The sequence below is a fragment of the Coregonus lavaretus genome (genome assembly GCF_964263955.1).
Source record: "Coregonus lavaretus genome assembly, contig: HAP1_SCAFFOLD_255, whole genome shotgun sequence".
Taxonomy (NCBI): Eukaryota; Metazoa; Chordata; class Actinopteri; order Salmoniformes; family Salmonidae; genus Coregonus; species Coregonus lavaretus.
This window is the reverse complement of record NW_028157546.1, coordinates 232,529-376,707: the sequence shown is the minus strand read 5'-3', so window position 1 is coordinate 376,707 and position 144,179 is coordinate 232,529. Positions and strand designations below refer to the sequence as shown.

The 144,179-nt window shown below is 44.8% G+C and overlaps 3 protein-coding genes and 1 pseudogene across 4 annotated transcripts in view; 1 reads left to right on the top strand and 3 right to left on the bottom strand.

Annotated features, from left to right (window-relative positions):
• smarca4b (SWI/SNF related BAF chromatin remodeling complex subunit ATPase 4b) overlaps window positions 1-10,066 on the bottom strand; it is a gene marked incomplete at its 5' end in the record, with an annotated part of 22,893 nt that extends 12,827 nt beyond the window's left edge. The window contains 13 exons of the mRNA XM_084199349.1: window positions 1-24; window positions 152-282; window positions 708-755; window positions 1,484-1,654; window positions 1,910-2,083; window positions 2,411-2,584; window positions 2,881-3,007; window positions 3,711-3,969; window positions 6,135-6,230; window positions 8,202-8,424; window positions 8,770-9,092; window positions 9,309-9,437; window positions 9,829-10,066. The exon at window positions 1-24 is cut by the window's left edge and continues 31 nt beyond it. Of these exons, the coding sequence (XP_084055475.1) occupies window positions 1-24; window positions 152-282; window positions 708-755; window positions 1,484-1,654; window positions 1,910-2,083; window positions 2,411-2,584; window positions 2,881-3,007; window positions 3,711-3,969; window positions 6,135-6,230; window positions 8,202-8,424; window positions 8,770-9,092; window positions 9,309-9,437; window positions 9,829-10,066 (2,117 nt within the window). The remainder of the gene's footprint in view (window positions 25-151; window positions 283-707; window positions 756-1,483; window positions 1,655-1,909; window positions 2,084-2,410; window positions 2,585-2,880; window positions 3,008-3,710; window positions 3,970-6,134; window positions 6,231-8,201; window positions 8,425-8,769; window positions 9,093-9,308; window positions 9,438-9,828) is intronic.
• Window positions 10,067-17,490: 7,424 nt separating this feature from the next.
• Window positions 17,491-27,352, bottom strand: atg4da (autophagy related 4D, cysteine peptidase a). Its single transcript, XM_084199358.1, has 11 exons — window positions 27,026-27,352; window positions 23,948-24,257; window positions 23,522-23,605; window positions 23,201-23,374; window positions 22,368-22,731; window positions 21,895-21,959; window positions 19,557-19,711; window positions 19,379-19,457; window positions 19,207-19,283; window positions 18,869-18,988; window positions 17,491-18,327 (listed from the first exon to the last, which is right to left on the bottom strand). The coding sequence occupies exons 2-11, from the start codon at window positions 24,207-24,209 to the stop codon at window positions 18,154-18,156; spliced, it is 1,554 nt and encodes a 517-aa protein (XP_084055484.1). The 5' UTR covers window positions 24,210-24,257; window positions 27,026-27,352; the 3' UTR covers window positions 17,491-18,153.
• An 8,798-nt stretch (window positions 27,353-36,150) lies between these two features.
• LOC311125296 (microtubule-associated serine/threonine-protein kinase 1-like) lies at window positions 36,151-129,398 on the bottom strand (the record flags this gene model as incomplete). Its single annotated transcript, XM_084199347.1, has 28 exons — window positions 36,151-37,641; window positions 37,931-38,361; window positions 38,856-39,046; window positions 39,244-39,380; window positions 39,696-39,818; window positions 39,925-40,169; window positions 40,480-40,740; window positions 40,988-41,238; window positions 42,189-42,349; window positions 49,241-49,353; window positions 49,822-49,944; window positions 50,418-50,519; window positions 50,932-51,097; window positions 53,253-53,385; window positions 53,700-53,838; window positions 56,845-57,053; window positions 57,653-57,729; window positions 57,843-57,913; window positions 60,088-60,220; window positions 64,990-65,091; window positions 65,437-65,646; window positions 66,577-66,652; window positions 67,867-68,027; window positions 74,800-74,872; window positions 75,914-75,989; window positions 76,241-76,329; window positions 119,587-119,618; window positions 129,360-129,398. The coding sequence occupies 28 exons, from the start codon at window positions 129,396-129,398 to the stop codon at window positions 36,151-36,153; spliced, it is 5,415 nt and encodes a 1,804-aa protein (XP_084055473.1).
• Window positions 83,154-84,186, top strand: LOC311125300 (tRNA pseudouridine(38/39) synthase-like; annotated as a pseudogene). The gene has a single exon. The product of its transcript is annotated as a tRNA pseudouridine(38/39) synthase-like (transcript).
• Window positions 129,399-144,179: the final 14,781 nt, after the last annotated feature.

Here is a 144,179-nt window from a genome sequence, read left to right as displayed (position 1 = left end):
TCAGAGCGAGGGGCCACCTCGTACCTGGACCAGCAGAAAATATCAGCATTACAACCACAACCATTCCTTTACCCCCTCTAAAAGATACCCCAACCCCCCTAAACCCCCTCTAGGCCCATCTCATCATCATCATCCTCCTCCAGCCTCGTACCCAGGGTTCATCTCCAGCCATGTGTCCAGCTGTCCAGCTTTAGGAGCGTCCACCCCTGTCAGGATGTTACCACTGTCCACGTGGATCACCTTCACTGGTAGGTCACTCATCTGGGACGTCTCATCTAGAGGCTGGAGGGGGGGGGGGGGGGGGGGGGACACCGAGTCAGAACGCCACTGGATACTGATGCTTATAGTGTGGGGTAATGTAGATACCTGCTGAACCATGTCTATGACAAATACTATGTCTAGCGGCAGGTAGCTTAGTGGTTAAGAGCGTAGTGCCAGTAACCGAAAGGTCGCTGGTTCTAATCCCCGAGCCGACTAGGTAAAAAATCTGTCGATGTGCCCTTGAGCAAGGCACTTAACCCTAATTGCTCCTGTAAGTCTCTCTGGATAAGAGCATCAGGTAAATGTAAAATGTATAACAACAGGTAACAGGTAACAGACTGTACTGTAGATTGGTTATGAGAATGACTGTAAGTCTCTCTGGATACGAGCGTCTGCTAAACATAGTTATATATCATTCCAATATGTTAGTTTACTATCCCACTCACCTCTCCATCAGGTCCCAGTACAGGAGTCTGGCCCTCAGCGTTCTCCAGCTTCTGTAGGAAAGACATCCACATATCAGTGTGTTTATCACGCTCACGCTCACATCTACACACTGACTCTATAAACTCCCTACAGAGACTAGTGCTGACTACAGCTCACAACCACATCTACACACACAAATTCCTCAGGAGATCCCAGTTGGTTTGAAATCTCATCTGTCATGTGTCCGTCTCAGGAAATCAGTCGTGGACATACGTTTTTGTCCCCTTCTGTCCAGCACCTGAACATATTGGATGTGTGTATGTTTCCTTTGTCACATCTCTCCATCTCTCCATCTCACTCACTCACTCACTCACTCACTCACTCACTCACTCACTCACCTCACTCACTCACTCACTCACTCACTCACTCACTCACTCACTCACTCACTCACTCACTCACTCACTCACATCACTCACTCACTCACTCACTCACTCACTCACTCACTCACTCACTCACTCACTCTCTCTCTCTCTCTCTCTCTCTCTCTCTCTCTCTCTCTCTCTCTCTCTCTCTCTCTCTCTCTCTCTCTCTCTCTCTCTCTCTCTCTCTCTCTCTCTCTCTCTCTCTCTCTCTCTCTCTCTCTCTCTCTCTCTCTCTCTCTCTCTCTCTCTCTCTCTCTCTCTCTCTCTCTCCTCTCTTTCCATCTCACTCCACTCACTCACTCACTCACTCACTCACTCACTCACTCACTCACTCACTCACTCACTCACTCACTCACTCACTCTCTCTCACTCACCTTCTTCTTTTTCTTCTTCTTCTTCTTCTCTTTGAGGGCCTGTACCAGCTTGTGAGCCCGGACCAACTCAGTGAGGTTGGCCACGTACTCATCCGTCTGCTGCAGCAGGTAGGCCAGACGCTTGTCCTTCTTCTGGTCAATCAGCTTACGGTAGCCCTCCTCATCCTCAGCCTGGAGAGAGAGAGAGGGAGAGGGCGAGAACGGGGGAGATAATCAGACACAAAACTCATTGATGTGAGACGGATGAGTGTGTGTGTGGGAATGAGAGTAGAGAAGAGTAGGGTAAAGTAATGTGCGTTGTTAGTGTGTGTCTTTGTATACACATGAGTGTGTAAGTACGTGAAAGAGTAGGAGTGTTTGCACGTGTGTGTGTGTCTTTATAAACACAAGTGTGTGAACGAGAATACTGTATGTAATGATCTTCACCATCAGCCTCCTCATCCTCTCCTTCTCGATGCGTTCGTTCTCCTTCTTCTGCTCGCGCTCCGTGTTGGCGTGGTACGTGGCCACGGCCTTGGTGGCTTTCTGGATCTTAGCTGTGATGGAGCGGTGGTACTCCTTAAAGTCTTTGGCGTGGGCCAGGATAATGCTCAGATACTCCTGGAGACAGACAAGAGATGAGAGTCAGTATTCAGTTCTGTCCCATAGCAAGTATTTCTAGCTGGCTTGGTGGTGGCTGCTACTACTACTACTACTGATTAACATAATGTACTGTATCTAATTACTTATAAAGAGTGAAATATATTAGTGAGATATCCTTCTCCCAAATTTCCTCATTAAGGATTAAAGGAGTTAAAATAATCGAAACTTCTTGAAGGACGTTACCTGACATTGTGCCTCGAAAAGCATTTTCCCAAAACATCTCTATTGAAAATAGCTTTTTGTCTCGAAACAGGTGTAATCCGCCCTAAGTTTTTGGTAGTGTACCTGGTGTTTCTGTCGACGTTTGCGCTCCTGTTCGATCTTCTGCTGTTTCTCCAGTTTCTCTGTGATGCGGGCCTCTCGTAGGGACTGGCGCTTGCTCCTCTTGTACGCCTTAGCGTCCAGAGCTGTCTCCAGAGCCGTGTCCCTACGCATACACACCACTACCTCCTGACGCAGCTGTGAAGTTGGAAGAGACCGGAGAAATTACAAATGTGTATATAAATGCATCATCATCATCGTCACCACCATCATGTGTGGGCATACTGTATGGAGAGGGTCTCAACAGTCCCCAATGTTTTCAGGACAGTTACAACAGTACAACACAGTTAAAGAGTCATGACTGTTTATAGGACTTATGTTATGTAGCCATTATGAAGGGTCATTGTAATGACAGTGTCATGTAGACCTTTACGAAGGAGTGCTACAGTACAACACAGTCCTGTGTGTGATCTGCAGGGCAGCCAGTAGCCTACCTGTCTCTGGAAGTTGAGCAGCTGGAGGGCCTTGAGTTCGATGGTGGCCTTGGTCCTCAGGTCTCCAGCCAGAGAGCCAGGGAGGTTCTCCAACTCAGCTATACGATGGGTGATACGAGCCTGCAGTCTGGAGATGCCACAGAGACCCAAGATAGAGAGGGGGAGGGAGGGAGACAGAGCGAGAAAGGGAGAGAGAGAGAGAGAGAGAGAGAGAGAGAGAGAGAGAGAGAGAGAGAGAGAGAGAGAGAGAGAGAGAGAGAGAGAGAGGAGAGAGAGAGAGAGAGAGAGAGAGAGAGAGAGAGAGAGAGAGAGAGGAGAGTGAAAGAGGGAGAGAGAGAGGGAGAGAAGAGAGGAGAGGAGAGAGAGAGAGAGAGAGAGGAGAGAGAGAGAGAGAGAGAGAGAGAGAGAGAGAGAGAGAGAGAGAGAGAGAGAAAGAGGGAGAGGGAGGGAGAGAGAGAGAGAGAGTACTAGTGCTGTAGAGAACTGAGTCTGCTATTATAAATGTATATATAGTAGGACTAACTATGTAACTATGTACCTATCTATTCAATTAATGTATGATGAATGCTAGATATACTGCTGTTTGTTCTTTCGGGTCTAGGCCAGGTTACTACACTTTGTGATGTAAAAAGGGCTTTATAAATACATTTTGATTGATTGTGTACCTGTACTCCCTTTCCTGCAGTATCTCCACCGGGTTAGGGGTCAGGGGTTAAGGGTCAGGGTTAGTATATTACCTGTAATCCCTCTCCTGCAGTTTTTCCACAGGGTTAGGGGTCAGGGGTCAGGGCTTAAGGGTCAGGGCTTAAGGGTCAGGGTTCGTAGGTTACCTGTACTCCCTCTCCTGCAGTATTTCCACCGGGTCGAGTCCGTGGGGTTTCTGGATGGGGGTGATGCGGTTCTGCTTGGCATGGTGGGGCACCATGGGCGGGGGCTGGACCGGCTGCCCAGGGGACTGGGTCTGGGGGGGCATGACCGGGGAGGCTGCGGGGGGTATGGAGGGTGGAGCAGGGGAGGGACGGCCCGTCGGCTGGGGAGGGATCAACTTCTGGGGGGCGTTGGAGGGGGCGGCGGCGTTCACCATCGGACCTGGGGGAAGGAAAGAAAGGGCAAAGGTAACTAACCGTCAATCAATCAATCAATTTATTGATGTGAACAGGACTAAATCATGAAATACCATCATGAATTACATTTTAGTGTTTTAACAATTAACTCTGTGTTGACTAACTGCTATGTGAGTTACTACTACAGTGGGGGAAAAAAGTATTTAGTCAGCCACCAATTGTGCAAGTTCTCCCACTTAAAAAGATGAGAGAGGCCTGTAATTTTCATCATAGGTACACCTCAACTATGACAGACAAATTGAGGGAAAAAAATCCAGAAAATCACATTGTAGGATTTTTTATGAATTTATTTGCAAATGATGGTAGAAAATAAGTATTTGGTCACCTACAAACAAGCAAGATTTCTGGCTCTCACAGACCTGTAACTTCTTCTTTAAGAGGCTCCTCTGTCCTCCACTCGTTACCTGTATTAATGGCACCTGTTTGAACTTGTTATCAGTATAAAAGACACCTGTCCACAACCTCAAACAGTCACACTCCAAACTCCACTATGGCCAAGACCAAAGAGCTGTCAAAGGACACCAGAAACAAAATTGTAGACCTGCACCAGGCTGGGAAGACTGAATCTGCAATAGGTAAGCAGCTTGGTTTGAAGAAATCAACTGTGGGAGCAATTGTTAGGAAATGGAAGACATACAAGACCACTGATAATCTCCCTCGATCTGGGGCTCCACGCAAGATCTCACCCCGTGGGGTCAAAATGATCACAAGAACGGTGAGCAAAAATCCCAGAACCACACGGGGGGACTTAGTGAATGACCTGCAGAGAGCTGGGACCAAAGTAACAAAGCCTACCATCAGTAACACACTACGCCGCCAGGGACTCAAATCCTGCAGTGCCAGACGTGTCCCCCTGCTTAAGCCAGTACATGTCCAGGCCCATCTGAAGTTTACTAGAGTGCATTTGGATGATCAAGAAGAGGATTGGGAGAATGTCATATGGTCAGATGAAACCAAAATATAACTTTTTGGTAAAAACTCAACTCGTCGTGTTTGGAGGACAAAGAATGCTGAGTTGCATCCAAAGAACACCATACCTACTGTGAAGCATGGGGGTGGAAACATCATGCTTTGGGGCTGTTTTTCTGCAAAGGGACCAGGACGACTGATCCGTGTAAAGGAAAGAATGAATGGGGCCATGTATCGTGAGATTTTGAGTGAAAACCTCCTTCCATCAGCAAGGGCATTGAAGATGAAACGTGGCTGGGTCTTTCAGCATGACAATGTCCCAAACACACCGCCCGGGCAACAAAGGAGTGGCTTCGTAAGAAGCATTTCAAGGTCCTGGAGTGGCCTAGCCAGTCTCCAGATCTCAACCCCATAGAAAATCTTTGGAGGGAGTTGAAAGTCTGTGTTGCCCAGCGACAGCCCCAAAACATCACTGCTCTAGAGGAGATCTGCATGGAGGAATGGGCCAAAATACCAGCAACAGTGTGTGAAAACCTTGTGAAGACATACAGAAAACGTTTGACCTGTGTCATTGCCAACAAAGGGTATATAACAAAGTATTGAGAAACTTTTGTTATTGACCAAATACTTATTTTCCACCATAATTTGCAAATAAATTCATAAAAAATCCTACAATGTGATTTTCTGGAGAAAAAAATTCTCATTTTGTCTGTCATAGTTGACATGTACCTATGATGAAAATTACAGGCCTCTATCATCTTTTTAAGTGGGAGAACTTGCACAATTGGTGGCTGACTAAATACTTTTTTCCCCCACTGTATGTGAGTACAGATGTATTTTTAATTGTTTTGTCATTTAGCAGACGCTCTTATCCAGAGCGACTTACAGTTAGTGAGTGCATACATTTTTCATAATGTATGATCTTAGTTTTCTACAGCAAGAAAATAATCCTGCAGCAACAGGAAATGTGAATTATTATGTGGATTATAATTAACTGACATTTTTGTAGGTGTTGATACATTTTTCGTTAGGGAAAATCAAGTCAACAATTTCAAAGTTCGTATTTCCTCAGCAACAAAACAGAGATCAAATGAAGATCTCACATCTGTTCCTACTATGTGACTAACTGCTAAGTACCTACCTACTATGTGAGTGATAATAAACTTGAACTCATTGCGCCTCAGTAGAAAGTGATAATAACGCTGGTGTTATTATGTTCACCTTCAGACCAGGACTTGGGGGGTCCGTTGGGGTTCTGTCCCTGCATGCCTGTTGGACCAGAGGGGCCTGGTGGAGGCATGTTGGGTCCCATCATCCCTACAACATTATATCAGTGGTATATTCAGAGAAAGGCTAATGTTTCATACTTTTCAGACCTATTGGAAAACAGATATCCAGCTACTGTACCAGATCAAAACAATACAAGCTTGCTACTTCTCACAGCATTTACAGTGAGGGAAAAAAGTATTTGATCCCTTGCTGATTTTGTACGTTTGCCCACTGACAAAGAGATGATCAGTCTATAATTTTAATGGTAGGTTTATTTGAACAGTGAGAGACAGAATAACAACAAAAAAATCCAGAAAAACGCATGTCAAAAATGTTATAAATTGATATGCATTTTAATGAGGGAAATAAGTATTTGACCCCTCTGCAAAACATGACTTAGTACTTGGTGGCAAAACCCTTGTTGGCAATCACAGAGGTCAGACGTTTCTTGTAGTTGGCCACCAGGTTTGCACACATCTCAGGAGGGATTATATTCCACTCCTGTTTGCAGATCTTCTCCAAGTCATTAAGGTTTCGAACCTTCAGCTCCCTCCACAGATTTTCTATGGGATTAAGGTCTGGAGACTGGCTAGGCCACTCCAGGACCTTAATGTGCTTCTTCTTGAGCCACTCCTTTGTTGCCTTGGCCGTGTGTTTTGGGTCATTGTCATGCTGGAATACCCATCCACGACCCATTTTCAATGCCCTGGCTGAGGGAAGGAGGTTCTCACCCAAGATTTGACGGTATATCGCCCTGTCCATCGTCCCTTTGATGCAGTGAAGTTGTCCTGTCCCCTTAGCAGAAAAACACCCCCAAAGCATAATGTTTCCACCTCCATGTTTGACGGTGGGGATGGTGTTCTTGGGGTCATAGGCAGCATTCCTCCTCCTCCAAACACGGCGAGTTGAGTTGATGCCAAAGAGCTCGATTTTGGTCTCATCTGACCACAACACTTTCACCCAGTTCTCCTCTGAATCATTCAGATGTTCATTGGCAAACTTCAGACGGCCCTGTATATGTGCTTTCTTGAGCAGGGGGACCTTGCGGGCGCTGCAGGATTTCAGTCCTTCACGGCGTAGTGTGTTACCAATTGTTTTCTTGGTGACTATGGTCCCAGCTGCCTTGAGATCATTGACAAGATCCTCCCGTGTAGTTCTGGGCTGAATCCTCACCGTTCTCATGATCATTGCAACTCCACGAGGTGAGATCTTGCATGGAGCCCCAGGCCGAGGGAGATTGACAGTTATTTTGTGTTTCTTCCATTTGCGAATAATCGCACCAACTGTCGTCAGCTTCTCACCAAGCTGCTTGGCGATGGTCTTGTAGCCCATTCCAGCCTTGTGTAGGTCTACAATCTTGTCCCTGACATCCTTGGAGAGCTCTTTGGTCTTGGCCATGGTGGAGAGTTTGGAATCTGATTGATTGATTGCTTCTGTGGACAGGTGTCTTTTATACAGGTAACAAACTGAGATTAGGAGCACTCCCTTTAAGAGTGTGCTCCTAATCTCAGCTCGTTACCTGTATAAAAGACACCTGGGAGCCAGAAATCTTTCTGATTGAGAGGGGGTCAAATACTTATTTCCCTCATTAAAATGTAAATCAATTTATAACATTTTTGATGTGTTTTTCTGGATTTTTTTGTTGTTATTCTGTCTCTCACTGTTCAAATAAACCTACCATTAAAATTATAGACTGATCATTTCTTTGTCAGTGGGCAAACGTACAAAATCAGCAGGGGATCAAATACTTTTTTCCCTCACTGTAGATGCTGATTAATTGACTGATAAGATATATTTTATTAGTCCACTCGTGATGGAAATTTGTCTTCTGCTTTTTATCCAACCCCCCGATATACACATACACACATATTAGGTTGGAGAGGCTGGAGCAGAGTGATCAATGCTTTGACTGATCAATGCTTTGACTGATCAATGCTTTCCTGATGAATCTTCCTGTTTCAACTAGTTACTGTAATTATACAGATCAATATCCAATGCTCTTCATTCTGCCTCCCTCACCATGAGCTCTGCTGTAGCCCTGGCCCATGGATCCTCCTGGTCCTTGTCCTGGCCCCCCTGGCCCCACACCTCCAGGACCTCCAGGAGCCAGGCTGGGCATGGGCTGCCCCAGTCCCCCCTGCCCCGGCCCCAGCCCCTGCATCCCTGGGCTGCACCCCATGGGCCTCTTCCCCTGGACAGCCATCTGGAGGTGGTCTGGTAGTGGTTGCCCCCTGGCCAGCATCTTATAGAGAGAAAAGTTTATTAAAGTGTCAATCCAATATGTTCATGTTTGTTATTGTAACATGTGAATGATGTTCATTGACTTGCTTGTCTACCCTTTAGTCATAAAATTAAAATACAATTTAAATGCACATAAAGTGTCACTCCACAATATTTATACAACAGGTGACAAGGCATATTAGCTACATATTAAAAACAACATTGTGGACCGCTGAGTGAGAGTTTTGAGACATTATAAATAACCATAGGCAGTCATAACACATTATTTATCAGTTATAATGTATCATCTTATACACATATCCGTCTTTCAACCATTAAATCATCAATATACATGTACTGTACATGCCTTATAGGCCATGATCTGGGCCCGCAGCTGGTGAAGCTGGTTCTGGTTGAAAGGAGTAGGGCCTCCTCCGGGGCCACCAGGGGTGGTGGGACCAGGGCTGGGACCATGAGGGCCAGGTCCAGAGCCACTTTGCTGGGGCCCACCGGGCCGGTTCTGCTGCTGGTTCTGGGCCCCCAGGGTTTGGGAGTCCGGGTTGGAGGAGGTGTCTGAGGGGTTTAGGCCAGACCCGGGGACAGCGCTAGAGGGTTGTAGAGGGACAGAGGGGGGCCCGTTGGAAGGGACGGGGCTGGAGTGGTCAGAGCCGCCGAGTGGGGAGTGGTAGCCTGGTGGGGAGAGAGGGAGATGGAAAGAGAGAGAGAGACAGAGAGAGAAAAGGGGATATTCAGTGAGGTGAAACATTACAGATAAAAATGAATAGATCTGACACAATTTCCAATTCTACCATAATAGATAATATAGGTTCTATACAGTTCTATCTGAACATTGTTCAACTGTGCACCCTCCTGAACAGACCCCTTGGTGAGAGTGTGTGTACCTACCTTGAGAGTGTTGGTCCATGGGGCTGGGAGGAGGGCCCATGCCACTGTGCCCTCCCTGTCTCATGGGCATGCCCTTCATCTGGGCAAAGCGGGACTCCTCACTCATGCCTTTCTCATGCATACCAGTCCGTTCCATACCAGTCCTTTCCATACCAGTTCTCTCCATACCAGTTCTCTCCATGGCAGACCTTTCCATACCAGTCCTCTCTATACCAGTTCTCTCCATGGCAGTTCTCTCCATACCTTCCAGTGGCTACAGGGAGGGAGACATCGATACAAACAAATGTAGATAGATCTACATTGAAACAGGTTTTCATTGTTGCAAGGAATTGTTTCAACAAAGTGTATGTACTGTATTTACAAAGAGGAGATACATCAGATGACATAGATGGCAGATCAAGTAGCATGGAATAGAATAGAACACAACAGAAAAAATACTTTATTGTCCACAAAATGTGTAAATGTGCCTTTGGTTCTGAAGTGTCCAGCTGGTTAGGTACAGTAGCACTCATTAATCCACAAGGTGTCCTTACTTTGTGCAGAGGGTGCATGTTCTCCTGGGAGTATCCAGAGGGCCCAGGCTGAGGCAGGGGCTGACCTGAGGATGGAGGCCCTGAGCTGGGCCCCATCATGCTGTGAGAGGACCCCCCTGGAGAAGGACCAGGGCTGGGGCCAAGCATCGCCCCAGGAGAGGGCCCCGGGCCTGGGGAAGGACCCGGTCGAGGGGTACCTCCCATGGGAGGGTCTGGAGTGGACATCCTGGATGGATGGGTTGGTTGGAGGGGGAAGACCCTCCTGCTATTGAATGATAGTAAGGACCACTGGAGAGCGAGACAGAGGATAAACGTGCATTAAGACTGATGATTAATTAATTTGTACTGAAATCCCATTGGGCCTAAACCTTTAAAATGTGTGTCGTTTCAGTCATGTCTATTAATTAATTAATTACTATGTAATAAGCGTTTTAATAGGTCCCACCCATTATAGCTAAATGGTATGGCCATAATAAAATGAATGGTTGGAATGATGACATGCCTGAGGTTTATTTAAGAAATATATAAAGCCTATAACCTATCGATTATCTGTCTATCTATCGATACTAAGTCGCGATTGCATGATAGAAGAATAGGATTTCACTAGTTCTCCATCCTTTCTGTCTGGCTGTTTGATGCACCTCACACCCTGCGCTGCATCAAAGCACTCGTTGCGCACAGCCTCCCGTTGCATAGCAATTACACCGCTTTCTACACGTTGGACTATCGACTAAATTTGAAAGGGGGAAAAATGAAAATTATGAATATTATCCCTTGCATATAGAGCATTAAATGGGAGTCTCGATGAAGGGGGAATGGCGGACTGTCTGTGATTGTGGCACAGTCGGACTTACCCAGGATAAATTCAAGGCTTGCCGGTGTCCAGTTGTCCTGAATTTGGTTTTATTACAGACATTGCGACTGTAGTAATTAATGTACTCACCGTTGCTCTTTTGTAAACAGTGGAGCTGCGCTTGAAGCGTTTATTTGATTCAACGACGTGGCTCGAGCGCCCCCTCCCTCACCGTTGCCGTGATGACCGACTGTAGAGTCACGGCCGCGGAGAATCGCGCATGCGTCCCTGTGCTTAAACAGAGCCAAGGTAGCCTATTGTGTATTGTTGCACACTGACCGTAGGCTACACACTGTACATTGTGTATTAGTTATTTGACTTCCAAGTCATGTCTGTTGTTATTTCATCATTGATATTTCAATAAAAACCTAATGCAAAGATTGTGTGATGGTTTAGACTGAATTTAGATCAACATGTATCAGTTCCTAGGATACTATTTGATTTGAAGCTATTACAGCAAAGGGTATATTGTGTTACAAATGTTATATCTAAACCAAATGCCACTACCCATTTAAGAGCATACAATGCCTTCAAACACAGATTCAACCACAAACACTTAATGTGTTGTGAAAAGTGTTATGAAATGTAATGTAATGTAATATTTTAAATAGTATATAACTGCCTTAATGTTGCTGGACCCCAGGAAGAGTAGCTGCTGCCTTGGCAAGAACTAATGGGGATCCTTAATAAATACAAATACCAGGGAGGTTTTCCAATGCAAAGAAAGGTACCTATTGGTAGATGGGTAAAAAAATATAATAAAGCAGACATTGAATATCCCTTTGAGCATGGAGAAGTTATTAATTACACTTTGGATGGTGTATCAATACACCCAGTCACTACAAAGATACAGGTGTCCTTCCTAACTCAGTTGCCAGAGAGGAAGGAAACTGCTCAGGGATTTCACCATGAGGCCAATGGTGACATTAAAACAGTTCCAGAGTTTAATGGCTGTGATAGGAAAAAAACTGAGAATGGATCAACAACATTTTAGTTACTCCACAATACTTTCCTAATTGTCAGAGTGAAAAGGAAGCCTGTACTGAATAAAAAATATTCCAAAACATGCATCCTGCAATAAGGCACGAAAGTAAAACGACAAAAATGTGGTGAAGAAATTAACTTTATGTCCTGAATACAAAGGATTATGTTTGGGGCAAATCCAACACAACACATCACTGAGATCCACTTCATATTTTCAAGAATGGTGGTGGCTGCATCATGTTATAGGTATGCTTGTTATCAGCAAGGACTAGGGAGTTTTTTGGATAAAAAGAAACAGAATAAAAATCCTAGAGGAAAACCTGGTTCAGTCTGCTTTCCAACAGACACTGGGAGACAAAGTCGCATTTCAGCAGGACAATAACCCAAAACACAAGGCCAAATATACACTGGAGTTGCTTACCAAGATGACATTGAATGTTCCTGAGTGGCCTAGTAAGATTTTTGACTTAAATTGGCTTGAAAATCTATGGCAAGACTTGAAAATGGCTGTCTAGCAATGATCAACAACCAACTTGATAGATCTTGAAGAATAAACACATTTTGTTCAAATATTGTACAATCCAGGTGTGTAAACTCTTAGAGACTTACCAAGAAATACTTGAGCTGTAATCGCTGCCAAAGGTGACTCTAACATGTATTGACTCAGGGGTGTGAATACTTACACTACCGTTCAAAAGTTTGGGGTCACTTAGAAATGTCTTTGTTTTCAAAAGAAAAGCAAATTTTTAATCCATTAAAATAACATAAAATTGATCAGAAATACAGTTTAGACATTGTTAATGTTGTAAATGGCTATTGTAGCTGGAAACAGCTGATTTTTAATGGAATATCTACCTAGGCGTACAGAGGCCCATTATCAGCAACCATCAGTCCTGTGTTCCAATGGCACGTTGTGTTTGCTAATCCAAGTTTATCATTTTAAAAGCCTAATTGATCATTAGAAAACCCTTTTGCAATTATGTTAGCACAGCTGAAAACTGTTGTGCTGATAAAGAAGCAATAAAACTGACCTTCTTGAGACTAGTTGAGTATCTGGAGCATCAGCAATTGTGGGTTCGATTACATGCTCAAAATGGCCAGAATCAAATAACTTTCTTCTGAAACTCGTCAGTCTATTCTTGTTCTGAGAAATGAAGGCTATTCCATGCGAGAAATTCCCAAGAAACTGAAGATCTCGTACAATGCTGTGTACTACTCCCTTCACAGAACAGCGCAAACTGGCTCTAACCAGAATAGAAAGAGGAGTGGGAGCAAGAGGACAAATACATTCGAGTGTCTAGTTTGAGAAGCAGGCGCCTCACAGGTCCTTAACTGGCAGCTTCATTAAATAGTACCTGCAAAACACCAGTCTCAACGTCAACAGTGAAGATGCGACTCCGGGATGCTGACCTTCTAGGCAGAGTTGCAAAGAAAAATCCATATCTCAGACTGGCCAATAAAAAGAAAAGATTAAGATGGGCAGTCTGAGATATGGATTTTTCTTTGCAACTCTGCCTAGAAGGTCAGCATCCCGGAGTCGCGTCTTCACTGTTGACGTTGAGACTGGTGTTTTGCAGGTACTATTTAAAAAAGGCACATGACAGCCCACTTGGAGTTTGCCAAAAGGCAACAAGATTCTCTGGTCTGATGAAACCAAGATTGAAGTCTTTGGCCTGAATGCCAAGCGTCACAGCTGGAGGAAACCTGGCACCATCCCTACAGTGAAGCATGGTAGTGGCAGCATCATGCTGTGGGGATGTTTTTCAGCGGCAGGGACTGGGAGACTAGTCAGGATCGAGGGCAAGATGAACGGAGCAAAAGTACAGAGATCCTTGATGAAAATCTGCTCCAGAGTGCTCAGGACCTCAGACTGGGACGAAGGTTCACCTTCCAACAGGACAACAACCCTACGCACACAGCCAAGACCACGCAGGAGTGGCTTCGGGACAAGTCTCTGAATGTCCTTGAGTGGCACAGCCAGAGCCCGGACTTGAACCCGATTTAACATCTCTGGAGAGACCTGAAAATAGCTGTGCAGCGACGCTCCCCATCCAACCTGACAGAGCATGAGAGGATCTGCAGAGGAGAATGGGAGAAACTCCCCAAATAGTGGTGTGCCAAGCTTGTAGCGTCATACCCAAGAAGACTCGAGGCTGTAATCGCTGCCAAAGGTGCTTCAACAAAGTACTGAGTAAAGGTTCTGAATACTTATGTAAATGTGATTTGTTTTTTTAGTTTTTTTTTTTCAATAAATGTGCAAACATTTCTAAACCTGTTTTGCTTTGTCATTATGGGGTATTGTGTAAAGATTGATGAGGGGGAACAAAACACTTTAATCCCTTTTAGAATAATGCTGTAACGTAACAACATTGTGTGTATTATTCATTTTAATCCCAATTTGTAACACAACAAAATGTGGAAAAAGTCAAGGGGTGTGAATACTTTCTGAAGGCACTGTAGGAGGTACTAGTCTTTATACTGGATACAGATTGTGACTGTGGGACGATAGATACTTGGATAAGGAGGTTGTTACTCGCCAGCAACCTGGCTGGCATAAAATATACACAGGTAGGCCAAGAGTTCATCAATCAATCTTATCTTCAGACAATAAATACAAACAAAAGTTAACTTTAATAATGTTCTATACAGCAGTTCTACAAAGTCATGTTTTACACATAAATGCAGTCCCTTATTTGGGTGGTCATTAGCAAATGTAAGACTTTTACACAACAATTTACACATGACAATTCTTCACTTGATTGTGAAAATAAATGTCACCTTTATGATATATACACATGGACAAGGGTGAAATAGACAGATTTTTGGGGCGAATCTTAACCTCACATTTTCACTTATTCTCCCATTGACATCAATGAATGATCAGTGAACATTCAGGTTAAGTGAAAGTCAAGATTTGCACCTTAGAGGATACCTGTTGCATACAGTGCGATTTCCAGGACATGAAAACTAAAGCAAGCCATTGTTGTTTTAGTGTGTCACATGATACACGATGTGGACGGAGCACATCCATGACAGCAAGATCATCACATCATGACTGACTGAACTATTGACAACACTGCAACATAGAAATAGAATGATAGAATAATTTACAGATTGACTTGAATAGAGATCTGCATTATACCAATTATATTTATATGTATGTACTGTACATTCTGAAATAGAATCATTGACTTGAATGGGATCTCCATTCTACCGAATCTATTTCTATGCATACACATTCTGTAGCCAATGGCATGCTTCTTTTCTGACCATAGTGAGATACAGTACTTATCGCTATGTTTCTGGCTCAAGGTCAGAACAGCCTGCAGGCGAGAAGCCTGATTAAAAATGTGAGATCAGGGCTGTTCAATGTCAGTCCTGGGGGGCCAAAACACTTCTGGTTTTCATCCTCTCCTTCTAATAATGGCCTAATTTAGACCTGGCTGGGACACCATGTGAGTGCAATTAACTACCAGGTAGAAACAAAAAACAGATGTGTTTTGGCCCTCCAGGACTGGAATTGAACAGCCCTGGCTTAGATACTGATATGCAGGTCTCCAAAGTGCAAGGCTTTTAACTCAACCATAATAAATGGAAGTTGTGAAAGGACTGAAAGTACCAGATAGCTAACTCACAACGTGCTTCAAGTGTTAAAGAAGTTGTGTCCTAAATGGTAGTGCAAGTAGCAAAGTGCTGTGATAATACATGTATCTGTGTGTTAGCAGGCCAGACAGTTTTAGAGGAATGATTCCATACATTTTTCAAATTAACTGCCAATTTCAACATTCCATTCAAACAATGCAGTCAATCCACAGCCATACACTGGTTGAAACCCATTAATAATAGGACTTAGACAAGTTGTAAATGCAACAAGTACAGCTATTCTATCATATAGCAGTCACAGCTTTCAAATAAAAAAACAATCTGTTTACATATATTTTAGAGGCTATTTATACCGAAAATGTGTATAAAACCCGTATGTATAAACTTTGTTAATTATATGACAATATTTTAGGTTGACACATTACATGCCTTTGTTTTAGCAAGAAATGCATCACCTTGCCTCTACTAGACTGTTTTTGGATTTCTCACTGACCAAGATGGCTGCCATTTTCACCCCATTATGGAACTTTGAGGGTTTATGTATACCCCCTCTAGTAATTTAATAGGACCTCTATGGTAAAAGCAAACATTTTATTACATTAAGATCAGCATGACAGAAAGGAGTGCTAGCTGTGCCACTAGAGATCCTGGTTCGAATCCAGGATCTGTCATAGCCGGCCGCGACCGGGAGACCCATGGGGCGGCGCACAATTGGCCCAGCGTCATCCAGGGTAGGGAATGGCCCGGCAGGGATGTAGCTCAGTTGGTAGAGCGTGGCGTTTGCAACGCCAGGGTTGTGGGTTCGATTCCCACGGGGGGTATGAAAAAATAAAAAAATAATGTATGCATTCACTAACTCGCTCTGGATAAGAGCGTCTGCTAAATGACAAAAAAAAAAAAAAGGCAGGATTCTCCCCAAAGAATGAATGTAAGAGGCGCTACGCCACCTTGTGGACTATCTGCACCACTATAATTTACTTTATTTGTTATTGTATACAGATTTTGTTTTGCTCTAGAATGAAGGAAATGGCAGTTACAGGTTTTCAAAAACGCGGGGCATCCCCCTGGCCGTACTCAGCAGCACCACCTTGTTCAAAAATTCTGAGGAGGACCCTAAAAGGAATCGAGTTCAGAATCATTCATTCAACAAGTTTCACTACAACCAAAAACTGTCTTCATCCAAAATGGCATCCTATTCTTTATGTAGTGCACTATGTAGGGGATAGGATGCCATTTTGGACACAACCTCTTGGTAAATGGATCATTTCCTATCATCTAGGTAGGAGCTGGTGTAACACATTACACAAAACGGGCTATTGCTGTAACAGTGGATTCCTGTTAGTGTGTTGCAAGTTGATACTGGTAATAGACTAATTGACAAGTGAGAGCTGATGAAATAGTGTGAGAGTGTAGCAGATCTGGGGTTCAATTAGTATTGGTTTTCTGAGCTTGCCTAGCGCTCAGAAAAGAGAATACAACAAGAGAATAATCCCAAAAGTGCTAACTTTGCCCATCTGGCACTCCAGGCAGGCTCAATCAACACTTTAGGAAAAAAAATTAAAATACTATTTGAACCCAGGTCTGGAAAATAGTGAGCGAGGGTTGGTAGGGAGCCCAGGTAACTTATCGTTGCCTGAAGGGTGTGACAAAGGACTGCACAACTACAGGGAGGGTTGCAATGCTGCAATGAAATGACTATAGCCATGTAGTATTAATGTAGTACTATAGCCATGACACTGAATTAAGATGGCATAGGGACTATAAGAGAGTACAGTAGAGGAATGTGAACATTGTCAAAGACTTCAGCCACCCTAGTCATAGACTGTTCTCTCTGCATTGTCCCCCCCCCTCCCTCCCTCCCTCTTTTACGCTGCTGCTACTCTGTTTATTATCTATGCATAGTCACTTTAACTCTACCCACATGTACATATTACCTCAATTACCTGGACTAACCTGTGCCCCCGCACATTGACTCTGTACCGGTACCCCCCTGTATATAGCCTCCCTACTGTTATTTTATTTTACTGCTGCTCTTTAATTATTTTTAACTTATCTATTTTTACTTAACCAACGATGCAGTTTTAAGAAAAATAAGTGTTAAGGGCTTGTAAGTAAGCATTTCACTGTAAGGTCTACACCTGTTGTATTCGGCGCATGTGACAAATAAAATGTGATTTGATTTAACAGCAACTCAACACACCAACAGCTTCAGTTCACACACAAATCATTACATTTAACACACACCAATCACACTTAATAGCTCTTACAGAACATACATTAATTTAAAAAGTCAACACCAACAAAAAACAGGAGTGTACAGCAGTATTATAATACAAGTCAGAGAGAACAGTGCTGAGTTACTTATGTCTTCCACTACTAGTGACTCCTGTCATGTAGCATGTATCAAACAGGCCCCATGTTTCCAGTTGTTATTATTCCCAAAATGAAGTCAGAGGCCCCATCCCAAATCCCTACGCACTTGTGGAGATGGGAGCAGATTTGATTGGTATAAGCTTCCACCTAGCCTAGTGGAGTTTATATTACTAAGACCTGTCAAATCCACTCAGATCTCCACAAGTGTATAGGGCGTAGGGGTCCATTTGGGATTGGGCAACAGTCTAACTTAGTAATGTCTAGCGTTAGTTTATAAGACCCGTTTCTGCCCAGACAGAGACAGACCGATAGTGAGATTCAGTTGAAGCCTCGCCTCGAATATGACGGATACAAATGCCAGAGTTTGTGATACAGCAGAAAGCATATATCCACTATAAAACAGGGAAACCGAATCCATCCCAAAATTCTAACTCAGGTAGTCTTTCCCTGTTCTGGCCCGTTTGCTTACATTCTGTTCCTCAGGTACACAACCCAGTACTCACAGGAAGACAAATTCGTCAGAGCTGCCTATGTTGTTGCTCCTGCTGAGCTTGCCTTGGGGCAGGATGTGGGCGGTGCCATGGGAGGAGCTGTGGCCCACCAGTCCATAGTCCTGGGCCTGTCCCTCCACGAAGGTAAAGATGGGGTACTTCTCGTCGGACGACGATAGGGCCTGGGGTGGGGGGAATATGAAAGTGTTGAATTAGTCACTTATCTTATTCTGGTTGACTTATGTATAAGTAACAGTGCAACTGATGTATAAGTGATGTATACAGTAACAGTGTAACTGATGTATAAGTGATGTATACAGTAACAGTGTAACTGATGTATAAGTGATGTATACAGTAACAGTGCAACTGATGTATAAGTGATGTATACAGTAACAGTGCAACTGATGCATAAGTGATGTATACAGTAACAGTGTAACTGATGTATAAGTGATGTATACAGTAACAGTTAGTGTAACTGATGCATAAGTGATGTATCACTGATGCGTAATAGATGTGTAACATGTCTATCTATAAGTGACGAATAAGCAATCTAAGTTACATCGCTTCAACTCATGTTTCTATAAATCATATCAGGGTCGAAGTTAAAGATATCTATAAAATGATCTATGTGTGATGCATAACTGATGTATAAATGATGCATAAGTGATGAATGTATATATGAGTAATAAGAGACTTGAAATGAGCCCAAGAGGCTGAGCTCACCACACAGACGGCGGAACACAGAGACTCAAAGTCCTTCTTGTTCTTGGCGTAGAAGCCTATAGTACAGCTGGGGTCCATGCGACTGAAAGGCATCTTCCTGGGTGAGCTACAGTGGAACGACTGGGGAGGAGAGAGAGAGGGGGAGGGAGGGGAGAGAGAGAGGAGGGGGGAAAGAGAGAGGGAGATCATTACAGACAAGGCAAGCTACACATCTGAATCTGAAATGAACTACTTTGATCTGGTCAAAACATGCTTATCTGGGACATAGCACAGACAGACAACGTCCAAAGATAGACAGGGCAGCAAAGGAGAGAGAAGAGTGATAAAGTCCAACCAACCTCCAGTGGGAAATTGTCTTGAGTGACGTCCACCACGGCCTGACAGTAGTGAGGGTCCAGATACAGCAGCTGCTCATCTGATTGGACAGGAAGTAGGAAGAAGGCGAGGTTAAATGACAGCCCACTGTCCAATCAGAAGCAACCGAACCAGGAAGTAGAGTGGAGTTCTTACCTTGGCAGCCGATAAAGAACAGCGAATGCTTGGGTTTGCCGCCGATGATTCCGATACAGCATTCTAACCTGAGAATGTTCTTAAGATACAAAGAAATCCATATTCCTGTTAGAGTGACATCAACCATGGATAAAGCTTTGTGACTAAGGTTAGGTTATGAAAGTGTGTGGGTACACACCCTGACACACTGGATGTAGGAGGGGTTGAGAGAGTCTCCTAGTCGGACTGGAACCAGTATGATGACAGACTTCCAGCCTGGACCACTGGCCTCAGGATCCGATATACTCTGGTTCAACGACTGGTCACACAGATGCACCACGTCCTTTTTGTACACTGCAAGAAACACACAAGGACACCATGGGTGTAAGTTTCACTAGGGACATGGGGGACGTCCCCCCCAACATTCTGAAATTGCATTTTTGCCCCCCCACATTCTGAAATTGCATTTCTGTCCCCCCCCCAGTTTTGTAATTTAATTGTGATACAGAAATGAGACACACAGTTCAGCTACATTCAGAAGACTGCTTCAAGGACTATTCATTCATTACCAATGACAAAAACATAACTTATGACGAGAACATTTAAGATGGACCAAACATACATACAATATCTGGTGAATTCGACAAACGACAACACTAACCACAGACACTAACCACAGACACTAACCAAGCACCCAGTAATGAGCACCCAGTAGGAAAGGTAGTGTGAAGTCAATCTCACCACCCATTCATGAGCACCCAGTAGAAATTCCAATAAGCAGCATTTTAGATAAACGTTTTTTACGTGTTTTATATTTTTTTACTGCGTGAAAAATGAATAATTCTGCGTTAACGCGACCCCTAAGTTTAACTTGCTAGTTATCCAAGTAAGTTACTGAATGAATAAGGTGGCGGGGCATCATCTTGTGTTAGCTTCCTGCCGTGTTTGAGAAGTTAAAAGCCCTCTGGTTGAGTTGAGTTATCTGTACAGCTGTACCACTACTATCGTTTCATTTCCTTGCCGTTTTTTCTCCTCTCCGTTCTCGGCCCGTCTGCTCCTCCCCCCTCTTCTCCAAGCAGAGCAGGCTGGCCTGTTGCCCTAGCGACTCCAGACTAGACACAGTGTGTACAAACGCAGACAAGTTTGCGTCAAAAACGTATTGTCTTTCGTTCACATTCGCTTGTAAAATGTCCAAACTCACCAAAAATGACATTCGGTAGCTCCTACCTACACTACATGACCAAAAGTATGTGGACACCTGCTTGTTGAACATCTCATTCCAAAATCATGGACATTAATATCAAGTTGGTCCCCCCTTTGCTGCTATAACAGCTTCCACTCTTCTGGGAAGGCTTTCCACTAGATGTTTAAACATTGCTGTGGGGACTTCCATTCAGCCACAAGAGCATTATTAAGGTTGGGAATTAATGTTTGGCGAGTAGGCCTGGCTCGCAGTCGGCATTCCAATTCATCCAAAAAGGTGTTCGATGGGGTTGAGGTCAGGGCTCTGTACAGGCCAGTCAAGTTCTTCCACAACAATCTCGACAAACCATTTCTGTATGGACCTCGCTTTGTGCACGGGGGCGTTGTCATGCTGAAACAGGAAAGGGCCTTCCCCAAACTGTTGCCACAAAGTTGGAAGCACAGAATCATCTAGAATGTCATTGTATAATGTAGCTTCAAGATTTCCCTTCACTGGAACTAAGGGGCCTAGCCCGAACCATGAAAAACAGCCCCAGACCATTATTCCTCCTCCACCAAACTTTACAGTTGAAACTATGCATTCGGGCAGGTAGCGTTCTACTGGCATCCACCAAACCCAGATTTGTCCGTCGGACTGCCAGATGGTGAAGTGTGATTCATCACTCCAGAGAACGCATTTCCAATGCTCCAGAGTCAAATGGCAGTGAGTTTTACACCACTCCAGCCGACGGTTGGCATTGCACATGGTGATTTTATGCTTGTGTGCAGCTGCTCGGCCATGGAAACCCATTTCATGAAGCTCCCGACCTACAGTTCTTGTGCTGATGTTGCTTCCAGAGGCAGTTTGGAACTCAGTAGTGAGTGTTGCAAATGTGGACAGACGATTTTTTATGCGCTACGCGCTTCAGCGGTGCCGTTCTGTGAGCTTGTGTGGCCTTTCCACTTCACAGTAACAGCACTTACAGTTAAGTGAAATAGCAAAATCCACTTATTTGAAGGGGTGTCCACATACTTTTGTATACATGTATAACTTTATGAGCTGGATTGCCTGTCTTTGCAATTCATTTATTTTAATTTGCGCTCGTTAGCATATTTAGCTAGCAGCTTTAATGGAAATTCGCTATTACTTGTGCTAATTTTGTTAGCATTCTGGTAACAGACCACCATGGTCTTTCTTGCGTTTTTGGCGACCCCTTGTGTACTAAGCCGGTAATACTGTCAATCCCAGAATGAGAGAAGGACGGTATGACGTTATGAAAATCTGGAAACCGCCCAACCCTACCACCCAGTAATGAGCACCCAGTAGGAAAGGTACAATGTAATGTCAAACTCACCAGTACAGTCCTGCGCTACATATACAGCCAGGTTGTGAACCTCAGAAGTCTTGGCCACTGCTTTTCTGGAAAACAAAGATACAGCTCATGTTTAATGTCACAACATACTGATGCTACTGGGCAAGAAGTCAATATCAGGGTTCAGTTCAATTCAATTTCAATTCAGAAAGTAAACCAAATTGACCCTAACCCTGGTAAACGTCAACAGGCAGTCAGGCACACCACCAAGCCTCCTTAAAAAACATAATAGCGACCAAAACATCTACACAATAAAATTGCATTGGTAAACATGTCCACTGGAGATAATTCTGATGCACTATGGCAATACAGACATCCATCAAAAATCTAGGTATAGAAATCAAATGCATGCTGATGCCATCACTGACTTGAATGAGGAGGTCCGTTCTATAGATTCTATTTCTATGGCTGATGCTCTGACAGCATCATTACCTTGACCATGTAGCGCTCCTCACCGTAGTATGTGTGCCACTACTGAGGGGCCGTACCAGTCCCCTGCCTTCTTCCCCGAGCTCTTCCCCAATTCTACCAGCTGGTGCACCCCAAACGGGGCCGGGGGCTCGTCCCCAAACCAGGCTACAATCCTCCGGTGGAGTGGCTCAGCCTGCCTGTCCCTGCCCGACTCAGGCCTCTTCTTCTGGTTATGGTTGAGAGCCGTGTCCCCTGGCATGGAGGTCTTCTGGGGCGTGGTGGGGGTCCGCGAGGAGGAGGAGTAGCCGAAGGAGGGGATGGGTACGCCCCCAGCGCGGGATGGGGAGCGGGGTCTCAGAGCCTCAAAGTCCACGTCGGCGAACTGCTGGACGTCTGGCCACGACCAGTCTAGACAATACAATACAGACAGTAGTGATCGATGGGCCGCGACCAGTCTAGACAATACAATACAGACAGTTAGTAGTGATCGATGGGGAGGTGGAAGGAGGGGGCAGACAGAGGGAGGAGAGAGAGAGAGGGGAGACAGACCAGGAAACAGAGAAAGAAACAGACAGAAGTTGAAGAGAGATGTGGCAGAAAGAGAAACAGATAGGGGCCCAGTCCCAAATGGACCCCTAAACCCTATGCACTGGTGGATTTGACAGGTGTATGCAATATGGTAACAGCTCCACTTTGCTCTCCGACAGGCTAGGTGGAAGTTTCACCAATCATATTGCTTATACCAAACAAATCATCTCAGCTCTACACAATTGTAAGTGCATAGGACGTAGGGGTCCATTTGGGATTGGGACAGAGTTGGTCAAGTTGTCTCATAACGTTAAAAAAGAGGACTCTTTCAAACTATGAGCGGTCTCACCTCGTGGCATCAGATGTACCAGTAGGCCCTGGGCCAGCAGCATCTGTCCGCTCCGCAGCATACAGCCCCAGCCACAGTCTGTAGTCAAGGTGGAGCCCTCCAGCTGGGGGAACTCCCTACGGTAGGTCAGCCACAGCCGAGACACGAACGCCCGCCTGAACCACTCCACCGCATCTGGAAGGGGAGAGAGATACCCAGTGAGCAGAACTGGTTAAAATACATCTTTCCAACCAATTTTGCTCACTGGGTATGGAGCAGAGCGTCATCCATTTTACCAGGAAGTCTTTTGAGGTTGGAGTGGGGTTGTTGGAGGTTAGCTACCTTCACTATTGAGCAGATAGGAGTGGCCCATTACAGTCACTGGAGAGCTCTTGTTGAATGTGGTCTTCGACTTCACCGACCAGCCTAAAGAGGGCCAAGAAACAGAACAGACATTTTTAGAGGGGATTCTTTGTGTCTTGATGACTGGGTGAGGAAGGGGGAAGTTGACTTCGGGAGGGCTATTACACATAGCTTTGTATGAGACTTCTGTTTTGGAAAAATAAATGACCTAACAAAGATTATTCATACACAGAAAGTACAAAGACTATAAAATCCCCCTTGTTGCTATTTCTTAATAAATAAAAAAAAAGCAATTGTTAAACCTGACTGTATGGAAAAACTGGAAGTTAAGTTTGTTGCTAGTTAAACAGCTATATAGAACTATCCACCTTATGGAACAAAATTCAAATGAACCCACTGACTGACCGTATTTGACGTTATTCCACGCCGACATCAGCTTGGTCTTGAGTTTGTCAACCTCGTCTGGCTCTCCGGCGGTGGTGGCCTCCCTGGTTCCACCCCCACCGACATCAGTACCCTGCCTGTTCCCAAAGTTACATCCTCCGCCAGGGTCCACCAGCTGGGGCTGCTGTGGCCTCTTGGTCTCCTCTCTCTGGAGGGTGTCATCCTGACCCACCACTCCTACTCCCCCCACATACTGAACTGCACTGGGAGACACTGAGTTCATGGCTCAGGCTTACAGCTGGGCTCTAGAGATCCTCATAGCAATAGGGACCTGAGGGAAGAGAGGGAGGGAGAGAAAGGGAAGAGAAGGGGGTGGGGATGAGAGAGTGAGGGGTGGGGATGCGAGAGAGAGCGAGAGATGAGAGATGGGGATGAGAGAGGGATGAGAGAGAGAGAGGGATGGGGATGAGAGAGAGAGAGGGATGGGGATGAGAGAGAGAGAGAGAGAGAGGGATGAGGGATGGGGATGAGAGAGAGAGAGAGAGGGATGGGGATGAGAGAGAGATGAGAGAGAGAGAGAGGGATGGGGATGAGAGAGAGAGAGAGAGAGAGGGATGGGGATGAGAGAGAGAGAGAGAGGGATGGGGATGAGAGAGAGAGAGAGAGGGATGGGGATGAGAGAGAGAGAGAGAGGGATGGGGATGAGAGAGAGAGAGAGAGGGATGGGGATGAGAGAGAGAGGGATGGGGATGAGAGAGAGAGAGAGAGGGATGGGGATGAGAGAGAGAGAGGGATGGGGATGAGAGAGAGAGAGGGATGGGGATGAGAGAGAGAGAGGGATGGGGATGAGAGAGAGAGAGGGATGGGGATGAGAGAGAGAGAGGGATGGGGATGAGAGAGAGAGAGGGATGGGGATGAGAGAGAGAGAGGGATGGGGATGAGAGAGAGAGAGGGATGGGGATGAGAGAGAGAGAGGGATGGGGATGAGAGAGAGAAAGGGATGGGGATGAGAGAGAGAGATGGGGATGAGAGAGAGAGAGGGATGGGGATGAGAGAGAGAGAGGGATGGGGATGAGAGAGAGAAATGTCTAGGACAGTGCATGCACGTGTAATTTGATTAGCTATGGAGTAAGGGCTGTGTGTCGCTCTCCTTTTGTCCATGTGTCTGTCCAGCACTATGGTGACGTTTAAACATTGACATTGAAAGACAGAGCGGTTAAGCTAGTTGTGCATCTAAGCAATGACAGATGTGAGTCCGATTTTCTCTCATTTCACGCAGATTCGCAAGAAAGTGGATCTGAAAGTGGCAGGGCTTAAAAAGTTGATGACTTTGCTATTATTATGCAGACGAGCAGCTGTCGCAGTGGTTAGGCTAGTGAATGCTATTGGGAAAAACAATATTAGTCACAGTCAGTTTCAAAGTAAACCACTTCTCCCTCCTTCCCCCTGAGTGAAACTACACTGAACAAAAATAAATGCAACAATTTCAAATATTTTACTGAGTTAGTTCATTATGCCCTAATCTATGGATTTCACGACTAGGAATACAGATATGCTGGGTTGTCTTAGTTACACGTGGTCTGCGGTTGCAAGGCCGGTTGGACATACTGCCAAATTCTCTAAAATGACATTGGAGGCGGCTTATGGTAGAGAAATTAACATTAAATTCTCTAGCAACAGCTCTGGTGGACATTCCTGCAGTCAGCTTGCCAATTGCACACTCCCTCAATTTGAGACTTCTGTGGTATTGTGTTGTGTGACAAAGCAGCACATTTTAGAGTGGCCTTTTACTGTCCCCAGCACAAGGTGCACCTGTGTAATGACCATGCTGTTTAATCAGCTTCTTGATATGACACACCTGTCAAGTGGATGGATTATCTTGGCAAAGGAGAAATGCACACTAACAGGGATGTAAACTAATTTGTGCACAAAATTTGAGAGAAAAGCATATGGAAAATGTCTGAGATCTTTTATTTCAGCTCATGAAACACTGGACCAACACTTTACATGTTGCGTTTTATATTTTTGTTCAGTATAGTTGAAAGAAGCTGTGGGTGAGTGTCACTCAGTTTAGAGTCATCACAGGATGATGTGCCTGAGTGACAAGATAACAGAGGTTACACAGTAACAGACACAGTAACCCAGGAATGTAGTACAAGTGACTTGACTTCCCACTCTGTACTGAAACTGGAAATAGTTGAATTACCCTTGTTAGAAATTGCGTAATTCAAATCTGGTATTGGAATAAGAATCAAGAGATCTTCAATCCAAGCTTAATTTATTATATGCAAAATGTATGTATGATAAGTATGAAGGTTCGTATACGGGCTCACTGAAAAACCACGCAGGGCCGACAGAGAACTGATCCATTGTTCTAAGTTCTTCTTCAAATACTCTGACAGAAAGCCTCCACTTCTTCTGTTGGCCAACCAGAGCAAAGGACTGAGTGTGGTCCAGACTCCATTTCAGCCAATCCGTTCCATTTGTTGCCAGGCATAGTTGCTATGATAATAACCTGCGGAGTCAGCACCGAAAATACACAAATCCACTGTAGCCATGTTCAAGGACAGTTTCACAGACAACAAAGAGAGAGTGTTCTTATCAGCCTGTTATGTGAAACAATCCATATCAGTACAGTGCTCCTCATTAATGCATTCCTTCCAAGCTATTCATCACATACAGATCCAATTAAAAAATAAAACCCAACACCCTCATGGAAGAGGAATTTCTGTCCTTTCTGGGAAAATCCGATTGAATAGCCATCATGTGATTGGTGTGACAACAAATAGCTGGGGGGAAGAGAGTGAGAAGCCTTGGTAGCTGATGGTCAAAATATGTAGTTAACTAACTAGCTATGTCTACACTGTAGCCTATCTGTGACCTTTGACTGTGATCTAACTATTAGGTATGATAACCATCCAATTATTTAAGAAGTAGCCAAGCTGTCATGTTTCTTAAAATCACTAGCTCTAACATGCTAGTTATGCATATTAAGGACCTACAGGCTGGCTGGCTTAAATAGATATTGGCTTAACTACTATCTAGTTAGTTACTAGCTAAACCTCATCCAACACAACACAGCCAAGATCATAACCTTACCACTTTGTGAAGAGTGTCGTTGACATGAGAGATTTGCTTGATAGAACGGCGACGGCAGTGCAGGGTTGAGACCACGTAGTTCTGCTGTGGTAGCCTGCTAGCTGTCAACGTGTCTGGTTAGCAACTTTGTAGAAAACAAGCTAACACGTTAATGTCTCGGCTTTCTTGACGACTCCAGGACAACCACAGCCAATGTCAGCGATTAACAGTAATTATTCTACATCCAACGAGTAAACTCAGTGGAATTATAGCTCACCCGACGATTTCCTTCGTCGGTTGCTCTACGACTGAGCTAGTTAGCTTGCACGATCAGCGGTTTGACGACACACAAGAGGGAGGGATCTAGATACTTCCTGACAGGCTGTAATAACAACATGATTGGTCAATTTATTGATATGCGCAAATATATTGACGTAGCGCGCGTTTTATTGGCTAATATTTAACACATTGACGTTCGTTATATTATGTAAATCAGCTGGCGTCCATGGGTGTACAGGCGTAATGTACTGTGTGAATGAAATTAGATCATACATTTTATTATGATTAACCTGTACTGCTTGTCCTTGGCATGCTCTCCTGAGCATGTCATGTGACTAATAGTGCAAACTCTGTTTTCTAAATATCTTCTAATCATAATTGTAGAACTCTGGGATGATCTTGTTGTATAAGTCTCTATATAACTTTACCTTGAGCAAAAAATACATACTTTTTTACTGCAATAACAAACTATAATTAATTGTTAATGTTATAATTTTTTTAAGACTTCAAGCCTTTACATATGAATTTGTAGGTCTTTTGAATTCCCTTAAGTTACAAAAAAAGCATTTGTACTTTAGAATATTATTTTTGATGTATGAAGAAATTGTGATCTCATCTCCTTAATTTTATTTATATTATTTATTTAGATGTTTCTGTGTACAGTGTGTGTAATGTGGGATCTTGCCTGACTTGTATATTGAATTGTTCATTTTTGTCAATATTTTCAAATAAGCGTGCACAAAACAAAGATAAACCCAAAAACTATTGTTTTTATTTCGTAATCCTCGATTTGCCAGGGAAAATTGCCATTTTATTGGCAACTGGGGAACTTTCTGATATTGAAGGACATTGTGCCGAAGCATGACAGCAGAGCTATAAGACTGGACCCCTCTAGCCCAGCACCAGTGGTACACACAGACACATCAGTGACACATAGATAGACATACAGTAGATAGATACTGTAGATATAGAAATATATAAGATAGATATAGTGATACATAGAAATATATAAGATATAGTGATACATATTGTAGATACTATAGATATAGATAGACCCACAGTAGATAGATATACTGGTGCATAGATATAGTGAGACCTAGATACTGACCCCATGTTCGCTCTATGTGCCACGACTCTCCTCTACTTCCTGTCTTTTAGCCAATCAACTCCTGCTGCTCTAGGCTGTGAGGACCTGCTTAAGCCCATGGATCCACCACAACTAGACAAGCAGCTCTTGGGGAGATGGGCCCTCGTCGCAGGCAGCCGGAGCCACCCTTTATCCCTGGAGACTCTTGACTAGAGGAGGCGATGGATGAGTACAGGCGACAGGTGGAGTGCCTGGGGCTGCCTCTGCCAGTGGTGATGGAGCCTGGGAAAGCCCTCTGTGGATATTATGTCTTTCGTCTAATCTGGATAGAAGAAGAAGCTGGATCAATGTGATCAGAGAGAGTAGCGATGATCAGAGAGTAGCGATGATCAGAGAGAGTAGCGATGATCAGAGAGTGGGGGTAGTGAGACAGATGTAGAGACACTTTTTCTATCATCTGTTTTGTAATACAACAATTCTGTGTTTACTGTTTCTCGATGTACTGTATAATTTTTAATACAAATTCATGATTTATCATATCAAAATAATAATAATATATATTTTTAAAGGTATAGAACGTGTTTCATTGGCTAATATTTTACACTGACGTTATGTAATGCATCTGATGTCCATGGGTGTTGGCTACAGATACCTGTGAAATTGTGAATTAAATTAGATCATGCATTTTATTATGATTAACCAGTATTGCTTGTCTTTTCGTGCAAACTACCAAAGGTCTCTGTTATCTAGTTTCCTACGTTTAGCCTAGTTGATCTGCATATAGTTATATACATTTTTATGATGGACATAATGTAGTTATGAATGCACATTAGTTTACACTGGACTTAAGTCATTTTAATAAATTCACACAAGGTTTCTTGTGGAAATCGAAGGTTGTAGAATATAGAACATGTTATGTCTCCTTTGCTGTTGAACATTGGCCATCTGGAGTCAGGTTGATGTTATGAGCTCCAGGCCTGTATTTCTTATCGGCATGCACAAGAAAATGACAGTGGCAGAAGTTCAAGTTTAAATAAATTATCTGAATTGTATAACACATTCTTCCCTTCACGTGTCTAGTATTAGACTGTTGTACTTGTCTTTCTGGCACGAACACTCCCATTTATATTTTCTTACTAGCACTGATTTTGCTGATATCTGCTTTATTGAGGAAATACCTGCAATGACTGATATGTGATTGCTGTATCTACCTTAGTTGACTACACTGACTGTAAGTCACTCTGGATAAGAGCGTCTGCTAGCTAATGGACCAACATGTAAAATGGAAATAAGAAACAGAGAAATGACAAACAACAAGAGAAAGGTAGAATGTCATCATATTTGCCCTTTATCAACATAACTTTTTCAAATGAGGTGAATGAGATAAATGAATCGTTGGTGGTCATTGTGAATAAATATAATTGTATATTTGTTTATGTACAGTTTATATTTTATTTTCTCCCAGATAATACATAACTGTAGCAATACAGACCAAAACAAATACTTAGAAATGAAGAAAGAAACGCTTGAAAATATAAAGTGCATTTCAAACAATTCATTTTCTGCCATCGTTAACATGTAAAACGGATCTCTATATACCACAGAATTCATCCATGCAAAGTTTTGAGGAAAATATGCCTGAAAAAAACCTCGCATACACAGGTGGCCACAAGAGTTTATTATTCAAAATGTGTACGTATTTTCTCTTCCCAGACCAGTTTTGACTAACGTACCTACTCCTGATGTTTCAATGATTATATTACGATAAAGACCACCTTAGTGATCAGGTTATCAGCTGGATAACATGGGAAATATGACAAAATGTTATCTGGTTCCCTTTATATTTGAAGGTAGAACTAACAGTCACAGAATAACACTAAAGAGCCACCCATCTCTGAACAGTTAGAGAATAACAAGAAGTGGAATGTTAGGATATATTGTAAACTACTGCAAACATTCCAGTTATCTACCAAAACAAGGGACAACTGTATATTCAGTAGGGGTCCAATTCAGACTTGAGATAAGTAGAGTTAACATGGACTTAAGTCAATAAAACCTGGACTTAAGTCCACGTTTCTTGACTTAAGTCCAAGTTAAGTGTTCTTATCTCAAGTCTGAATAGGCCAGGGCCCTAGGCCTCTTCATTACAACAGCATCCCTAAAATATATCTTGCTATATTAAGTACCTTGACCTGTAGTTACAACAGTATGTAGCTCTCAGATATGGTGATAATAAACTCCATAATAGTATAAAATGAAATATGTATTTTGAATAAACTATGTTAAATTACATGGCATTATGATTATGATATGGAACAATGTTATATATATATATATATATATATACAGTGCGGAGAACAAGTATTTGATACACTGCCGATTTTGCAGGTTTTCCTACTTACAAAGCATGTAGAGGTCTGTAATTTTTATCATAGGTACACTTCAACTGTGAGAGATGGAATCTAAAAAAAATCCAGAAAGTCACATTGTATGATTTTTAAGTAATTAATTTGCATTTTATTGCATGACATAAGTATTTGATCACCTACCAACCAGTAAGAATTCCGGCTCTCACAGACCTGTTAGTTTTTCTTTAAGAAGCCCTCCTGTTCTCCACTCATTACCTGTATTAACTGCACCTGTTTGAACTCGTTACCTGTATAAAATACACCTGTCCACACACTCAATCATACAGACTCCAACCTCTCCACAATGGCCAAGACCAGAGAGCTGTATAAGGACATCAGGGATAAAATTGTAGACCTGCACAAGGCTGGGATGGGCTACAGGACAATAGGCAAGCAGCTTGGTGAGAAGGCAAAAACTGTTGGCGCAATTATTAGAAAATGGAAGAAGTTCAAGATGACGGTCAATCACCCTCGGTCTGGGGTTCCATGCAAGATCTCACCTCGTGGGGCATCAATGATCATGAGGAAGGTGAGGGATCAGCCCAGAACTACACGGCAGGACCTGGTCAATGACCTGAAGAGAGCTGGGACCACAGTCTCAAAGAAAACCATTAGTAACACACTACGCCATCATGGATTAAAATCCTGCAGCGCACGCAAGGTCCCCCTGCTCAAGCCAGCGCATGTCCAGGCCCGTCTGAAGTTTGCCAATGACCATCTGGATGATCCAGAGGAGGAATGGGAGAAGGTCATGTGGTCTGATGAGACAAAAATAGAGCTTGTTGGTCTAAACTCCACTCGCCGTGTTTGGAGGAAGAAGAAGGATGAGTACAACCCCAAGAACACCATCCCAACCGTGAAGCATGGAGGTGGAAACATCATTCTTTGGGGATGCTTTTCTGCAAAGGGGACAGGACGACTGCACCGTATTGAGGGGAGGATGGATGGGGCCATGTATCGCGAGATCTTGGCCAACAACCTCCTTCCCTCAGTAAGAGCATTGAAGATGGGTCGTGGCTGGGTCTTCCAGCATGACAACGACCCGAAACACACAGCCAGGGCAACTAAGGAGTGGCTCCGTAAGAAGCATCTCAAGGTCCTGGAGTAGCCTAGCCAGTCTCCAGACCTGAACCCAATAGAAAATCTTTGGAGGGAGCTGAAAGTCTGTATTGCCCAGCGACAGCCCCGAAACCTGAAGGATCTGGAGAAGGTCTGTATGGAGGAGTGGGCCAAAATGCTGCAGTGTGTGCAAACCTGGTCAAGACCTACAGGAAACGTATGATCTCTGTAATTGCAAACAAAGGTTTCTGTACCAAATATTAAGTTCTGCTTTTCTGATGTATCAAATACTTATGTCATGCAATAAAATGCAAATTAATTACTTAAAAATCATACAATGTCATTTTCTGGATTTTTCTTTTAGATGCCGTCTCTCACAGTTGAAGTGTACCTATGATAAAAATTACAGACCTCTACATGCTTTTTAAGTAGGAAAACCTGCAAAATCGGCAGTGTATCAAATACTTGTTCTCCCCACTGTATATGCACACATACAGTTGAAGTCGGAAGTTTACATACACTTAGGTTGGAGTCATTAAAACGTGTTTTTCAACCACTCCACAAATTTCTTGTTAACAAATTATAGTTTTGGCAAGTCGGTTAGGACATCTACTTTGTGCATGACACAAGTAATTTTTCAAACAATTGTTTACAGACAGATTATTTCACTTATAATTCACTGTATTACAATTCCAGTGGGTCAGAAGTTTACATACACTAAGTTGACTGTGCCTTTAAACAGCTTGGAAAATTCCAGAAAATGATGTCATGGCTTTAGAAGCTTCTGATAGGCTAATTGACATCATTTGAGTCAATTGGAGGTGTACCTGTGGATGTATTTCAAGGTCTACCTTCAAACTCAGTGCCTCTTTGCTTGACATCATGGGAAAATCAAAATAAATCAGAGACCTCAGAAAAAGAATTGTAGACCTCCACAAGTCTGGTTCATCCTTGGGAGCAATTTTCCTGAACACCTGAAGGTACCACATTCATCTGTACAAACAATAGTACGCAAGTATAAACACCATAGGACCACGCATCCGTCATACCGCTCAGGAAGGAGACGCGTTCTGTCTCCTAGAGATGAACGTACTTTGGTGCAAAAATTGCAAATCAATCCCAGAACAACAGCAAAGGACCCTGTGAAGATGCTGGAGGAAACAGGTACAAAAGTATCTGTATCCACAGTAAAACGAGTCCTATATCGACATAACCTGAAAGGCCGCTCAGCAAGGAAGAAGCCACCGCTCCAAAACAGCCATAGAAAAGCCAGACTACGGTTTGCAACTGCACATGGGGACAAAGATCATTCTTTTTGGAGAAATGTCCTCTGGTCTGATGAAACAAAAATAGAACTGTTTGGCCATAATGACCATCGTTATGTTTGGAGGAAAAATGGGGTACCTTGCAAGCCAAAGAACACCATCCCAACCGTGAAGCATGGGGGTGGCAGCATCATGCTGTGGGGGTGCTTTGCTGCAGGAGGGACTGGTGCACTTCACAAAATAGATGGCATCATGAGGAAGGAAAATTATGTGGATATATTGAAGCAGCATCTCAAGACATCAGTCAGGAAGTTAAAGCTTGGTCGCAAATGGGTCTTCCAAATGGACAATGACCTCAAGCATACTTCCAAAGTTGTGGCAAAATGGCTTAAGGACAACAAAGTCAAGGTATTGGAGTGGCCATCACAAAGCCCTGACCTCAATCCTATAGAAAATATGTGGCCAGAACTGAAAAGGTGTGTGCGAGCAAGGAGGCCTACAAACCTGACTCAGTTAGGCCCATTCCTCTGAAATAAATCATTCTCTCTACTATTATTCTGACATTTCACATTCTTAAAATAAAGTGGTGATCCTAACTGACCTAAGACAGGGAATTTTTACTAGGATGAAATGTCAGGAATTGTGAAAAACTGAGTTTAAATGTGTTTGGCTAAGGTGTATGTAAACTTCCGACTTCAACTGTATATATATATATACCACAAGGGGGCGGTATGATCCAAGTTATAGGCTACAGTCAGAAAGTCCCCTGAAAAGTAGCCAAGTAATGTAATACATAAAAGCTTGCATATCATCACAAAATGTTCTACCAGACTAATTCCAACATCTGATATTCTTCACCTACTAACAAACAATTGCCAATCAATCGCATAAAGATTATGGATGTTAAATGTTTGATAGAGAAGAGAAATGAGAGAGAGAGATTAATCATAATTTCACCATTGAAATAATGCACAGTGTATTATCTTTCCACACATACAGTTGTAGTGCTCAACTTACAGTGGATCCTACTGTGGTGAAACATGGATAGTCATATTATTATTTCAACACGCAGAATAGCCTGGTCCCAAATCTGTTTGTGCGTTTGCCTACTCCATTGCCATTGTTTGGCATGACAATTCTATACAGAGTTGGCAAGAAACAGACTGGCACCCAGGCTAAAAACAAACAGTTAAAATCTCAGATACCTGCCACCAGAATTAGGAAGGAATCCAATATGAAAATAAGGTTCATGGAGAAACAGATAGATAAAAGATAACAGCAACAGCAAGTGACCATTTGACATCAAAGAATGAAAAGCCCAATCTTATCCATCCATAAAGCCCTTAATATGCATTTTACATCTATTAAATATGCTACATCCATTTTCACCTGCTTTTTCTTCTTCAACTTTTTGGTTCAAAACAAAACATGATGAATGACAATTAGAACGTACGAATAGTAGAGCCATAGAATAAATACTTCAGTATAATAATACGTATTTTTCATGTCTTTACAGATATTTACAGTAAAGTCCTTACTGTAGCTGTGCAGTCAGGATCATGTACCAGATCATTTTATTCACAACAAAATACAGTTCCAGTTTATCAATGTTATTCCAGTTTGGATTCGGTCCATTTCTATATAGTTTCCGGCTTACTGAACCCATCCCTGAACTGACACACACATTGGGGCACGCACACACTCACACGGCCCAAATCATCAACCACAGGGATTTAAACCCATGAATATCAACTCCTCTTACACCAGTGTGTGTGTGTGTGTGTGTGTGTGTGTGTGCGGGCTGCAGTAGTAGTCCTGTTTTGTAGAGATAAGCGCTCTGAGCTTCAGTTCTGTCAGAGCAGCTTTACTCTTCTTTACCAGGGCACCAAATGCACCCTATTCCCTACATAGTGCACTACCACAGGAGCTCTGATCAAAAGTAGTGCACTTTATAGGGAATAGGATGCCATTTCAGACGCAATCCATGACACACAAATGTGCCATAGCCTTCAAGATTATTATTATAAGATTCACCCAGAACTAACTCAAGGTTGTTTCATGTCCTCCTTAGTCTACAGACATTCACTGACAACATGCTATGCTAATCTGGCTATGCTAATCAACTGAGGACTTCAGTGGGTGTTGTGTTGGACCATCATTCTTTGTCATGGGCCTTACAGTAGTAACACAAACCTACAGTAGTCATTGGTCCTGTGTGGCTCAGTCAAGGGCTGTGGGTTCGATTCCCACTGGGGTTACCCATACGAAAAATGTACTGTATGCATGCATGACTGTAAGTCGCTTCGGATAAAAGTGTCTGCTAAATGGCATATATTGTCATTTACTTTCTAAAAATAAAATATAGTGGCTGCGTGATTGGATTTTACAATAGTCATTTTGTCATTTACTTTCCAAAGACAAATCTACAGCGGCAGATTGGATTTTGTGTTCTGTTGTTGTTGTTGTCAAGGATGTCATGATTTGATTGTGCCTCAGCGTACCCTCTGCTTGTGATTAGGTTTATTTTAGTGAATTACAGAAACAGAAGTGGTTGGTTGTTTGGTCGAGATAGAAAAACCGAGTAAGTAACTGGATTTGGTGTTTCACAGTATTCAGCATGTTTTGATCAGTAAAGCACTTTTCACTCCTTTTTTTTCTATAAACACACAAACTGTACCACATGACATGCATTAATTTCACATACATACATACATACATACATACATACATACATACATACATACATACATACATACATACATACATACTTACATACATACATACAGATCTGTTATAGATATCTAATTGTTCATAAAGTGGAGCGTTGTCTTAATATATACTAACTGTATAATAGAAAATGGCCATAAAAGCACCTTTACAACAGTTCTGCTCACTCATGGTTACAGATCAGTCAATACCATGTTGATGTTCTCTTCTAGAACTGGAATGTTCCCTTAAGTGCTTGACATTGTGGAATTGTTCTAGAACTCCGAAAAGGCATCTCATTTCTCAATGCCCTCCTCTCTAAACTCCCTTTAGATAGAAGGGCTACAATTTGGGGGAGTTGCTACCTGTGTTCGCCTTATCAGGCTGAGTAACAGAGTTAGCTGGACTTTGAGCCACTCTGGTGCCACCGCCAATCATCCGGACTCCGAGTCCAGACGAAGCCTCAGACTTTCCTGCCGAGGCACCTTGCTTCTCCTCACCCGGCTTGGGCATGTCTTTCAGCTCCTTCCCCTTGGGCCCCTCCTGGGACTGGGACGCCATTGACCCCTTTATAGGCCCCAGGACCAATTTAGCGGCACTGGTCAGCTGGGTGACGAAGCTGGTCTTGTCGCCGGGGGAAACAGGCCTGGACCTGCCTGGACAGAAGGAGGGTGCGCAGAGCGAGGGGGTGACGCCTGTGGGGGAGGGGGAGGGGGATGGAGAGTGTTCTTCCACTACCTCCAGCCGACATTTATCCTCCCAGTCCAGGGTCCCTCGGTAGCAGTTGACGGGCCCCAGGCCCTGCCTCACCTTGCTCAGGGAGAGGGGTTGGCCGTGGGGTGGGACAGCCGGAGCCAAGGCCCTGGCTGGAGGTTTGGGGCTTTTGGGGCTTCTCAACCCCAGTTCTGAAGTTCTTGGAGAGCCGTTGTTCTCGGCTCCATTCTTTCTCAGGCTCTCTCCTACTATTCCTGATGGTTTACTACTAGCCTTGAACATACCTGTAGACCCTGACGTTATTGATGATGATCCACCCATACCCATGACTCTGTCTGGACTAGTGCCTCTCCCTAGAGGGCCCCCACAGGGCATGCTGGGCCTGGGAGGAGGAGGAGGACACACCTTGTTTTCTCCATTTAGCTTTGGTTCCGTTCTGTCCCCTCCATGCTTCTCCTGGGGGTCTTGGCTGAGAGGGCTTGTACTCACGGTCGTTCGGAGGCTCTGTTGCTTGGTAGACATGTTTGTCTGACGCTGGTTCTTCTCTGCTCCTTCTGGATGGCCCCTAAAGACACCTGGTGACCCAGTGGGAGTAATGGGACTTGTAGTTTTGATGGACTCCAGATTTGGCGATTGGCTGGATTGGGCTCTGTAGGTGGGGCTACTCTGAGGGCTAAAGGTATGCTCACTGGTTGAGGGTTTTCTAGCTATTGATTGGTGATTATCTGTTGTGGCTCCTCCTCCTCGGTTAGGTGACCTCTCTGGGACGGTTGTTGTCCTGTTGCTATAAGCCATAATGATCTCTCCCACCCTCTCCCTCGATCTTTCTCTTTCCCTCTCTCTCTTCCTCTCTCTCTCCCTTTCCCTCTCCCTACCAGCCAACAGTGTATCCCTACTGAGCGGCGACTCCTGCCTCCCTAACTTCCTCATCGGCTTGAGCACCCCCGTTTCGGGTGTCGTGGTAGTTGCCCCTGTAGATGAACCCAGGGAGCCCAGGGCGGAGGGCAGCGGCGGGGGGTTCGGAGGTGGTAGATTCTCCCCCTCCGTCTCCAACAAACTCTGGAGCCCCAGCTCGCAACAGTGGAACTGGTCCTTGCGGTACAAGTCTGAGTGCTGGACCTAGGATAGGATAAACTTCTATTTAGGGGGAAATTGTCTTACACATAGTGATGTTGTATACATTAGGTCTACTGAAAAGGGCTCAAGTTCTATTAATTCCCAATGTGTTGTTTTTAACAGTATTTAAATGTTTTCCCCCTGTATACCTAAACTAATAAATGAGATGAAATTACTAAATCAACACCATACTGTACATTACAAACTGGACACATACACAATACACACATAGCACACGTTACCCATGTGTCACACCTCTAATACACATCTCAGATTGCCACATTCACAATACCTCCAGGCTGTGTTTCCTCAGGGGCCCTCCCACCCCACCACTCGACGACTGGGAATGAGACAGAGGCGAGGTGAGCTTCTCTGCCGACTGGACCCTCTTGAGGAGCGGGGAACGGGGTGGCTCGGCGGACTTGGGCCTGGGGCGCACCACGGGTGGTGATGAGTGGAGCTTTGCCCCGGCAGGGAAGGTCTGGGTGGTGTTGGAGCTACCGATGGTGTGGCCCGGGAGTGGGGGAGGGGAGGACTGGGTGGGCGAGGGGGTGTGGGCTAAGGGGGAGAGGGGGATGTTACCGGCGGACTTGCAGCGGGCCGAGCGGTACTGGCGGTGGAGCTTGGGGGAGAGGCCGTGCAGGGAGCTGGGGCGCATGTGCTGGGAGGCGGCAGGGGAGTTTGGGGTGCTGGAGGCAGGAGAGCTGCTCTGAGAGGACACACCTGGGGAGAGGGAAGAGAAAAGAGAGAGGGTTAGAGAAAGAGAGACTAGAGAGAGGAGAGGGAAAACCAGATTCTTCAGTTACACAGTAATAATCAGTTCAGACACAACTGCAATTACATTGTTTGATTCAGCTTGCCTGGTGCAATGGAACCAAAACTGGGTCCCAAACCCTGCCCATCTGACAATCTCAAACACTCTATTTACTTGAAATAAAACAAATACTATTTTGAACCCTGAGGGGTATACTACAAAGCGGAATCAATGACTTAGTCAGCTAAAATCCATAAACAACCAGAAACAACTATTGGTTTTCTAGTTAATTAAGAAAGCAAAACTTAGATATGTGTTTTTGGTTGTTGAGTCAATTAGACCACACACATTTCAAGCTTATCTTTCTAAAAAAAATAAAAAGTTATTTCAGAATAGTTAGGTAAGTTAGCTGGCTAACTCATTGATCCTGCTTTGCAGTATACCCCTCAGGTCTGTTACTCACCCAGGTAGGAGGACTCAGGTGTGGACCTGTATCCCTGCTGTGTAGGGGAGCGGGCTGACAGGTTGTGGGAAGGAGAGCCTGGTAGACTGTCACTGGACGACAGAGAGCGGTTCAGAGAGGACAGGCTGCGGCTGGTGTGGAGCAGGTTAGACTGTTTAGTGATCTTCCTGAACAGGGAGCTACGCTTCCTACTGTAGGGAGGAGAGAGAGAGAGGGATATGGGATTGAGTAGGAGAGGGTAGTAGAGAATACTGCAATACATAATATGGAGAGATACTGAAAGGTATTAACAAACTGTAAAAGAAACACAACATGTCACTGTTCTTCTCCATTGTACAGCAGACATGATAACACAGCTACTGTAAATGAGAGTGCCATACTACAGTACCTCTCCTGTCCCTCTTTGCCGATGGTCCTCTTATTGCGTCGGGCCATCTTGCACTTATAGTTGGACTTGCGTGCCGGACCCACCTTGATGGAGGTGTTCTCAAATGGTGTGGTGGTCACTGTCACCTTGTTGCCACTCTGCAGGGCACACAGAATGATGATGAGCCATGTCAATGTGACCGACCGGAGTTCGATCACAGGTTTCCTGCACGCCACAAGTCTAGGTTAGCCTGCTGAGCTGAAGCCTGGGCACTAGCTCAGGGAGCCAACGCTAGTATGCAGGCAAGTTACTCATCACATGAGCGTGGTCACAGAACAACCTCCTTCACATCTACATTGACGAATAACACCCTTACTCATAGCTTAAGAGACCAATACAGTGCATGGATATTACGCAATCATTCAAATATCAACAAAGTCTATTGTAGAACCCAGTCTCTTCTTCCATCATACCTTTAGAATGAGTTCCACCACTTCCGTGTGGACCAATCCGTGGACAGACTCCCCATTCACATGAGTGATGAGGTCACCAGCACACAGTCCTGCTTCCTGGGCGGGGCCTCCATCCTCCACGTGCTGCCATTGGACGAGGACACATTGTCAATCAATAAACAGGATAGTGTACACCTTTCAAGTTAATTAATAAATGAATCCCCCCCCCCTCTCCTCCCCCTCTCCTCACCCAGATGATGTGATGGACACTGTACACATCCGTATCTCCCATGTAGACCCGTATCGCCCTTAGGGTAAATCCGTACTTCTTCCCTGAGCGGTGGATGGTGATGGGTGAGCGCAGCACGCTGACGGCGGGGGCCGGACAGTAGTCACGGCTGGGTGACGAGTCCCGGGAGGAGGGGTTGGAGGACAGGGAGCGGGGGGACATGGGGCTGGCCAAGGGGGAGCTGTGACTGTGGCTGTACTGGTCTACTGTGGTGGGGAAATGGGAAGGGATGACAAATTGGGAGAGGGGAGAGAATGGTATAGTGATTGCGGGTAAGAAAAAGAGTAAGGAAGGTTTTAGGCATAGAGATACATATACTACTGTGCTCTATTTCATGATGTGGTTTTAAGCATGCTGTGTAAACTCAGCATTAGAGTAACATCCCAGCTCACAGTACCCTCTAGTGGCAGGAGGCCATTGTGATTCATTGACTGGCTGATTAAATGTATTTGATCATTAAAATACATATAAAGCCACTCAAGCCAGAGACAACAGATGTACATTTAGCATAGTTACCTGCAGGTATGATGACAGACAGGGCTGTGGCTGAGGCTGACTTGATAACCTTGTTGCCAGGCCGTGAGTTCCTCTTCTCCCCTGTGTCTCCTGACATCTGCTGGTGTCTCGCCCTGCGGAGGACCAGGTCATTGGTTGCCCGGGGGCCAAGGGGGTCATACACAGGCCCCGCCCCCAGCTCCCTATTGGTTGATGTAGGTCCAGGGGTAGTGGAGGGGGTGGGTGTGGCTCCCAGAGTCTCGCCTGGGCTTGGTGGTTTCTCTGTTGACGGAAAAAAGGATTACTCTCCGGTCTCAAGTATATTGTTGGAGCTTAGCTGACGTCCTCTCTTGGCTTTCTTACAATCTTTTCAATTGTCACCTCACCTGATAAAATCACCAGTTTGTCAGGTGACAATACAAGTGAAACAACCTCCATCCACCACAGCATAATTTCTCTCTCTCTCTCTCTCTCTCTCTCTCTCTCTCTCACTCTCACTCTCACTCTCACTCTCACTCTCTCTCCTCACCTCCTACATGTCCCTCCTTTGGGTCAGGGGTGGTGCTGGGGGTGGAGGGGGGTGTGGAGGGGACGGAGGCCACCTCCTGCGAAGTCCCCCTAGCCTTGACAGGGGGCTGGCGTGTCAGGGGGTCTGGGTTGTCCTCCTGCTGTGAGGCGAAGCGATGCGTGTCCATGAGGGCGGAGAAACGGCGCCGGGCCCCGAGGGGAGGGCTGGAGTCACCATCCATGTAGAGGGACTCAGAACCGGACAGACGCTTCCTTTGAGGGGGCAGGAGAAGAGGAGAGGCTGTTATTCCCAATGCTAAGGGACTTTTATTTTGAAAACGTATTTAAACTGATGTTGAATCAATGTGTTATGAATGTTGGTATAAAGGTGTCATGACTGGTGTACATTTCATAAATGGCTATGTATACCCCCTTAAAGTTAGTGTTAACATCTCTCTATTTGGATGATTTAATGGCTGCTTCTACCACCGTCTTAGGTTCTGACACTTCTCCAATACCGGAGCTTAGCGTGAGAGTTCACACAATCACACTCCCTAGAGTCAATAATAGACAGTGGCTCTCACTTCTATAAACCAACTTGTGTATGAAACTCAGACATAGGCAATGCAGGAGCTCAGTGGGAGAGCTAATGATACTTTTGAGACACCACACACACACACACACACACACAAATACCCCCCTCCCCCCACAATAACACCATACCCCACAGACTCCTCTAGCTCTTGTCCCTAATAGGGAAGCTTTACATGCTCTCTCTCTCTCTCTCTCTCTCCCTCCATCTCTCTCTCTGCCTACCACAACTCGCTCTCTCTCGCTCTCTCTCTCCTCCCTCTCTCTCTCTCTCTCTCTCTCTCTCTCTATCTCTCTGCCTACCACAACTCGCTCTCTCCCCCCTCGCTTCCCACCTCCCCTCTCTCTCTTTGTCTCTCTCTCCCCCAGTCTCTCTCTCTCTCTCTCTCTCTCTCTATCTCTCTGCCTACCACAACTCGCTCTCTCCCCCCTCGCTTCCCACCTCCCCTCTCTCTCTTTGTCTCTCTCTCCCCCAGTCTCTCTCTCTCTCTCTCTCTCTCTCTCTCTACCTCTCTCTCTCTACCACACTCGCTCTCTTTCTCTCTCTCTCCCCACCACTCTCTCTCTCTCTCTCTCTCTCTCTCTCTCTCTCCCCACCACACTCTCTCGCTCTCTCTCTCCACCACACTCACATCTCAGGTGATCCGGTCCTCCAGCTCTTGTCCCTGATAGGGAAGGTTCCAAGACTCTCTCTCTTCCCCTTGTTGTCCTCCCGGGAGCCCTTGTGTTCCCGTCGAGTCACTGAGGGGGCCTTCTGCTCCAACTGGGACAGGTGCTCCATGCTGCTGTACACCTGCAGAGGGGCCATGGAGACAAAGTCCAAATCTGAGCATCATGCTGAGCCGTGACTGCTTACGCACAGGTTTCATTGAAGTGAATAGGAGAATATCACGCTCTGCAAAGGTCATGAGCCTATTGTAGCAGGTCTGTCTGGCCAGTAAAAAATCATCAGCCATGGAGAGACAGTCAAAACCTGTAGCTAGGTCAGAGGTCAAAATACACACCATAATAATAGGACAATACTAGAGTTTTTCCTGACCATGGGACCTGGGGTCAGAGTAGGAGTGCTAATCTAGGATCAGGTCCTCCATGTTCTATTCATTGTGATCTAAAAGGCAAAACAGATCCTAGGTCAGCACTCCTACTCTGAGACACTTTATGAATACATGGCCTGACCATAAAGAAAGGAAGCAAGTCTGTTAAAACACTCATCATCACTACCCTTAACCTTAAGCCAAACATAGAACATGATTGTCAGTTACATACTGTAGATAGAAAGAGTGCGTGGGTGCTTCGGCTAATACGTATAACACGCATGCATGCACGCACACACACACACGGCAAGGTCTTGTAAATGAGCTGTGAGTAAGCTGGTGTGTGTGGGAGACCAGCTTAACAACAAGAACAGTGCTTTAAAACAAGGTTAAAGAGTATTCATGGTAACCGAAGCAGTGGCCATAACATGAGCTGTACTGTGATATGTACTAAGGTAACATTGGCTTCTAAATCTAAACTACTGTAATAAATCAAATCACATTTTATTTGTCACACTTCGAAAAACAACATGTGTGGACTAACAGTGAAATACTTACTTACGGGTCCTTTTCCAACAATGCAGAGTTAAAGATACATAAAACATTTTAAACGACAGAAATAGTGACAAGAGGTATACATACACAGTGAATAACGAATAACAATATTGAGTCAAAATAACATGACAGGGAGTACCAGTACTGAGTCAATGTGCAGGGATATGAGGTAACTGAGGTAGCTATGCACATATAGGTAGGGATAGAGTGACAAGGCAACAGGATAGATAATAGACAGTAGCAGCAGCGTATGTGGTGAGTGTGTGTGTGTGTGTGTGTGTGTGGCGTCAGTATGCATGTGTGTGCATGTTATGTGTGGGTGTATGTAGTGTGTGTGTGTGTGCTTGTGTATGTAGTGTGTGTGTGTGTGTGGGTGTATGTAGTGTATGTGTGTGTGTGTGTGTGTGTGTGTGTGTGTGTGTGTGTGTGTGTGTGTGTGTTTGTGTATGTAGTGTGTGTGTGTGTGTGCGTTTGTGTGGGTGTATGTAGTGTGTGTGTGTGTGTGTATGTATGTGTGTATATGTTGGGGTGTCAGTGAAAGGCAGTGGAGGATCCTCAGAGGAGGAAGGGGAGGACCATCCTCCTCAGTGAATTGCATAAAAATTAAAATAGTGAAACATTTAAAAAGTTATCCTTTTTAGATAAAACTATCCTAAATATATTCACGTCACCAAATAATTGATAAAAACACACTGTTTTGCAGGTAGCACCATGGTGTAGCCGGAGGACAGCTAGACTACATGACCAAAGGTATGTGGACACCTGCTCGTCGAACATCTCATTCCAAAATCATGGTCATTAATATGGAGTACTGGGCCGTACGCACTACCCTCTGTAGTGCCTTGCGGTCGGAGGCCGAGCAGTTGCCATACCAGGCAGTGATGCAACCAGTCAGGATGTTCTCGATGGTGCAGCTGTAGAACCTTTGTAGATCTGAGGACCCATGCCAAATATTTTCAGTCTCCTTAGGGGGAATAGGTTTTGTCGTGCCCTCTTCACGACTGTCTTGGTGTGCTTGGACCATGTTAGTTTGTTGGTGATGTGGACACCAAGGAATTTGAAGCTCTCAACCTGCTCAACTACAGCCCCGTCGATGAGAATGGGGGCGGGCTCGGTCCTCTTCTTTTTCCTGTAGTCCACAATCATCTCCTTTGTCTTGAGCACGTTGAGGGAGAGGTTGTTGTCCTGGCACCCCACGGCCAGGTCTCTGACCTCCTCCCTATAGGCTGTCTCATCGTTGTCGGTGATCAGGCATACCACTGTTGTGTCATCGGCAAACTTAATGATGGTGTTGGAGTCGTGCCTGGCCATGCAGTCATGAGTGAACAGGGAGTACAGGAGGGGACTGAGCACGCACCCCTGAGGGGCCCCCGTGTTGAGGATCAGCGTGGCGGATGTGTTGTTACCTACCCTTACCACCTGGGGGCAGCCCGTCAGGAAGTCCAGGATCCAGTTGCAGAGGGAGGTGTTTAGTCCTTAGATTAGTGATGAGCTTTGAGGGCACTATGATGTTGAACGCTGAGTTGTAGTCAATGAATAGCATTCTCACATAGGTGTTCCTTTTGTCCAGGTGTGAAAGGGCAGTGTGGAGTGCAATAGAGATTGCATCATCTGTGGATCTGTTGGGGCGGTATGCAAATTGGAGTGGGTCTAGGTTTTCTAGGATAATGGTGTTGACGTGAGCCATGAACAGCCTTTCAAAGCACTTCATGGCTACAGATGTGAGTGCTACGGGTCGGTAGTCATTTAGGCAGGTTACCTTAGTGTTCTTGGGCACAGGGACTATGGTGGTCTGCTTGAAACATGTTGGTATTACAGACTCAGACAGGGAGAGGTTGAAAATGTCAGTGAAGACACTTGCCAGTTGGGCAGCACATGCTCGGAGTACACGTCCTGGTAATCCGTCTGGTCCTGTGGCCTTGTGAATGTTGACCTGTTTAAAGGTCTCACATCGGCTAAGGAGCGCGTGATCACACAGTCGTCCAGAACAGCTGATGCTCTCATGCATGTTTCAGTGTTACTTGCCTCGAAGCATGCTTTGAAGTAATTTAGCTCGTCTGGTAGGCTCGTGTCACTGGGCAGCTCGTGGCTGTGCTTTCCTTTGTAGTTTATAATAGTTTGCAAGCCCTGCCACATCCGATGAGCCGGTGTAGTACGATTCGATCTTAGTCCTATATTGAAGCTTGGCCTGTTTGATGGTTCGTCGGAGGGCATAGCGGGTTTTCTTATAAGCTTCCGGGTTAGAGTCCCGCTCCTTGAAAGCGGCAGCTCTACCCTTTAGCTCAGTGCGGATGTTGCCTGTAATCCATGGCTTCTGGTTGGGGTATGTACGTACAGTCACTGTGAGGACAACGTCATCGATGCACTTATTGATGAAGCCAGTGACTGATGTGGTGTACTCCTCAATGCCATCTGAAGAATCCCGGAACATATTTCAGTCTCTGCTAGCAAAACAGTCCTGTAGCTTAGCATCTGCTTCATCTGACCACTTTTTTATTGACCGAGTCACTGGTGCTTCCTGCTTTAGTTTTTGCTTGTAAGCAGGAATCAGGAGGATAGAGTTATGGTCAGATTTGCCAAATGGAGGGCGAGGGAGAGCTTTGTACGCATCTCTGTGTGTGGAGTAAAGGTGGTCTAGATTTTTTTCCCATCTGGTTGCACATTTAACATGCTGGTAGAAATGCATTAAAGTCCCCGGCCATTAGGAGCACTGCCTCTGGATGAGCATTTTCCAGTTTGCTTATGGCCGTATACAGCTCATTGAGTGCGGTCTTAGCGCAACTGTGTTGTGCACTGAAGTCCACAAGAGAAGGGAAAAGGTGAGAGGAGGAGAGCGCGAAGATGCGAGAAGGAATTACAACAAGCAAAGTGATCATGCTGTTTGTATGTGGCTGCTATGAAAGTGAACTATGTTTGCGTGTGATCAGGGGTGTATTCATTCCGCCAATTCTGTTGAAAATCGTTTCTTAAACGGAACGAAATGGGAATAAACATACCTGAATTTCTCCAATAGAAACTTGTTTGCAACTGTTGCACTAATGATTACACCCTAGATCAGCTAGATGCAGGCAAGAGTGTGCAAGGCGGTATTAACTGTCTCACTATCTGTCAACTTGATTACTAAACTTTCTCTCGACCTGTGCACCTACATTGTACATTTTCATTCATAGGATAGGTTGTAGCAACCTCATGATGGGTATAGGGAACATTTTAGTATCATGTAGTAGCCTAAAGCTATCGCTGTTACAATGAGCTGGATGAATGGAATATGAATGACAGTCATCCAATATGCTGTAATAGAAATAAGGCCATGCTCATTAAAATCATTATCGTCCTCCCTCATCTTAAACGGCACCGACCGCCACTGGTGTAAGTATGTGTGTGTGTGTGTGTAGAGTCCAGTGTGTGTGCATAGAGTCAGTGCGAGAGATGGTCAATGCAGGTAGTCTGGGTAGCCATTTTATTAGCCATATAGCAGTCTTGTTTAGCAGTCTTATGGCTTGGTGATAGAAGCTGTTCAGAGTCCTGTTGGCTCCAGACTTGGTGCATCGGTAGCGCTTGTTGTGCGGTAGCAGAGAGAACAGTCTATGACTTGGGTGGCTGGAGTCTGACAATTTTTGGGGCCTTCCTCTGACACCGCCTGGTATAGAGGTCCTGGATGGCAGGGAGCTCGGCCCCAGTGATGTTCTGCGTACCAAGCGGTGATGCAGCCAGCCAAGATGCTCTCAATGGTGCAGCTGTAGCTCTGAGGGCCCATGGCAAATAGTTTCAGCCTCCTGAAAGGGAAGAGACGTTGTCGTGCCCTCTTCACAACTGTGTGGGTGTGTGTGGACCATGTTAATTCCAAAGAACTTGAAGCTCTCCACTCACTCTACTACAGCCCCGCCAATGTGAATGGGGGCGTGCTCAGCCCTCCATTTCCTGTAGTCCACGATCAGCTCCTTTGTCTTGCTGACGTTGAGGGAGAGGTTGTTGTCCTGGCACCACACTAACATACTATATTTTCACTGCAGATTACTCTGGTGCCAAAAGATGCATAGAGTACTTATTAAAGGGCTACACAAAACAGCATGTGCCCTCTTGAGTGTGTGTGTGTGTGTTCATGTGTCCTTGTGTGTGTGCTTTGTGACCAGCAGGCAGTGTTCTAGACCCTAATCAGGTCTCTCCATCAGTGTACTGCTACTGCAATAGAGCCCTTAGCCCTCTCCATTTATACAAGAGACCCTTCACACACACACACACACACCCCTCCTCATTCCCACAAGAGACCCTTCACTAGTCACCACCCTTACAGGAGAACAGAGAGGAGGAGGAAGGGACAGGTAGAGGACAAAAGGAGGGCAGCAGAGAGAGAAAATAGAGAAGGAAAGGTGGTGTAAAAACAGAATGACAGGATAATAGGGATACAAACTATGAGGTGGAAAAAAAGAGAGGAGGACCAAAGAGAGCAGGACCAAAGAGAGCAGGACCAAAGAGAGCAGGACCAAAGAGAGCAGGACCAAAGAGAGCAGGACCAAAGGACCAAAGAGAGGAGGGCCAAAGAGAGCAGGACCAAAGAGAGCAGGACCAAAGAGAGGAGGACCAAAGAGAGCAGGACCAAAGAGAGCAGGACCAAAGAGAGCAGGACCAAAGAGAGGAGGACCAAAGAGAGCAGGACCAAAGAGAGCAGGACCAAAGAGAGGAGGACCAAAGAGAGCAGGACCAAAGAGAGCAGGACCAAAGAGCGCAGGACCAAAGAGAGCAGGACCAAAGAGAGGAGGGCCAAAGAGAGCAGGACCAAAGAGAGGAGGGCCAAAGAGAGCAGGACCAAAGAGAGCAGGATCAAAGAGAGGAGGGCCAAAGAGAGGAGGGCCAAAGAGAGGAGGACCAAAGAGAGCAGGACCAAAGAGAGGAGGGCCAAAGAGAGGAGGGCCAAAGAGAGCAGGACCAAAGAGAGCAGGACCAAAGAGAGGAGGACCAAAGAGAGGAGGACCAAAGAGAGCAGGACCAAAGAGAGGAGGGCCAAAGAGAGGAGGGCCAAAGAGAGGAGGGCCAAAGAGAGGAGGGCCAAAGAGAGCAGGGCCAAAGAGATAGAGGAAAACAAGTGAGGGAGAGAGAGAGAGCATGTAGAGAAGAATGAGGGGTAGGGTGTCGAGCCAGAGCCAGGGTGAAAAACTAGTTGGGATTGCTAGAAGACACCATCAAGTAAAAAATGAAGAATGAAGGGGAGATGAAGAGAGAAAATGATCTTGCTGAAACGAAGGCAGCCGGAGGAGTGTGTGTGCAGGGTTGGGTAGGTTACTTTTCAAATGTAATCCGCTACAGTTACTAGTTACCTAGAGTGGGAGGTCGCCTAACGGTTAGAGCGTTTGGCCGGTAACCGAAAGATCACTGGTTCGAACACCCGAGCCGACAAGGTGAAAAATCGGTTGACGTGCCCTTGAGCAAGGCACTTAACCCTAATTTGCTCCAGGGGCGCCGTACTACTATGACTGACCCTGTAAAACAACACATTTCACTGCACCTATCTGGGGTATGAGACAATATTTTAAAAAATGTTTTACCTGTCCAAATTGTAATCAGTAATGTAACTTTTGGATTGCCCAAACTCAGTAACGTCATCTTTCAGTAACTTTCCCCTTAAGAGCCATTAGAACAAGACAAAAAGGATCCATCAAACACATTTGGTGTGTCATCATAGTGGTATCTGACATCGTAGTGGTCTCTGACATCATAGTGGTCTCTGACATCATAGTGGTCTCTGACATCATAGTGGTCTCTGACATCATAGTGGTGTCTGACATCTTCGTGGTATCTGACATCATAGTGGTATCTGACATCATAGTGGTCTCTGACATCATAGTGGTCTCTGACTTGTGGTAAGACTCGCTCAGGTGGAACAAACTTAAACTTCTGCCTTTTTTCAATGCTGAATTGAATGTCATTGAGAAAACAGAAAAGTGTCATAATGGATTTTTTTTCTCCCGCAAACATCCTTTCTGAATTTAAAAGTAATCCAAGAAGTAATAGTTTGTCAAAGGTATCTGTAACCTGTTACAGTGTTTTGGAATGTAATCAGTTACTCCCCAACCGGGTGTGTGTGTGTGTGTGTGTACCTTGCTGAAGCGAGGTGAGCAGGAGGAGAACTGTCTGATCTCAACAGGCTCGTCATCATCGTTGGTGTCGTCCTCATCGTACGCATTGATGTGGTGATAACGATCTGAACGGGCTGAGGAAGGAGAGGAGAGGGAGAGAGAGAGAGAGAGAGAGAGAGCGATGGAAAGAGGGATGGCGAGAAAGAGAGAGAGAAAGACAGAAAGAGAGAGAGAGAAATAGAGAGACGGAGAGAAAGAGAGATGGAGAGAAAGAGAGAGAGAGAGATGTAACATCTTAGCTTTCATAAATAATTTAATGGCCCTAGCCTTGGCGTTCTCTCTCCTCTGCTTACACTTTTCAATGTCGCTGCAAACCACTGCAACACTTTGGGAGAACCACTCTCTGGCTTGGCTGGGTTTTACCATGAGATAACTCCTATCAAAGATCAGAGACTCACTGGCTTTACACATGTAGCCCAATTCTGATCTTTTTCCAATAATATGTTTTTTGGCCAATTGGGCAAAATATCAGAATTAGGCTGCCTGTGTAAATACAGCCAGTGTGCTTTATTGGCATTAAATACACAGGTAATGGCACTCACTGTCGAAGTAGCTGGTGTCCTCTTCTGACTCCAGATGAGGTATGAACTCTGCCTTCTGTCTCAGTAGACTGTTCCAGTCCAGGTCAGAGAAGAACGAGTGCTGCTTCACCTCAAACGCTCCTCCTGGGGACACGGAGGAATTATAACAACAAGATCAGCTCTGAGAATGTAGGCCTTGGAAGAGCATATGGCCCTGGGCCATGGTAGTTGGAGTAATACAGAAACAAAGGTTAAAATGTGAATAATTATGGCATGATTCATTACACACAGTAAGCAGGAATACTTTCTGACTCATATCTGAGACCTAGGGAGAGTTGCTTGCTGTTTCTGAATCTATGTTAAAAAATGCAGCATCATTGCCTTGACAAACAAGGTTGTTTTTGGTAAGATTATGACAGTAGACTACAGCACAAACAGGAGGAACATTCTTAAATTCTAGCACATTGGTTCCAAAAACCGTGTGGGGTCCCCTGAAGTTGAAATTTGGTCCCCTGAGAAAATCTTAAAATGGGTATAGAATACAACCTAACCATTTAGTGTCAACTAAGGGCCTTTTGTCGTGTGCAGAACAAGTTTGAGAACCCCTGTTCTAGTACCTGTACCCAGCCTCATCAGTGGGTTGGTCTGTAGCAGGGTTGATATCAGTCCCTGGGCATCAGCAGGCAGGACCTCATCTCCATCAGGCCACACTATGTCATCTGAGAGAAACAACAGATAGATGGGACTACAGAGCCAGTTACAGAGAGAATGAACAGCAAGGATCTGGAACCGGACCAACATTAAGTCAGGCCCAAGTTAGTACACAGACGGAGGCCTTGCAGTCATCAGTCACTTACAGCAGTGGTTTTTAAACCTCTCCTCAGGGACCCCCAGCCGTTCCATGCATTTGATCTATTCCACAGCTAGCACACCTGATTCAACTTGTGAATTGTCTGGGGGTCCCCGAGGAGAGGTTTGAAAACCCCTGACATACAGTCCAGAACAAGAAGCACTGGGGGGAATTCAAAAAGAAAACATTTGTAGACACAGAGGAAAGGCCAGCCCTCATGTCACCTGTAATGACCTGTCCAAACAGCTTTTGATTGATTGACTGATTGATGGCAGACTCACCTGTGATGACCTGTCCAAAGAGCTCCTCAGGCGTGTCTCCAAAGAATGGCACACATCCCACCAGGAACTCATAGAGGATGATGCCCATGGCCCACCAGTCCACCGGCTTCCCGTAGCCCTGTCTCAGGATCACCTCCGGGGCTATGTACTCTGGGGTGCCACACACCTGGGACAGGGAGAGAGATCCACCAATCAGAAGTCTCGGTCACGCTCCTTGCAATGGAGTAGTCCCAAAAGTGCAAACCTTTCCCATCTGGCACTCCAGGCAGGCTCAATAAAAAATAAAAGGTCTGGCCTGTGTAGCTATCTGCAAGCCCAAAAGCTTGAATATTCTTCCATCTGTCTCTGACAGAAGTACTGTACAGTAATCACTAATCATGGACCCAGATTGTATAATGCTGATAATCAGAATTCTAATTCAAATTGGTACTGTTGCTGTACATGGTTGAGGCAGCAGGGGCCTAGTTCATTACTGCTGAGTGAATAACCAACGCTCTCTAATCAAGAGTCTGCACAGACCAAAACATGAAAGGGTCTTAATCTATTTCATGTGCAGATGATGTGTGTTCATTAGAACCCATTAAAAAGCATGAGCTGGCACACACCCAAAAGGCTGGTAGAGCTGCTGACTAACGGAGAGTAAACTGTAGGCTAAAAAAATGTAATAAAGAGATTTGCACGCTCTTTATACAAGCTCCCAGTAATTTATTGGGTAAACCACCAATGTTTCGGCATCACTCTGCCTTCTTCAGGGTAACGTCATGAATGCTTGAACCAGGTTATGTAAACAAACACTACAATTAGTGCAACCAATGACAATAGTGAGGGGTGTGTCATAGTCATTAGGGTCGATAAGAATGAATAAAAAAATATATTTTTTAAGGACAATAGTTTACAGCGAGTTTAATATATTAGGCTACTGTTATCATATTGCAACATCATTAGATATTGTACATATTAATAGCATCAACATACATTATTATTTAATTGAATATACATATTTAATTGTTTCCATTTCATTTAATCTTTGTTACATGTAATCTTTTGGTTCAACCATAATGCACAATAAGCATCATCGACAAAGGCAACATCTTGGGTGCACGCTGATAAGCTGTAGAACACAGGAGGTCAGTGGCACCTTAATTGGGGAGGACAGGCTCGTGGTAATGGCTGGAGTGGAATAGGTGGAATGGTATCAAATACATCAAACACATGGTTTCCATGTGTTTGATGCCATTCCATTTGCTCCATTCCAGTCATTATGATGTACCGTCCTCCACTCAGCAGCCTGCTGTGATGTAGAAAGAATATGTTCATTTAGCAGACTTTAGAGGACTTGTTCATAAAAAGTATCGGAGGTCAAGGTCAATGTTCAGACCACTAGGGGTCAGTGTTTTTAGATCGGAGATCCAGTAGGCCTCCCTCTGTAGTAGCGGTTCATTAGAACACAACAGATGCCCTCTAGCCTGGCATCCCAACTGATTTCAAGTGAAAGTATCTGTGCCATTATGGCGTCTGTGAGAGCATGGGTAGCATCATTGAGGCTATCCCATTGTTGGAAGCCCTCGATGGCAATGTCCATGCTAAAGCAGGTTACAACCATCTAGAGTCCTCTTTCTAACTCTATGTGAAACAACAGTGAAACACAGCATTCAGTCTGGTTTAACCAGGCTAGATGCCCTACTGCTGCTTTGGACAGACAAAGACAAGAGAAGAAACTGTATTGCTGCTGGCCTAACAGCATCATTAATTAATATGGGGAGTTCAATTCAAAACTTGCATAAACATAAACTGTAATTGCAAAATAAATAGGGACCAGAATATAATTTATTTCGAGAAATTATGATGATTCAGTCTGTATGGTAAACATTATTAGTGACTGTGTGTATTCGTCTTGTTTGGCTAATGATGAGTTTTTGCAAGGTTATTTTGAGATTCTCAATCTGTTGATGCATGAGGCAAGTCAAGTGATCCTGAATTCAACTCTCTCACGTAACTGCATGACTGTCAGCTATCTACAGAGTTTCTAACATACTGTATGTGATTGGCTCTTCATTGAGAGGTTGGCTGTATACTACCTCTCATAAACTGTTGATATAAAAATGGCTTTATAAATCAATATGATTGACTGTTTGTTTGTTTGATTGGCTGACTGACTGACTGATCATGACTGACTGACTGACTGACTGACTGACTAACTAACTGACTGACTGAATGACTGACTGAATGATTGACTGACTGATCATGACTGACTGACTGACTGACTGACTAACTGACTGACTGATTGACTGATTGACTGACTGATCGATCAATCGATCTACCTGTTTGTCCAGGAACTCGCGTGCGTCCTTCTCGATGTGTCCCTCGTACAGATTGGTGGTGAGGCTCATCAGACCCATCTTAGACAGGCCAAAGTCTGTCAGTTTGATGTGGCCCATAGAGGTGATCAGAAGACTGATGAAAACAGGAACAACACATGGGCTGTTAGACATCAACTGCACAGCAAACACCAGGAACAGAAAGCTTTAGACTTCAACCCGATCAGGGTGGGTTGGATGCATATCGAGCATGTCTGTACGACCAACAGGAGCCTGTAGACAGTATTCCTAGAACCTTTCACAGTACACACATTTTGGCTTAATATTGTTAGAGGATGTCCCAAATTTTCCTAAGAAATTACATTTATGGTGAATATTGTGTAGTGTGAAATCAACTTAAGACCTCCCATCCACCAGGGGAGTGGCAGGGTGGCAGTGTGGCCCACTCACTTGTCAGGCTTGAGGTCTCGGTGCACGATGCCATAGTTGTGTAGGTACTCCAGTGCCAGTACGGTCTCAGCGAAGTACATCCTGGTCAGTTCCACGGGCAGCGCCCCGATGTTCTTCAGCAGAGTGGCACAGTCTCCCCCTATAGGAACACAACGTGGTTGGTTAGACACAGGCTCCCCCTATAGGAACACAACATGGTTGGTTAGACACAGTCTCCCCCTATGGAACACAACATGGTTGGTTAGACACAGGCTCCCCCTATAGGAACACAACATGGTTGGTTAGACACAGTCTCCCCCTATTGGAACACAACATGGTTGGTTAGACACAGTCTCCCCCTATAGGAACACAACATGGTTGGTTAGACACAGGCTCCCCCTATAGGAACACAACATGGTTGGTTAGACACAGTCTCCCCCTATGGAACACAACATGGTTGGTTAGACACAGGCTCCCCCTATAGGAACACAACATGGTTGGTTAGACACAGTCTCCCCCTATTGGAACACAACATGGTTGGTTAGACACAGTCTCCCCCTATAGGAACACAACATGGTTGGTTAGACACAGTCTCCCTCTATAGGAACACAACGTGGTTGGTTAGACACAGTCTCCCCCTATGGAACACAACATGGTTGGTTAGTCACAGTCTCCCCCTATAGGAACACAACATAGTTGGTTAGACACAGGCTCCCCCTATAGGAACACAATGTGGTTGGTTAGACAGTCTCCCCCATAGGAACACAACATGGTTGGTTAGACACAGTCTCCCCCTATAGGAACACAACGTGGTTGGTTAGACACAGGCTCCCCCTATAGGAACACAACGTGGTTGGTTAGACAGTCTCCCCCATAGGAACACAACGTGGTTGGTTAGACAGTCTCCCCCTATAGGAACACAACATGGTTGGTTAGACACAGTCTCCCCCTATAGGAACACAACATGGTTGGTTAGACACAGGCTCCCCCTATAGGAACACAACATGGTTGGTTAGACACAGTCTCCCCCTATGGAACACAACATGGTTGGTTAGACACAGGCTCCCCCTATAGGAACACAACATGGTTGGTTAGACACAGTCTCCCCCTATTGGAACACAACATGGTTGGTTAGACACAGTCTCCCCCTATAGGAACACAACATGGTTGGTTAGTCACAGTCTCCCCCTATAGGAACACAACATAGTTGGTTAGACACAGGCTCCCCCTATAGGAACACAATGTGGTTGGTTAGACAGTCTCCCCCATAGGAACACAACATGGTTGGTTAGACACAGTCTCCCCCTATAGGAACACAACGTGGTTGGTTAGACACAGGCTCCCCCTATAGGAACACAACGTGGTTGGTTAGACAGTCTCCCCCATAGGAACACAACGTGGTTGGTTAGACAGTCTCCCCCTATAGGAACACAACATGGTTGGTTAGACACAGTCTCCCCCTATAGGAACACAACATAGTTGGTTAGACACAGGCTCCCCCTATGGAACACAACATGGTTGGTTAGACACAGGCTCCCCCTATAGGAACACAACATGGTTGGTTAGACACAGTCTCCCCCTATTGGAACACAACATGGTTGGTTAGACACAGTCTCCCCCTATAGGAACACAACATGGTTGGTTAGACACAGTCTCCCTCTATAGGAACACAACGTGGTTGGTTAGACACAGTCTCCCCCTATGGAACACAACATGGTTGGTTAGTCACAGTCTCCCCCTATAGGAACACAACGTGGTTGGTTAGTCACAGTCTCCCCCTATAGGAACACAACATAGTTGGTTAGACACAGGCTCCCCCTATAGGAACACAATGTGGTTGGTTAGACAGTCTCCCCCATAGGAACACAACATGGTTGGTTAGACACAGTCTCCCCCTATAGGAACACAACGTGGTTGGTTAGACACAGGCTCCCCCTATAGGAACACAACGTGGTTGGTTAGACAGTCTCCCCCATAGGAACACAACGTGGTTGGTTAGACAGTCTCCCCCTATAGGAACACAACATGGTTGGTTAGACACAGTCTCCCCCTATAGGAACACAACATAGTTGGTTAGACACAGGCTCCCCCTATAGGAACACAACATGGTTGGTTAGACAGTCTCCCCCATAGGAACACAACGTGGTTGGTTAGACAGTCTCCCCCATAGGAACACAACGTGGTTGGTTAGACAGTCTCCCCCATAGGAACACAACATGGTTGGTTAGACATGGGTTATGACTCGATTCTCTATCCTCCTCCTAAAGAATGCACTTGTACACACTTTCTCTCATGGATTCAAACAATGGTGGGAACTCCATTGACCTACCACAACAATGCTTTTCAATACATGACGGGCAATGTGCAAGTGCACACTTCTGTACCCTTTGGGAAGAGAATGGGGCACAGCCTGAGAGTCAGTCTGAATGGGTTCAAGGATTTCACAGTGTCGGTCGGCCCTATCTGTGGTTGTTTGTCTTGGGTTATTTCTCCCCTCCTCATCTGGCCTGGTAAACCTATGTTTGGCAGAGTCACACACTACTTTTCATGCCTGGCTGTGTCTGTAGACTGACTCTGAACACTAACAACCAGGAGAAAAGCAATCTGCTTTCTGCTATATAGTTTGGTTGAGTAGGTTGAGCTGCCCTCCAGCACCTAACACACATTGAGAAAGATGGATTGGCTAGGGCTGCTGTGGGAAGTGACCCTGGCCCTCGGTCAATCCCCTATGTGGATAGGATAGATGTTTTTAAGTTTCCACCAGTGGTGGCTGGTGGCACTTTAAATGAGAAGGACATAGTAATGTTTGGAATGACATGGTTTTCCATGTGTTTGATACCATTCCATTCACACCATTCCATCCATTATTATGAGCCACCCTCCCCTCTGGTTTCCACCATATTGCTTTCACCTAGCTAGTCCTATCAGATACCATGAAAAGCAAACGAACAAGGGCAGAAGGGAGAGTACCACTTTCCAGAATGAGAATGAAATCCAACGGGGTTCCCTGAGAAACTCTCTCCCCCTCAAAGGAAGTGAACAAGATCAGAACGGAGAGAACTTTGAAGGAGCAAGGTGTAAGATATGTGAGGTTTCTTGGGACACCCTATGAAGCCTTTATTGTAATTCCATTAAAGTAGTACAGTTTCCTCAGAAACCCACTTACCTTCAACATACTCCATGACCATGCAGAGGTGTCTGCGGGTCTCGAAGGAGCAGAACATGGAGACCACGAAGGGGTTTTCAGCGAAGGTTAGGATGTCTCTCTCTACAAAGGCCTGCTGGATCTGGTTCCTCAGGATCAGGTTCTGCTTGTTGATCTTCTTCATGGCAAAACGCTGACGGGTCTCCCTGTGACGTACCAGGTACACCGCACTGAGGGGAGATAGGGGGAGGGAAGGAGGAGAGAGGAGGGAGGGGAGGAGGGAATGAGGAGGGAGGAGGAGGGAGGGGAGAGAGGGGGAGGGGAGGAGGAGGGAGTGGTGGAGAGATGAGAGAGGAGGGAGGAGGGGAGAGAGGGCAAGGGGAGGAGGAGGGAGGGAGAGGAGGGAGGGAGAGGAGGAGTGGGAGGGGAGGAGGGAAGGAAGAGGGAGTAGGAGGGAGGGGAAAGAGGGGGAGGGAAGGGAGGAGGGGGGAGAGGGGGAGGGGAGGAGGAGAGAGGAGAGAGGAGGGAGGAGGGAGGGAGGGGAGGAGGAAGGAGGGAAGGAGGAGGGATGAGGGAAGGAGGGAGTGGAGGAGGAGGAAGAAGAGAGAGGGGGAGAGGAGGAGGAGGGAGGAGGGAAGAGAGGGGGAGGAGGGAGATGGGTAAAGGGTAGAGGTGCAAGAAGCCAAGGGTATGGTTGGGGTAAAATTAGATGGTCAGAGAAATCTATCTGCAGCCTCATGTCTTGTCAAATCTTTGAATGAATGTGAGGACTTGGTGATGTACATGAAATACATAGTCATTCAAATTGCTTTGACCAGACTCTACTCACCCATATGCTCCGTTGCTGATCAGCTTGATGGTTTGAAAGTCTTCTTCACTTGGCGGCTTCATGGCTTTCATCTTCCCCTACGTAAACAAGCAGGCAAGCTCAGTCAAGCCTAACTTAAGCTAGATACTATTTGAAGATAGATATGGTGTGTCTGTGAGTGTATTTCTCATTAGAGATGGAGGGTCCTCACCTCTGCGGAATCATCTGTCTCTGGGGTGTGGGGACCTTCACTGTCATAATAGTTGTCCATGCTCACAATGTCTGGACAAAAACACATGATTTAACAGTCAATACAGTATCTGGTGTGTACTGTTGCTGATGAATAGCATTGTTCCACATTTTGTTGTGTTACAGCCTGAGCAATGCAATGGCAATTCACTTTAAAGAGGGTTGTTTAGGTTTTTCTCTACAATAACAAAATCATTTTGACATGTGAGTCACTCTGGATAAGGGGGAGAGTGCTGAACAAATAAATGCAAATATGTTAAAGGCCCAGTGATGTCAAAAACACGATTTTCCTGTTATATATATATATATATATTTCCACACTATGAAGTTGGAGTAAAACTGTGAAATTGTTATAATTATAATAACGCTCCTTTAGTGTAAGAGCTGTTTGAAACGACCGCCTGAAATTTCAGCCTGGTTTGCTGGAATGGAGTTTTGAAGTTTTCACCAGCAGGGAAATGAGTTAATAGACCAATAACAGCTAGTTTTCAGTTTCCGCTCCCCACTCAGACCACTCCCAGATAGTCCTAGCAAAATTATTGCTTCAGAAATTGCTCTTTGCTATGAAGCTCTATTTTTTTTTTTACAATTTTAATTGAAAACAATCACAGTAAGGTACTTAATTGTTACCAGAAATTATTTGATATGGAGATAAAAACAGCTATATTGGACCTTTAAGTAAACATCTTGCTATTTTTTATTAGATGTTACATAAATAATATATATTCTTGTCACCTTGGTAACAACATTTCTTTATGTCTTTGGGGAACCGAGAGAGGGAGGGAAGAAGAGAGTGAGAGAGAGAAAGAGAGAGAGATAGAGTGAAATGGAGAGAGAGATCAAGATGTGAATATTTGTATGAAACTGTGTGAATATTTGTGTGGGTGAGAATAGAAAAGTGCTAAACCAAGGGCTCGTTTGCAAAAAGTGTCACATTGTTAGCCGAGACAACCCACTAAAACCCAAACTCATATTTCTTCAACCAGACTGAATCTAGCTGACAAATAGCATCCAGTCTGATTCTGAATAGCCTTTCTAACCCATTTACCTTGTGTAGTTTAATGAACAGCTTGTGATGGATTTGCCACTGTGAGAAGTGGAGCTGGAATGAATTGAAGGAGTCAGAGCAGGAATTTGGGGGCTGGTGTGTGTGTAGATTATTATTATGTAGATTAATGACAGTGAGTGCAGTGCTGCGACCGGCTTCAGAATCAGTGAAGGGAGTTCTCTCTGCGTCTCAATAATGTCTACAGGTAGCCTGGTCCCAGATATGTTTGTGCTGTCTTGCTAAGGTTTAGTGTGACAATGACAAGGCGAGACAGCACAAACAGATCTGGGACCAGGCTAGTTGACAGGTGGATCACTGCCCACTGTAGCTGGCATTGCTACAATGACAAGATGCTGTTGTTTTTCTCATGCCAAAATGTATTGTTTTTTCGAAGGTTATTTTTGCTAGCTTTATAGTTAATTACCTACAACAAACACCCAAGGGGAGTGTGGTTGTCAAAATGTGGGTTGAGAAATCTCAACCATCAATCTTTCATTTTCTCTTAAGGACTTCTGCCCTTAATCTGTCTCTTTATGTTTCCCTCTTCTGTCTCTCCCTCCCCCCATCTCACCTTCCAGAGGGTCCCGGGTCAGTTCCAGCCGTCTGAATCTGTCTCTTTCTGTTTCCCTCTTCTGTCTCTCCCTCCCCCCATCTCACCCTCCAGAGGGTCCCGGGTCAGTCCCAGCCGTCTGAATCTGTCTCTTTCTGTTTCCCTCTTCTGTCTCTCCCTCCCCCCATCTCACCCTCCAGAGGGTCCCGGGTCAAATCTGTCTCTTTCTGTTTCCCTCTTCTGTCTCTCCCTCCCCCCATCTCACCCTCCAGAGGGTCCCTGGTCTGTCCCAGCCGTCTGAATCTGTCTCTTTCTGTTCCTCTCTTCCTCCTCCTCCTTCTCCCCTCCCCCTCCCTTACTCCCCCTCTAGTCCAAGGGTATTCAACTCTTACCCTACGAGGTCCGCAGCCTGCTGCTTTTCTGTTCTACCTGATAATTAATTACACCCACCTGGTGTCCCAGGTCTAAATCAGTCCCTGATTGGAGGAGAAGAAAGTAAACAAAGCAGTGGAACTGTCTTCTCCAGGTCCAGAGTTGAGGGCACTAGAGTCTCCTGACTTAACATGTAACAAGGAATATCCGTCTTCATTAAATGTGTGTGTGTCTCACCCTCCAGAGGGTCCCGGGTCAGTCCCAGCTGGCTGATGATGTAACGAGGGATGTCCGTCTTCATCAGGTGTCCCTCCTTGGCGTGGTCCTCTGCTGCCTCCAGCAGGTGGTAAAACTCCTCTGGGTTGAACTCCTGCAGAGAGGAGGGGGGGGGGGGACACACAAGGGACCATATAGAAAGTTACACAAAAGCTGCCAGTCTGCCACATAAACTTTATGTAGTATTGACTTTTCTGGATTGAACTGTCTGTCGTATTGAGAGGAGGGGGGACGATATAGAGTCTGACAGACAAAATCTGCCACATTGACTGCAGTATTGAGTGTGCTGTTTTGAGTTTAACTGTGGAATCCTATATGGTGAAATAAAGAGCTAATAAACAGCTAGGTACTAACATGGTCATAAATTTGAATTGCGGCTCCAATAAGCCCTATACCTGATTAACATACCCTTTAATTCTGTCCTCTGGGCATCTCTTTCATTCAACCTTTGTGGAGGGATATAACATTGTTATTAGAAACCAGAGCGCCTGGGGCTGGGAGGGGAAGGTCATTTCCTGGTTTCAGTGTTCCGATGTTCAACTGTTCTCTGGCCTTGCCAACTAAGATACAGTATATTGAGATGACAGGAGTGGAGTGAACCCATAGAAATAGAATGACTAGAACAGATTATATTTATTTGAGTGCTCCTTGGACTTGCCAACTATGATGAGTGGAGTGAACATAGATTAGAGACACAATATAAGACTGATACAGGTGTTGTACTTGATTCTGTGGGAGGACCTCTCTGCACTGAGTTCTGCTCTGCTCTATGTACCTCTATGTGGGATAATGTTCTTCCACCATGGCTCTGACATTTCCCCAAATCAGAGGAGACTGTGACTAGAATGCCAAATGAACTGAACCTCTTTCTTTCTCTCTCCATCTCTCTCTCCCCTCCATTTCACTTTCTCTCTCCCTCCATCTTTCCCTCTTTCATTCTCCTCTCTCTCTTTCTCTCTCCATCTCTCTCCCCTTCATTTCACTTTCTCTCTCCTCTCTCCCGCTATCCTTCTCTACCTCTTTCCTCTCTCTCTCTCATATAACTGACACAAGGAGAAGCATCTAGCCTGACCCTATCGACCTCTTCCGCCGGTCACCCTGGCAACGGGAAGATGAGACAGCAATGGCAGAAGGGGGCGGGACCAAGCGTTTGACAGGCAGGGGAAGCTATCAATCAGAGTGTGTAAATCCAGGGACACACCGGTGATTTATGTATATATAGCTTTGAATGTCAACTTGACAGTTGGAGAAGTTTATTTCAATTGGCATTTAATGTGCTTTTGGTCCATGGCAGCAGTGTACGTGGGTGGACGTTTTACAGCTTACACTGTTCAGTTTGGAAAATATCCTTAGGCATTTAGCATAATGCTGTGTATGTAATGACTCACATAAAAAATCATTGACCTATATCTATGAAATCAAGGGATGTGTTTAGGTTAAATACACCACACAATCTATCATAAAGCTAGCCTCTAGTATTTTTGATTTAACTACAGTGAAAAATGAGAGAGGGAGACAGATTGAAGGGGATGGACAGTATGGAATGTGGCAGACTGGGGATTCCATCCCCCGACAATGCATAGCCCGTGTCCCAAATGGCACCCTCTTCCCTACATGGTGCACTACCTGTGATCAGAGCCCTATGGGCCCTGTTCCATAAGCAGTGCACTATATAAGGAATAGGGTGCCATTTGGAATAGTAGGCAAGACACGGGGGGCCAGTATGAAAAATATATGCACTCACAACTGTAAGTCGCTCTGGATAAGAGCGTCTGCTAAATGACTAAAATGTAAAATGTAAATGTAAGACATATTTTTCACGATTTTTCACGATTTTTTCAATCAATCAAAGCATGTTTTGGGGTTCATTCAGTAGTTTTTATGTGATAAAGTAGAATCCTGTTGAAAAATGATGTGAAAAGTATTATTTCTATTCCTAAAACATAAGTTGAAAATGTTACTGTTGCTGCTACCTGTTGTTGATAATGAATTTGGTTTTAAATGTCCAAATTCATAATCAATATGCAAAAATAAGTTGTGATATTCAGAAGACCAAACATAAACATTACTCCCTATACATACATATGTCACACTTGTGTTCAGATTAGTTCTATTTAGCTAAATGAATACCTTATAAACTGCACACACACACCAACATTTACCAAGCAGCCACTACACTTTGATTTGCTTGTCCTACTGTAATCAATACCTTGCGCAAATTAATCACTCCGCAAATTAATCACTCACATCAATATTGTATAGAAAATCAATGGAACTGGGACAATAACCGCGGTGACATGCACCGTTTGCGCTCTTCTAAAAGAAAAAACACAACTAACTTCGGTAAAATACATTCATCTGTTGATAGAGGAGAACCTGTAGTAGCCATTTATCAACTCATCTCCTTGTGCCACAATGTTTACTGTAGATGGCCAATATGAAAAGGAAACAACACTTTTTTGACTGGAAAATTTCAACGAATCATCACCTCACAGGTAGATCTACATAGTGACAGGGGTTGGCTTTCATTTTTTTTTAAAGCAATCGATTTAGCATCATCTTGATGACTATAAACCTTTATATTAACATCACCAATCTGAGGTAAAAGGATGTGTAATTCCACTCAATATATGTGTTGTAAATTCAAGCTTGTACGAGGTAGTAAACAAACTTTCCACATTAGGGAAATTAGCGCAATATAAAATAATTTTATATGACAAAATAATTCAACATGTCAATTTAGGATGATAGTACAGTATATGTTGCCCACTCACAAGCTATTGCTGTCACGACTTCCGCCAAGGCTGCCTCCCCTCCTTGTTCGGGCAGGCTTCGGCGTTCGTCGTCACCGGCTTACTAGCCACTGCCGCTCCATATCTCATCATTCCATTTGTCTTGTCTTGTTAATTACACACACCTGGTTCTTATCCCCTCATTAGTCCGTGTATAAGTGTTCCCTCTGCCCCCTTGTCCTTGTGGGTGATTGTTTTATGTGAGTTGAGTGTAGCTCGGTGGAGCTACTCGTACCTTGTATTGCCGGGGTAGATTATTCTCCTGTGCCTGTATTTTGTTGGAGCTACCCGTACCTTGTATTGCCGGGGTAGATTGTTCCCCTGTGCCTGTATTTTGTTGTCGCTATCCAGCGCAACTGTGTACGACGGAATAAACTCTGTATTCAGTGATTTACCCTCCTGCGCCTGACTCCTTCTAATCACACTCATCACAATTGTAACAATTACATATACACTACCAGTCAAAAGTTTGGACACACCTACTCATTCAAGGGTTTGTCTTTATTTTTTACATTGTAGAATAATAGTGAAGACATCAAAACTATTAAATAACACATTTGGAATCATGTAGTAACCAAAAAAGAGTTAAACAAAATATATTTTATATTTGAGATTCTTCAAATAGCCACCCTTTGCCTTGATGACAGCTTTGCACACTCTTCTCTCAACCAGCTTCATGAGGTAGTTACCTGGAATGCATTTCAATTAACATTAATTTGGGGAATTCTATTCCTTCTTAATACGTTTGAGAAGATAGCCCTATTTGGTAAAAGACCAAATCGATATTATGGCAAGAACAGCTCAAATAAGCAAAGAGAAACGACAGTCCATCATTACTTTAAGACATGAAGGTCAGTCAATACGGAAAATGTAAAGAACTTTGAAAGTTTCTTCAAGTGCAGTCGCAAAAACCATCAAGCGCTATGATGAAACCGGCTCTCATGAGGACCACCACAGGAATCGAAGACCCAGAGCTACCTCTGCTGCAGAGGATAAGTTCATTAGAGTTACCAGCCCAAATAAATGCTTCACAGAGTTCAAGTCACAGACATATCTCAACATCAACTGTTCAGAGGGGACTGTGTGAATCAGGCCTTCATGGTCGAATTGCTGCAAAGAAACCACTACTAAAGGCCACCAATAAGAAGAAGAGAACTGCTTGGGCCAAGAAACACAAGCAATGGACATTAGACCGGTGGAAATTTGTCCTTTGGTCTGGAGACCAAATTGGCGATTTTTGGTTCCAACCGCAGTGTCTTTGTGAGACGCGGTGTGGGTGAATAGATGATCTCTACATGTGTAGTTCCCACCGTAAAGCATGGAGGAGGAGGTGTTATTGTGTGGGGGTGCTTTGCTGGTGACACTGTCTGTGATTTATTTAGAATTCAAGGCACACTTAATCAGGATGGCTACCACAGCATTCTGCAGCGACACGCCATCACATCTGGTTTGTGCTTAGTGGGACTATCATTTGTTTTTCAACAGGACAATGACCCAACACACCTCTAGGCTGTGTAAGGGCTATTTTACCAAGAAGGAGAGTGATGGAGTGCTGCATCAGATGACCTGGCCTCCACAATTCCCCGACCTCAACCCAATTGTGATGGTTTGGGATGAGTCGGACGGCAGAGTGAAGGAAAAGCAGCCAACAAGTGCTCAGCATATGTGGGAACTCCTTCAAGACTTTTGTAAAAACATTCCAGGTGAAGCTGGTTGAGAGAATGCCAAGAGTGTGCAAAGCTGTCATCAAGGCAAAGGGTGGCTATTTGAAGAATCTCAAATATAAAATATATTTTGATTTGTTTAACACTTTTTTGGTCACTACATGATTCCATATGTGTTATTTCATAGTTTGATGTCTTCACTATTATTCTAGTAAAAATAAAGAAAAACCCTTGAATGAGTAGGTGTGTCCAAACCTTTGACTGGTATTGTATTTCTAACTCATTTAACCATTTAGAGAGTGAAATGCTCTGAAACAAATTTTAACTGGGCGCTCTAGACTAGAGACTCCATAGTGTCTGTGCAGCAGCCTGAACATCCCTAGTAATAGACATGTAATAGAGCTCACCAGACATTCCAGGAGCCGGGCGGGACGAGATATGATGATGAAGAGCTTTTTGACCAGCTCAGTGACGAAGGTCAACTCAGAGCTCTCAGAACGCTCATAGGCCTGAGAGAGAGGGAAGAGAGAGAGAGAGAGAGAGAGAGAGAGAGAGAGAGAGAGAGAGAGAGAGAGAGAGAGAGAGAGAGAGAGAGAGAGAGAGAGAGGGGGACAGAGAGAGAGAGAGAGAGAGAGAGAGAGAGAGAGAGAGAGAGAGAGAGAGAGCTTCAGCACCACGGACAGCGATAAACAAATTCTTAGCAGTTAACAGGTTCTCCACCAATAAAATTGAATGACAGCTACTTTTGGAAGACCAGAAAAGCACTAGGGGTGCATGCGTGTGTGTGTGTGTGAGCACGTCTAAGTGTGTGTATGTGCGTTCGCATGTTTTTGCAACTATGCATGATCACTCACGTCGTTGAGCATCTTCTCCAGATTCTCCTGCAGCTCAAAGAAATACACCGTTGTGATGAGTCCGTCCTGTGATTTGGTCAGGCAGTCTCTGGACAGCTCTGCTATCTGGTGGTGGATGAAGCTGAGGACCCCGTCAGCCAGCGGCAGCACACTCTCCGGGGAGAAGTTCTGGATGAATTCTGACAGACGCTCCTCCATCTGGGCTGTAGCCTGGGAAGAGAGGACAACATGGTAGAATATACTATATGTGAGTGACTGGGGTTCGAAACCAGGCCACAAGACTGTGTTAACAAACTGAGCTAAAGCCTTTTAGGGGAGAAGTTATGGATGAACTCTGACAGATGTTATTTCATCTGGGCAGTGGACACATATACAGCATAGACTAAATATTATCAATACAGGACATGTACATGTGACCGATGGGGTTGGAACCCAGGCCTTCTACGAGCTACAAGATTGTGTTGGTGTGCTGAGCTAAAGCCTAGGAGCCAACCCAAGTCTTCAGGACTCAGGTGAGGTCCCCCCCCCCCGCCCCCATTGACCTCCATGTAAAGTAAATGTCTAGTGTGATACTACCAATAGTGTGAAACAAACAGACACCATCAGCAAACTGCTTAATCCAAATGAATCTCTCCTTACCTTGGTGTTTGTGCTACTATAGTTTGTGATGTTAGTAATGCTTTTTCTCTGTTTGTCTGCTTCTGTTTGGTTTGCAGCTTTACCACAGTGGCTGCCTGCCTGTCATACAGTCTGTAAGTCACTGTTATCGGTCAACACAAAGCCAGAGGCGGTTGCAACAGTGGATGGGGAGATATGCTGTATAAGAGAGAGAAACTGCACTGCGCTGGGATCTATCTCAGTGGCTCTCTGGAGCCATTTTGGCTCAGTCACTGCATGGCAGTCTCCATTTTGGGGATGCAACAGTTTAAACCATCTTGTTGTTTTTTTATGCAGAAGCATATAGGGCCACTGTGTGTGTGTGTGTGTGCATGTGTGTGTGTGCGCATCTTCGCGTATGTGTGCGTACCAACGAGTGTGTGTGTGTGCGCATGTGAGTATGCGTACCTGCATACGTGTGTGTATGTGTGGGTACGAGTTGTGCGTGCGACCGTGTGTGTGTGTGTGTGTGTGTGTACTGACCTTGGGGAAGCGCTCCTTGTAGACATGGTTCATCATTACTATCTCGTTGTCATAGCAAGACGGTGAACGCCCCGGGCTGAAGAGAGAGAACGAGACAGAGAAAGAGAGGAAGATTGACAAGAAAGAGTGAGAGACAATCAATTCTAAATGTTTCACTTGAATGCAGGCTTAATTTGCAGCAGCCAGGACCCAGTGTGTGCATGTGTGTGTGTGTGTGTGTGTGTGTGTGTGTGTGTGTGTGTTTATGTGTATGTGCGTGCGTGCATGCGTGCGTGTGGACCCCTGGCTGTACATTATGTAAATCAGCCAATCAGAGATTGCATCACTTTTTATCTCTCGCTATTACCAACCAATCAGGAATTCTGAACACTCCATCTCCATCTAATGGATGCACTAATCAGGACCCCACTCCTCAATCAAGGAGGAGCATGGGTAAAGACACAGGAAGTTACTCCATCATTCTACAGCACATCAAGAGAGGAGACCGTCAGACCCCAGTGGAACAAGCTACATGCAACCATGCCAAGTACTAATACAAGACTTGGGTTCAAATAGTATTTAAAATATGTTTAATACTTGGAGCTTTCCTGGAGTGAAAGATGGGAGGGTTTACACTTTTGGGACTACTCCATGGTTCCATTGCATCAGATAAGCTTAATCAATCGCAGATTGAAAATATATATTATTTTGAACCCAGGTCTGCTATGTATGGAGCAGATATTTTAGTCTGGTCTAGAAGTCTCCATGGACTCAACACTGGGGAGACAGAAGAGAGGAGGGCAGGCTAATGGAGAAACACATGCACTCTGGAGACCGCCTGGAGGGTACCACCTATAATAAAGACCACACGGGACTCTAGAGAGGGGCATGCTGAGAGAGAGTGAGAGAGAGAGAGAGAGAGAGAGAGAGAGAGAGAGAGAGAGAGAGAGAGAGAGAGAGAGAGAGAGAGAGAGACAGAGAGAGAGAGAGACAGAGAGAGAGAGAGAACACTATATATATACATATGACATTTGAGGGTACTGTTTACTGTTAATATTTATTGTTTATTTCACTTTTGTTTACTATCTACTCACTTGCTTTGGCAATGTTAACATATGTTTCCCATGCCAATAAAGCCCTTAAATTGAATTGAATTGAAAGAGGAAGAGAGACCAACTGTAAAACAGAGGGGTTTGTTAGGAGATTGGGTTTGTATTAATATCTTTGTGTATAAAGCTTCTAGGAGATACACAGGGCTGTTGAACGAGGCTAGTATCCCCACCCCTTTCCCTGACCCTTGACCTCGCTAACCTGAGGCTGCGGGAGCGGGGGCGCACGTGTGGCGAGCGGCGGCCCCCGTCGTCGTCGGTGATGCTCTCGGTGCTGCCGAAGTGCTTGGACAGGAAGTGTAGCTCGTCCATGGTGGGCTGGAAGGGCAGCTGGTGCAGCCGCTCCTGTGACGAGGAGGAGGACTAGGGGAGAGAGGGAGGACATGAGAAGAGAGAGGGAGAGAGGGGGAGAGGGGGAGAGGGAGAGAGGGGGAGAGGAATGAGAAACGTCAATGTACAGTAACAACAGTAACATCACTTCTGCATTAAACAATCACACAGCCATACCTCATGTGTTTCATAAAATAAAGAGAGAGAGAGAGAGAGAGAGAGAGAGAGAGAGAGAGAGAGAGAGAGAGAGCAAGTGGGGGAGAGAGAGAGAGAGAGAGAGAGAGAGAGAGAGAGAGAGAGAGAGAGAGAGAGAGAGAGAGAGAGCGCAAGTGGGGTAGAGAGAGAGAGAGAGAGAGAGAGAGAGAGAGAGAGAGAGAGAGAGAGAGAGAGAGAGAGAGAGAGCCCTCAAGTGTTAATAAGCCTTTATTGTACAGCTAAAGTATTAGATGCAGAGCTTCTAGGCTGCTGCACAAACATCAATATAATGAAACAAAAAAAGTGCTAGAAAGAGAGTGGGAGGGAGAAAGAGTGTGATGAAGAGAGAAAATCCAAGAGACTGAAAACTACAACTGGACAACAAGCTAAAGTGGTGGAGCCTCGGGGGTCTTAGCACTAGCAGACCCTTCTCTTAAACACATGTGTTTTTCTATTCTAGAGCTACAAGAAAAACCAGACTGGATCAATGAAGGGCTTTAATGAACACGTCTCCCATAGGGAGATAGTGGTGTGTGTTCGTGTGTGGGTGTGTGTGTGAGGTTGAGTGTGTGTGTGTGTGTGTTGGGAGGTTAAACAATCTCTTTGTTCCTCTCTTACTCCATTAACTCTCTCTCTCTGTCTCTCTCTCTCTCTCCCTCTCCCTCTCGTCCTCTTCCTCTCCATCCCTCTCTTCCCCTCTCTCTCTCACTCTCCCTCTCTCTCGATTCAATTCAATTTAAGGTCTTTATTGGCATGGGGAAACATATGTTAACATTGCCAAAGCAAGTGAAGTAGATAGTAAACAAAAGTGTAAATAAACAATCAATATTAACAGTAAACATTACACTCAGAAGTTCCAAAAGAATAAAGACATCTCTCTCTCTCTCTTCCCCCTCTCCCTCTCTCTCCACTGTCTACTTTATTACAAGTTCTGCTACACAACTGCCTCCTTCCATGCACCCCTCTCCTCTGCCATCCTCCCCTCCTTTCATCTTCTCTGTGTATGCGGGCACTGCCGTAGCTAATCAAGCGAGTAATGGTTTGTATAATAGCCTAGGGAGGTCTGAAAACTGACGTCAGTACAGGAGGAAGAGAGGAGAGGTGGAGAGGAGAGGGGAGAGAGGGGTGAGAAAGAGACATGTGAGGGGAGAGGGGAGGAGAGGAGAGAGGAGAGAGGTAGTGCCTGGGCATCTGGCTTCAACCTCCTGTCAACAGCACTGCAAATCTGCAATTATTGGTAGTGTATGTGTGTGCGTGCATTGCAAAGTATTCTCTCTCTCTCTCTCTCTCTCTCTCTCTCTCTCTCTCTCTCTCTCTCTCTCTCTCTCTCTCTCTCTCTCTCTCTCTCTCTCTCTCTCTCTCTCTCTCTCTCTCTCTCTCTCTCTCTCTCTCTCTCTCTCTCTTCTCTCTCTCTCTCTCTCTCTCTCTCTCTCTCTCTCTCTCTCTCTCTCTCTCTCTCTCTCTCTCTCTCTCTCTCTCTCTCTCTCTCTCTCTCTCTCTCTCTCTCTCTCTCCCTCCCTCCCTCCCTCCCCATCCCTCTCTCTCTCCCTCCCTCCCTCCCTCCCTCCCTCCAATCCCTCTCTTCCCTCTCTCTCTCACTCTCCCTCTCTCTCGATTCAATTCAATTTAAGGGCTTTATTGGCATGGGAAACGTATGTTAACATTGCCAAAGCAAGTGAAGTAGATAGTAAACAAAAGTGAGGTAAACAATAAATACAGTGGGGAAAAAAAGTCAGCCACCAATTGTGCAAGTTCTCCCACTTAAAAAGATGAGAGAGGCCTGTAATTTTCATCATAGGTACACGTCAACTATGACAGACAAAATGAGAAGAAAAAAAATCCAGAAAATCACATTGTAGGATTTTTTATGAATTTATTTGCAAATTATGGTGGAAAATAAGTATTTGGTCAATAACAAAAGTTTCTCAATACTTTGTTATATACCCTTTGTTGGCAATGACACAGGTCAAACGTTTTCTGTAAGTCTTCACAAGGTTTTCACACACTGTTGCTGGTATTTTGGCCCATTCCTCCATGCAGATCTCCTCTAGAGCAGTGATGTTTTGGGGCTGTCGCTGGGCAACACAGACTTTCAACTCCCTCCAAAGACTTTCTATGGGGTTGAGATCTGGAGACTGGCTAGGCCACTCCAGGACCTTGAAATGCTTCTTACGAAGCCACTCCTTCGTTGCCCGGGCGGGTTGTTTGGGATCATTGTCATGCTGAAAGCCCAGCCATGTTTCATCTTCAATGCCCTTGCTGATGGAAGGAGGTTTTCACTCAAAATCTCACGATACATGGCCCCATTCATTCTTTCCTTTACACGGATCAGTCGTCCTGGTCCCTTTGCGGAAAAACAGTCCCAAAGCATGATGTTTCCACCCCCATGCTTCACAGTAGGTATGGTGTTCTTTGGATGCAACTCAGCATTCTTTGTCCTCCAAACACGACGAGTTTAGTTTTTACCAAAAAGTTATATTTTGGTTTCATCTGACAATATGACATTCTCCCAATCCTCTTCTGGATCATCCAAATGCACTCTAGCAAACTTCAGACGGGCCTGGACATGTACTGGCTTAAGCAGGGGGACACGTCTGGCACTGCAGGATTTGAATCCCTGGTGGCGTAGTGTGTTACTGATGGTAGGCTTTGTCACTTTGGTCCCAGCTCTCTGCAGGTCATTCACTAGGTCCCCCCGTGTGGTTCTGGGATTTTTGCTCACCGTTCTTGTGATCATTTTGACCCCACGGGGTGAGATCTTGCGTGGAGCCCCAGATCGAGGGAGATTATCAGTGGAGGACAGAGGAGCCTCTTAAAGAAGTTGTTACAGGTCTGTAAGAGCCAGAAATCTTGCTTGTTTGTAGGTGACCAAATACTTATTTTCCACCATAATTTGCAAATAAATTCATAAAAAATCCTACAATGTGATTTTCTGGATTTCTTTTTCTCATTTTGTCTGTCATAGTTGACGTGTACCTATGATGAAAATTACAGGCCTCTCTCATCTTTTTAAGTGGGAGAACTTGCACAATTGGTGGCTGACTAAATACTTTTTTTCCCCACTGTATATATATATAACAATGTGCAAATAGTTAATGTACAAATGGGAAAATAAATAAACATAAATATGGGTTGTATTTACAATGGTGTTTGTTCTTCACTGGTTGCCCTTTTCTTGTGGCAACAGATCACAAATCTTGCTGCTGTGATGGCACACTGTGGTTTTTCACCCAGTAGATAAGGGAGTTGATCAAAATTGGGTTTGTTTTCGAATTCTTTGTGGATCTCTGTAATCTGAGGGAAATATGTGTCTCTAATATGGTCATACATTTGGCAGGAGGTCAGGAAGTGCAGCTCAGTTTCCACCTCATTTTGTGGACAGTGTGCACATAGCCTGTCTTCTCTTGAGAGCCAGGTCTGCCTACGGCGGCCTTTCTCAATAGCAAGGCTGTGCTCACTGAGTCTGTACATAGTCAAAGCTTTCCTTAAGTTTGGGTCAGTCACAGTGGTCAGGTATTCTGCCACTGTGTACTCTCTGTTTAGAGCCAAATAGCATTGTAGTTTGCTCAGTTTTTTTGTTAATTCTTTCCAATGTGTCAAGTAATTCTCTTTTTGTTTTCTCATGATTTGGTTGGGTCTAATTGTGTTGTTGTTGTTTTCCTGGGGCTCTGTGGGGTCTGTTTGTGTTTGTGAACAGAGCCCCAGGACCAGTGTACTTAGGGGACTCTTCTCCAAGTTCATCTCTTTGTAGGTGATGGCTTTGTTATGGAAGGTTTGGGAATCGCTTCCTTTTAAGTGGTTATAGAATTTAACGGCTCTTTTATGGATTTTGATAATTAGCAGGTATCGGCCTAATTCTGCTCTGCATGCATTATTTGGTGTTTTTCTTTGTACACAGAGGATATTTTTGCAGAATTCTGCATGCAGAGTCTCAATTTGATGTTTGTCCCATTTTGTGAATTCTTGGTTGGTGAGCGGACCCCAGACCTCACAACCATGAAGTGCAATGGGTTCTATAACTGATTCAAGTATTTTTTTGCCAGATCCTAATTGGTATGTCAAATTTTATGTTCTTTTTGATGGCATAGAAGGCCCTTCTTGCCTTGTCTCTCAGATCGTTCACAGCTTTGTGGAAGTTACCTGTGGCGCTGATGTTTAGGCCGAGGTATGTATCGTTTTTTGTGTGCTCTAGGGCAACGGTGTCTAGATGGAATTTGTATTTGTGGTCCTGGCAACTGGACCTTTTTTGGAACACCATTATTTTTGTCTTACTGAGATTTACTGTCAGGGCCCAGGTCTGACAGAATCTGTGCAGAAGGTCTGGGTGCTGCTGTAGGCCCTCCTTGGTTGGTGACAGAAGCACCAGATCATCAGCAAACAGTAGACATTTGACTTCAGATTCTAGTAGGGTGAGGCCGGGTGCTGCAGACTGTTCTAGTGCCCTCGTCAATTCGTTGATATATATGTTGAAGAGGGTGGGGCTTAAACTGCATCCCTGTCTCACCCCACGGCCCTGTGGAAAGAAATGTGTGTGTTTTTTGCCAATTTTAACCGCGCATGCTTGTTGTTTGTGTTTATAATGTCGTATGTTTTTCCCCCAAAAGCTTTTTTAAAATCAACAAAGCATGAGAAGACTTTGCCTTTGTTTTGGTTTGTTTGTTTGTCAATTAGGGTGTGCAGGGTGAATACGTGGTCTGTCGTACGGTAATTTCTCTCTCTCTCTCTCTCACACACATTTCACCCATCATTGACTCCTCCTGTATTCTCTTTGCATCTCTGTCTGTATCCTCCATCCCTCTCTCCATCCCTCCATCTCTCAGTTTAACTAACTGAATGATAGTAATGGATAGAGGATGAGATAACATGTTTTTAAAACCGGTTGATTTTCTGTTTCTACTGTATTATCTTTTCGCACACACACACACACACACACACACACACACACACACACACACACACACACACACACACACACACACACCCACACACACACCCACCCACCCACCCACACACCCACACACCTTCTCTTTGGGCCAAGTCATCAGCCACAGTGATAAATCAGGTTATGAATATACGTACTGTTCATCTTAACAACCGATCTGATCTGAGCTAGCTGCTGGTTTATTTTTAATTCTGTTTTCCATGGGAATTATTATGGGATAGATCCATGTTCACAAGCGGGAAGGTACCTTTAAACTATTCATCTGAGATTTACAGCACATATTATAGAGGGGAAGGCTTTGGTGTGTGTGTGTGGGGTTGGGGTGGGGTAGTGTGTGTGTGTCTGTCAGTGTGTGTGTGCATGTGTATCTGTCAGTGTGTGTGTGTATGTGTATCTGTCAGTGTGTGTGTGTGTGCGTGTGTCTGTCAGTGTGTGTGTGTGTGTGTGTGTGTGTGTGTGTGTGTGTGTACCAGAAGGCTGCTAGTGTGCCGTGTAATCGTTTTAAGAGCAGAACAAAACAAAAGTAGAACATCAACTCAACAGAACACGAGTTTCCTAATGGCACCGTGCATACCAAGCAGGGTAACATTTAATATATGGAAATACATTCTAGCGTATAAATACATATTCATACATGGAATGTCAAGTTTCAGTAATGTAATTTGCATGAATGAGAGCTAGAATAAAAATATGTTTCGCCCTATCAAATGTCTCATGACTTAAAGTGGCAATCTGCAATTACTACTTCCACTGATTATGGTTTAAACTGCAGATTGCCTTTGGTGGTTATTATGAAGTGAGAAAAAAAGACTGGATAGGTTTTCCTCTGTCCTGCTTTCAACTGTCAAGTCTACTCAAATCAGGGGCCATGGCATGAAGCAATGGAAATGACTTGAGGAAAGGAATGCTAACTCTGACAATAAGGCCAAAGAGCTCATGTTATTTTGGTAGATCATGTCATGTTGGTAATATGAAAGGACCTCTAGAGTGTGGTGTTCAAATGAAGGAGTTATTATAATTATTTAATTATTTTTATTTGAGTTTTATTTTTTCTGTTTCAAACACAGATAAAACAACATAAATAGTTAGGTCAATACATGATAATAAGGACAATTGTCATTAGAGATCGTTGTTCTTACACAGTCTTACACTTTTTCTATTTTATGTTTTTTTCACGTTATCAAATTGGTAGTTACAGTCTTGTCCCATCGCTGCAACTCCCGTAAGGACACGGGAGAGGCGAAGGTCGAGAGCTGTGCATCCTCCGAAACACAACCCAAACGAGCTGAGCCGCACTGCTTCTCGACACAATGCCCATTTAACCCGGAAACCAGCCGCACCAATGTGTCGGAGGAAACACTGTACACCTGGTGACCGTGTCAGCGTGCACTGCGCCCTGCCCACCACAGGAGTCGCTAGTGCGCGATGGGATAAGAACATCCCTGCCGGCCAAACCCTCCCCTAACCTGGACGACGCTGGGCCAATTGTGCACCGCCCCATGGGTCTCCCGGTCGCGGCCGACAGCGGCAGCGCCTGGACTCGAACAGGGAACTCTAGTGGCACAGCTAGCACTGCGATGCAGTGCCTTAGACCACTGCGGCCCTCGGGAGACCCAGTCTTACACATTTTATCGTATGTGTTAAAACAAATGGGGAAGTTGTAGTTACCGTTGAGCTGGGTGTGTTGGTGCCATATCCAGAGGAGGGGAGAGAGGCCAGGGACCATCTTCGACCATCCGCCCTGCGGGCGGGCGGGAAAGAGAGAGAGAGAGAGAAAGAGAGAGAGAGAGAGAGAGAGAGAGAGACAGAGAGAGAGAGACAGAGAGAGAGAGAGAGACAGAGAGAGAGAGACAGAGAGAGAGAGACAGAGAGAGAGAGAGAGAGAGAGAACACTGTATATACACATATGACATTTGAGGGTACTGTTTACTGTTAATATTTATTGTTTATTTCACTTTTGTTTACTATCTACTTAAGGAGAGAGAGTAGAAGAGAGGGGTTAGGAAGAGTGCAGGAAGAATTGTGTCATACTAAGTTCCAGAGCAGAAAGGGTTATACAATATAGTTCCTTCTGGCCAAAAAGTCAGAAAGCTTAATGTTTCACATTTCTTTCACACCTCCTGGATTGCCTTTTGTGCCAATAATCCGTTCATTTCCTCTGCTTTCCTGCGGTCCTGCTACACATATCTCTCTCCCTCTCTCTTTGGGTCTTTCTATCTGTCTGACACTGCTGGAGTCATGATGGATGTTGGTCTTGGCTACATCCTGGCACTCGGAGGCCCATCCGTCTGTGCGTGCACATAAACACACACACACACACACACTTTGTCATGCCGTGTGACAGGGGAGTGCAAAGAAGGGAAATTGTCTCTGTCCAGCATAAGGGTGTAAATAATTTGACTGAATTCCCTTTCACTGTGTGCGTGCCACTGGAATATTGTTACTGCTTAAATAAATGCTCAGTCTCTCTGCTCCGTCTTTCCTCTACTATCCTGCCTGTCCAATAAACAAAGAAATACTCCTTAAAAAAAGAATGGCCAGTTGTTTTCTCCTATGGGGGTATTGGTATGACATTAACGTGTTTGTGTATGCAGTGTAGCCAAAGGCTTTTTGGTTGTTGTAGGATTATCTGATTTAGAGACATTGCTACTAGATTAGATTATAGGATTATAAAAAGGGACCTGCCAAGAGCGTTACCTGATTATGTATCCCTTTATATAACTTGATGTAATCTTTTTATATGTAAACAGCAGATGTATTGAGTATTCCAAACACTATTTACCTTCTAGATGAGGCAAATGAGAAGTGGGCAGGGCCACTGGGAGAGAAGTTCCTTGGGCTGTCCAATGGACTACTTCCTGTTGAGAGAGAGGGAACAAACATGAATTGTTATTATAATATATGTCACTTAGCAGACATTTCTATCCAGAGCAACTTACAGTCATGCATGCATCCATTTTAAGTATGGGTGGTCCCAGGAATTGAACCCACTACCCTGGCCTTAAAAGCGCCATGCTCTACCAAATGAGCTACAAAGAACCACATAACTGGGCCATTATACATCGCTGTAAATACAGTATTAACTGTTAATATAAACAAATTGCCTTACCTATGTGTCCAGGGAGAGGTGAGTGTGGTCGAGGGAGAGTGGGTGATGTACTGGTTAGAATGAGGCTCTTCCGGTTACTGGTCCGGCAACTAGAACACACACAACCACAAACACACAGGCCGTCATTATCTGAAACACAAAAGAGGTGATAACCTCACCATCTAACAGCGTCTACCACTCTTAATCAGTGTTGGGTGTGATTGTGTGTACTTTCATGTGTGTGTGTGTGTGGCAGTGTGCTTCTGAGCTTGAACGCATGTTTGTGTGCAAGTGTGTGTATGCTTCTGAGTGTAAATGTGTGTATGCATGCTCATACAAATTGGGTCAGAGAACATGGTGTATTGAAGTCAGCCCACCCCGTGGGGAGAGAGCCAAAGCAACTAACCCTTGTGGAACACACACACACATTCACACACACACACACACACACACACACACACACACACACACACACACACACACCACAAGCCACGGCAACAAAGACTTTCAATTTCCTTCACAGTCAACTTTGACGACACTCCTCTCATGCGAGATAATGATGGGAGCGAGTGAGAGATGGAGAGAGAGCGAGAGAGAGGGAGAGGGAGAGAGGCAGGTAATGATGTGTTGAGATTATCATATCAATGAGGGCTTAACCCTCCTGATGCAAGAGAAAAAAACATGGACACACACACACACTGAGAGTGTGACACAGATGGTGTTATATGGGAGGAGGGCTTTAAAAGGTGTGATTCTGCCATGACAACCATACTTCCTGTAGTCAGAGGGAACTGTAAGTAACAGTGTGATGTTGTAGTTTACATTTACATTTTAGTCATTTAGCAGACGCTCTTATCCAGAGCGACTTACAGTTAGTTGGCTGAAATCACTCACTAATATATATTCTCCATATTATACACCAATATCAGAATATCAGTCATAAAGAAATATGGTATAGCCTTGAAAAATCATCCACAGTAAAGATTCTGTTCCCTTTCTCCTCCTCCTCCTTCTCCTCCTCCTCCTCCTTCTCCTCCTCCTTCCTCACTCCATAGTCGACCAACGATGACTCGCTACACTTTATACACCACTAATAATGACTCCCTAATAACGACTTACACCACTGTCAGCATTGCACAACAGTAACACAGGAATATGTCATAGCCTCGAAAAATTACCCCCAGTAGAAATGATGTCCCTTTTCTCCTGTGTGTGTGTGTGTGTGTGTGTGCCAGATCTCTCCAGTGTGCTGGTTTTGAAGGGTAGCTGTCAGCCAGATGAGAAGCACAGTGCTAACACAGCATGACAAAGACCTGGGCTAGGCTTGCTCCACATTGCATCAGATAGCATGCTGCTCTATACAGACAGCTGGGATGTAAATCACACACACACACACGCATGAGCAGGTACTTACAAGACACACACGCATACACGAGCAGTATACGTACGCGTCACACACACAGAACATACACACACACATCTGAAACAGCAGGACAATTTCCATAATGCATTGATGCATTTCAAATAAAGCACTCTCCGTCCACCCCCCCTCCGTCCCTCCCTCCCTCCACCGCCATATCCCTTATTTTTATTTAATTCTAATGTGTTTGTTCCTCGTCAGAGCAGCTAACACAAGGAGACAGCCAAAAACCACACATTGATCTCTCTCCGTGTCGCTCAGGCACCAGGAGAGGCTTGTCAAGGAACTCAAACACACATTTGGAGAGAAGGGGTAGTGAAATATTTAAGGGAAATGCATTAGGTTTGGTTTTGGAGGATGGAAGTGGCTTAACACCATTACACTACAGCTCTCTGAGGACTGGAGGAGAACCAGACAAAAATACTGAGAGAGGCAGAGAGACAGAGAGAGACAGAGAGAGACAGAGAGAGAGAGAGAGAGAGAGAGAGAGAGAGAGAGAGAGAGAGAGAGAGAGAGAGAGAGAGAGAGAGAGAGAGAGTGAGAGAGAGAGAGAGACAGAGAGAGACAGAGAGAGAGAGAGACAGAGAGAGACAGAGAGAGAGAGAGACAGAGAGAGAGAGAGAGAGAGAGAGACAGAGAGAGACAGAGAGAGAGATGTGGAGTTTTCTGAGTCACCCCAGTCCTTACTCTCCTTTCTTTATCTTTATCTTTTATCTTTTTTGCAACTGTCTTACATGTTTATTTTAATTTGGTTGGTTAATAGTATATTAACCTTCACAATTTGTCACACAATCAATAAAACAGTGTAGAACACAAAGTACTTAATTGGCCAATGTAAGCATGACCTTTAAATATGTAATCATCTTAATGATGAATCTAGTTCCTTTATGAAGGAGGGCCCAGTGGAGACTAGAGGACTGTCTGGGACTTTAAAGTTCAGACTGGTCCTTCTAAGTGGGATTCTTAGTAACGTTGAATGTCACTGTCCTCTCCTGTGGCTTGATGAAATGAACTCTCAAACCCACATATAGAGATTGAGAGAGAGAAGGGCGGGGGGGGGGGGGGGGGGGGGGGGGGGGGGGGGGGGGGAGGGGGAGAGAGAGAGAGAGAGAGAGAGAGAGAGAGAGAGAGAGAGAGAGAGAGAGAGAGAGAGAGAGAGAGAAATCGAGTGTGTGAGAAAGGAGAAAGAGAATAATGAGAGTGAAGGAGAAGAATAGAGAGATACCTCGTATTATTTCTTCAGATTCAGTTCCACTACATTAGATGTTTAGCCTGAGAATGAATTAAAGTAATGAGTCATCCATAGACCTAACTGGAACTATGTTCAGTGGATAACATTCTGTGTCTTTCATAAAGTTTCTAATGACTTTAGTTTAATGGAAATAGATCTGTGATAGAGCTGAGAAATGAAAAATTGGAGGAAAAGTGGGAAAGCGGGGAAAGAATGTATGTAGGGAGGGAGGGGTGAGGGTGAACATGAGAAAGTGTGTGTGTTTTCTCTCTTCTCTCTGGTGATGGTGAGTGACAGGGTAAATCTCTCTGTCACAGTTATGGTCATGCAGTGTGCGCTCAGCCGCTCTCCCTCTGGTTTAGATAGTGTGTGTGTGTGTGTGTGTGTGTGTGTGTGTGTGTGTGTGTGTGTGTGTGTGTGGATGTGCTGCTGGCTTTATCCCAAGACCACCATAAATCAAGAGCAGTGTCCTGTCTCAGGGTGAAATGCACACAGCCAAACACACTCTGACACCATATGCAGTGGCTTGCGAAAGTATTCACCCCCCTTGGCATTTTTCCTATTTTGTTGCCTTACAACCTGGAATTAAAATAGATTTTGGGGGGTGGGGGGGTGGAGGGGGGTTGTATCATTTGATTTACACAATATGCCTCCCACTTTGAAGATGCAAAATATTTCTTATTGTGAAACAAACAAGAAATAAGACCAAAAAAACAGAAAACTTGAGCGTGCATAACTATGAGAGGTGTTGGGTTTGCGCCAGACATAGCGTTTTCCTTGATGGCCAAAAAGCTCAATTTTAGTCTCATCTGACCAGAGTACCTTCTTCCATATGTTTGGGGAGTCTCCCACATGCCTTTTGGCGAACACCAAACGTGTTTGCTTATTTTTTTCTTTAAGCAATGGCTTTTTTCTGGCCACTCTTCCATAAAGCCCAGCTCTGTGGAGTGTACGGCTTAAAGTGGTCCTATGGACAGATACTCCAATCTCCGCTGTGGAGCTTTATTAAAAAATGGAAAGAATATGGCACCACAACAAACAGGCCAAGAGAGGGCCGCCCACCAAAACTCACGGCCCAGGCAAGGAGGGCATTAATCAGAGGCAACAAAGAGACCAAAGATAACCCTTTGCAGCTCCTTCAGGGTTATCTTTGGTCTCTTTGTTGCCTCTGATTAATGCCCTCCTTGCCTGGGCCGTGAGTTTTGGTGGGCGGCCCTCTCTTGGCCTGTTTGTTGTGGTGCCATATTCTTTCCATTTTTTAATAATGGATTTAATGGTGCTCCGTGGGATGTTCAAAGTTTCTGATATTTTTTTATAACCCAACCCTGATCTGTACTTCTCCACAACTTTGTCCCTGACCTGTTTGGAGAGCTCCTTGGTCTTCTTGGTGCCGCTTGCTTGGTGGTGCCCCTTGCTTAGTGGTGTTGCAGACTCTGGGGCCTTTCAGAACAGGTGTATATCTACTGAGATCATGTGACAGATCATGTGACACTTAGATTGCATACAGGTGGACTTTATTTAACTAATTATGTGACTTCTGAAGGTAATTGGTTGCACCAGATCTTATTTAGGGGCTTCATAGCAAAGGGGGTGAAAACATATGCACGCACCACTTTTCCATTACTAATTTTTTAGAATTTTTTGAAACAAGTTATTTTTTTCATTTCACTTCACCAATTTGGACTATTTTGTGTATGTCCATTCCATGAAATCCAAATAAAATCCATTTAAATTACAGGTTGTAATGCAACAAAATAGGAAACATGCCAAGGGGGCTGAATACTTTTGCAAGGCACTGTATAACACAACATAAACGTTTTGATAGCATATCGTATAGCATTTTTTTTCACCCTGTTGATTGAGGTGGACAAACATTTTCAGCACGATTGTGTTCAGTTTTGTGTATCCTTAATGACCAGTCTCCAGACTAGACACATCTCCAGACAGCTTTATCTACATCTTTCAGAAGATTGCTTAATTTTTTTGAGCTATTTCATCATTTATTTATTTAACCAGGTAAATTAATTAGGAATAAATTATTCCTTGCTTCGTTCAGTAATGACCCGACCATGAAGCAGTAAGAGAGAGGGGGGTGAGGGGAGGCTGGGTGTACACGGTTACTATAGCAACACAAAAGAGTCACTTTATATACTACTCATGTGAGTGGCGAAAACATCTCGAGCTGGTTTCCCAGTTCTACAAGTCGCATTGATACACAAACAACGTCCAGCAACAGCTACTCTTCCTGGGGTCCACACAAAACATGACATAATACAGAACATTAATAGACAAGAACAGCTCAAGGACAGAACTACATTAATTTAAAAACAGCACACATAGCTTACATTTCAATACATACACACAACATATCTAGGTGAAATAGGGGAGAGGCGTTGTGCTGTGAGGTGTTGCCTTTATCAGTTTTTTTAAATCAGGTTTGCTGTTCATTTGAACAATATGAGATGGAAGGGAGTTCCATGCAATAATGGCTCTATATAATACTGTACACTTTCTTGAATTTGTTTCTTGAATTTGGGGACTGTGAAAAGACCCCTGGTGGCATGTCTGGTGGGGTAAGTGTGTGTGTGTGTCAGAGCTGTGTGTAAATTTACTATGCAAACAATTTGGAATTTTCAACACATTAATGTTTCTTAGTGATGCAGTCAGTCTCTCCTCAACTCTTAGCCGAGAGAGACGGGCTGCATAGTATTTATATTAGCCCTCTGACTACAATGAAGAGCAAGACGGGCCGCTCTGTTCTGGGACAGCTGCAGCTTAACTAAGTCTTTCTTTGCAGCACTTGACCATATGACTGGACAACAATCAAGATAAGATAAAACTAGAGCCTGCAGGACTTGCTTTGTGGAGTGTGTTGTCAAAAAAGCAGAGCATCTTTTTATTATGGACAGACCTCTATCCATCTTTACAACCATTTAATCTATATGTTTTGACCATGACAGTTTACAATCTAAGGTATGTCTCCTCAATTTGTTCAACAGCCACACCATCCATTACCAGATTCAGCTGAGGTCTAGAACTGACTTTATACTTTGCACTCAGACTTTATGACATTTGACCCACATCCCACCTCAGTACATGACCCTTGAACTTCTATGAAATCACATTATACTAAAACATGCTGATGAAACATCAAATAATCTGGTGTGTGGGCAGCTTCATAATCTGTCACATAAACCTTTCTAATCTACTGTATCATAATCTATTTAATCCAGACTCCAGGCTCAGCCGGTGGCAGGCAGGCAGTCAGCCAGTTCAGTCAGTCAGCCGGTGGCAGTCAATCAGTCAGTCTGATGGTCAGTCAGTAAGAAGATGACAGTAGTGTTAACAGTCAGTCAGTCAGTCTGACAGTAGATGACAGTAGTGTTAACAGTCAGTCAGTCAGTCAGTCAGTAGTTGACAGTAGTGTTAACATTCAGTCAGTCAGTCAGTAGTTGACAGTAGTGTTAACAGTCAGTCAGTAGTGTTGCCTTTCTTGTGTGATCTGTGATTTCTAGAAATCAATAACCCATGCTGTGTCTTCTGACTCTTTACCTCACTAAGGTCACACTGTAATAAAAATAACATTTGGTAAAACATAATGATCAAGCAGCAAATCTGCTGTGTGGGCAGCAGTTCATAATCCATGGTAATCTACTGTATCACATCACCAGGCTACAAGCTCTTCCGGTGGCAGGCAGTCAGTCACTCTGACAGTATTTGACAGCAGAGTTGCCAGTCAGTCAGTGTGTGGTTGTGCGATTTATAGAGAATCAATGGCCCATGCCTTCTCTGTCTGTCTGTGGTTCTGGTGATCAGTCAGAGTAACAGAGGAGAAAGCTGTGATAACAGCTGATGAGAAAAAAGGCCAAATGGCAGTGTGTGTGTGTGTGTGTGTGTGTGTGTATGACTAAATCAAAAGTTCTCCTATGTCACCCCGCTCCTCCGCACACTCCACTGGCTTCCAGTCGAAGCTCACATCCACTACAAGACCATGGCACTACGGAGCAGCAAGGGAACTGCCTCTCCCTACCTTCAGGCTATGCTCAAACCCTACACCCCAACCCGAGTACTCCGTTCTGCCACCTCTGGTCTCTTGGCCCTCCCACCCCTATGGGAGGGCAGCTCCCGCTCAGCCCAGTCAAAGCTCTTCTCTGTCCTGGCACCCCAACGCTGGAACCAGCCTCCCCTTGAAGCTAGGTCAGCAGAGTCCCTGCCCATCTTCCGAAAACCATCTGAAACCCTACCTCTTCAACAAGTATCTTTGGAAGGTTAACAGAAGCCTGATGCTGGTGGTAGGAAAAAGAGGGAGTCGGGACCGACTGTTTGATTTCTCGGCCCATCCTCGGCACCATGTTGCACTGCGCTTGGCCTACCTGGGCTGGGCCTACTAAATGCTTTGCTGTCCAGGAGAACACAGACAACACTGTGGAAGCACGGCTCTTCAAGGCTCTTCTGAAGACGCGACTGATCCAGGATCGCCAGAGTTCTAACTATCACTGTTGTGGCCGCACCGACAAAGGAGTCAGTGACTTTTCCCAGGTCATATCCATAGACTTGCGCTCCACTCAGTTTTGTGGAGGCCTAGGAGTGGTCCTCCCATCCAGTGTCAACGCTGAAGTCAAGAACAAAGCAGACGCGGCGGAGCTCCCTTATGTGAAGATGCTGAACCCAGGACACCAGGATTCTCAACTGGTCACCTGCTGCGGAGGGCTTCAGTGAGCGCTTCCACTGTCAGTCCTGAACCTACCGGTACTACTTCCCATTCGGGTCTCTGGATGTAGCATTGATGGCAGCAGCTGCCAAACGCTACGAGGGCACTCACGACTTCCGCAACCTGTGCAAGGAGTGCTACAGTTCCAGAGGACCATCCTGTCTACCACGGTCCAGTCTGTCCATCAAACTCACCATACCATGCCCACTACCACAGACCCATTAGACCTATCATATTTGAGATCAAAGGATTGGCCTCTCGATCACCAGGTGCGGTGAATGATGGCAGTGCTGCTGCTGATTGGCCAGAAGCTGGAGGCTCCAGAGGTAGTGGATCAACTCCTGGATGTGGAGAAGAATCCCATTAAACCCTAGTACAGCATGGTGCTGTTCGACTGCCATTTTGAGGGGTTGAGCTGGCACAGGGAGGCTGAGGAGGTGAACCAAGCCCTGGCCACACTGCAGCAACACTGGACCCAGATAGCAGTTAAGACCCAGGTCCTCCACGGCATGATCCAAGGCCTGGAGAGCACACAGAGGACCTATCGGCCCTTGCTGGAGCGTCCACGCTGCAGCCAGAGAAATTGGACCTATAATATTGACTGAATTCTTTTGTTTTACTTTTTGCTTTTTGTATGGAATGGAGAAACAATTGTAGGTTTATTTGTTAATCTCTGGTATAAATCAATTTTGGAGATTCATCGGAAAGGGTAGAATTTTACTCACGTGGACCCCAGGAAGAGTAGCTGCTGCTTCTGCAAAAGCTATTGGGGATCCAAGCTAATGAGGATGCAAAAGCTAATGGGAATCCAAGGAGACGGTAACCCACTGGGCACACCACGTCATTTCAAAGTGGAGAATTGGATCATATTTGGTAGATACGTTGATCAATAAGATTCCAACCTATTTTCACCCACTCAAAACAACAGCCAAAAGTTTGTTGAATTGCCAATGTGTTATCACTATGCTTTCAACCATCTAAAGGCACAACCAAATTCCAATGGAAAATCAATGTCTGATTTTTGGTTTAGTTGTCACCTAAATGTGTTATCACTGCGCTTTCAACCATTTAAAAGCACACTAAAGTTCAAATGAGAATACAATGTCAGATATTTTGTTTATTTATAGAACAACAATATATATTTTTTTTACAACAACTTAATGTGTTATCACTGTGCTTGATCTAATAGCACAACCAAATGACCTGGATTGCTGTTAGTTGAGATTACATTAAAGTACCTGGTGCAAGTGATCAATGAAGTAAAGCCTTACATCAGGCTATTTACTGTCTTACAAAAGTAATATAGAATTGTGTTTGGTTGATAACGCAACCAAATATCAACATTTAAAGGAGAAGTATCTACTGCTTGGATAGTTCCATCTGAGTCACTGGTTTAATCATATTCTTTACCTTTATTTTTGGTTGAGATGGATACATGAATCCAACATATCATTTGTTAACAGGCTATTTGCCGTATTGCAAAAGTGATATTGAATTGTGTTTGGTTGTCAACGCAACCAAATATCAACTTTTGAAGGAGATGTATCTTCTGTTTGGTTAGCTCCATTTGCTCCACTGAGTCTGGCTTCAATTCCAGTTTGTCTACAAATTAATAATTGATATGTTGGATTCAAGTCTCCATTTCAACCAAAAATGTAAGTTAAAGATTAGGACTAAATCAAATCGAACTTTAAATGCACTTTAAATACAGTTTGATTTGATTTAATCCTATTATTTTACTTTTATTTTTGGTTGAGATGGAGATGTGAATCCAACATATTTATTATGAACTTGTAGATTCTATTTGAAATCAACCAGAGCTTAAAACCCTAGGACATTATGTATGGTCTATTTTTATTTGAATCCTGGGCTGAATTTAAAGAACGGCTGTTGATGACTTCCCAAATGCTATATAGGCCTAAATAACATAATTGATGATATATGATGTTACATTTCATTTGCTCTGTTGAACCTACCCTTTGGAATGACTTCGACAGAAACACTGAATCTATTAAGTGGAGATTTCGCAACAATAATTCTCACGATAGCACATTGGTAGTAGTCAGTGACAAATATCAAAACTAAGCAGGGCTGGGCTTGGTTAAAACCCTGGATGTGATACCAAAGGGCTAGCTGTAGATAGATCAACTCTCCAGTAGGAGGTGCTGTCCAGCCTATTGTATTCTTATAGTGGATATTACGTTGAAGATCTGACGTTGTTTCAAAGGTACACTATATATACAAAAGTATTTGGACACCCCTTCAAATTAGTGGATTCGGCTATTACAGCCACACTTGTTGCTGACAAGTGTATAAAATCGAGCACACAGCCATGCAATATTCATAGACAAACATTGGCAGTAAAATGGCCTTACTGAAGAGCTCAGTGACTTTCAACGTGGCACCATCATAGGATTCCACCTTTCCAACAAGTCAGTTTGTCAAATGTCTGCCCTGCTAGAGTTGCCCGGTCAACTGTAAGTGCTGTTATTGTGAAGTGGAAACATCTAGGAGTAACAACGGCTCAGCCACGAAGTGGTAGGCCACACAAGCACACAGAACGGGACCGCCGAGTGCTGAAGCGCATAGTGCGTAAAAATCATCTTTCCTCAGTTGCAACACTCACTACCGAGTTCCAAACTACCTCTGGAAGCAACGTCAGCACAATCATTGTTTGTCGGGAGCTTTATGAAATGGGTTTTCATGGCCAAGCAGCCACACACACAAGCTTAAGATCACCAAGCGCAATGCCAAGCGTCAACTGGAGTGGTTTAAAGCTTGCCGCCATTGGACTCTGGAGCAGTAGAAACGCGTTCTCTGGAGTGATGAATCACGCTTCACCATCTGGCAGTCCGACTGACAAATCTGGGTTTGGCAGATGCAAGGAGAACACTACCTGCCTGAATGCATAGTGCCAACTGTAAACGCTACCTCACTAATGCTCTTGTGGCTGAACAGAAGCAAGTTCCAGCAGCAATGTTCCAACATCTAGTGGAAAGCCCTCCCAGAAGAGTGGAGGCTGTTATAGAAGCAAAGGGGGGACCAACTCCATATTAATGAACATGATTTTGGAATGAGATGTTCGACGAGCAGGTGTCCACATACATTTAGTCATGTAGTGTACAAATTCAACATATTTCGTACAACGTTGGTCAATGTTGAAAATTGGTTACCACGTTGACATAATCCTGTGGTTGAAATTTTTAAGGGAAATTTTACCCACAAAACAACGTGGCTGATGACTTTTTCTAAATCCAATGTATTTTCCATTGTAGATTTCACATCACAATACGTTGACAAATGAAGTTGAAACAACGTTGTGAGAAACAGAGAGAGGGGGACTGAGAGAACAAGAAAAAGAGAAGAGTAAGGCAGTGACATAAAAGGGGAGGAAAGAACCTTAAAGAAAGAGAGCAAGGGGAAGGATGACACGTAGAGGGAATGACAGATACAATTGAAGTCGGAAGTTTACATACACTTAGGTTGGAGTAATTAAAACTTGTTTTTCAACAACTCCATACATTTCTTGTTAACAAACTACAGTTTTGGAAAGTTGGTTAGGACATCTACTTTGTGCATGACACAAGAGACAGATTATTTCACTTATAACTCACTGTATCACAATTCCAGTGGGTCATAAGTTTACATACACTAAGTTGACTGTGCCTTTAAACAGCTTGGAAAATTCCAGAAAATGATGTAATGGCTTTAGAAGCTTCTGATAGGCTAATTTACATCATTTGAGTCAATTGGAGGTGTACCTGTGGATGTATTTCAAGGCCTATCTACAAACTCAGTGCCTCTTTGCTTGACATCATGGGAAATCAAAAGAAATCAGCCAAGACCTCAGAAAAAAATAGTAGACCTCCACAAGTCTGGTTCATCCTTGGGAGCAATTTCCAAACGCCTGAAGGTACCACATTCATCTGTACAAACAATAGTACACAAGTATAAACACCATGGGACCACGCAGCCGTAATACCACACAGGAAGGAGACGCGTTCTGTCTCCTAGAGATTAACGTACTTGGTGCGAAAAGTGCAAATCAATCCCAGAACAACAGCAAAGGACCTTGTGAAGATGCTGGAGGAAACAGGTACAAAAGTATCTATATCCACAGTAAAACGAGTCCTATATCGACATAACCTGAAAGGCCGCTCAGCAAGGAAGAAGCCACTGCTACAAAACCACCATAAAAAAGCCAGACTACGGTTTGCAACTGCACGTGGGGACAAAGATCGTATATTTTGGAGAAATGTCCTCTGGTCTGATGAAACAAAAATAGAACTGTTTGGCCATAATGTCCATCGTTATGTTTGGAGGAAAAGGGGGTGCTTTGCAAGCCGAAGAACACCATCCCAACCGCGAAGCACCGGGGTGGCAGCATCATGCTGTGGGGTGCTTTGCTGCAGGAGGGACTGGTGCACAAAATAGATGGCATCATGAGGAAGGACAATGATGTGGATATATTGAAGCATCTCAAGACATCTCAAGACATCAGTCAGGAAGTTAAAGCTTGGTCGCAAATGGGTCTTCCAAATGGACAATGACCCCAAGCATACTTCCAAAGTTGTGGCAAAATGGCTTAAGGACAACAAAGTCAAGATATTGGAGTGGCCATCACAAAGCCCTGACCTCAATCCTATAGAAAATGCGTGGGCAGAACTGAAAAAGCGTGTGCGAGCAAGGAGGCCTACAATCCTGACTCATTTACACCAGCTCTGTCAGGCTGTCAGGAGGAATGGGCCAACATTCACCCAACTTATTGTGGGAAGCTTGTGGAAGGCTACCCGAAACCTTTGACCCAAGTTAAACAATTTAAAGGCAATGCTACCAAATACTAATGGAGTGTATGTAAACTTCTGACCCACTGGGAATGTGATGAAAGAAATTAAAGCTGAAATAAATAATTCTCTCTACTATTATTCTGACATTTCACATTCTTAAAATAAAGTGGTGATCCTAACTGACCTAAGACAGGGAATTTTTACTAGGATTAAATGTCAGGAATTGTAAAAAACTGAGTTTAAATGTATTTGGCTAAGATGTATATAAACTTCTGTCTTCAACTGTAGTTCGAGGAGGAGAGCTGCGTCTTGCTCCAGATAGTAGAGGAACCAATCTTATCGTTGTTTCCTACTGTACCCAATCTGGCGGCTGTCACCAGGTCAAAGGACAAATCAGTGGTAATGATTCGTGTGAAGAGCGATTATCCCCCCTGCAGGCCACTCACTGGCACACTGTCATTAGTCTCACACACACACAAGAGTGCACACACACACACACACAGGTTACAAACTGAATGTATTGTGTTCTTTGTGTGGGGAACAGTGAATAAAGTAGAGAGAACAAGACAAAGTGAAAGGTCAGAGTGTAAATTGAGCTGAGAGCCAGTCAGACTAGAGGAGAAACTGACTCATAGGTAGCTTGGTCATACTTGACGCACCGCTTCTCCTCTTCTCTCATCATTTCATTTCTGTCAATTGCAGAGCAGACAATCTTTTATTTACTCCCCAATCATAGGAAGATATTGACATTGACACTTCTGATGTGTACACACACATGCATGCACACACAAAACACTCAGTAACCCCCCCCACCCCCACACACACACCCACCCACACACTTCTTGGATGACAAACCAGCTTGTGTTTAAGTTCATTATGTATTATAGTCTGGTTAATTGCTTTCTATATGACGTCTCAACATGACTATATGACTACAGCTCCTATACCAAGGCCATGTCCACAGAGACAGAGGACAGCTCCCATTACGTCAAGACAAGCAGTATGTGTGTGTGTGTATGTGTGAGTGAGACTTAATGGATGTCCATATATACTGTATGGGCAGCATGGTGATCTGTAGTTTCAGTAGTCCTACTTCTTATGTAACCGCAATTAAAAGAAGATGAAACAGAGACTGTACGTCTGCCCATACTGCGTTTCTCAGGGAGAGTGGGATAGGAAAAAAACTATATTTGAAATTGGACAAATATAAGCACCCACCAAATTATTATTATTATTATTATTATTATTATTATTATTATAATGATTATTATTATTATTATTAAAGGGACTGCTAGTCCAGTATAACATAGTAAACTCTTCTAAAGAGTATGTGCAGTAATTCCCAACCCATCTATATGGGTATATCATCATGGTGGACAGTGTGTGTGTGTGTATTGTGTGTGTGTGTTTATGTGTGTGTGTGCCTCTGTATGTGTGTGTGCGTACGTGTCTATACAGTAAGCATGAGTGTGTGCTGGTGTAACGTTAACGTTAGTGTCATCTCCTGCATGCTGAGTCACAGGGCAGACAGGACACCATGCAGACCTTTCTGATCGTTAGAATATTGATCGACCAGAGGCCATTTCCTGTCAGGTGACCTTTCCATGACACTCCCTCCGGGTTTCTTAACATTTACCTCTGTCTGACGTGAAGCGGCGAAATCAAAGGTTACAGTCAAGCCACAATATGGAGTTTGTGTGTCAGTCAATCACCAATGGCCATTGACTTTCTCTGACACTTCATCAGGATTTCTTAAAGGGGTACAGCAACATTTACAGCTATCTGGAGTCAAGATGTGCTTGAAGGAGTAAAATCAGAGAGGATTCAATCAAAACCCCTATTTACTAAACCTCGTTGATCCTTAAGAGTCTATTGACGCACGTGTGTCAATCTAAGTAACATAATAAATACATCTGTCAGTTTAAGCTAGAGATATCAGATTTTTTACATGGGCTGTGTCTCAATCCACCGCATCCGCCTCTGTCGCCCTTCTGCATCTGTGGTGGAAGGTGGCAGAGCTACAGCAGGGTTTGTCAGACCATGAAAATCGGTCTTCTCACGAAAACGTCTGTAGCGTCTGAACGGTTTGGCCTACTCTATGGAAAGGGGAGGCTCTTACGAACACAATGGTGTTTTCTGTTTTGCTCTGCGGGACTCGTCTGAAGGTAACCCATACAAATGAATGGAAGTATGGAGGTAGTTTTGTACCTACAAAAATAAGGCGTTAAATATGTGTCCCAATTTTTTTTCCTGAGCTTTCTTATATCTTCTAGAGAAACTTCAAAACCTTATTCCTTATTATTTATTTTTGGACTGTCTTTTTTGCCATTTATAAATGTGTTATTCAATGCATTTCTATGGGCTATACTAGTAAAGGCCAAATTCAATATTGTATCAAAACATTTAAAAATAAAATAAAAAGATACCTAAAGGGGTCCTACATTTCCAAATCAAATAGCTAAATGATCCATGGTATGACCATATTAAAACAATTCCATGTGTTAGCTTAGTAGCTTAGCTGTTCCTTTCTTTGGCTATCCACTGCCCACAGATAGCCAGTCCGTGTTATTACGTAACATCCTAATCTCTCTCAGTGTCCAGAGAGAAAAGAAAGAGAGAAGAAGAAGAAGAAGAAGAAGAAGAAGAAGAAGAAGAAGAAGAAGAAGAAGAAGAAGAAGAAGAAGAAGAAGAAGAAGAAGAAGAAGAAGAAGAAGAAGAAGAAGAAGAAGAAGAAGAAGAAGAAGAAGAAGAAGAAGAAGAAGAAGAAGAAGAAGAAGAAGAAGAAGAAGAAAAAGAAGAAGGAAAAGAAGAAGAAGAAGAAGGAAAAGAAGAAGAAGAATGGTTGAGAGAATGGCAAAGCTGTCATCAATGCAAAGGGTGGCTACTTTGAAAAATCTAAAATATAAAATATATTTTGATTTGTTTAACACTTTTTTGGTTACTACATGATTCCATTTGTGTTATTTCATAGTTTTGATGTATTCACTATTATTCTACAATGTAGAAAATAGTAAAAATAAAGAAAAACCCTTGAATGAGTAGGTGTGTCCAAACTTTTGACTGGTACTGTAAGTATTCACACCCCTGAGTCAATACTTTGTAGAAGCAATTTGGCAGCGATTACAGCTGTGAGTCTTTGTGGGTAAGTCTCTAAGAGCTTTCCACAACTGGATTGTGCAACATTTGCGCATTATTATTTTCAAAATTATTCTCAAGTTCTGTCAAATTGGCTGTTGATCATAGCTAGACAACCATTTTCAGGTCTTGCCATAGATTTTCAAGCAGATTTAAGTCAAAACTATAAATCGCCCACCCAGGAACATTCACTGCCTTCTTGGTAAGCAACTCCAACGTAGATTTGGCCTTGCATTTTAGGTTGCATTCTGTCAATTAGGTTAGTAATTGTGGAGTAACTACAATGTTGTTGATCCATCCTCAGTTTTTTCCTATCACAGCCATTAAACTCTGTAACTGTTTTAAAGTCACCATTGACCTCATGGTGAAATCCCTGAGCGGTTTCCTTCCTCTCCGCAACTGAGTTAGGAAGGACACCTGTATCTTTGTAGTGACTGGGTGTATTGATACACCATCGAAAGTGTAATGCTCAAAGGGATAATCAATGTCTGCTTTTTTTTTACCTGACTACCAATAGGTACTCTTCTTTGCGAGGCATTTATGTGACTTGTGCAATTTATTATGACTTAGTAAGCACATTTTTACTCCTGAACTTTTAGGCTTGCCATAACAAAGGGGTTGAATACTTATTGGCTCAAGACATTTCAGCTTTTTCATTATTAATTAATTTGTAAAAATGTCAAAAAAACATAATTCCAACTGACATTATGGGGTATTGTGTGTAGGCCAGTGACACAAAATGTCAATTTAATCCATTTTAAGGCATTTAATCCATTTAGGCGGTAACACAACAAAATGTGGATAAAGTCAAGGGGTGTGAATACTTTCTGAAGGCACTGTAGTTGCTTCTTGTTGCCTAGATCCATAGTCAATAATAGTAAAATCAGAGGATTCAATCAAAATCATATTTACTAAGCCTTGTTAATCCTTAAGAGTCTATTGACGCACGTGTGTCAATCTAAGTAACATACAGTGCCTTCAGAAAGTATTCATACCCCTTGACTTATTCCACATTTTGTTGTGTTACAGCCTGAATAAAAAATAGATTAAATAGATTCATTTTTTTTTTTTTTATGTAAGGGGTGTGAATACTTTCTGAAGGCACTGTAGTTGCTTCTTGTTGCCTAGATCCATAGTCAATACTAGTCAAAAGAACAACAGAAGAGATGATGGAGGAAAGGCAGATGAAAGGAAATGGCAGAAAAACTAAAAAGAGGGGGAAGAGGAGGAGAAGGTCGGGATGACACAGGGAGGAGAAGTCCCTAGCGTTGAGGGTTGATGAGAGCTTGTGTCACATTGTCATGTTCGTTTACAGACGGGACGGACCAAGGCTCAGCGTGATATGCATACATGTTTATTATACCGAATAAACACAACGACAAAACAAAAAACCAACGATACGTGAAGTCCAAGGTACAACAAACAACATACCTCACACGGAACAAGATCCCACAACCCACTAGTGCCAATAGGCTGCCTAAGTATGGTCCCCAATCAGAGACAACGAGCGACAGCTGCCTCTGATTGGGAACCACACCGGCCAACATAGAAATACACATAATAGATCAAACATAGAAAATACAACATAGAAAATCACACCCTGACTCAACAAATAAGAGTCCCCAGAGTCAGGGCGTGACACACATGGTTGCTTCTTGTTGCTATGCAATATATTAGCCGAGAGACTAGGAGTTATTAAGAAGGCGAAGAGTTGAAACCAGGAGAAACGAAGAAAGGGGAAAAACAGAAAGAAAAAACAAGGGGGGAAAAGGGTGGATGATGTCATCACAGGAGTAAGGGAAAGAAACATAAAGAAAAAGACAAAGCTGAGAGGGAAAAGAGAAACTGAGTCAGGGAAAGGGAGGGAGGGGGTAGAAAATCTGAGTCAGGGAAAGGGAGGGAGGGGGTAGAAAAACTGAGTCAGGGAAAGGGAGGGAGGGGGTAGAAAATCTGAGTCAGGGAAAGGGAGGGAGGGGGTAGAAAATCTGAGTCAGGGAAAGGGAGGGAGGGGGTAGAAAACTGAGTCAGGTAAAGGGATGGAGGGAGGGAGGGAGGGTAGAAAAACTGAGTCAGGGAAAGGGAGGGAGGGGGTAGAAAAACTGACTGAAGGGAAAGGAAGGAAAATCTGAGTGATCCAACCTTCCCATCTAGACCAATTTCGACGAATCACATCGTCTTGTCCTTTGAGGGCATTCGCCTGCTCACAGCAGGGTGTTCTTTCACATCCACTGATAAAAGGGAAGAAAGACATGGGTCGTGTCCCAAATGGCACCCTATTCCCTATATAGTGCACTACTTTTGACCATTTTTACATTTACGTAATTTAGCAGACGCTCTTATCCAGAGCGACTTACAGGGCAATTAGGGTTAAGTGCCTTGCTCAAGGGCACATCGACAGATTTTTCACCTAGTCGGCTCGGGGATTAGAACCAGCGACCTTTCGGTTACTGGCACAACGCTCTTAACCACTAAGCTACCTGCCGCCCCAGGAACCATAGGACTCTGGTCAAAAGTAGTGCACTATGTAGAGAATAGGATGCCACTTGGGACAAACACATGTTGTACTCTTTATGCTATAAAGTGAGGATGCCGACAGACAGAGAGAAGTCTGGCCCTGCTAGATAGCTACAGTCAGGCCTGGGTTCAAATACTATTTAAAATCAGGTCAAATACTTTGATCGTTTGCTCTAGCCTGCCTGGAGTGCCAGTTGGGCGGGGTTTAACGTTTTGGGGACTATTCAATCAAGCACAGATTAAGTATTTGAAATGATTTCAAATAATATTTGAACCCAGGTCTGGTAGCTACATCATCAAGGATGTCTGTATGTCTATCTGTCTGTCTGTTTGTCTGTCTAGCTACAGTAGCTAGCATGGCGACTAGACATGACAACTCTGGCCTGTCGGTCGGTCTGTCTGTCTGTCTATTTAAGATGACGGGCCCTGGAGCTGTCAGAGAGAGAGAGAGAGAGTAGCCTCCCAGGGGAGTTCTAGTTAGGAAACACATCAGTGAGTCTGACTACAACACATCTGGGGCCCAGGCTGTTAACCCAAAATATACTGACTGAGCTAGCCACGACGGAAGCTAGCGAAATGCTAGTACTAGCACACTTTAGGTAGAAAGGCCTATAGATATTGTCCTCAAAGAGGAAAGGACTAGCTAGGACCATTTATAATGGTGCTATGCCTCTTTCAGACACTATTTTTGATATGTTATTGTTATGCTTTTGAAACAATGGGTGGGCTCTTTTATAGTCTTTAATTCAAAATGATGTCAGTCACAGGCGCGTAGGTTTAAAAAAACAGGATAATATAAAAGGCTATGTTACGCCTTGTGGTCATACTGTGGGCCTGAGGCAGTCGGTTACCCCGTTTGAACTCTCCTATCATAATTTTTGGCAAGGTTATGTAGGCTATTCTTGAGGTGTCAAAGCGTGCCTTCAAGACAGCCATAGTGACACAGCAGAATCAGAAGCGCATTGAGGAACTGAAATATCTTTACTGTAATATCTATTGACTGAACTGAGGTAAATGTTTTACCCCTTTTGAACTGTCCTATTGTAATTTATGACAAGGTTTTTTAGGTGCTAAAAACAAAATGTGGCTTCAAGTTAGAGTGACACAGCAATAATCAGAAGCTTTGAGAGACAGTAATATCTTGTCTGTACTGTGTATTGACTGAAAGCTATATTGAGCTAAGACTGGGAGGTGCCATTGAATCGGCTAACGCGCTCTATAGCTTTTGTAAACACAACCTTATGCAGGCAGGGGATGCATCCCAAATGGCACCCTATTCCCTATAGTGCACTACTTTTGACCAGGGCCCATACAGTGAATAGGGTGGCATTTGAGACCCAGCCAGGGTAAATGACCTGGAACTATTACCTCGTAAAAAATGAGAAATAGTTTGCGTTCCAAATGTCACCCTATTATCTATGCAGTGCACGATTTTTGGCCAGGACCCATACGGTAGTAGTGCACTCTCTAGGGAATAGGGTAGCGTTTGAGACTCAGCCAGGGTAAATGACCTGGAACTATTACCTCGTAAAAATATATAATTGTCTGCGTTCCAAATGGCACCTTATTCCCTATGTAGTGCACTATTTTTGGCCAGGACACATATGGTAGTAGTGCACTATCTCAGGTGAAATTTGAGACCCACTCTGGGTAAATGACCTGAAACTATTACCTCTTAAAAAATAAGAAATAGTCTGAGTTCCAAATGGCACTCTATTCCCTATCTAGTGCACTATTTTAGGCCAGGGCCCACAGGGAATAGGGTGCAGTTTGGGACACAATAGCAGTGTCATACACACCGAGTCTAAAGGACATTTAATATCATTATTGTTGATGCGTATGGTTAAGTGGTTGTCAAATCCTACGGAAAACCATGTTCTTTTAATAATAAATGTATGTAAAATACTGTACTGGTGTATATTAACACTAATACTTTTCTTATTATGACAATGACTGGATTATAATGCTTAGTCTTAGAACATGGACTCCTTTCCATCAACAAGCCACATACGCTACAGTCAGTTGTTTAAAGAACAAAAATAGGACAGCACTCTGGTGAATAAACTTAAATGAACATGTTTTTTATTGCTGCGGGTATGAGCCTTTCTTCAGCGTGCATGAGGCAACGGCAATCAATATCACCACAATTTGACAAGGATTCAGCACCTGATCTAAGTTTATATAAGGTGGAGTGGAGCACGTTGTTTATCGTTACAGTCATTTGTTTACCATATCAATGTTGTGAAATACATATGGATGACAAGAATACTACTCAGCTATCATGATGAGAAACCAAGTGATTACCTGTACACTGAGTCACTAACGGTTTTGGGGGAGCTAGTGTGTACTCCTGCTATTCAAAAACATCCAAATTGTTGTACTCCCTGTGCTGTGCTATGACTGCTGCCCAGCTGCTAGTACAGATGTAGGATCTTAATTTGAGCCAGGTTGATACAGCAGGAAAATAATCATGCAGCAACAGGAAATATGAATTATTATGTGGATTATAATTAATGGACATTGTTGTAGGGGTTGATACATTTTTCATAAGGGGAAATCAAGTCTGTTAAACAAGTTAAACATTTCCTGCATTGTAGGAAAGTTCTCCTGCAACAGAGTGATTAAATTAATATCCTACATCTGTAGCAGTCATATTACAATAGCACACAGAGAGAACTACACCAATCTGCTTTCATGTTAGCTAGTCTGCTAGTGTATGTAGCTTAACACAGAGGAGAGAAGGCTCAGTGCATAACTACAACATCAATAGCATTGATTGACTGGGGGCGTAGGATTAACAACATGGTGGCACACAATTGATATGACTGTAATGTAAATCTGGACTTCAACCGTGTTTCAATGTACATCTATAGAACACACATCTGATGAGGGTTTTAAAAATAATTTTCCAATAGAAAAAGAAGACAGATACAAACATTGACATTCATTGTAGTGTTGAATGGGATGGCACATTTAGAGGACAAAACAAAACTTAACTCACATATACAAAAATAAAATTACAAAATCCTATTAGGTGGTACATATTATAAGAAAACAGCATATAGTCATTTCAAGCAGTGTAGTTAAACCAAAAATAAATATTAAGTGGAGTACAGCACAGAGTAGCAGCAGATCATCAACCCAGTTATGAAGTGGGAATAGACAATTTATTCAGTATTGGCTGCCATATTTTGTAAAACATTGGACTTCTATTGGAGGTATTGTATCGAATCTTTTCCATATGCATTACATTCCCTAAATCCCGTAACCACATTTCAAAGGTAGGTACAGTCTCCAATTTCCAAAACTGCAATATGAGCCTTTTGGCTAATAGAGGACAAAGAGAGAGCCTTCCCTTCCTGGTTGTTCCCATCAACTGTACCAAACAGAGAGACAGCCTTCCCTTCCTGGTTGTTCCCATCAACTGTACCAAACAGAGAGACAGCCTTCCCTTCCTGGTTTCCCATCAACTGTACCAAAATGAGAGACAGCTTTCCCTTCCTGGTTGTTCCCATCAACTGTACCAAACTGAAAGACAGCCTTCCCTTCATGGTTATTCCCATCAACTGTACCAAACAGAGAGACAGCCTTCCCTTCATGGTTGTTCCCATCAACTGTACCAAACAGAGAGACAGCATTCCCTTCCTGGTTGTTCCCATCAACTGTACCAAACAGAGAGACAGCCTTCCCTTCCTGGTTGTTCCCATCAACTGTACCAAACAGAGAGACAGCCTTCCCTTCCTGGTTTCCCATCAACTGTACCAAAATGAGAGACAGCTTTCCCTTCCTGGTTGTTCCCATCAACTGTACCAAACTGAAAGACAGCCTTCCCTTCATGGTTATTCCCATCAACTGTACCAAACAGAGAGACAGCCTTCCCTTCATGGTTGTTCCCATCAACTGTACCAAACAGAGAGACAGCATTCCCTTCCTGGTTGTTCCCATCAACTGTACCAAACAGAGAGACAGCCTTCCCTTCCTGGTTGTTCCCATCAACTGTACCAAACTGAAAGACAGCCTTCCCTTCATGGTTATTCCCATCAACTGTACCAAACAGAGAGACAGCCTTCCCTTCCTGGTTGTTCCCATCAACTGTACCAAACAGAGAGACAGCCTTCCCTTCCTGGTTGTTCCCATCAACTGTACCAAACAGAGAGACAGCCTTCCCTTCCTGGTTGTTCTCATCAACTGTACCAAACAGAGATACAGCGTTCCCTTCCTGGTTGTTCCCATCAACTGTACCAAACAGAGAGACAGCCTTCCCTTCCTGCTTGTTCCCATCAACTGTACCAAACAGAGAGACAGCCTTCCCTTCCTGGTTGTTCCCATCAACTGTACCAAACAGAGAGACAGCCTTCCCTTCCTGGTTATTCCCATCAACTGTACCAAACAGAGCGATCAATGGGTCTGGGGCTATAACTATCAAAGGCTTTAGATAAGTCATCAAAAATGAGAGCCCAGTAACTTAGGACATGTTCAAAATTAGGACAAAGTCCCCTCATCCTGCTTGCACCTCTCACACAGTGGTGAGGTGTCTGGGAATATTTTATGCAGTTTAACCTTTGAGTAATGTAACCTGGTGTGTATCACCTTAAACGGAACAAGGTTGTGTCTGGCATTCACTGAACTGTGGGTTATATTCCTGAGAGCTTCTACCCAGTCCTCATCTGAGATTTCTGAACCAAGTTCCTGCTCCCAAGCCCTTTTAATAGGGTCTGTGGATACCTCTATGTGGCCTGTAGCACATTATAAAGTCTAGAGACCGACCCTTTTGAATGGGGTTTGACAAGGATAAGGCTATCTAATGTAGGATTATTTAGCTTACATTTTACATTTTAGTAATTTAGCAGACGCTCTTATCCAGAGCGACTTACAGTTAGTGATTGCATAATTTTTTTCATGCCACACTGTGGGATATGTGTCCTCAAGAAATTCCTGATTTGGAGTTATCTGAAAAAATTTGTTTCTGGCATGTTAAACTTATCCTGTAATTGTTGAAATGAAGCTAAATTACCATCAATATATAAGTTATTGATTGTTGTGAGCCCCTGCTCCCTCTACTGTGAAAACACCATATCATCCAATGCAGGGTCGAAAGCATGATTCAGGCAAATTGGTCTGTCAATGTATACATTGGGTATGTTAAAAAAATACCTAATATGTTTCCAGATCCTAAGAGTGTGACAAATGACTGGGTTAGAGTCATAAGTGGCTTTTTCCACACATGCTGGGCTATTAACAAGTGCAGGGAGTGAGGCGCGTCGAAAGGAGGCCTGCTCAATCATTAGCCATGAAGGCATATCATTCTGAAAGATCCCAGGTAAACTTTCCCTTCAGAAAGTCACAATGTTCAGATTGGCAGCCCAATAATACAGTTTAAAGTGAGGAAGGGCAAAACCCCCCTCTATCTTGTACTTGCATAAATGCTTCTTTGAAATTCTGGCTGCCTTGTTATCCCATAAAAATTGAATTACTATTGAATCCAATTTCTTAAAATAGCTTTGTGGTATGAAATTGGGTAGATATTGGAAGAGGTAAAGAAACCTGGGTAGGGCAACCATTTTAATAGAATTTATACGACCAACCAAGGAAATAGGCAGAGTACTCCAAAAATCTATATTTTGTTTAAGCTTATCAATTTTCATGTCCCAATTCGTTTTCAATAGCTAATCAAATGTTCTTGTCACTACAATGCCAAGGCTTGTGAACTTGTCCATCACAGTTCTAAATGAGGTAGGTTGCAGAAATTGCATATCCACAGGCCGTGATATCGGCATCAATTCGGCTTTCTTTTTTTTTTTTTACTGGCTTTTTTGCCAGTTTATCTTGTAGCCAGAGAAGGAGACAAATGTATTTATCAAGTTAAGTAAGAGGGGAATAGAAATTTTAGGCTTGGATAAAAACAAAAGAACATCGTCTGCATAGAGGGAGATTTTGTGCTGCTTGTCTTTTATCTTAACGGGAGCTATATCGGCACGTACATGAATGAGAGTAGCGAGGGGTTCCATGGCTATAGCGAAGAGAGCAGGCGAAACAGGGCACCCATGTCGGCAGCCTTTGAACAGGCGGAATGACTGCGACATCTCCTGATTGGTTACCACGGATGCCATTGGGTGTGCATAAATAATTCTTATCCAATTAATAAATTCCTTTCCAAACACGAAATGCTCCAGAACCGACGTCATATACTTCCACTCAATCTGATCAAACGCCTTCTCTGCATCAAGAGCAATTACCTGTCACGATCGTCTGAAGAAGCGGACCAATACGCAGCGCGTGGAGTGAACATGATGACTTTTATTAAATAAAGCAACCACGAAAAACAACAAATGACGATAGTGAAGTCCTCTGTAACACTGACAGAAACATGGAACAAAAACCCACAATGCCCACAGGAAAACAATCAGAATAAATATGGCTCCCAATCAGAGATAACGAGCCGACAGCTGACACTCGTTACCTCCGATTGGGAGTCATCGACCAAACCTAGAAATAAACCCCACAGAACTGCAAACATAGAAATACACCCAAATTCCAACATAACCAAACCAAACCCCAACAAAACAAATACACCCTGGCTCAAATATAAAAGTCCCGGAGCCAGAGTGTCACAGTACCCCCCCCTAAAGGTGCGAACTCCGGGCGCACCAGCATACAGTCTATGGGAGGGTCTGGGTGGGCGTCTGTCCACGGTGGCGGCTCTGGCCCTGGTCGTGGTCCCCACCCCACCTTAGTCACTATCCGCTTCCGTAGCCTCCTCCATATGACCACCCCCCAACTAAACCCCACTGGATTAAGGGGTGGCACCGGACTAACGGGCAGCACCGGACTAAGGGGCAGCACCGGACTAAGGGGCAGTACCGTACTAAGGGGCAGCACCAGGATAAGGGGCAGCACCGGGCTAAGGGACAGCACCGGACTCAATGGCGGATCCTGGCTGGCTGGCTCTGGCGGATCCTGGCTGGACGGCTCTGGCGGATCCTGGCTGGACGGCTCATGGCTGGCTGAAGGATCTGGCTGCTCATGGCTGGCTGACGGATCTGGCTGCTCATGGCTGGCTGACGGATCTGGCTGCTCATGGCTGGCCGACGGATCTGGCTGCTCATGGCTGGCCGACGGATCTGGCTGCTCATGGCTGGCCGACGGATCTGGCTGCTCATGGCTGGCTGACGGATCTGGCTGCTCATGGCTGGCTGACGGATCTGGCTGCTCATGGCTGGCCGACGGATCTGGCTGCTCATGGCTGGCTGAAGGCTCTGGCTGATCCTGTCTGGCAGAAGGCTCTGGCCGATCCTGTCTGGCGGAAGGCTCTGGCTGATCCTGTCTGGCGAAAGGCTCTGGCTGATCCTGTCTGGCGGAAGGCTCTGGCTGATCCTGTCTGGCGGAAGGCTCTGGCTGATCCTGTCTGGCGGAAGGCTCTAGCGGCTCCTGTCTGGCGGAAGGCTCTGGCTGATCCTGTCTGGCGGAAGGCTCTGGCTGATCCTGTCTGGCGGAAGGCTCTAGCGGCTCCGGTCTGGCGGACGGCTCTGAAGGCTCATGGCAGACGGGCGGCTTATGCAGCGCTTGGCAGACGGACAGTTCAGACGGCGTTGGGCAGACAGGCAGTTCAGGCGCCGTTGGGCAGACGGGCAGGTCAAGCGCCGTTGGGCAGACGGGCAGTTCAGGCGCCGTTGGGCAGACGGGCAGTTCAGGCGCCGTTGGGCAGACGGGCAGTTCAGGCGCCGTTGGGCAGACGGCAGACTCTGGCCGGCCGAGACGCACTATAGGCCTGGTGCGTGGTGCCGGAACTGGAGGTACCGGGCTGAGGACACGCATCTCAGGGCTAGTGCGGGGAGAAGCAACAGGGCATGCTGGACCCTGGGGACGCACATAAGGCCTAGTGCGGAGAGCAGGAACAGGGCATGCTGGACCCTGGGGGCGCACATAAGGCCTAGTGCGGAGAGCAGCAACAGGACGCACAGGACTCGGGGAACACACAGGAGGCTTGGTACGGGTGGCAGGAACAGGCCGGACCGGGCTGGCGACGCGCACCGTCGACTTGGTGCGGGTGGCAGGAACAGGCCGGACCGGGCTGGCGACGCGCACCGTAGACTTGGTGCGGGTGGCAGGAACAGGCCGGACCGGGCTGTGGAGACGGATAGGAGGCCTGGAGTGAACAGCGGCCACCACCCGTCCTGGCTGAATGCCTACCCTCACACACTCTGTGTGAGGCATCCGCACAGGACGTACAGGGCGGTGTACCCCTGGCCTGGTGGCCTCCTGGATTCGCCCCATCTTTGCCTCCGTCGTCCATGCCGTGTGCTTGATGCGTGGAGTCGGAACAGGTCGGGCTGGGCTGGCCACGCACACCGTAGGCTTCCTACGTGGCACAGGAACCGGCCGGGCTGGACTGGCGACGCACACCGTGGGCTTGATGCGTGGAGTAGGAACAGGCCGGTCCGTACTGGGAACACACACCACTGGCTTTAACTGGGGATCAGGAACGGGCCGGACCGGACTGGTAACACCCATCAGTCTCTCACGCCGTGCCGCAACAACTTCCCTTCCTCTACTCGCCAATGGCTCCCGTAATCCGATAGCCTTCTCTCCACATCTCCCTGTGGCAGCCTCCTGCTGCCCAACCGCCCAAGCCATGTGCCCCCCCCCAAAAACTTTTTGGGGTTGCCTCTCGTCCCTCCGACGATGGCCCTGCCGACGCCGTTGCTCCTCTCTCCGTCGCCTCTCCACTGTCTCGCTCCATGGACGGCGATCCATCCCCTCCAGGATTTCCTCCCAAGTCCAGGACCCCTTTCCGTCCAAAATCTCCTCCCATGTCCAGACCTTTGGAGCTGGGTCCTGTTGCCGCTTGACACGCTGCTTGGTCCTTTTGTGGTGGGTTTTTCTGTCACGATCGTCTGAAGAAGCGGACCAATACGCAGCGCGTGGAGTGAACATGATGACTTTTATTAAATAAAGCAACCACGAAAAACAACAAATGACGATAGTGAAGTCCTCTGTAACACTGACAGAAACATGGAACAAAAACCCACAATGCCCACAGGAAAACAATCAGAATAAATATGGCTCCCAATCAGAGATAACGAGCCGACAGCTGACACTCGTTACCTCCGATTGGGAGTCATCGACCAAACCTAGAAATAAACCCCACAGAACTGCAAACATAGAAATACACCCAAATTCCAACATAACCAAACCAAACCCCAACAAAACAAATACACCCTGGCTCAAATATAAAAGTCCCGGAGCCAGAGTGTCACATTACCACTGCTTCAACTTGATGATCATGATACATTACGTTGAAAAGGCGTCTCAAATTGTAGTATATATGTCAGCCTGGAATAAAACCTGTCTGGTCAGGGTGTAAGATGTCAGAAATATATTATTTCAATCGGTTTGCCAAAATCTTTGTCAACACCTTCTTTTCTATGGGGAGCAACGACACGGGCGATAAGACGACATCTCCATGGAATCTATATATTTTTTCAAGATCAGTGCTATAGTAGCCTCATACAGTGTTTACAGGAGTTTGGCATTTTCTTTGGAAAGTTTAAACATTTGCAACAGAAGTGGAGCTAGACTTGCGCAGTACTTCTTATAGAATTCTATTACATACAGTGGGGAAAAAAAGTATTTAGTCAGCCACCAATTGTGCAAGTTCTCCCACTTAAAAAGATGAGAGAGGCCTGTAATTTTCATCATAGGTACACGTCAACTATGACAGACAAATTGAGAATTTTGTTTCCAGAAAATCACATTATAGGATTTTTTATGAATTTATTTGCAAATTATGGTGGAAAATAAGTATTTGGTCACCTACAAACAAGCAAGATTTCTGGCTCTCACAGACCTGTAACTTCTTATTTAAGAGGCTCCTCTGTCCTCCACTCGTTACCTGTATTAATGGCACCTGTTTGAACTTGTTATCAGTATAAAAGACACCTGTCCACAACCTCAAACAGTCACACTCCAAACTCCACTATAGCCAAGACCAAAGAGCTGTCAAAGGACAACAGAAACAAAATTGTAGACCTGCACCAGGCTGGGAAGACTGAATCTGCAATAGGTAAGCAGCTTGGTTTGAAGAAATCAACTGTGGGAGCAATTATTAGGAAATGGAAGACATACAAGACCACGGATAATCTCCCTCGATCTGGGGCTCCATGCAAGATCTCACCCCGTGGGGTCAAAATGATCACAAGAACGGTGAGCAAAAATCCCAGAACCACACGGGGGGACCTAGTGAATGACCTGCAGAGAGCTGGTACCAAAGTAACAAAGCCTACCATCAGTAACACACTACGCCGCCAGGGACTCAAATCCTGCAGTGCCAGACGTGTCCCCCTGCTTAAGCCAGTACATGTCCAGGCCCGTCTGAAGTTTGCTAGAGTGCATTTGGATGATCCAGAAGAGGATTGGGAGAATGTCATATGGTCAGATGAAACCAAAATATAACTTTTTGGTAAAAACTCAACTCGTCGTGTTTGGAGGACAAAGAATGCTGAGTTGCATCCAAAGAACACCATACCTACTGTAAAGCATGGGGGTGGAAACATCATGCTTTGGGGCTGTTTTTCTGCAAAGGGACCAGGACGACTGATCCGTGTAAAGGAAAGAATGAATGGGGCCATGTATCGTGAGATTTTGAGTGAAAACCTCCTTCCATCAGCAAGGGCATTGCAGATGAAACGTGGCTGGGTCTTTCAGCATGACAATGATCCCAAACACACCGCCCGGGCAACGAAGGAGTGGCTTCGTAAGAAGCATTTCAAGGTCCTGGAGTGGCCTAGCCAGTCTCCAGATCTCAACCCCATAGAAAATCTTTGGAGGGAGTTGAAAGTCCGTGTTGCCCAGCGACAGCCCCAAAACATCACTGCTCTAGAGGAGATCTGCATGGAGGAATGGGCCAAAATACCAGCAACAGTGTGTGAAAACCTTGTGAAGACTTACAGAAAACGTTTGACCTGTGTCATTGCCAACAAAGGGTATATAACAAAGTATTGAGAAACTTTTGTTATTGACCAAATACTTATTTTCCACCATAATTTGCAAATAAATTCATTAAAAATCCTACAATGTGATTTTCTGGATTTTCTTTTCTCATTTTGTCTGTCATAGTTGACGTGTACCTATGATGGAAATTACAGGCCTCTCTCATCTTTTTAAGTGGGAGAACTTGCACAATTGGTGGCTGACTAAATACTTTTTTTCCCCCACTGTATCCATCGTGCCTAGGGGCCTTGCTGTTTGGAAATTGTGCTATCACTGCGTTAATCTCCTCTACAGTTATCCCGGCATCGAGTGCAGCAGCTCCCCCTTGTCTAGTTTAGGAAGTTCACAATCAGTGAGAAAGCATTCCATAGTTTGTGGAGCAGTAGCATCGCATTACGATTGATATAGCTCTGAGTAAAACTGCGCAAAGCATTTATTAATTTCCTGCGGATCTGTTACTATTTTACCATTCTTGTCTTTTATTTTATGAATAGCTCTAGATGCATGTACATGCCTTAGCTGTCTTGCTTATAATTTATGTGGTTTGTCACCCAGTTCAAAATAACTTTGTTGTGTTCTTGCAAGTAAAGAGCCCACCCGTTTTGAAAGGATGGTATTGTATTCATATTTCAACTTTGTGATCTTCTCAAGGACTGCATTCGAGGAACTCGTTCTAAATACGTTCTCCTGTTCGCCTAACTCTCTTTCAGTTTCTCTCAGCCTAGTATTGGTGCGTTTCTTCCTCTCCGATGTATATGAAATAATGTGACCTCTAATCACAGCCTTGAGAGATTCCCAAAGGGTAGAGTTGTCAACATCCCCTGTGTCGTTAGCTCCAAGGAAAAAAGCTATCTGCTCCTTCAAATACTAACAAAAAGTATAATCTTTCAATAAGTAAGCGTCTAAGCGCCACGGTCGCCGACCTGCAGACATAATATTATTGTCCAGTTTCAGCACCATGGACAGTGGAGAGTGGTCTGTAATTAGAATCGGGTGATAGGTAACCGACGCAGCTGCTGAAATTAGTCCAACAAAAAATGGTCAATTCTGGAATATGACTTCTGAACTGACAAAAATAAAGAATAATCCCTATCTGTTGGGTGCGTCAGTCTCCAAATATCGACAATGTTAAGGTTTGTCATCAATGTATTTAGACAGACACTGGCATTTGATTGTTCAAGTGACCTTGATAGTTGTTTATCTAAAAGAGGATCTAACGTACAGTTAAAGTCGCCTCAAACAATGGCCTTAAATACCCTTTGAAAACAGAATGGATCATCTGATGATGTCATGGGCCTCTCACTCCACCGGGTTACCACCTTAATTTTCTTCCACTCTGCTCACCACTCTCTCTACTCAGCCTAACTAGCTCCACCTGTCCCTGCTCTGCTCTGCTCTAATTACTCTGCCAGCTGCGCTGCATTACCCACTACCTCTCCCAGTATTTAAGGCCCTGTCTTTCAGCTCTCCGGTGTCAGATCGTCTGCAAAGCTCACACCCGGAACCTGTTTGCTCGCGCTTCTGGCTCACCCTGGTTTTGTGACCCCGGACCTGCCTGTTTTTTGGATACTCTTCTGCCTCAGGAGATCCAGACCTGCTTCTGCCATTACGACTCCTGACTACTCTTCAATCCCGGTAACTCTGACCAGCCTTCTGCCTTGCTACTACGTATTTTGGATTTCCCTTGAACTGTACTGCTGCCTGGTTTCATTCCGCCCTGTTGTGTCTGTGTCTCCCCCCCCCAGGACTTCTGGACCACCCACCACCGGCTTCATAGGACGCATCGCTGCCACTGGGGGGGGCACAGACCCAGCGCATTGGACGGGACCCCTGTTACCCCTGGAGCCTTCATTCACTCCATACTTCCCTTTTCCCCTTAAGTTTAATAAACTTTCTGGTGTGACGCAATTGTGGTCCTCTGGTCGTCTGTCTGAACCGTGACAGTACGATCTGACCATTATGGACTCAGCGCACACTTTCCCCGACATGGAGACCGATGAGCATGAGCAGCAGTTCCAGCAGCAGCAACAACAACTCGCCATGATCATTCAACTCCTCACCAACCTTACCCCAGCCAGTCTGCCCACCAGCCCAGCCCCCGAGTTACCTGCCCCGGTCATTGCAGCCGCTGCTCCGGAACCCAAGATTGGAAACCCCGAGCGGTTCAACGGCGATTCAACCCAGGTCCGGCCATTCCTGACTAGCTGCCGACTTCAGTTCTCCTTGCAGCCAAGGACCTTCGCCACGGAGGGGGCTAGAGTTGGGTATGCCATCACTCACCTGACGGGCCGAGCTCGACTCTGGGGAACAGCAGAGTTCGAACGTCAAACCCCCGCATGTGCAACCTTCGACCTGTTTGCTGAGGAGATGCTGAAGGTGTTTGACCTGGATTCACCCACTGCAGAGGCGTCTCGTGAACTGTTCAGTATTCGACAAGGCAGACGTACAGTCGCAGACCATTCCATCGACTTCCGAACCCTGGCTAGACGAAGTTCTTGGAACACACCATCGTTGGTGGACGCGTTCTTCCATAGTTTGGCTGACTATATCAAGGACGAGTTGGTCTCCCATGAACTGCCTTCCACTCTTGATGAAGCCATCGCACTGACTGTCAGGATCGACAGAAGGATACAGACCCGTCGTCGTGAGAGGGGGCGCCAAGGTCCACCTACTACCGGCATTCGGAGAGATCCGACTGGGCTCCTGTCATCTACTGCCACTCACCCAGGTCAGCTTGATCAGTCTGAGCCTATGGAGATTGGGCGAGCCTCCCTCACTCCTGCAGAGCGCCAGCGCCGCTTCACCTCAAACCTCTGCCTCTATTGTGGAGGTGATGGACATCGTGTGGTAACCTGCCCTTTAAAGGGCCGAAGCTCACCGGGCATAGGGGGAGTCCGGTTGAGTTCAATGACCATCCAGTCCTCCGACCGCAAACCCCTGCTGCAAGTTCACCTCCGCCTCTCTGACTCAACTCACACCCTGGCTGCTCTGGTGGATTCTGGCGCCGAAGCCAACATAATGGACATCAAGCTGGCACGCCAACTGGGACTGGAGAACCTCCGTTTGACACCTCCTATTCCTGCCCGGGCACTGGACGGACACTTACTCGGATCGGTCACTCATGTCACGGCCCCGGTCTCGATGGGTCTGTCCGGAAACCATCAAGAAACTATCCAGTTTCACCTGCTCCCCTCTCCAGGCCAACCCCTCATCCTGGGTTACCCATGGCTCCGCCGGCACAACCCTCAGCTCGACTGGGTGACCGGGGTGATCAGGGAGTGGGGAGAGGACTGCCACCGAACCTGCCTGCTTGCTGCCGCACTACCCCCTCGGCCAGTACCTACTAACTCCGCTCCTGACCTCTCCAATGTCCCAGAATGCTACCATGGTCTCAGAGAGGTGTTTAACAAAGCAAGAGCCACATCTCTGCCCCCTCACCGACCGTACGACTGTGCCATCGACCTCCTCCCTGGAACAGCTCCTCCAAAGGGTCGTCTTTATTCGTTGTCTGCTCCTGAAAGAAAGTCCATGGAGGACTACATCAATGGCTCTCTGTCCGCAGGATTAATCCGTTCATCTTCATCTCCTGCTGGTGCTGGCTTCTTCTTTGTGGGGAAGAAGGACGGATCTCTTCGCCCCTGCATCGACTACAGGGGACTCAACGACATCACAGTGAAAAACCGTTACCCTCTGCCTCTGCTCACCTCTGCTTTTGAGTTGCTCCAGGGAGCCACTGTTTTTACCAAGTTGGATCTCAGAAACGCTTACCACCTAGTGCGGATCCGGGAGGGAGATGAATGGAAAACCGCATTCAATACACCAACAGGCCACTACGAGTATCTGGTTATGCCTTTTGGCCTCACCAATGCTCCTGCTGTGTTCCAGGCTCTAGTGAATGATGTACTGCGGGACATGTTAAACAAGTTTGTCTTCGTTTACCTGGATGACATCTTAATCTACTCCAGAAACCTGTCTGAACACACCCGCCATGTCCAGCAAGTCCTTCATCGTCTTCTGGAGAATTCCCTCTACGCCAAGGCAGAGAAATGTGAGTTTCACGTCAAGACAGTGGCCTTCCTGGGGTACATAGTGGCAGAGGGCAGTATCCAAATGGATCCTGCCAAAGTATCAGCAGTCACTTCATGGCCAGTTCCGGAGAACAGAAAGAAGCTGCAACAGTTTCTGGGGTTTGCTAACTTCTATAGGAAGTTTATCCGGAACTACAGTACCGTTGCTGCCCCTCTCACTGCTCTAACCAGCACCAAGCAACCCTTCACCTGGACCCCAGCAGCCGACAAAGCCTTCAGGACCCTCAAGGTGAGGTTCACCTCCGCTCCCATCCTCCAGATGCCTGATGTGGACCGGCAATTCATTGTGGAGGTGGACGCCTCGGATGTGGGAGTTGGTGCTGTGATTTCTCAGTGGGCTGCGGAGGATAGGAAGCTCCATCCCTGTGCCTTTTTCTCACGTCGGTTGTCCCCCTCTGAGTGCAATTACGACATAGGGAACCGTGAGCTGCTGGCTGTGAAGCTTGCCTTGGAGGAGTGGCGTCACTGGCTGGAGGGGTCCACCATTCCATTTCTCGTTTGGACCGATCATAAGAACTTGGAGTACATCCGCACGGCCAAACGGTTGAACTCCAGGCAGTCCCGCTGGGCCCTGTTCTTCACCAGGTTTAATTTCACTCTGTCATACCGGCCTGGATCACGCAACACCAAGCCAGACGCCCTCTCCCGTCAATTCCAGAAGGATGACACCCCCTCCAAGGACCCTGTGTCGATTCTGCCAAGTCCCTGCATCGTTGCAGCTCTGACCTGGGCTGTTGAGGAACAGGTGCTGGAGGCTCTCCGTAACCAGCCAGGTCCCAGCACTTGCCCAGCTGACCGCCTTTTTGTCCCCGAAGACCTGAGGTCCCAGGTCGTTCAGTGGGGACATGACTCCCGCCTAGCTTGTCACCCTGGCTCCACCCGCACTTACAACCTGCTCGCCCAGAGGTTCTGGTGGCCCTCTCTGAGGAAGGATGTACGGGAATTCGTCCAAGCCTGCCCCATCTGCAACCAACACAAGTCGTCCTGCCAGCCCCCAGCCGGATTGCTGCAGCCCCTGCCTGTGCCCAGACGTCCCTGGTCTCACATCGCCCTTGACTTTGTCACGGGGCTGCCCCCTTCAAGTGGCATGACCGTCATTCTCACCATCGTTGACCGTTTCAGCAAGATGGCACACTTCATTCCCCTCCCCAAGCTCCCAACCGCCAAGGAGACCGCCCAGGTGGTCCTGGAACACGTCTTCCGGATCCACGGACTGCCAAAGGATGTAGTTTCTGACCGTGGTCCACAATTCTCCTCCGCTTTTTGGAAGGAGTTCTGTCACCTGCTGGGAGCCACAGTCAGTCTGACTTCCGGATTCCATCCCCAATCCAATGGGCAGTCAGAGCGGGCTAATCAGGAGCTCGAGAAGGCACTGCGATGCATGACTTCACGCAACCCCCACTCCTGGTCGCAGCAATTGACATGGGTGGAGTACGCACACAATTCTCTGACCTGCTCTGCCATCGGTATGTCCCCTTTCCAATGTGTTTATGGATACCAGCCTCCTCTATTTGCCAGCCAGGAAGAGGAGGTTACTTGCCCATCTGCACTTGCTTTTGCCCGTCGATGTCGCCGCACCTGGTCACAAGCCCGAGCCACACTCCTCAGATCCGTTGCCAGCTACACTACCGGGGCCAACCGTCGGAGAATTCCTGCTCCCACCTACCATGTTGGTCAAAGGGTGTGGTTGTCATCGAAGAACCTGCCACTCAGGGTGGAGTCGCAGAAGCTGGCACCTCGGTTCATTGGCCCATTCCCTATCATAAGAGTGATTAGCCCAACTGCTGTCCGGCTCCAACTGCCTAATTCCCTGAGGGTGCACCCCACTTTCCATGTGTCTAAGATTAAGCCCATCCATGAGAGTCCGCTGGTCCCTGCTGCGCCTGGTCCTCCTCCTCCACGGCTCGTCGATGGTGGTCTGGTTTACACCGTCCGCCGCCTGCTTCGGTCCAGACGGAGGGGTAGGGGTCTCCAGTACCTCATTGACTGGGAGGGCTATGGACCTGAGGAGAGGACCTGGGTGCCAGCTAGTCGGATTGTGGATAGGACTCTCATCACCGCTTTCCACCAACGGCATCCTGATCAACCTGCAATCCGTAGGGGCCGCCCCAGAGGGGTCCCTAACCGTCCGGCCCGCTCGGCTTCCTGTCCTGTGCCTGATCCTGTCTCGGGACCTGTCCCATCTCCCGACCACGGCCCTCCGGCTTCCTCCGAGGATGAGGACGTTCACTCGGACCGTTCGGAGGAGTTCTAGCCCTCCTCCGGCTCCCCTCCTCCCGCCCGGCGTGGTGTTGCTCTTGGGACTTCTGGGGCCGTCCCTTGGGGGGGGGGTTCTGTCATGGGCCTCTCACTCCACCGGGTTACCACCTTAATTTTCTTCCACTCTGCTCACCACTCTCTCTACTCAGCCTAACTAGCTCCACCTGTCCCTGCTCTGCTCTGCTCTAATTACTCTGCCAGCTGCGCTGCATTACCCACTACCTCTCCCAGTATTTAAGGCCCTGTCTTTCAGCTCTCCGGTGTCAGATCGTCTGCAAAGCTCACACCCGGAACCTGTTTGCTCGCGCTTCTGGCTCACCCTGGTTTTGTGACCCCGGACCTGCCTGTTTTTTGGATACTCTTCTGCCTCAGGAGATCCAGACCTGCTTCTGCCATTACGACTCCTGACTACTCTTCAATCCCGGTAACTCTGACCAGCCTTCTGCCTTGCTACTACGTATTTTGGATTTCCCTTGAACTGTACTGCTGCCTGGTTTCATTCCGCCCTGTTGTGTCTGTGTCTCCCCCCCCCAGGACTTCTGGACCACCCACCACCGGCTTCATAGGACGCATCGCTGCCACTGGGGGGGGCACAGACCCAGCGCATTGGACGGGACCCCTGTTACCCCTGGAGCCTTCATTCACTCCATACTTCCCTTTTCCCCTTAAGTTTAATAAACTTTCTGGTGTGACGCAATTGTGGTCCTCTGGTCGTCTGTCTGAACCGTGACAGATGAGAGGTTACATGCAAACACACTCTTTCTTTCTCTTGTTCCCTCTTTCCCCTATGCTAGCTGTCAAATTACATTCTATGAGGAAGACAGAAAACGAGAGAGAGCGCGCGCGAGAGAGAGAGAGAGAGCGAGCGAGAGAGCGAGAGAGAGTACAGCTAAAAAATAAAATAAAAGAGTGGAAGAAAACTAGACTAAAGAAAGTAGAGTCTCTTTAGAGTGCTGAGTTAACCCCAGTGGGCTGTTGTTAAACGTAGGCCCAGACTCTACCTCAGGCTCTGCCTTTCATTTTACACCCCACTCCCTTCTTCTTTCCCTTCCTCTCTCCTGTTCTACACTCCTCCTCCGCTTCGTTCTATCTATCCATCCGGGTACGGATTCAAAGCATCTTCCTTCTCTAATTGAGACAGCCTGAGAGAGTCGGCCAAGAACGAGCGGTTTGCAAACACACACACACACACACACACACACAGGCAGACAGACAGTGACACACAATCACAAGCACATGCACGCACACACGCAAACACACACACATACTATCAATAAACACTGATATACCCTGATAAGAACATAAGACACACACTACCACCCACTTTATGCATGTAGCTACTAGCTACACACACAAACATGCCTTGCATGACAAGTAAGTACAACAACTCTCTGACCTATTACATGGAGTGCAATTTAATGAAGATCAAGCCATCATCATAAGATCAGAGAACAACTTTTCCTCCTGGAGGGAGATTCATACAAAGAGATTACAGAGCTAGAGCTGTAGAGAAAACCTTGAGACAGGGTGCTGGAGGTATTATCACACAAACACACATACAAACATACACACACTGCTGCCATCGGACAAAGGGATTTATAGAGAGAGAGAGAGAGAGAGAGAGAGAGAGAGAGAGAGAGAGAGAGAGAGAGAGAGAGAGAGAGAGAGAGAGGAAATGATGGAGGGAGGAAGGGAGGGAGAAGACAAAATAGTGGTAGAGAGGGGGGATGGAGAAAGGGAGAATTTAGAAGAGTGAGAGTGAGAGAAGAGAGGAGGAAGGCGCTCTAGCCCAGACACCACAGTATATATACAACAGCATTGACCCTCCTCTACAGAAGCCTCTAGCCCAGACACCACAGTATACAGTGCCTTCGGAAAGTATTGAGACCCCTTGACTTTTTCTACATTTTGTTAGGTTACAGCCTTATTCTAAAATGGATTAAATAAAATAAATTATTTAGCAAACTACACACAATACCCCATAATGACAAAGTGAAAACATGTTTTTAGAAATTTCTGCAAATATATTAAATAATAAAAAACAGAAATACCTTATTTACAGAAGTATTCAGACCCTTTGCTATGAGACTCGAAGTTGAGCTCAGATGCATCCTGTTTCCATTGATCATCCTTGAGATGTTTCTACAACTTGATTGGAGTCCACCTGTGGTAAATTCAATTGATTGGACATGATTTGGAAAGGCACACACCGGTCTATATAAGGTCCCACAGTTGACAGTGCATGGCAGAGCAAAGACCAAGCCATGAGGTCGAAGGAATTGTCCGTAGAGCTCCGAAACAGGATTGTGTCGAGGCACAGATCTGGGGAAGGGTACCAAAAAATGTCTGCAGCATTGAAGGTCCCCAAGAACACAGTGGCCTCCATCATTCTTAAATGAAAGAACTTTGGAACCACCAAGACTCTTCCTAGAGCTGGCTGCCCGGCCAAACTGAGCAATCGGGGGAGAAGGGTCTTGGTCAGCGAGGTGACCAAGAATCCGATGGTCACTCTGACAGAGCTTTAGAGTTCCTCTGTGGAGATGGGAGAAACTTCCAGAAGGACAACCATCTCTGCAGCACTCTACCAATCAGGCCTTTATGGTAGAGTGACCAGACAGATGCCACTCCTCAGTAAAAGGCACATGACAGCCCTCTTGGAGTTTGCCAAAAGGCACCTAAAGACTCTCAGACCATTAGAAACAAGATTCGCTGGTCAGATGAAACCAAGATTGAACTCTTTGGCCTGAATGCCAAGCATCACGTCTGGAGGAAACCTGGCATCATCCCTATGGTGAAGCATCGCGGTGGCAGCATCATGCTGTGGGGATGTTTTTCAGCTGCAGGGATTGGAAGACTAGTCAGGATCGATGGAAAGATGAACGGAGCAAAATACAGAGAGATCCTTGATGAAAACCTGCTCCAGAGCTCTCAGGACCTCAGACTGGGGCGAAGGTTCACCTTCCAACAGGACAACGACCATAAGCACACAGCCAAGACAATGCAGGAGTGGCTTCGGGGCAAGTCTCTGAATGTCCTTGAGTAGCCCAGCCAGAGCCCGGACTTGAACCCGATAGAACATCTCTGGACAGACCTGAAAATAGCTGTGCAGCAACACTCCCCATCCAACCTGGCAGCGCTTGAGAGGATCTGCAGAGAAGAATGGGAGAAACTCCCTAAATACAAGTGTGCCAAGCTTGCAGCGTCATACCCAAGAAGACTTGAGGCTGTAATCGCTGCCAATGGTGCTGCAACATAGTACTGAGTAAAGGGTCTGAATACTTAAGTAAATGTGATATTTCAGTTTTTTTTATTTATTATAAATTAGCAAACATTTCTAAAAACCTGTTTTTGCTTTGTCATTATGGGGTATTGTGTGTAGATTGATGAGAGAAAAAAATAATTTAATCAATTTTAGAATAAGGCTGTAACCTAACAAAATGTGGAAAAAGTCAAGGTGTCTGAATACTTTCTGAAGGCACTGTATATACCACAGCATTGACCCTCCTCTACAGAAGCACCTCCTTGACAGGGACATTGACTACAGCCTTTACTCTCTAAATCCTATCTCTGGCATGCAGCTAAGCCACTGACCAGACACAAACCTCCATATTCCTGTGTATGACTGCCTGTTTGTGTGTTAACATGTCTCTCAATCCATCATCTACAACAGTATTTCCCAACCCTGGTCCTCCAGTACCCATTTTTATTCTAACCCTGGACAAGCACACTTGATTCAACATGTCAACTAATCATCAAGCCCTCAATGAGTTGAATGAGGTGTGTTTGTCCAGGGCTACAACTAAACTGGAGGACCAGGGTTGGGAAACATTGATCTACAACATCCCAAATTCATGTGCATTACCAGCATGCTCACAAAAGTGGGTTAACTACATCATATGCACCAGATAAAAACATGCACACATACGCACAAACAGGGTTAAGTGCCTTGCTCAAGGGCACAACATCATAATGTTGTCCTCACTTCTCAGAATTTTAGTTTCTTTACTATTCTTGTGAGGACTTCTGGTACTCACAAGTATAGTAAAACGTGTACACACACACACACACACACACACACACCACATACCACACACACACACACACACACACACACACACACACACACACACACACACACACACACACACACACACACACACACACACACACAGACACACACACAGACACACACACACACACAGACCAGTGCCAATACGAGACAGAGGGACAACTGTGACACAGCATGAGAGCTGGCAGGAGGTTGACAACCAAACATGCCATCAAAACAACAACAACACCACCACCTTAATTAAACCTCCACCTAACGCCATGACAACACAGAGAGAGAGGGGGATGAAACCAGGTCCACGGTGAGAGACAGAAATAAAGAGAGAGAGAAGGATTCAGAGAGCTTTGCGGTTAATGCTATCACTACACAGAGAGACAGGGGGTGACACTAGAAAAAACAGAGACGAGAGAGAGAGAATAACAGACCGATAAACAGAGAGAGAAACAGAGAGAGAAAGGGGGATGACACCAGGTCTACAGTAGAAGAGAGATAAACAGAGAAGCTCTGCCGTTACCTTTTCGTGCGTCGAAACATGTTGCTACTGGATGCGCTGCGAGGCGCTGCTTTGGCAAACCCACAGGAGACCAGCTGAGCCAGAGCCCACACAGACAGACAGACAGACACGCAGGCAGTCAAGAGGCTGAATACACACTCCACAGCACCAGCATGGCAGCCTGACGGGGAGTGTGTGTGTGTCAGAGAGCGAGAGAAACGGAGAAAGAGAGAGGGTGGAGAGGAAATGTCAGCAGAGCTACAGACAGCGAAAGAGAGAGAGAGCGATAGAGCGAACGAGAGAGGGAGAGTGAGAGAGAGAGGAGGAGAGAAAAAGAGGGAGGGAACAGACTGCCTTGCTTCCCTCTCAGAAAGAGGGAGGATTCTGGGGCTGCTCTCAAGGGCAGGGAGTGTAGAGCGATGGAGAGAGAGAGAGAGAGAGAGAGAGAGAGAGAGAGGGGAGGGGAGGGGGGAGATATAGAGAGTAATAACAGCAGGGATGTGTGTGAGTGTGAAAGCTATCTGAGGGAGGAGAGCAGAGAGCAGTGGACTGTGGACTAATGTAAATGTAAATGACAAGACAGAGGAAGAGAGAGGGGGGGAGAGAGAGAGCGAGAGGGAGGGAGGGAGGATGAGGTGACAGCTTGGTGTGTGTGTGTGTGTGTGTGTGTGTGTGTGTGTGTGTGTGTGTGTGTGTGTGTGTGTGTGTGTGTGTGTGTGTGTGTGTGTGTGTGTGTGTGTGTGTGTGTGCGTGCATGACGACAGCAGCACAGGGGGGTATGGCTACCAAAACAGAGACTGGTACTTATTGGAAAGCTTGAAACAGCAAGTGCAGTAGGAATCGCATAACAACAGCAATAGGATATGTCATTTTGTACCCCGCCCCCCCCTCTCCTACCCCTCTCATCTCTTGCTCTCTCTCCTCCCTCCCTCCCTCTCTCTCCCTCTCCAACAAACAACCACCCTGCCGTTTCATAAAATCCTTCCTTTTCTCCAACAAATGTATGATGATCTGTGACATCATACATTTGCACTAGATATTGCAGGAAGGAGCATTAAGTGCAACAACACCACACACACTGCCAAGGGAAAACGTCATCATGAGGACACACACACACAAGCGCACAGACACACCGACACACACACTCAACAAAATAATTTAACTAATCCGACAGTCCAATTGCAATACTACACATACACACACACACACTGTCAAGGGAGAATGTCATCATGGAGCGCTAAGATAGCACAGAGAGCACAAAATAATTCAACAAATCTTATTCACCTAGCAAGTGCAATGCTACTAAATGCTGACCAGGACTGACAGTTGCACAGCACTGATGATGGGACTAATTAAATAATAGATGTCCCTCTAATGTAGACTAGGGCTGCATCCCAAACGGCACCCTATGGGCCCTTGTCAAAAGTAGTGCACTATGTAGGGAATAGGGTGCCATTTGGGACGCAACCTAGTAGGGAGTCTGAGCTGAGAGACGAGGCTGTGGCTGAAATATACAAGACAGGGAGACAGCACTAGTGCATATCAGTGAAGGGAGGGGCTACGATGGTTAATATGGTTGCAAAATGCAGGTAACTTTCCAAAAATCCCCAGGTTTTCCAGAAATCCCAGAATCACGAAGGAATAAGCAGGTAATACGGAACCTCAAACCAGGATTTCTGGAATTTTAGGAAAGTTAATGGAATTTTGCAATACTAATGATGACTAATGTACAAGTATGCATGTATCTGTATTGCTTTGCTGACATGGTAGTTTGGGGAGACACAGTGAGCAAAGATACAGAGAGACAGAAGGAGGAGTCTGATCTTACAGAGAGAGAGAGAGAGAGAGAGAGAGAGAGAGAGAGAGAAAGTGAGAGAAAGTGAGAGAGAGCGAGAGAGGGAGAGAGATACTGGGAGAGCGACAGAGGAGTTCCTAGCTCCACCTATGTTCAGTGTCCTGTTGTGACATCTGCTGCCCTGAGGTAAAGGTCAGAGGTCATGGACAACACCCCGAGGAAGTGACCTGACATGGTGGGGAGGGTCACCGATCACCATGACGATAAAAACCATATTGTGAGTCACTGGTCACTTAAACATAGCCTAAATACCACACTGATAGTGACTCAGTCACTGGCCACTCAAACCCTTGTCCAAATGTCACACACACAGATAAACACCAGACATGTCAACGACACACAAACACACACACACACACACAACAAATACCTCAGCTTTTTGAAACGCCTAACACCTCCAGACAGCCTCCGTGCCCAGAGGCAGAACAGGAAATACTGCAGACTGCAGAGCATGCAAAATCAAACAAAATGTAAATGAAATGCTTTTTGAAAAACGCCTCTGCAAATGCTTTATATTCATCCCGTATTCATATTATATTCATTTCACCCATACAATAATTGGTACCTTCTATGCTACAATGGTAATTTTACAGTAAATGTGATGTATTGAGAAAAATCTATGTGGCTAACATACACAGCATAGCACAGCAGCTAGCTAGGCCTACATGCCACAGCGCCATGGTAGCCAGTAGCCACAGATTCAAACCCAGAGAAAAGCGCTTTTAGCACTTACCAGCTACACTACTCTAAATCCATCTATAAAAGGTGAGGATATTTAAAACCTACCTTAGCCTAGTTTAGATATAGTAGTATTGTGCAAAAGAAAACAGTTTAGTCATACTGACTCAGCTAATAGACAGAGGACTTTCTAACACTCAAATCTTCATTCATTTCTGTTTTGAATACAATATTTAATGACTGTTTAGTCGCTGTGTGTAGGTGTACTACTGATATACAAGCATTTTCCTCCTCACTTCAATTAGTGAAAGAGACACACCATGAGGGAAGGGAGAGCCACAGATAGGGAGCGAGAGAGAGAGAGAGAGAGAGAGAGAGAGAGAGAGAGAGAGAGAGAGAGAGATGAGTCAGAAAAGGGAACGCTTCAGCACCATAGAGAGAGAACGATTGAGAGAAAGAGAAAGGAGGAAAGCCCGGAGTGAGGGAGAGGAAAGCCCGGAGTGAGGGAGAGGAAAGCCTGGAGTGAGGGAGAGGAAAGCCTGGAGTGAGGGAGAGGAAAGCCTGGAGTGAGTGAAAGTGCTGCAGCACCATGGACAGCACCACACACAAACTCTCACAAATTCAAGCTACATATCACTACGATCCCTAGTGTGTGTGTGTGTGTGTGTGTGTGTGTGTGTGCATCCTTTCAAAGCCCCCATTTCTCACATGCTGACAACTTCTAACCCCTCTCTCCAGAAACATGTGAAGTGTGAAGAGACTTCCTACAGTGCTTCTATTTCAGAGCTCAACTGTGCATGAGATTGTCAGTGTGTCGGGTTTACAAGAAAAAAAAACAGAAAAGTTTTGTGGGGTAAAAAGCTTCACGGGGCAAAACCTATTTCTATCCAGTGAACTGATGTTAGAAGATTGTGTGTACAGACACATTCATGTGGAGGCAAATAAAAGAAACCCCAAACTTGGACTCACCTGAGCGTCAGATTAGATTTACAGAAACAAATATCCACGGGTAAAGAGGTTCGCAGGGGCTAAAATATGTTCCCATTTAAAGAGTACTTCTGCTTTTCCATGTTTCTCCCAAACATCACACACATACACATACACACCAAGGCACTACCCAACGAACCCAAAACGTCACCTGCTACTTTTCCGGGGCAGAGGCAGATCCTTCTGGAGAAAAAGAGAGAGGGAGAGAGAAAGAGGAGAGGGGACACAAATAAAATATCAGATAAGTGTTTTAGATACGGATACATGTACACTCTTAGATAAAAGGGTTCCAAAAGGGTTCTTCGGCTGTCCCAATAGGAGAACCGTTTTTGGTTCCAGGTAGAACCCTTTTTTTCTTAGTGTATAGTGTACTTTGTACAGTATATAGACAATTAACCCTTTAGTTTAGGGGCCATTGGGGCACTATACTGTTAAAAGAGGGGCCTCACCCCAACAACCTCTTGCCATATCTGTAACTTCAAACACTTCATGCTCTAAATCCAGCTTCCCCAACCCTTCGCTGATGACATATTACATTATTATTATTACCCATTTTTTACATTTACATTTTAGTCATTTAGCAGACGCTCTTATCCAGAGCGACTTACAGTTAGTGAATACATATTTTTTTTTTTTATACTGGCCCCCCGTGGGAATCGAACCCACAACCCTGGCGTTGCAAACACCATGCTCTATCCACTGAGCTACATCCCTGCCGGCCATTCCCTCCCCTACCCTACCCTGGACGACGCTGGACCAATTGTGCGCCGCCCATGAGTCTCCCGGTCGCGGCCAGCTGCGACAGAGCCTGGATTCGAACCAGGATCTCTAGTGGCACAGTTAGCACTGCGATGCAGTGCCTTAGACCACTGCCCCACTCAGGAGTGACTGGCTCCACTCACAGGCTGAGTGGAGCCAGTCAGATCCAAAATGGTCGCCCTGTTTACAACATTGGGGACAGAGAAGCAGGAAACTAACGTGATTACGATCCATTGGGATTGATCTGAGAGAGAAACACTCTCCTATAGTCTCCATGTTGTGCTCCCTTAACACGATCCCCAGTCCAGGATCATATTACAGTACTGTTTCTATTATAAGGCAATAAAGGGACATTTTATGAAGTTATTCTGTAGATAAACTGCTGTTCTACTGACGCTCCTGTCAGTTTCTATCAGGGACAAGGACAGCATGAGAGTTTATCTCCTCCCACGCAGAACCACTACCGTGTGTGTGTGTTTGTGTGTAGTACCAATGTCTGCCGACTAAAGTGTATACTTGTGACTGGATACATCCCTGCAACACTGGAGGTTGGAAAGAAATGAAAGGAGAAAGAAAGTGAATAAATGACCAGATACATCCTGGATGTTGGAAACCAATAAAAAAGTAAGAAAGAACAAAAGTAAGAAAGAAAATATAGAAAGTAATTGGTTTTCAGAGATTAAACTTTCATCTACTGAGGCTTGGCCCTGATTTTCTGTTCTCTCCCTCCCCCTCTCCCTCTCTCCCTCCACCGGGTAAACAAACAAGCATTTGGGGTATAAAACCCACACAAAGCCGTCTGATGCAATATCACAACAGTTGCTTGGCATTGCCTAGCATTCTCCAAATGAACAAATTCACAAACAACAAAGTCATCTGAATAGTTTCTGTAACATGGAACACTCGCGTTACATCATCAAGTCACATAGGCTGTGTCCCAAATAGTACCCTATTCCCTATATAGTGCACTACTATTGACCAGAGCCCTTTGCAGACAATATATCGATCTGCGTCCCAGAGCCCTGGTCAAAAGTAGTGCAAAATATAGGGAATAGGGTGCCATTTGGGATGCATCCATAGTCTAACCTCGTCCCCAGGCTATTGTGCATTAGGGAGGAAGTGTGGTTGTGGAGACTACAGATGAACTACAGTGCATACAGACCACAGGTGGCTGGTTGCACCTTAATTGGGGAGGACGGGCACATAGTAATGGCTGGAATGGAATGAATGGAATAGCATCAAACACATCAAACACATGGTTTCCATGTGGTTGATGCAATTCCCTTCACTCCATTCCAGCCATTACTATGTGCCCGTCCTCCCCTCAGCAGCCTCCTGTGATAGGGACATAGCCCCAACTAGTGGACAGTCTCTGTCCCTTCTGAATCTCCAATCCATCTCTCCTCTCTTTTCCCTCGTTGACTTGCCCTTCAACATCTGGTAGCAATGGATCAGTGTCAGCTATATACAGATGTAGGATCGTAGCCCCTTCATGCAGTCAAATGGCCTAGTGACCTCATGGGTGAAATGTTATTCCTATTTTTCATAATTTCATAATTAATACACTTTTTTTATTTATTGCGCCGAAAATATGGTGTTTACATGTCAAATGTTTTTTACAAATATTTTTCTGTGTTCTATGATGTATATGAAGTGTAATTTTGTGATGCAAACAAAACATGTTATACATTTCAACTCTATATCTGACATAGTCTTAAGCAAAGTAGATTTGCTTAAGACTACCAAGAAACACTCTGTGTGACCCTGATTTATCCCACTGCCGTAAAAGGTTATTAATTTGAGCCAGTTTGCTACAGCAGGAAAATGTGAATTATTACGTGGATTGATAAATGTTTCATTAAGCCTCTTCAGAAGCCTTTTTAAACCTCAAATGCACTACAAGTTTTACATTTCCTGCATTGCAGGAAGGTTCTCCTGCAACAGGGCGATCAAATTAAGATCCTACATCTATATGACGCTATAAGGATGATCTCTTATACCTATTCTAAAGCTTTTAAATCCATGAGGTGACAGTCAACAAGGGCATAGACAGGGTGGGGTGGGGACTGGGGAGTGGCACTAGAGAATCAGAACGCTCCACTTCTCTCAATGGAAGGTGACATCATTCACCATCCTCTGTCTCCCTGGGATATGTTACATCATCAAGGCCACGGACAGGAAGTGACCTAACCTGATGTGACTAAAATGGAGCTCTGCATGGCGCCTTGGAGGAAGACTAATGGATAGGGGGATTAACTTTTGTGTGTGCGTGCGTGCATGCAAGCATGCGTTTGTGAATGTGTGTGTGCATGCGTGTGTGTTACCATAGGCCTTTGAAATCCACCTTGACTACAATATCAACCTTGAGATCTATCAGATCTGTTGAATGGAGAGAATGGATAAAAGAATGGATGAAGAGAATAGGAGAGAAAAACCATGCTGTATGAACAGGAAAAGAAGGAGAGCAGTAAACAAAGGAAGGACAGACTGACACAATCTAACTGGACTAGGAAGGACAGACTGACACAATCTAACTGGACTAGGAAGGACAGACTGACACAATCTAACTGGACTAGTAAGGACAGACTGACACAATCTAACTGGACTAGGAAGGACAGACTGACACACTCTAACTGGACTAGGAAGGACAGACTGACACAATCTAACTGGACTAGGAAGGACAGACTGACACAATCTAACTGGACTAGGAAGGACAGACTGACACAATCTAACTGGACTAGTAAGGACAGACTGACACAATCTAACTGGACTAGGAAGGACAGACTGACACAATCTAACTGGACTAGGAAGGACAGACTGACACAATCTAACTGGACTAGGAAGGACAGACTGACACAATCTAACTGGACTAGGAAGGACAGACTGACACAATCTAACTGGACTAGGAAGGACAGACTGACACAATCTAACTGGACTAGGAAGGACAGACTGACAATCTAACTGGACTAGGAAGGACAACATGGCAACATATTAAGTAATGGCTAGGATCGACAACATGGCAACATATTAAGTAATGGCTAGGATGGACAACATGGCAACATATTAAGTAATGGCTAGGAAGGACAACATGGCAACATATTAAGTAATGGCTAGGAAGGACAACATAGGATTAGGAAGTGATGGCTCTCTCTATGTGAAGTCAATCATCTATTAAACCTACCACTTTTATAGTGTATCTGTGAAATCTCCCATGAATTTGTCTTGCATCCCAAATTGCATCCTATTCCTTTATTTAGTGGGCAAATGTAGTGCAATTTATAGGGAAAGGGGTGACATTTGGGACGCAAACATAGGCATTATCCTGATTGTGTGTGCTGTCATACAGGTCATACAAGCCCTCTGGGCAAACGTTAAAATGGACAGGGTCAATACAGAACATAGACTAGACCCTTAGTAATATTCATATTCAGTCATGTGTAATAAATATGGGCAGAATAACAAACTACTGTAGAACTAAATTAGTAAATAGAATAATATAACTAAATGTACTGGTAGTTCAGTACATAACATTAACTGGATATTTCATGGGTTAAACTGTTGAAACTGGAGCAACGTTGCATGAATTCAGTGAGTCATCATGGGAATGCCTAACTGTGAGGATCCATTTCCTGGTTTCCTGATTGTGGATAATAACCCCATCACAATGACAGAACTTCTGTGTCTCTGCATTTCAGCCTTTCCACATGTTAACCAATGAATACATACACCCACGCACGCACACACACACACAAACCCTAGAGTGTACACACATACACATGCACGTAGGGCACACACACACACACGCACACACACTTTAGTGTACACACATACAGACACACATCTCCCCCACACCCCCCTCTCAGGCTCTCTCACTCAATTATGCACGTGGCCCTCCATGCTATTATTTGCCATTAGCGGTTAAGTGCGAGTCCTTTCTGTGAGTCCCCCCCTCAGTCACTCTGTTCTTTCATAAGATGCCACACACCACTCAAAACAGATTCACTTCTCAGCTAAGACATTCACAATGGGTATTGCGACTCGTACAGCATTTCATTCCTCAAAATGTATTTAATGTATTTGTATTATTTAGTAATAATTACCCACAGAGAGAAAGACAGAGAGACAGAGGGGTGTTTGAAAAGAAAGAACCCATTTTCAGTAAAATGCCAACTGCCAACACTTTGAAATAAATGTGGACATAATCATAACATTTCTCTGTAGTTGGTGCGCTGAGGCTCTGAAACGGACAGTTCGTTGCTAGCGGAAAAAAGATTAGACTATGGGCCCTGGTCAAAAGTAATGTGCTATATAGGGAATAGGGTGCCATTTGCCATTTGGGATGCAGCCTGAATGAATACATGTAGCACAAGTGTCTCTGACACAAGAGAGTTTGACAAAATATAAACCCTTTTCAGTAATATGCCACTTTCAAATAAATGTAGATAGTTACAGTTCCTTTCTTTGTTGATGTCATCCATATTCCTCTGCTTAATATTCTAACAGCTCACAAGTCTCTTTAATGACCTGAGTTCCAAATGGCAACCTATTCCCTACATTGTGCACCACTTTTGACCAGGGCCCGTAGTGTACCATATAGCATATAGGGTGCCATTTGGGTCGCAGTCTGAATGTAGGCGTGAATTCATGTAGCACAAGTCTCTATGACACTGTCAAGAGCCAATGAATTAGTATTACATGATATAATAGACGATCACTATGCTAGCACTTTCTTCTCCCCTGCAGAATAACTTTAGCTGTCTGATGATAACCTTAGGCTACTAACACCAAAAGGAATCCTATAAGAAGACAAAACAGTGGATAAAACATTGATTGACAAGAACCAGGCACAGTAGCCATTTTGTTTTCTTTCAACATTCCGACAGTGAAATGAGAAATGACTAAAGGGTTTTTAACTTCGACAATCTGGTAAGAGTGCCTTGGTATTTCTGTATGGGATAGCCTATGTCTTAGAAGTTTAGGCTCTTTTTTTCATCAGTGACTGACAGTAGTATACTGGCTGCGTCCTCTCTTCTCTCAAATGATCCAACTCTTATCCCTTCCGGTTAAGGAAATTGAAAGTGGGCAGCGTGCCCAGATCAGAGTATTGGACCACCTATCGTCCCACTCTAGGTTGTAACTACATACAGTTTAACATAGTGAAGACTGATGCAGTGAGAAGAGTGACTGCTGCTGCTGCTACTGAGTCACTCAGTCCTAAAGCAAACACTGTCACCTATATTGGCATAACCAGATTGTCTTTACCATAATATGACTGACACACACAATATATTGTCATTTAAACTGTCACCTATATTGGCATGACCAGATTGTCTTTACCATAATATGACTGACACACACAATATATTGTCATTTAAACTGTCACCTATATTGACATGATCATATTGCCATTACCGTAATATGACTGACTGACTGACAGACACAATATAGTGTCATTTAAACTGTCACCTATATTGGCATGACCAGATTGTCATTACCGTAATATGACTGACTTGACTAACACAATATACTGTGCATGTACATTGACATCTACAGTGTACACTGTCATCGACATTGACATGATATCATTAGCATAACTTACTACAATATACATGTAGATTGTCATCTATACAGTGATCTATCTTGACATGAACATATTGCCACTGACATGACTGACTTATACAATATACATCCAGTTATCTATACTGACACAGGCCATGCCTGCCTTATCTCCTTCTGTATTTCCTATGAACAGCTACTCGTGGATAAACCTGAGAGAGGTATTCAGGGCAGCCAAATGACATGCGGTCACTGTGTGCCACCGGCCATGCAGTGTTGTTGTACAGACACATACGCACACACACACACCAACACAAACACACATACACGTGGGTGGTTGGACGTGTCAATCGGGAGCCTGACAGGAGTCTTCGTCGCTCCTAGTGATTACACACCCACACACACAAACAAGCAAGCGAAGACACAGAGAGGCCTGTGTTATTGTGGGTCATGGAAGTGGCCTAAGGAGAGGATTAGGGTTGAGAATACACACTCACACACACACACACTACACTATCTTTCTGCGTTTGAGTCCTTGACCTCTGCCCCCTCCTTCTCCCCTGGCACTGACTACCCCTTGCTCCTCTGGCTTCACCCACCCCCTCTACACCCTTTGGCAGTGACAAGTGAAAGTGGAGCCAGCCTGGGGAATTACCAGGCACTTTACTGAGGCTGGGGTCTAGCCAACAGAAGCTGCCCCTGCCCTCTGCCCTCAATGTGTGTGTGTGTGTGTGTGTGTGTGTGTGTGTGTGTGTGTGTGTGTGTGTGAGACGGCCCCTTGGCTGTTTGGGTTGTCCTTCCCTTCTGGGCAAAGCTACTAGCCTACATTAGTCCTACCATCAGACCTACCATCAGACCTACCATTAGACCCTACCATTAGACCCTACCATTAGACCCTACCATTAGACCCTACCATTAGACCCTACCATTAGTCCTACCATTAGTCCTACCATTAGACCCTACCATTAGTCCTACCATTAGTCCCTACCATTAGACCCTACCATTAGTCCTACCATTAGACCCTACCATTAGTCCCTACCATTAGACCCTACCATTAGTCCTACCATTAGACCCTACCATTAGTCCTACCATTAGACCCTACCATTAGTCCTACCATTAGATCCTACCATTAGACCCTACCATTAGACCCTACCATTAGACCTACCATTAGTCCTACCATTATTCTACTAATGCTTAGTAATGGGCTTTAAGAGTAGAGGAGGACCACATCCTTACGTCTCCCACTAGCATTTAGCCTGTGTGTGGATATTGATGTCTTGAATGGGAACGGGTTTCCACTCAATACACACACACGCAAGCATGAATGTGAATGTGTACACACACACGCACGCACGCAAAGACGCATGCATGCACGCGCACACACACTGCATTAAAAACGGAGCTAATGATCATATGTGGTCATATATCCAGGCTCTGTCGCAGCTGGCCGCAACCGGTCCAAGGTAGGGGAGGGTTTGGCCGGCAGGGATGTGGGTTCGTTTCCCACGGGGGCCAGTATGGAAAAAAATAAAAAAACGTATGCATTCACTAACTGTAAGTCGCTCTGGATAAGAGCGTCTGCTAAATGACTAAAATGTAATGTAAATGTAATGTGGTGGTTTGACTTGCAAATGCATGTCAAACCAAAAGAGATTATGATTAGTATGATGATTGTTTTTTTACAAGAAAAGGCCATAAGGGCCTCATGGAATAACCGGAACATTCATAAACTGTTCCTAGAATTTATAATCTCTGCTCAAACTTCTAAGAAGATGTCTTCTAGAACATTCAACTGATTTAACCTAGATTCTAGATAGCATTCAGCCAAGACAAGAGATTGCATCCCAAATGGCACCCTATACAGTGCAGTACTACACACTAAAGCAGTACACTATATAGGGAATAAGGTACCATTTGGGACGCTGCCTAGAGGATAACTATTCAACCCTGGAGCAGAATCTTTCATTATGATAATCTAAAACGACTTATTTAGTGTCACCTTGAGTATTGGATGTCTGATGTTATCAATGAAAGTGTGTTGTACCAACTGACACACCTCCATGTTTATTATGACTTCACTATCAGTATCCTCTCCAAGGGCCTGTTTCTCCCACTGAATTACAACTGCCCCTAACAGTGATTCATGAAGTTGCACACACACACACACCTGATCGATATTAGTGCCTTGACAAACTGCTACATTTCTCCCTGCTCTACACATGATATGGCCCTAGTCTGGTACCCCATATGGGACATCTATCAATGATGTTCACTATGCTATGTATGGACCCATACTTTTAGCAGCACACCGTGTAGGCCAGAGACCATCCATGTCCCATACTAGTTGTATACTATAAGGACCAGCAACTCCATACCAAAGCTGTCAAAGCCCTTGTAACTGTGCTATTTGATGGTGTTTAATCAGGTTTGTAGTACTATGGCCCATGTCAGCCTTGGTGGAATTATCTCTGATGGTCACAGGAGACAGAAGGGTACCATAGGTGCACGTTTTGGATTTTGCCCTAGCACTACACAGCTGATTCAAATCACTAACTCATCATCAAGCTTTGATTATTTGAATCAGCTGTGTAGTTCTAGGGGCAAAAACCAAAACGTGCACCCAGAGAGGGGGCCGAAGACCGAGTTAGGGGCACCCTGCTCTATGTTACCCTTCTGTCTCCTGCCATACAGATAATATGGCATTTAGCAGATGCTTTTATCCAAAGCGATTTACAGTCATGTGTGCATACATTTTTACGTATGGGTGGTCCCGGGGTTCGAACCCACTACCCTGGCGTTACAAGCGCCATGATGTGGGTTCGAACCCCGGGACCACCCATACGTAAAAATGTATGCACACATGACTGTAAATCGCTTTGGATAAAAGCATCTGCTAAATGCCATATTATCTGTATGGCAGGAGACAGAAGGGTAACATTGAGCTACAGATGACCACCAGATGATGCCATGTAGATGTTTACTCTAATTGTTACAGAAGGGGGGGGGGGGTTAAGACACTGAGACTGGTTTGCTTCCTGTAGTAAATCAATATAATCAACTTTGGAAAAAGTTGTTACTGCCTTCTGTCATGCAGCATGCGCTAATGCATCAAATTGTAACTTGATATCCCATTAGTCTCGTGCATTAGGCCTAGGAGCTAAGGCTAGCCTATTTAGAAGACTATTTGTTTTCATTTGTTTGTCAAATATAATGTACCTTTGAACATATAATTTAAGGCTTAGTTGTTACATCCATTTTTGGACTTTTTTAATACCCATTGATTATTGAAGAATATAACTTGCCTCAAGAGCTTAGTTCAACTGTTGTAGGCCTACCCCATCGGAACCCAAAATATAAGCATGTTTTACTCCAATGTTTGTAAACAATATAAATGTAAACAAACACTGCATAGCCTCAAAACATGGTTAAAACGATAATGTTGATATCATGGAGGGTCAGTCCTTGCATAGATAGATCTATGAATTTGAGAGTGGTTACATTTCTCCAGGCCCATCCCTAAGCTTTTTACCAAAACAAAGGCAGGGAACGCTTTGTTTTTGTTTCATTTAAGGACTCTCGCTTTAATGTCAGTTTGGTTTCAGTTCTCACCTGCAGCCTCCGACGTCGAATGATTCCAGAGTCATCCATGGCAGTGGCGGGAACATGCGAGTCGCGTGCTTAGTAGTAACCTATCACCTGGTCTCGTGGCCGCAGTGTGGTCGTCTGGCGTCTCCAGGACACGGGGACAGGGCATGGACGTCCCGCGTGGCACTGGCTGCGGGACACTGGCCAAGAACACTCCCGCCTCACTCCTCTTCACTGGTGCGACAAAGCCCCTAGTCTTCTCAACTCTCAAGCTAAAAACCAATTCCTCCCGACTAACATCTGGTCCTGTACCCTAGGCTACTGCTCTAGCAAGTGCTGATGAAGCAAGTTCCTGAAGGTACCAGCCTGTCCTAGTGTCCTTAATACATTGGCCTATAGAGAGGGGCCTGAAGAAGGCTAGTCGAATTTTAATTGTAGCCTACTTTTTAAAATGTAGGCTAGCACACAAATTAAATTAAAATGTATAGACAGAAATAGCTTATCAATTATGGAAAGTACTTTAGGCTAAAAGTAGTGCACCTTCAGCAGTGGTTTTGAATATGCAGGTATCCATATGATTATAATTATTCAGTTCTTTGATTGAATGTCTGTTGCTGTTTATTCCATGTTTGTGTTTATTCCTATTGTGACGTTCTCATTGCACTGTGGCTATCCATTCACTTCACCACTTCAGGATTGCTGTCCATGTGTTTAATTAATCTGGTGTCCAAAAGCACCCTTTATAACGCATTTGTTGTTATAATAGCCTAATGTAGGCTACTGTAAACTACTAGCATATGCAATCAAGAATCAAGCCATATAGGCTACATTAATAACTACAGTAAAATGCATGCAGATTGAACCTCAGCGCGCAGATCAAGCGACACGTGTACGCATCTTCGAATCCTCCCAACGCGCAAACCCCATCCGGTACAGTCATTTGACATCTGTTCGATGTTCTATGGATTCGCATAAGGAGCAAAATACGTAACCCTATACATTCATTTCTGATCCATGCTGAATCCTACCCCAGAGCTTGCTGCTATAAATAAAACCGTTTTCCTCGCTTTTCGTTTCAGAATTATAGCCCACAGATTAGGGCTATAGCTACATACCATTTCCTCATCTCATCCGCGCGCAGGTGCTGCCATATTATTTTCTGAACGTGTCATCCCTTATAGCTTTAATATCCACGGTATAATGATGTTTACCCTGAAGACGAGTTGGTTTGTAATATATCTCTCTCCATTCCATTCCCTACCTCCCACTTCCTTCTAAATACAAGCGAATCACTTTTGGATTTTAACCCCTCAGCGACCAAATTTTCCCTCCGTCCTTTGCCTCTCCTCCATTCTCTATAGTGGAGAGAAATATAGGTCCTATAGCCAGCCATATGTAATGTAGGTATCACTTTAAGGGACAGACATTATTGTAATAAACCTTAATATAAAAGAAAGAAGTCAGACCCATCTACAGCTATATAAGTCATGATGTGACATGTTAAATAGTTAACAGTCAAGTTAATTGAACAGAATGTCCTACGAAAAATAAAGCAAACCTTCAGTTGCTTAAAATATAAATTATTAACCAGAGATAAGACTTCCCTTTCATCCCAGTATTACATATTACTGTCTCAGAGTTTAGGTCTACCTTCAGAACATTTCAACAGTTAATCAGGTGAACACCTTAACACTTACTGTCTGTCACCTTAGGAGGAACGTTACACAACCAAACTCCCACCATTCGTTTATATTCAGGTTAAAGGGTTAAAGGGTTCTGAAGATTTTTAGAGATTAACTAGGCTATATCAATCTCCAAGTGGGCAGCTTTGACCTGTCTTTAGCACTGATTTGGTCATTGTATATGTAAACAAGTCAAAAACATCTTCCAGTGTTTTCTACAGGTGCCTAGTTTAGTTTAGTTTATTAGGATCCCCATTAGCTACTGCATATGCAGCAGCTACTCTTCCTGGGTCCACGTAAAATACAAATACATGACAAAGTACAGAACAGTTATAGACAAGAACAACATAAGATATTACATTAAATTCAAAATAAAAAATAAAATAAAAGTTATATTAAGTTATATATTGGAAAGACACCAAGAGACTATTTACACACTATTCATATATACATATTGATATTCTTATATACAGTGCAGTTAAATTCGATCTTTAGAAAGAGGAGAGGCTCTGTGATACATTTTTTAAATCTGATTTTTTAAGCTAAACTTGTTGCCTGAGTAACCTCTGGTGGCAGAGTATTCCATGATGACATGGCTCTTTACATAACTGAGCCAAGCATTAAATCTGTTTTTGGTTTGGGTACCGTGAAGAAACCCATAGTGACATGTCTGGTGGGGTATGTATGTCTGTTTGAAGTGTATGCAAATACATTATACAAGTGGTTAGGCATTTTCAACACACAAATGTTTCTTTAAAAGGCTAGGAAAAAAGGCTAGAAAATAAGTATTTAATTACTCCTCAACCCTCAACCATGAAAGACTATCATGCATGTTGTTGATGTTAGTTCTGTGTGTGCAGTTTTGGGCAAGGCGTGCTGCTTTGTTTTGAGCCAGCTGCAGCTTTGCTAGGTCTTTCTTTGCTGCACCTGACCATATTACCGGACAGTAATCAAGATGGGACACGATCAGAGCCTGAACAACTAGTACAGTTGATCTTTGTGTCAAGAACGCAGAACAGATTTTTATAAACAGACATACCTCTCCCCATCTTCACAACAACTTTGTCAATATTATATATTTGAGTGATCATTGACTTGGTGTTCTAGTTCTCTCTGTCACCAAGGTTACTGGATGAGGACAAGGGCATGTTGCTGAAGGAAAGACAAGTACAAAGTTCATCATGCCCACACACAATGTGATACAGTATACGTATATATTTAGTGTCAGTATGATATTTAATTGTTAAACATTGCCACAATATAAGAGATGCTTACATCAGACTTCCAAACACACTTGCAAAGCATAAACACACACAAGCTGTGTGTGTTTCTGTGTGTGTGTGTTTCTGTGTGTGTGTGTCTGTGTGTGTGTCTGTCTGGCTTAGAGCCTCACTCTGGGATTTAGCTACTCTTGATAGATTGGTCTGGGTCTTCTGTCTGTGAACAGCCCACTTTCACAGACACACAGACACAGAAACACACACACACACATTCAGGAACTGAAATGAACCTGCGCTGCTATTGTTATAAAACCATGGCAATGAAAAAATAAATTGTTTAAGAATATCGAACTGTTGTTGTCTTAACAAAAGCTTCAACCTCCTCCTGCATAGACAGTCTGCCAGTAAAAAAAAAATGAAATGGGATCCTAGACTACTACCCAGCTGCCTGTTTGTCTAATTCATCCCGAATATGTAGCAACACTGTTCCTCTTCAATAAGAATAGGAGACATGTTTATTTTACATTTTCATGTTCATTAGGAACTATTGGGATGGAAGGAAACCCAGCATACTCAAATAGCCCAATGAAATAAAGCCTTAGTGAAAGTCCCCATACACCTCATTCCAACTAGGTCACAGTGCACACCGTGCCATAGTGCTCAAAGGGGTGATGTCATCCCCTAAATTATGCATGTGGGGGTTGGGGTAACGTGTTGGGGTAACGTCACATCTCAAGAGACAAAAAGCTTGACAAGGCAAAGCCCTTGGAATATTTTTGATCCTTTCTCCCTCACCTCATTCAGTGTCTACAACAAGAACCACGTCACTTCACATCACTTCAGAAGACAGCTAACTTTCTTCCCTTTAGTTTGTATTGGGAACCCAGTTTGGTTCCAGGTAGAACCTGTTGTGGTTCCAGGTAGAACTCTTTTGGGTTCCATGTAGAACCCTCTGTGTAAAGGGTTCTACCTGGAACCAAAACGGGTTCTTCAAAGGGTTCTCCTATGGGGACAGCCGAAGAACCCCTTTAGGTTCTAGATAGGACCTTTTTTTCTAAGAGTTTAGCAACATCAAGTAACATGATGCAGAGCTTATTCAGTGAATACAAGTACAACAACAACGTTGTCAGGTGGGCTAATCAGAGCTAGTGGAGTGTGTCAGTGAGTTAGAGCAGCAACTTGCTTTTTGTTACAATGATGTTCTGTACATTGTGTTCATTGTGTGTTCTTTTCATGGCACTCTGATTCTAGTGTTTGGCAGTGCGCACACACAGGCACGCACATTTTTTATTTATTTATTTCACCTTTATTTAACCAGGTAAGCCAGTTGAGAACAAGTTCTCATTTACAACTGCGACCTGGCCAAGATAAAGCAAAGCAGTGCGATAAAAACAACAACACAGGGGTAAAACAAAACATAAAGTCAAAAATACAACAGAACATATATATACAGTGTGTGCAAATGTAGCAAGTTATGGAGGTAAGGCAATAAATAGGCCATAGTGCAAAATAATTACAATTTAGTATTAACACTGGAATGATAGATGTGCAAGAGATGATGTGCAAATAGAGATACTGGGGTGCAAATGAGCAAAATAAATAACAATATGGGGATGAGGTAGTTGGGTGGGCTAATTTCAGATGGGCTGTGTACAGGTGCAGTGATCGGTAAGGTGCTCTGACAAATGATGCTTAAAGTTAGTGAGGGAGATAAGAGTCTCCAGCTTCAGAGATTTTTGCAGTTCGTTCCAGTCATTGGCAGCAGAGAACTGGAAGGAATGGCGGCCAAAGGAGGTGTTGGCTTTGGGGATGACCAGTGAGATATACCTGCAGGAGCGCATACTAAGGGTGGGTGTTACTATGGTGACCAATGAGCTAAGATAAGGCAGGGATTTGCCTAGCAGTGATTTATAGATGACCTGGAGCCAGTGGGTTTGGCGACGAATATGTAGTGAGGACCAGCCAACAAGAGCGTACAGGTCACAGTGGTGGGTAGTATATGGGGCTTTGGTGACAAAACGGATGGCACTGTGATAGACTACATCCAATTTGCTGAGTAGAATGTTGGAGGCTATTTTGTAAATGACATCGCCGAAGTCAAGGATCGGTAGGATCGTCAGTTTAACAAGGGCATGTTTGGCAGCATGAGTGAAGGAGGCTTTGTTGCGAAATAGGAAGATTTAACTTTGGATTGGAGATGCTTAATGTGAGTCTGGAAGGATAGTTTACAGTCTAACCAGACACCTAGGTATTTGTAGTTGTCCACATACTCTAGGTCAGACCCGCCGAGAGTAGTGATTCTAGTCGGGTGGGCGGGTGCCAGCAGCGTTCGATTGAAGAGCATGCATTTAGTTTTACTAGTGTTTAAGAGCAGTTGGAGGCAACGGAAGGAGTGTTGTATGGCATTGAAGCTCGTTTGGAGGTTTGTTAACACATTGTCCAATGAAGGGCCAGATGTCGTAGCCGGCCGCGACCGGGAGACCCATGGGGCGGCGCACAATTGGCCCAGCGTCGTCCAGGGTAGGGGAGGGATTGGCCGGCAGGGATATAGCTCAGTTGTGGGTTCGATTCACACGGGGGGCCAGTATGAAAAATGAAAAATAATGTATGCACTCACTAACTGTAAGTCGCTCTGGATAAGAGCGTCTGCTAAATGACAAAAAAAAATATATAAAATAAATAACACAATTAAAAAAAAAAAATGTATACAAAATGGTGTCGTCTGCGTAGAGGTGGATCTGAGAGTCACCAGCAGCAAGAGCGACATCATTGATATACACAGAGAAAAGAGTTGGCCCAAGAATTAAACCCTGTGGCACCCCCATAGAGACTGCCATAGGTCCAGACAACAGGCCCTCCGATTTGACACATTGACCTCTATCTGAGAAGTAGTTGGTGAACCAGGCGAGGCAGTCATTTGAGAAACCAAGGCTATTTAGTCTGTCAATAAGAATGTGGTGGTTGACAGAGTCGAAAACCTTGGCCAGGTCGATGAAGACGGCTGCACAGTACTGTCTATTATCGATCGCTGTTATAATATCGTTTAGGACCTTGAGCGTGGCTGAGGTGCACCCATGACCAGCTCGGAAACTGGATTGCATAGCGGAGAAGGTACGGTGGGATTTGAAATGGTCGGTGATCTGTTTGTTAACTTGGCTTTCAAAAACTTTCAAAAGGCAGGGCAGGATGGAGGCAGGGCAGGATGGTAATCTGTAGCTCAATTGGTCCTCTGTAGCTCAATTGGTAGAGCATGGCGCTTGTAACGCCAGGGTAGTGGGTTCGATCCCCGGGACCACCCATTCGTAAAAATTTATGCACACATGACTGTAAATCGCTTTGGATTAAAGCGTCTGCTAAATGGCATATTATTATTATATAGGTCTGTAACAGTTTGGATCTAGAGTATCACCCCCTTTGAAGAGGGGGATGACCGCGGCAGCTTTCCAATCTCTGGGGATCTCAGACATTACGAAAGAGAGGTTGAACAGGCTAGTAATAGGGGTTGCGACAATTTCGGCTGCTAATCTTAGAAAGAAAGGGTCCAGATTGTCTAGCCCAGATGATTTGTAGGGGTACAGATTTTGCAGCTCTTTCAGAACATCAGCTGTCTGAATTTGTGTGAAGGAAAATTGGGGGGGGGGGGCATGGGCAAGTTGCAGCGGAGGGTGCAGAGCTGGTGGCCGGGGTAGTGGTAGCCAGGTGGAAAGCATGGCCAGCCGTAGCAAAATGCTTGTTGAAATTCTCGATTATTGTAGATTTATCGGTGGTGATAGTGTTTCCTAGCCTCAGTGCAGTGGGCAGCTGGGAGGAGGTGCTCTTATTCTCCATGGACTTTACAGTGTCCCAAAACATTTTGGAGTTAGTGCTACAGGATGCACATTTGTTTGAAAAAGCTAGCCTTTGCTTTCCTAACTGCTTGTGTATATTGGTTCCTAACTTCCCTGAAAAGTTGCATATTGCGGGGGCTATTCGATGCTAATGCAGTTAGACAAAAAATTATTTTATGCTGGTCAAGGGCAGTCAAGTCTGAGGAGAACCAGGGGCTATATCTGTTCTTAGTTCTGAATTTTTTGAATGGGGCATGCTTATTTAAGATAGAGAGGAAAGCACTTTTAAAGAACAACCAGGCATCCTCTACTGACGGAATGAGATCGATATCCATCCAGGATACCGGGGCCAGGTCAATTAGGAAGGCCTGCTCGCTAAAGTGTTTTAGGGAGTGTTTGACAGTGATGAGGGGTGGTCGTTTGACCGCGGACCCATTACGGACGCAGGCAATAAGGCAGTGATCGCTGAGATCCTGGTTGAAGACAGTGGAGGTGTATTTAGAGGGTAAGTTAGTCAGGATGATATCTATGAGGGTGCCCATGTTTACGGATTTAGGGTTGTACCTGGTAGGTTCCTTGATCATTTGTGTGAGATTGAGGGCATCTAGTTTGGATTGTAGGATGGCCGGGGTGTTAAGCATATCCCAGTTTAGGTCACCAAGCAGTACGAACTCTGAGGATAGGCTGAGGGGGGTCTGTAGCAAGCGGCAACAGTGAGAGACTTATTTCTGGAAAGGTGGATTTTTAGAAGTAGGAGCTCAAACTGTTTGGGCACAGACCTGGATAGTATTATAGAGCTCTGCAGGCTATCTCTACAGTAGATTGCAACTCCACCCCCTTTGGCAGTTCTATCTAGACGGAAAATGTTGTAGTTGTGGATGGACATTTCTGAATTTTTGGTGGCCTTCCTAAGCCAGGATTCAGACACTGCTAGAACATCAGGGTTGGCGGAGTGTGCCAATGCAGTGAATAACTCAAACTTAGGAAGGAGGCTTCTGATGTTAACATGCAAAAAGCCAAGGCTTTTACGGTTACAGAAGTCAACAAATGATAGCGCCTGGGGAGTAGGAGTGATACTGGGGGCTGCAGGGCCTGGGTTAACCTCTACATCACCAGAGGAACAGAGGAGGAATAGAATAAGGATACGGCTAAAGGCTTTAAGAACTGGTCTTCTAGTGCGTTGGGTACAGAGAAAAAAGATTTCCAGGCGTTGTAGAATAGATTCAGGGCATTATGTACAGACAAGGATATGGAAGGATATGAGTACAGTGGAGGTAAACCTAAGCGTTGGGTAACAATGAAAGAGATAGCATCACTGGAGGCACCGATTGAGCTGGTCTCCGCGTGTATGGGGGGTGGAACAAAGGAGCTATTTGAGGCAGTTTGAGAGGGACTTGGGGCTCTACAGTGAAATTGTATAATAAGAACTAACTGGAACAGCAATAGGCAAGGCATATTGACATGAGAGAGAGGCATAAAGCAATCACAGGTGTTATTCGAGAGAGCTAAGATGTAGGATCTTAATTTGAGCCAGTTTGCTACAGCAGGAAAATAGTACTGCAGCAACAGGAAATGTGAATTATTATGTGTATTATAATTAATGGACATGTTTTTGTAGGGGTTGATACATTTTTCGTTAGGGCAAATCAAGTCTGCCATTTGAAAGTGGAAATTACACATTTTAGAAGCCTTGAATACACTATAAGTTTGCATTTCCTGCAGTGCATGAAAATTCTCAGGCACACACACAGACACACACACAGTCCTCTTCTTCCCTGTGTGGAAGTGGGTCACGGACTACAGCCTTGCTAAAAGCCTGGGAGAAGAGAAGAGGCACTAAATAAAATACCAGCAGACTACAAGTCCCATGGGAGAACCATCATCAGTCAGAGTCCATAGACTAGGGGGGGGTGGGGGAGGGAAGAGAGGGAAAGAGAGATGAGGGGAGATACAGACAGACAGACAGACAGACAGACAGACAGACAGACAGACAGACAGACAGACAGACAGACAGACAGACAGACAGACAGACAGACAGACAGACAGACAGACAGACAGACAGACAGACAGACAGACAGACAGACAGACAGACAGACAGACAGACAGACAGACAGACAGACAGACAGACAGACAGACAGACAGACAGACAGACAGACAGACAGACAGACAGACAGACAGACAGACAGACAGACAGACAGACAGACAGAGAGAGAGAGAGAGAGAGAGAGAGAGAGAGAGAGAGAGAGAGAGAGAGAGAGAGAGAGAGAGAGAGAGAGAGAGAGAGAGAGAGAGAGAGAGAGAGAGAGAGAGAGAGAGAGAGAGAGAGAGCAAAAGCAGGTAGATTTGAAGAGTTTATTTCCAAAACACTATTTACACAAATGTTTCCCATTTGTGTTTTTTCATCAGAAATGAATGCTTATGGGTAACATTATTTGTGTGTAAAATATTACTATTCTCAGATTTTAAATGAATAGGTTTCAGATGTGTATTAAAATGTGTTTTGTTGCAAAACTCTATATATCCATTGTTTCGCAGTATATTTAACATAAACATTCAACCCATCATAAATCTAGCCTCATGCTATAGTGTTTGGTTAAACTTAGGTCTTGTCCCAAATGGCATCCTATTCTCTATATAGTGCACTACTTTTGAACAGAACCCAGATCTCATATTACTGTATCGATAAATGTTTAAATACACTACATATACAAAAGTATGTGGACACCCCTTCAAATTAGTGGATTCGGGTTTTTCAGCCACACCCGTTGTTGACAGGTGTATAAAATCGAACACACAGCCATGCAATTTCCATAGACAAACATTGGCAGTAGAATGGCCTTACTGAAGAGCTCAGTGACTTTCAATGTGGCACCGTCACAGCATGCCACCTTTCCAACTAGTCAGTTCGTCAAATTTCTGCCCTGCTAGAGCTGCTCCGGTCAACTGTAAGTGCTGTTATTGTGAAGTGGAAACGTCTAGGAGCAACAATGGCTCAGCCGTGAAGTGGTAGGTTACAAAAGCTCACAGAACGGGACCGCCAAGTGCTGAAGCGCGTAGCGCGTACAAATCTTCTGTCCTCGGTTGCAACGCTCACTACTGAGTTCCAAACTGCCTCTGGAAGCAACGTCAGCATAAGAACTGTTCGTTGGGAGCTTCATGAAATGGGTTTCCATGGCCGAGCAGCCGCACACAAGCCTAAGATCACCATGCGCAATGCCAAGCGTCGGCTGGAGTGGTGTAAAGCTTGCCGCCATTGGACTCTGGAGCAGTGGAAATGCGTTCTCTGGAGTAATGAATCACGCTTCACCATCTGGTAGTCGGTCAGACTAATCTGGGTTTTGCAGATGCCAGGAGAACACTACCTTCCCAAATGCATAGTGCCCTCTGTAAAGTTTGGTGGAGGAGGAATAATGGTCTGTGGCAGTTTTTCATGATTCAGGTTAGGCCCCTTAGTTCCAGTGAAGGGAAATCTTAACGCTACAGCATACAATGACATTCATGACGATTCTGTGCTTCCAACTTTGTGGCGACAGTTTGGGAAAGGACCTTTCCTGTTTCAACATGACAATGGCCCCGTGCACAAAGCGAGGTCCATACAGAAATGGTTTGTCAAGATCGGTGTGGAAGAACTAGACTGGACTGCACAGAGCCCTGACCTCAACCCTATCGAACACCTTTGGGATGAATTGGAATGCCGACTGCGAGCCAGGCCTAATCGCCCAACATCAGTGCCCGACCACACTTATACTCTCGTGGCTGAATGGAAGCAAGTCCCCACAGCAATGTTCCAACATCTAGTGGAAAGCCTTCCCAGAATAGTGGAATCTGTTATAGCAGCAAAGGGGGGACCAACTCCATATTAATGCCCATCATTTTGGAATGAGATGTTCGATGAGCAGATGTCCACATACTTTTGGTCATTTAGTGTATATACAGTACCAGTCAAAGGTTTAGACACACCAACTCATTCAATGGTTTTTCTTAATTTTTACAATTATTTACATTATAGAATAATAGTGAAGACATCAAAACTATGAAATAACACATATGGAATCATGTAGTAACCAAAAAAGTGTTAAACAAATGAAAATATATTTTATATTTGAGAATCTTCAAATAGCCACCCTTTGCCTTGATGACAGCTTTGCAAACTCTTGGCATTCTCTCAACCAGCTCAACCAACACTTTTTTGGTTACTACATGATTCCATATGTGTTATTTCATAGTTTTGATATCTTCACTATTATTCTACAATGTAGAAAATTGTAAAAATTAAGAAAAACCCTTGAATGAGTAAGTGTGTCCAAACTTTTGACTGGTACTGTATATTTTTATAGTATTTGTGTCACAAATGTATCATTTGTACAAGTCTTTATTAAAAAGGTCATTATTTCTCACATTTGACAGTGTAAAACCTTGCAGTGCTACTTTTGTCTCTGGGAGTGAGGCGGATTTATTGTCAGTATTGTAGTCCGTCTGACATGCGGGGAAATGATCAACTGAAAATGTAATGAAGAAATTAGTAATTTGTCTCCAGTCATTTGTCTCCAGTTGTGACATGTTGTAGGCCTCAACCTGGCTGTGACATCTGTTGTAGGCCTCTACATGGCTGTGACATCTGTTGTAGGCCTCTACATGGCTGTGACATCTGTTGTAGGCCTCTACATGGCTGTGACATCTGTTGTAGGCCTCTACCTGGCTGTGACATCTGTTGTAGGCCTGTACCTGGCTGTGCTAAAGACTCGTACTACTCCACCCCCTCCCCTCATCTCTGACTGTGACTGCATGCGAAGGTGTCCTTTTGTACACAGCCTGATACCATAATACACTTTAATTTCCTTCCTCCCTCCGTCTCTCTCTCTCTCTCTCTTCCTCCCTCCAAGACTTCAGAACATCACAGGAGCAGTGTCTAACAGCATGTCACCATAACCCACTGGGCTTTATTGATGTCTATATCATCCACCCATGATTACTGTATTAGGGTGTCACACAAGGTGGCTTACACACAATACACGTTCACTACAGTGCAACAGCAGCACCCTGTGGTAGAGGGGTGTCACTCTCATCTCGGAAATCCAGGATTTAAATTTAGCGTAACTGCGCCAGTTAGATGTTACGTGGTCTGTCCACAAGATATTATCATGAGGTGACTCTCAAATGAAAATCAAATCAAAAGTATTTTCTTGAAATGTATATTTTATAAGGGTTTTATGTATGTTTTGATATAGTGAAGAGGAGACAGGAAAGGTGGGAAAGTTTGCAAGTCAGAAGGGCATGGGTCAGATTCGAACCCATGCTCACTCTGGTAGCACTAGGCTGTACATGTGTGTCGGGTTCCGCAGCATTAACCGCTAGGACAGCAAAAATATTGTATTGCGTCCTCTCTCCTCGCCTCCTCTCTCCTCGCCTCCTCTCTCCTCACCATCTTTTGGATGGCAAGGATAAGGATATCAGGGCTCTTTGAAAAATCAATTAATTGACACTACAACACGTCCTAGATAGGAGATCTAATAGCAGGATTTAAGCAGATAGATCCATGTCTTCCAGATCCTTTGCCTGAGTCAGTGTGAACCAGGTGCTCCTTGAAACAGAATCACTTGAAATGTCTACTAATGTCAACATCTCTTAACCCGGGACTCTGGGTGTTCTTTGACCTCATCTTTGGCCAACAATACAATACCTGAGCCATCACTTGAGATCTATGTAACTCATCTCTATTCTTTTGAACTGGGCATCACCTGATCTGACTCCAGAGTTCATGTATTGATACTAGCCTAGTCATATGTAACTAACTGGAAATGTTCCCTCTCCTCTATACCATCTGAACCAATAGATTACCATGGTGGCCAATGATGAATTGGATATGAGGTGCATGCCATGGACACAAGCCTCAAGAAAATATGGAGAAATCAGATACTCTATGGTGTGTCTGAAATGGCACCCTATATCCCATATAAGGGAAAGGGGGATATCTAGTCAGTTGTACAATTGAATGCATTCAACTGAAATGTGTCGTCCGCATTTAACCCAACCCCTCTGAATAGTGCATTACTCATCTCTTAATCTCGTCTGATCATTTATCACATTCATAGCTTCTGTGTCATCAGTGTTGTCCTACTCATACTATTTGATCCTGTCTCCAGGGTGGTGTCATAAAGGGAGTTTAAACATAGGCCTATGCATCAGTGGTCAGATTTAGCCTGTTATTCACGATCCTTTAAACATCACTTGAATCCTAACACATCTTCTATGGACACCACCTGAATGGTGATGTATTATTGCGCAGACGACACACAACTAATCTTCTCCTTTCCCCCTTCTGATAACCAGGTGGCGAATCACATCTCTGCATGTCTGGCAGACATATCAGTATGGATGACGGATCACCACCTCAAGCTGAACCTTGGCAAGACGGAGCTGCTCTTCCTCCCGGGGAAGGACTGCCCGTTCCATGACCTCGCCATCACGGTTGACAACTCCGTTGTGTCCTCCTCCCAGAGTGCGAAGAGCCTTGGCGTGACCCTGGACAACACCCTGTCGTTCTCCGCTAACATCAAGGCGGTGACCCGATCCTGTAGGTTCATGCTCTACAATATTCGGAGAGTACGACCCTGCCTTACACAGGAAGCGGCACAGGTCCTAATCCAGGCACTTGTCATATCTCCCGTCTGGATTACTGCAACTCGCTGTTGGCTGGGCTCCCTGCCTGTGCCATTAAACCCCTACAACTCATCCAGAATGCCGCAGCCCGTCTGGTGTTCAACCTTCCCAAGTTCTCTCACGTCACCCCGCTCCTCCGCACACTACACTGGCTTCCAGTTGAAGCTCGCATCTGCTACAAGACCATGGTGCTTGCCTACGGAGCTGTGAGGGGAACGGCACCTCCGTACCTTCAGGCTCTGATCAGTCCCGACACCCAAACGAGGGCATTGCGTTCATCCACCTCTGGCCTGCTGGCTCCCCTACCTCTGCTGAAGCACAGTTCCCGCTCAGCCCAGTCAAAACTGTTCGCTGCTCTGGCATCCCAATGGTGGAACAAGCTCCCTCACGACGCCAGGACAGCGGAGTCACTCACCACCTTCCGGAGACATTTGAAACCCCACCTCTTTAAGGAACACCTGGGATAGGATAAAGTAATCCTTCTAACCCCCCCCCCCCCCTTACCCCACCCAAAAAAATAAATAATAATAATAATAATAATAATAATAATTGTAAAGTGGTTATCCCACTGGCTATAAGGTGAATGCACCAATTTGTAAGTCGCTCTGGATAAGAGCGTCTGCTAAATGATGTAAATGTAAATGTAATTGCATGTAGCTACATTATGTATAACTGCAATCAGGGTTGGGGTCAATTCCCATTTCAATTCCAGTCAATTCAGAAAGTAAACCAAATTCCAATTCCAAATTGTCCTAATTGAAAACTGAAAAGCGTTGAAAAAAAATGGAATTGGGTTTACTTTCTGGAATTGAAATGTAATTGACCCAAACCCTGACTGGAATCAATCTGATGCTGAGACAATAGATGGTGGCATATGATAAACTGGGTAGCCTAATGGTTGCTGGTTCGAATCCCAGAGCCGACTAGGTGAAAAACCCGTAGATGTGCCCTTGAGCAAGGCATTTAACCCTAATTGCTCCTGTAGGTCGCTCTGGATAAGAGCTTCTGCTAAATGACTTAATTGTCAAATGTGATACAACCTAAAATCTGGCGATTTTGTGTAATTTTCCGTGACAGAAGGTACTACCAGATTCAGAGGCCTAATGTCATGACTCATTATGCGTTCAGTGGTCTATGCCAATAGTGGAAAAGAACAGCAACATACTAATCTCATTACGACAATTAAGAGCCCGGGGATGAAGGACCCGTGGACCCGGCGTTGCCTAGGTCACCGATGTAGGCATATTCCTGGCGCCATGACGCTGTCCGCGGTGCTGAAAGCATGAGCTAAGGGCCGATGTTTTTTCTGTATTGCAGCTATATAACGGCGTACGATTAGGACGTTGCACCTGGTGAATTATCTTAACTGATTTGGTTCGGTTCCAACTTCCCAGTAACCCCGATGCACCTTCTGGTCCCAAAACCGTACATTGCCTTGTTTTCTGTGAAGTGAGC

Excerpts from the sequence above, each read along its gene's own strand:
- atg4da (XM_084199358.1), bottom strand. The coding sequence starts at position 24,209 with ATGAACTCAGTGTCTCCCAGTGCAGTTCAGTATGTGGGGGGAGTAGGA. Across the intron at positions 23,375-23,521 it reads CTATCTGCTCAATAGTGAAG|ATGCGGTGGAGTGGTTCAGG; the intron begins GTAGCTAACCTC and ends CTCCCCTTCCAG. Across the intron at positions 18,989-19,206 it reads AAGACAATTTCCCACTGGAG|TCGTTCCACTGTAGCTCACC; the intron begins GTTGGTTGGACT and ends TCTCCTCCCCAG.